Source organism: Equus quagga, chromosome 4, assembly GCF_021613505.1.
Source record: "Equus quagga isolate Etosha38 chromosome 4, UCLA_HA_Equagga_1.0, whole genome shotgun sequence".
NCBI classification, from domain to species: Eukaryota; Metazoa; Chordata; class Mammalia; order Perissodactyla; family Equidae; genus Equus; species Equus quagga.
Genome location: NC_060270.1, coordinates 106,022,780 through 106,152,069, shown reverse-complemented (window position 1 = coordinate 106,152,069; position 129,290 = coordinate 106,022,780). Strand labels below are relative to the sequence as shown.

General features: G+C 38.0%; 1 protein-coding gene across 1 annotated transcript; it reads right to left on the bottom strand.

Annotated features, from left to right (window-relative positions):
• Window positions 1–31,936: 31,936 nt before the first annotated feature.
• On the bottom strand, window positions 31,937–100,516 carry CSRNP3 (cysteine and serine rich nuclear protein 3). The gene is made up of 4 exons (XM_046659670.1): window positions 100,351–100,516; window positions 49,144–49,403; window positions 35,832–36,128; window positions 31,937–33,814 (listed from the first exon to the last, which is right to left on the bottom strand). The coding sequence occupies exons 1-4, from the start codon at window positions 100,496–100,498 to the stop codon at window positions 32,762–32,764; spliced, it is 1,758 nt and encodes a 585-aa protein (XP_046515626.1). The 5' UTR covers window positions 100,499–100,516; the 3' UTR covers window positions 31,937–32,761.
• Between the last annotated feature and the right edge of the window lie 28,774 nt (window positions 100,517–129,290).

Below are 129,290 nucleotides of genomic sequence, written 5' to 3'. Positions count from 1 at the left end.
GAAAAAAGCAGGAGTGTGAGGATGCTGAAAGGTAAGTGAGGGCAGGTGCAGAAGTGGGCATTTACATCACAGGAGATGTGGAACTTAAAATACTTAAATACTTAAAATACTTTAGATGGGCCTACTGGATATGAAGGCTGAATAGCCAAAGCAGAGAGCATTGAACAAATGCAGCCTAAAAGGACTTGCGTTATGTTCCAACCAAAGAGCAAATGCATTTAATGGAGTTATAAGGGAACCATGGGAATTGCGTGTTTATATAAAGCAGAGTTCAAAGGAAGTTGCCACGATTTCAGTTAGGAAAGGATTTGTGGAGGAAGCAGAATTGCTGGAGCCATTTGATAGAAGTAGGAGAGTTTGAAATGGAGGGAAGAAAATATTTCAGGCTTTGAATTATTTGTGGTCCTGTTGCTATTTTGACTACTATGGAGCAGGAGCTGCCTGCATGGTGATCACTCCAGGCCTGCACTGAATTGTCTAGGAATGCTCCACTGCGGCTTCCACCTCCTCTCTGGCAGTGCTTGCCCCAGACCACAAAACCCAAATGAATGTGTTTTTCTTCTAAATGGGCATGGCTTTGAATATGAAACCAAAATTTTTGGTTTGAGAAGAGTCAACGTTTTGATGGCATTTACATTTCTGGTCCTTATTTTTCAACTGTAGCAGCAAAGATAAACTATCCTTCTCCATGTGTGCTTACATCTTTCTATAATGAACTGAAAAGTGGACACCACAGGCTCACCATGTTTATCGCTCATTCTTGTCTGCTTGTTACTTACTGTTAGATCTGTTTCTCTCAACAATTGAAGTGTGCCTGCCCTTTGGCATTCAAATTCACTCCATCATGAGAGAAGAAAAAAAGTTGCCAAAGGCCTTATGAGTCAATGTTTGGGAAAGATTATTTCAGCATCCTCTCACCTAACTGTTTTCTACTTCCTTCTTCTATGCTCTTATCCCTTTTCATTGTCCTTCCTCCTCTGCGTCCCAAAGTCCTCTTGTTCTTTTACCCTCCATCTAGCAAAAGTCTCCACATGGAAAGACTCTGATAAGTTCCTCCAAGAGAAGACTTGACATAATATATCACTCCCACCCTATTGTCCATCACAGGAAAATTTTGCCTTCACCATCTAAAGGATGAAGGACATAATTATAAAAAGTCTAAACCATTGCTTAAAATTGGCCCTAAAGAAGTCTGTTTATTTTTGATAGAAATTTTATCCAGTCATGGAAGAAGTAAAATGGAATTATTTTTATATTTTCTATGTAGAAAATGACACTTCAAAATCTCATTTGAAGAAAGTGTGCAACTAAAAAATGCAGGAAAAAGTATTACAGAGACATGTTAGTTAATTAACAAAACTATTATTTTTTTTATTGATTTGGTGATATTTATGATATTTGTCAGCTTTTAAAAATGTTTGTTTGTTGAGATTTATATTCCCATTATAGATATTTATCTTTATATTTCATGTTCATAATTTTATGTTTTATTTCCATAGCATGAATCCCCCAAATTGTAAAAGCTTCCACCTCCGCAACGCTTGGATCTGCCCTTAGTGCTCAAGAAAATAAACAGTTGCAAATGTGAAAGACGAGCAATAAATGAAAGCGGCTTATTTCCGTACCCACTTAGGAAAATGAAAAGGAGCTTCTCTTATGCTGTGTTTATGATGTTCCTGGTTCTGCTTCTTAACCCATCTTTTTATATTTCCTGCTATTGTTTAGAACCGTTTTTCCAAATAGTCAAGTTCATGTTGCACTCAATCATTTCAGAACATCCACCACCTTCTAATTCAGAACTGTGCTTTTTGACTTCCTGGAAACCTGCCCAGTGGGCATTGCCGTTGTGTACCCATTTGATATAGTGCTTCCACGAACTGATGTTTAATAAATATTTAATAGGGTGTGTTCGGCTAAATTAGGTCAGCAGCTAAGGTGGGAGGGAACTGTATTTTTTTTAATATGGGAGCAGCTTTGGATGTCAGAAGGCATTAGAAAGCAAAGGCCCTGACAGGTTAGACAATAGTTACTGCCCTCTTTGTTTCAGGGGACTCCAGAAGCTGCTCTAAATTCCTGAGGAGTTTCAGTCAACAGAAGCTTGAGTCTAATGTTGATCTGAAAGCCCAGAGAGAGAGAGATCCTGACACTCCAGCCCGTGTGCTTCAGAGGGTTTGAAGACTCACCCAGCCAGCAGAGTGGATCCAACTCACTGTGGAATATTAAAGGATTTAGTGGTGAAGGGGCATCATTTCTGGGGCATACACTCAAATGATTCAAGAGGAAAAATATTTGAGCGATAAGTCACAGATGGTAAAATGTAACATTTGGGGGATCTGAGTGAAATGTATACGGAAATTTTCTGTACCACTCTTGAAACTTTTCTGGGAGTCATTATGTTAAAATAAAAAGTTAAAAGAAAACAACTACAATAAACTAAAAACAGAACAAGACAATAAGAAAATAACCGTAGATCTCTATTTTGACCCTACTTTTTTCCTTAGTGTAATCAAATGACTGTGACACAAACCATTTAAATCAAGGATTGGGTCCATCTCTCTTTACCTGCTGTATTATGGAGAGCTGGGCATTGTTGAGATTTTTTTGTAATTTAAATTATTTTAAATGCTGCCCATTTAAGAGACCTGGTGATGCAGGGGTCGGTGAGCTGAGGAGTCGAAAGAAAGATTTCTTGGAGTCTTTAAGATCTGGCAGTAGCGCTCTTTTATTTAGAGAATAGTATGGAATAGCATGGGGACAGGACCCACGGGCAGTCAGAGCTTCTGCTGGCATGGGGAGCTGCTGCTGTCGCTGGCATGGGGACAGGACCCATGGGCAGTCAGAGCTGCTGCTGGCATGGGGAGCTGCTGCTGCTGCCGGCATGGGGACAGGACCCACGGGCAGTCAGAGCTGCTGCATGGGGACAGGACCCATGGGCAGGAGGAGCCGCTGCTGCTGCTGCCGCCACCTCCGCTTCTGCTGCAAACATGGGTGGAGAGTAAGGCTAAATTTAAGGCATAGGTATGTGACTTATCTCTTTACAAGACAAAGGAAAGAATATGTAAAAAATTTAAAATGGTATCAGTGCCCTTAGGGTCCGGCCATTGGGCAGTCCCACAACTTTTAGATAAGAATCAAACCGGATTGAGTAAATGGCAGAAGTCACCGCTTAAATATTATCTTCAGCTAAAGACAAAGGAGGATTGGGGGTGGGGGGGAGGTCAGTTACATGAGGTTACCAGACAGTAAACAACTTAAGTTCTTGCCTCTGGCATTGATTAAGAGTTTCTAGAGATAAGGCCATCCCCCTTCTTCCTGGCACAGAGTGGGAGGCATCTTTACAGATGGAGGTTTCCCTTACAAATGTAAACGTTTCCCAACAAAGGGCAAGCAAACTCCAGTCCTGGGAGCCTGCTTCTCATCTGCAGTTTTAAAATTAACCAGCCTAAAATCCTCATCACTGGGACTGTCTATGAATGAAAGGAGTTTGAATCTTTTAGGACTTGATAGAGAATTTCTTATTTCAAACAACATAGGTACTACAAGCAGTAGCACTCTCAAGTTTTTTTGCAGAGTGGGATAAAGTTAGAGGCCCTGGCTTTCTTGCATGTAGCCTGATTTCATTGTTTTTCTTCATTTTTTTATATTGCCTAAAAACAAGGTAAGTCCCGTTGAGATGGTAAAGGGATTATGAAAGAGATCAAGGCTTCCTGTTAAATTTAGCAGAGATTTTCACACTGTGCTGGAGGAACAAAGAATTTGTTTGCTAAGCAGAGGAGAGCTTTGACAGGGGTGATGTCAGCCCGCTTGGGGACTAGCTATGAGGGCACCACAAGCCAGAGGAGAGAGGTGCAGAAAAGACAGTGAAAGATGAAAAATCATTTCCTTATAGTAGACCCTACATTCAGAAAAGAAGAGGAAACACATTTGCCCTTTTTTCCCTCTTTTCTCACTTCTTTGTGCCTTCTTCTCTCCATGACCCTCCATTTCCAGAACTTAAGATAGGTCTATATGGACTGTTCTTCTGCTGTGTTATTTCAAATAGACGTTCAGTAGCTGCAAAAAATCTAAAAATGTATTAAGCATTTGCACCATTTACAACCTCTCCTAAAAGATATTTATTGTGGTTCAAAGCAAATAATTTAGAGGTGCCTTTAGGAACAAAGGCTGTAAACTAAGAAATGCATTATGGATTTTCACTTCTGAATCAAAACAACTTTCAGTTGTGCATATATTCAGTTGGGTACAGCTCTAGAACAGGAAACCTGATCTTAGCTGGGAAATTGGGAGTCTCAAGTGTCTTGTCCCGTATGCAACAGCAGCTGACTGACTGTGTCCCCAGCAAATCTCTGCCTTCCCTGCTCTTGATTCAATAGGTCTTTAGCAGCCCATTCTCACAATCCTGACAAAAGTTCCCATTACATTGTTTAGTATCATTTCTATCCCAGAAGTCAAGCCAACTGCATTCTATCTTTAATGTTCAACTTTGAGATTTTCAGTCTTTTGAAATGGAAAGAAGTAAAAGATACAGCGTCAATTCTTTAGACCTAGCCAATCACTAGGATCCTTGAGGAGCTTTTTTTAAAAAAAATTTTTTATTGTGGTCATAATAGTTTATCACATTGTGAGATTTCAATTGTACATTAATATTTGTCAGACACCATATAAGCATGCCCCTTGATCCCTTGTGTCCACCCTCCACCCCTGTTCCCCCTGGTAACCACTAAATTGTTCTCTTTGTCGTAAGGTTGTTTATATTCCCCATGTGAGTGAAATCCTGCAGTGTTTGTCTTTCTCTGTCTGGCTTATTTTGCTTAACATAATGCCCCTTGAGGAGCTTTTTAAAACACAGATCTTCAGATTTCCACCTGGAGGTCTGGAGCAGATTCCAGAATCTGTATTCTCAAATAATAGCTCCTAATCTAGCTAAGTTTGGGAAACAATGCCAACGGAAAGAGGAAATTGGAAAGTCTCCCAAACGTTCCTGAATCCCCTAGTCACTCATGCAGGGAGACAGCCTCATTAACTAGTATCCACGTAAATGATGAGTCTCATTGTGTTTTCCCCAATGTTCTTTCTTTAGGTAGTCTCTGACCTAATTTCTCTCCCTCTGCCCACCCACAACAGTGTTGTAGGTGAGGCAAACATTTAAAGGGAGGAGAAGCAGCTAACGTTTATGGATCACCCATTACAGGAAATGCGGCACTAGACATAGTATTGTTTTTAATCTTCAAAGCACTTCTACAAAGATCTGTATTATTATCCCCATTTTCACAACGATGGGAGAGGTACTCAAATAAGTTCAACATCTTGGCCAAGGGTCTCCTGATGGTGGGTGGCAGAGCTAAGATTCGAATTTAGACATATGTGACTGATGTGGATTAAGGCTGCCCCAGGTAAAGAAGCCCAAGGTGACCTGGCCTACATGCCAAACTATATGACCCGGTGGATTTTTATGGTATGAATTAGGGCTGCCCCAGGGAGAGAAGCCCAGGGCATCCTCACCTACATGCCGAGCGATATGACCAGATTCGTATCTAAAGTTATATGACCACACAATAACCAGACCCCATCTGCACTGAAATCATTTAATGACTTTTTACATCATCTTTTCTTTTTCCAGTAAAAATAAGTCACGTACCCATGCCTTATAAATTTAGCCCTAACCCTCAACTCGGGGCAGCAGCAGGAGCTCTGACTGCCCTTGGGTCCTGTCCCCATGCAGCAGTGGCAGCAGCTCTTCACTGCCCATGGGTCCTGTCCCCATGCTATTCCATACTATTCTCTAAATAAAAAAGCACTACTGCCAGTCCTTGAGAGTCCAAGAAATCTTTCTTTCGACTCTTTGGCTCGCCATCCCCGCATCATGACCACCAGGTAAGTGCTGCTAAAATGTTGTTTTCTGGGGAGCAGTATACATTCAGACCCTGTCTTTTCCATCTGTGGTAGCAATAAGACTATTATGCAGATGATAGGCTTGAGACTATGCAAGAACTGAACATACAATATTCACTATGCTTTATTTACTATGGCAGGAAGAATAAAGACATCTAATGGGTTTTTTTCTGATTAACCTTCAACTAGTTTACCACATTTATTGGGTTAATTAGTTCTTAGAATCTACAATGACTTCTGATAATTACTATTGAATATGAGTATGCATGCAGTTTGCCAGATTTTCTCAAAAACACAAAACGGAATAAAATAAAGAAGCCACCTAGGTGATCTGATACTAGAGGGCCTGGCAGTCCCTCTAGCTATGTATAAACTTTCCTTCTTCCTTTGACTCATCTCCCAGAGGAGCAAGACCTCTGGAAATTGAACCTTAGCTCCAGTCTTCTTTATGACAGGCACTATGCCAGCATTTGTCATACAATCATAGCAGGCAGTGCCTTGGCCTCATGGAATTTACATTCCCAAAGGAAAGAGGGAATCAAAAAACGTAAGAAGTATCAGATAATGAGCATCATGAAAAATCTGAAACAAAGTAACAGGGTAATGCATTTAGAAAGTAACTGAGTGCCACAGATTGGATGGTCAAGCAGGGACTCTCAGAGGTTCAAGTGGCAAGACGAAGGCAGCCATTCAGCCATCCCTCCAAATTTCTTCACAGCTGGGAGAGTGTTCTTTCCACCCATTTCCTGTTGAAGTCCTAAGATTGTTTGCTGTGAAGGAGAGGATGCTCTAGTGGGACTGATGACCTGAAATCCACAAATCTATGAAAAGGGGAAAGATTCTGGCTAGTGCCTGGTAGTTGTACCCCAGTTTCTGGATTCTTATATTAATATAAAAGTCTGTGTTCTCTACAATGCAAAAGACAAATAACCCAATTAAAGAACAGGCAAAAGGTTCAAATAGGTATTTCTCTAAAAAAGATATACAAGTGGTCTATAAAGCACGTGAAAAGATGTTCAACATCATTATCCATCAGGGAAATGCAAATCAAAACTGCAATGAGATACCACTGCACACCTACTATGATGACTATGATTAAAATAAAAAAAGAAAATAACAGGTGTTGGCAAGGTTGTGGAGAAATTTGAATCCTCATATTGCTGGCAGGATTGTAAAATGGTGTAGTCACTGAAACAGTGGGAAACAGTTTGGCAGTACCTCAAAAAGTTATACATAGGTTATCATATGATCCCACAATTCTACTCCTAGGTGTATACCCAATAGAGTTGAAAACATGTTCTCAAACGCACATAAAAACTGGTGCACAAATGTTCATTGCAACATTATTCGTATTAGCTAGAAAGTGGAAACAACCCAAATAGGTATCAACCAATTAATGGATTAAAAATGTGGAATATCCAAACAATGGAATATTATTCAACTATAAAAAGAAATGAGATTCTGATACATTCTACAACATGCATGAAACTTGAAAACATTAACTTTAGTAAAAGAAGTCGATCACAAAAGACCACTCATTGGATGATTTAATTTATGTGAAATAGGCAAATCCATGGAGAGAGAAAATTGATTAGTGGTTGACAGGGGCTAGGGTGGGGGGAAGGAGGATGGAAAGTGTCTGTTAATGGTTAAAATGTTTCTTTGGGGGGGAATGAAAATGTTCTGGAATTAGATAGTGGTGATGGTTACACAACTCTGAATATATTAAAAATGACTTTAAAATGGTGAATTTTATGGTATGTGAATTATATCTCAATAAAAAATATGGGGCCAGCCTCGTGGTGCAGTGGTTAAGTTCGCACATTCCACTTTGGTGGCCTGGGGTTTGCTGGTTCAGATCCCGGGTGTGGACATGGCACCACTTGTCAAGCCATACTGTGGCAGGCATCCCACATATAAAGTAGAGGAAGATGGGCATGGATGTTAGCTCAGGGCCAGTCTTCCTCAGCAAAAAAAGAGGAGGATTGGCAGGAGATTTTAGCTCAGGACTAATCTTCCTCAAAAAAAAAAAGAAAGAAATGTGTTTAAAAAGACCATGTTATTCCAGTGAGATGTAAATATTGAGGTTGTCATCTACAAATCAAGTAACTGAGAAGATTTTAATTGCTGAAGCAGGAAGTTATCTATCTACACTAAAAAAACCAGTAATTCAAGCTCATTATTTATTATTAAAAACTTGTTGAAATAAGTTAAACATAATTCATTAAGAGGTAGAACTTGAAAATCCAGGCACTTGGCTTGGATTAAAGATCTTTAGTCATCCATTCCTGCCTCAGCATCACTCTACTGAGCATCAACAAGCCCCAGAGTTTCACAGATCACCACACTGAGGAATAAATAGACTGACAGGGCATTCTTTTTTTTTTTTTTTTTAAAGATTGGCACCTGAGCCAACAACTGTTGCCAATCTTCTCTCTTTTTTTTTCTGTTTTTTCTCCCCAAATCCTCCCAATACATAGTTGTATATTTTAGCTGTGGGTCCTTCTAGTTGTAGCATGTGGGACACCACCTCAGCCTGGCCTGATGAGCGGTGCCATGTCTGTGCCCAGGATCCGAACCAGTGAAAACCCGGGCTAGCAAAGCGGAGAACGGGAACTTAACCACTCGGCCATGGGGCCGGCCCTGGATTCTTCATCATGATCTCTAAAGAGTAGCTGTACTACCCCAAAAGAGTTCAGAGGTCAGTGCTCGTCTGATGCTGGATAGCTCAGGAAGAGGCAGGACTTGACCTTGAACGAAACTTAACATTCAAGAATGTAAGGACTTAAGGAAGAGGGCAGTATATGCGCCAAGGGAATGAAACAAAATATGTGCCTTATGCAGGGGGACAAAATATGTCTTCTGGTTTGCTTATCCATCGAAGTAACAGGATAACGTGGGAAAGGCTGGACTGGATCGAGGAGGACAACCTGAATCCCAGGATAAAGAGAGAGAAGCAAACAAACTAAGAGAATTCCACTTTTGTCCTGGACTCTCCCTAAGTCCCTGAGTGAAGTTGGATAATTTACTACACTCTTTGTGTTCAAGGTTGCTTTCCTATAATGGGAGGTATTATTGAAGTTGATTTCTACAGAAAGTGTTTTATTTGGGTTAATGCTGTATTTCATGGATCACTGTATTAGATTCTTATTATTGCTGTAACAAATCACCACAAACTTAGTGGCTTAAAACAACATATATTTATTATTTTCGAGGTCTAGAAGTCAGAATTCTAACATCAAGATGTTGACAGAGCAGTATTCCTTCTGGAGCTTTCAGAAGACAACCTGGGAACCTGTTTCCTTGCCTTTTCCAGCGTCCAGAGGCTGTCTGTATTCCTTGGCTCATGGCTCCTTCCTGCGTTTTCAAAGTGCGTCACTCCCACTGCCGGTCCCATTGTCACATCTCCTTTTTATGACTTTGACCCTCTTGCCTCCCTCTTATAAGGGCCCTTGTGATTACATTGGGCCTACCTGCATAATCTTCCCCATCTCAAGATCCTTAACTTAATCACGTTTGCAAAGTCTCTTTTGTCATTTAAGCTAACTTATTCACAGGTTCTGAGGATTACAATGTGGACATCTTTGGGGGACAATTATCCAGCCTACTACAATCACAAGTAACAGATTTACTGGAATCTTTAAAATATACAGATTTTGAGTGGATCCCCTTGTAAACCTCCAAAAACAGGGTCCAGGAATATGCGTTTTAAACAAACTTCTCCAAGTTTGGGAATTACTGCTGTGAGAAAAGTCATGTCACTCAAGATTTTTGACGATGAATGAAATTAGTAAAACAATATTTTAACGTAAACTTTGAGCTTTATAAAATCATGTAAGAGTTAAGCTGTCTGTGTTGGGGGCTACTGAATTTTCAGTCTACAATTGCTTTTTTTGGAAGAGAAGATTCTACATAGAATTTGGATCAAAAAGAAAAACAAAGGCAGATGTTTTAGGTGTGAGAAAGCAAGGCTGCTTTTCTGGTCTGTGAACCACCGTAGTTATTAAACTCCTTTGCTCCTTATGGGAATCCTGCTTTAGAATACCTACTTTCCTACTGCCTTGCCTGCCACAGGGAAGCCTTTTAAATCCTGTTGCAACCTGACTGTGGACTTGCACTGCTGTCTATGCACACGGGAAGGAATTCAGAACAAAGTTGGCAAGTTCTTTCTTCTCCCATCAGATAATTATTTTTCTGCACTGCCTTCCTTCCACTTTTGCATGTGACAGAAGCTTCTGAGCCCTAAGGCTCAGAATGGAAAATTCTTTGTGTCATGGTTAGTCAGTCTTCAAGTGGAGAGACTTGTTTGGGCGAGGTAGCTTCCTCATCTCAACTTGGGCTCTTTCCCCTACCGCGAGTTCACAAAATTAAACATCAACCAAAATGCCAAGGGGTTTCTCCTGGAGTCAGGTTCGTGAAGTTCGAGTAGGTGGCTCAACAGAACCAAGTGTCTGCAACATCTGGTATGTCAGCCCTGCCTGCACACTGGAATCACTTGAGGGTCTTAAAACAAACAATCCTCGGGCCCCATTCCTAGAGATTCTGATTAAATTGGTTTCAGAAGGATCCCTGGCATCAGTATTTTTTAAAACTGTCCAAGTAATTCTAATGTGAAGCCAGGATTGAAAGTCCCTGGATTAGGGCATTTTAGGTGGGTTCAGGTTAGGAAGTAGCTAACAGTAACAATCATTATAATGTTTTTTAAAATGGAGTACAGTTAAGAATTCTATTTTTGATTATATAAAAAGAGCATTCGGGGGCTGGCCCCGTGGCCGAGTGGTTAAGCTGGTGCGCTCCGCTGCAGGTGGCCCAGTGTTTCGTTGGTTTGAATCCTGGGCGCGGACATGGCACTGCTCATCAAACTACGCTGAGGTGGTGTCCCACATGCCACAACTAGAAGGACCCACAACGAAGAATATACAACTATGTACTGGGGGACTTTTGGGAGAAAAAGGAAAAAAAATAAAATAAATCTTTAAAAAAAAAAAGAGCATTCAATATGTTTAAATACATGGCACTCACTTTAGTGATAATTAAGAGTTGGGAGGGATTTTAGAAATATTCTTGATTTAGTAGATTTAGTAGAAAGAACTTGGGCTTTTGGAAGGCAGAATTGGGTTTGAATGACTTTTGGCTGTTTCAGTTACTAGCTTCCTTACTACCCTCCTAAGCTTCAGTTTTCTCATCTGTATAATGTGCATAATAATCCCTAATTTATGGATTTGTTAAAGGAAAGAATGAGATTTAAATAAAGCCTCTGTCATATTAGTAAACACACAGGAAATATTATCCCCCTTTTCATACAGAGGAGGAATTTTAGGCAAAAAAAACCCTCTATTGCATGTCTTCTCTGAGAAATGCAGTTAACTAGAATGAAATCTGAGACTAGACAAGATAACTTCTAGTTAGGATCCAGTTCTTTTGCAGAATCACAGTGATGTGGCTAATATATTATTTACAAACAGTAACATCTTTCCCCTCTAAGATGTGCTTCTAGGTATTACGTGTAATGACCCAGATCATCGTGCCTCCTTTTCCTGCTCTTTCTTTAGCTGCATAATGAAATTTACAAGAGGCAGTTAGTGCTGTGCAAGGCATATCTATGCACCAATGACAATAAAGTGCTTTAGAGCAGACAATAGGTATGTTACTTCAAATGAGAGGAAGCCGCTGAGGAAGTCTGGCCAGCTGTAGGTGATACAACTCTCTGGGCTTAAATTTGATTCTAGAACTGTGCTGTTCAATACAATTGTCCTAGCCACATGTAGCTATTTAAACTAAAATTAAAATGAACTAAAATTAAATAAATTTTAAAATTTAGTTGCTTGATTGTACTGGCCACACTTCAAGTGCTGAGTAACCACATGTGGCCAGTGGTTCCTGTATCGAGCAGCACAAATATGGAACATTCCCATAATCACACAAAGTCCTGTTGGGCAGAGCTGAGTTAGAGGACAAGTTTGTTCTTTGGATGTTCCATTATATCCAAATCTGTGAGTCACTCTGTTAAGGACTGTTAATTATATAACTATAAAATGGGAAAAAAGGTGGGGTGTGATATGAAAATAAGCTGAGAGGGAGAGTAGAGCAAGAAAGAGAGAATAGAGTTCGTCTGAACTGACATCTGGCTATTGATAGTTCAAGCAGGAATAAACTGTCCCTTAAGTTAGTGAGCAGAAACACCCTGGCTGAAGAGTTCATGCTGACATCTGAAAGGCTGGGGAAGGTCCACGGTCTGATGCAAAGGTCTGGCAGCCAGTGTGCCTACTGGGCTCCCAGTGGGTTCCCACTAGCAGCTGTCACCATGGCAACGCTCAAGCTTGAGGCTGCAGCCCTGAAAGCAGCTACTCTCATGCCATAACCCCACTCCTCACACGCATCCAGACTGGCCCTAACCAGAGTCTCACCAATCAATCATGGTAAAATCTCCAGAGAGCTCAATTTATTGCAGTAAAAAGTAAGACTTAGAAGTTCAGACATTAAACTTAATCGACAAAGATAATGTTAGGCCTCTTTCTGTTATTAAAAAATCAAAATATAGATTTCATTGTGTCCTGTTGCTGTACCTGATTTTCAGCTAAGAAGGACTGTCCTCCTTCCTTGCATTAAGATAAAGTTCCCCATTTCATGTGAGTGTGGTAGTTACTAGTGCTGTTCACCAACTTCCTGTTCTCCTTCCAAGCACGTAGTAGGATAGCATTACCCCACCCCCTTTTTTTCTATGAGAGATCAAAGTATCTTTGTTGGGAATCAATTAAGACAATAAGAAGCAAAATGCAATTCTATTTCTGTCCTTCCAATGTATTTTCGCCAATGCAGTGGTAGTGGAAGTGACATTACTTCCACGTTACTTCCAGCTAGAAACTTTTAAGAGGCAGTGCATAATTAGTCACATTTCCTCCTCCTGCCTGCATGGTTCCAGTGGTAGCGGCTTCATCAGTCTCAATGCCTGAGTGAGGACAAGTTGCACCAGAGCATCTCACTCATTTAAGATGGACCTGAAGTGAGACCAGCCTTTAAACCATTGAGATTTAGAGGCTTGTTTAACTCTAAACATAGCAAAATTTAGAAAACCTCTTCACTAACACAGTGGATATACTAAAATAAAAATAAAAGAGTGAAAAATCTAATGAACAATTTTAATATAAACTGTTAATTTCAAGAGTATCCTATCAATTGCAGAATCGGCTTAAATAAAAAAATCAGTGTACTAGTGTGATTTTTCTTCCATGCTGATATCATTTGTCTTGGAAGCCAGATTTATTAGTCTTGGTTTTAGATTAAAGCAAAAAATTAACTTTGTACTAGTGACGGAACTGGTCTTCTCAGACTTCTTGATGACAAAATGCACATAAAAATATTTGATAATATCTATGTGTAAATATTAAAAACATTTTTAAAATAAAATATTCCAGTCCTTATATTTAACTAAATAGCCATATACACAGCTTATGGGAAAGGTGAGTGATATATACTTAGTACATTATTTAACATTTTTAAGATTATTTTGGGGAGAATCCTGGGGAACAATTTGGAAGATATCCATTTTATTTTTATTTTATTTTATTTTATTTTGTGAGGAAGACTCACCCTAAGCTAACATCCATGCCAATCTTCCTCTATTTTTTGTATGTGGGATGTCTCCACAGCATGGCTAGTGAGTGGAGTAGATCTACTCCTGGGATCTGAAGCCGCAACCTGGGCTGCCAAAGTGGAGCACACAGAAGTTTAACCACTTAGCCACAGGCCCACCCCCATATTTTTATTATTTTAGGTACAATGGTTTATTAGTTCATCCATGTTTTAACATAGTCAATTCTGAATAGCTTATGGATGTTACAAATGTCAAACAGATTTTAAAGTATTAATATTTGCCACAATTAAAGCTATATTCCAAACCATAAATCAAAACAAGAAATTCAATATTGCTTTGAACAATGACAGCCTCCTTACCGTAAGCCTATAGACTCCCCAAAAATGTAGCTCATTTACATGTATCAATCCTGATGTGTGTGTTTGTGTGTGTATCTCACACATCACCTTAAATAGTTTTTAAAATTAGATGTGATATGAACACTTAAAAAGTTAAAAGATTTAAAGCAGTCATAGTATTTTATAATCACGAATCCTAACATCAGACTCTCTGAACATCCACTGAGGATAAATAAAAATCACGAACTAGTTCTAGAGGATTTTATAAATGCCATGACTGAGATTTCCCTTCTTTTACTTTGATCTTCCAAAATAAAATCCGCTTTAGCAAGTTTTTTTTTTTTAAGGCAGGAAACGTAGAAGTTAAGTAGGATGCTCAGTGGTGTGTCTCCCACTTCTCTTCAGGATCTAGGACGTTCTGCCAGTTGGCCAGTAAGGGGAGCCATCACAAAGTGGTTACAGACACATTTACATGACAACATTTCCTCATAGAATTAAAGTTTGTGGGGGTTTTCTAACGTACATCTTGCTCTTCAGTAAATTTTCTAGGTCATGACTGACCATGCTTTGTCTGTATGCTCTCAGGCTGTTATAGCAGCGGGCCACCAGATAGTAAGCGCTGTGGAAAAGCTCAGACGCTGTGCTGTTTCTTTGGAATCCTTCTTTCCCTGCGTCTCATGCTGTTAGAAAAAGCTTCTATTACATAGGATCCAGGCCAAAGACTCTGATCTGAGTCCCGCTGCTACTTTAATGCCTGCCCCTACTCAGGTCTCTTTATTAACTCCTCTCACCCTTCCAATAATAAATGTAAATTACATGTTGCTTTCAAGTCCATCTACCCACTTCTTTAAGGACAAGCCATTGTTCCCATGCACCTGGAGCTAATTCTCACTTCTTGCATCTTATCCATTGAGCCAACCTCCTGCCCTGCCGCCTCCTCTCAGACTCCCCAAGATGCCATTTTACCTCTTCTGGAGGCTTGAGCTGATGTGTTTTCAGGCTGGCCCAAAATGAAAGAATTCAAGCATTGAGTTTTCCCAGATACGGCATTTCTTTGCATTGTTTCAGATACCTAAAGAGATGAGGGCAAGCGCTCGAGTGTGGCACCTAGCCAAGCATAGTTGTTTCAAGAAAAGTCAATAATGCATATTACAAACATGTTTTGGTGACCAAACACAGCCTCTCAGCTATAGGTCTCCCATAGAAAAGTGAGGCAATTATCTCAATCAGTCAAGTGAAAAGGTCCATTTATGCTTCACTTCTCTAGCTAATTCAGGCAAAAGTAAAATTTTCATCTGAATGATCTCAGTAATTGGCTTGCTGCTTTGCTTTACCAGTGAAAACTTGACAAAGAAGCAGAGGCTGTTCCATACCGACAGGGTGGTGGTAATCATAGGGAACTTGTGCATAGAAAACATCTATGAGAAAGCACATTAGCAGAGACTTTGTTGAGCAATTTCAGCAACGATAGCTCCTAATCATGGATTATTAGGTGAACGTTAGAATTCAGTCTTTCTTTCCTTCCCTTGCCCACCCATCACTCCTCCGTCAGTGTTTCCAGTCTAGAGCAAATGTACCACTAGTTGCAAATCAAGAAATTGCTCTATTATCCTTGACTCCCTTCATCTTCATTCAGTCTTTTACACATCTTTTGAACATGTCGCCCCTCTATTTTCCTCACAGTCATTATCTTAGTTCAGGCAACCACTGGTACTTTGCTCAAGCATTCTCTCATTTGATAGATATTTATTGAGGGTCTTCCATTTGCAGTTATAATGCCAAGCACTGCAAATACAATGATGAGCAAGACAGACAAGGTTCCATTGATCACAACTACTCTTAATTGGTCTCTCTGCTTCCTATCTTGTGCACCTCCCCTAATCCAGTTTACCTTGCTGTCAGAATTACCCTTTTAAAACTCCAAGCTAGTTGCCACTGCTTAATAGCCAAAGTCCTGTGTATGACTTACAAGGACCTTGATGATCTGGCACTGACTACATATGCATTCTCCCTTTCTGCCACTGTCTGTGGTCTTATATTTGGTGAATCTGAACTTTATGCAGTTGCCTGAGATCACTGCTTTGATCAGAAATGCCCCCCTCTCTCCCCTCCAACTGGCTAATTTATACCTGTACTGATTTTTCATTTGATTTCAATTACTAAAATTATCTTCCCTATATTATGACAACTTCTGCCTTTCTAGACTTTTAGCTACTAATTCCACAGGGAATAATTTCAAGCCTCTCTAGGTATATGAAGAAAACTTCTATTTAGTATAGACATCAATTCTTTTAACTAGCCCTCTTCTGTTGTTGTTCTTAGCCCCTTTACAAGTCTGATCATTCTCCTCTGAACACACTCCAGGATGTGGATATTCCTCGTAAGCTGCAATAACCAGAATTGAACTCAGCACTCCATGTGAGATCTATCAGGAAGGACAAACCTGTCCTGGTAAATATATGTGTTCATTTTTTAAACCTAAGCTCAAGACAGTACATCTATTTCATAGCTATTACATGTCTTTACTTGTTCTTTTGATGTGACGGACATGGAGATGTACCACTCAAATTCATATTGAGGATAACATGTTATCTCTCTTTCAGAGATGGCCTTAGCTGCAGAGAGATGCCTTGCTCAAAAGCGTGACCTACCTGGGGTACTCACATCCATTGACTGATCACGGCGGGGCGATAAAGACCTGACATTTTTGGCTCACTAGGGGGCAACTCCAATGGGCCATATTGGCTCTGGAGCTCCCTGTGAGTTGGGCTGAGGCCTTCAGACCTGCATCACAGCTCAACTTATCCCTCTGTTCAATTGCTTCCTCCTCCTTGCTTCCACAGGTGTTGATACCTAATAAATATACTGCATGTCAAATTCTGTTTTAAAGTTTGCTTCTAGAAAGCCCTGCCTGACATTTGGTACTGGGAATAGTCCCAAAAAGCAGTTAATAATATGCAGTTTTGGAGCTATACTTGCCACTTGGCCAGTAACGTGGACCACATCACTGATGGTATATGGAGCACAGACATTTCCTGGCCCAAGGTGGCAGGCCAATGGGGATGACAGAATTCTAAAACAATAGAGGACAGGTGGTGGCACGGAACTGCTAAAAGCCAGGAGGATGCAATTGTCATAATAAGCAGCAGAGTCAGAGAGGCAGCCTAGGGGTCCTGGCCCACAGAGAGTTATGGAAATGGTTAGTAGGAACTGGTATATCTAGAGACAAAATAGATGGGCAGCCAACATGGGTACTTCTCAGTTTATACCATCAGAAGTAGTTAGGATCGATGACCAGGAGGAGCCTGAAGGTAGTCACTCCAACAAAATATAATATCTTTTGCCCAGTTTCCAGACCTGAGTTATTCAGACCCTACATCCATTGACCAAAGAGGAGGCCACATCCCTAGGAGGAAGGACACAGCTACATCATACAAGTGTACATGGTAATGCTTTCCCTCATTCCTTCCAAAAAGGGACCTACCAGCATTTACTAGTATGACCGTGCACCAGGGAAAAAGAAATTACCCAAACATGCAGAGGACTCTTTGACACTGGATTAGACTTGACAATGACCTGGGGAATTGAAGCCTCACCCTGTTCAAGAGGGGCTATATAAGAACCAGATAATACACAGAGTCCTGGTCAAAGTCTAGCTTATAGTGAGTCCACGAGGTCTGTAGACCCAGCCAGGGTCACTTCCCCATCTCCAAGTACATAATTGGGATTGGTATATTTGGCATACATGCTATCCCCACACTGGAGCTTTGGTTTGTGGAATAAAGGCAATAATAGTGGGAAAGGCCAAGAGGAAGTCTCTGAAACTGTGCCTGCCTCCTCCCCCAACAATCAGGGTGAAATAAAAAACAGGTTTGCATTCCAGGGAGGGCAGTGGAAATTAGCAGTACCGTTAAGGACCTAAAGGGTACAGGGGTGGTGGTTTCCATCATATCCCCATCTAAGTCACCTTAATGCAGTGAGTAGCACCTGCAGAACGCAGATGGATTCTGGAGAATGAGAGTAGATTATTGCAAATTCAACCACGTGGCAGCCTCAATTGCAGTTGCTGTGTCAGATGTAGAACCTTTGCTACAAGGCTAACCAACCTCAGGTAGATGGATGAGGCCATGACTTGGCAAATGTATTCTTTTCTATTCCAATTAGAAAAGAGGATACAAAATTGTTTGCATTCACATGAGTGGGCAACAGTATATACTTAGTTTTGTACTCTGTCATAATATAGTATAAAGAGATCTCGATTCTCTAGATGTCCTGAAGAATACCACTCCATTTATGATGTTATGCTAATCAGGGCAGATGAGCAATAAGTTGTCAGCATGCTGGAGGCCTTGCTAAAACACATGTAGTCTGAAGGGTGGGAGATTAAACCATTTGAAGATTCAAGGACCTGCCACGTCAGTGTAATCTTTAGGGATCCTGTGGTCTGGGGCATTCTAGGACATCTCCTTCACAGTAAAGATGAATTACCGCATCTTGCACCTCCCACCAGGAGGAGGGAAGCAGAGGCTTATCAGTAAGTCTCTTCATGTTCTGGATGCAGCATATTCCACGTGGGGAATGCTGCTCTGACCGTAAACTGGGCAATGTCAAAGACTGTCAGCTTTGAGTGGGACATAGAGCAGAAAAGGTCTAGGTAGCAGGGCTTGGTTGCAGTGCACAAAGCCCTTCTGCTTGGGCCCTGTGACCTGGAGACACTACAGCATTAGAGGTACCAGCAGTGGCAATAGATGTAGTGTGGAGGTTATGGCAAGCGACAGTCGTAGAAGAACTTAGGCTCTGAGATCCAGTCGTTGCCATTTGTGGCAGTAATTTACATGTCTTTTAAAAACTTCTGATACATTAATGAGGGCTTATAGAGACTAAGTGCCTGGCTATGGGATACCAAATGACCATGCCTCTGGAACCATGAATCATGAGCTGGGTTCTAACAAAGCCACTAGGTGAAAGGATAAGACAGGTCTAGCAGTAATTCACTGTAAGATAGAAGTAGAAAAACTGGGATCGGGCATGAACAGGACTGGAAGGCACAAGGAAGTTGCATGAAAGATAGCCCTGTCTTCTATGTCATCCACCACTATTGTGCCAGTACCTCTTCCTCAGCTTGTCCCTCACTCCGTACGGAGGATTCCCTATGATCGGCTAATGGAGGAGGAAAAAACTTGAATTTTGTTTGGTAAGTGGATGCAGTGCAAGCTGAAAATGGATGGCAGCTGCTCTGCAACCTCACTCAGGCGTAGCTTTGAGATACAGTGGCTGGGGAAAACCTTTAAAATGGGCAGGTCATTGGTGGTACACCTGGTTGTTCTCTTTGTGTGGAAGACATGGCTCTGTTAGATTATATACGGACTCATGGGCAGACATGAATCGCCTGGCTACTAGTCAGATGCCTGAAAGGAGAGGGATTAGAAAAAGGAGAGGGGAAAAGGAGAGCTGGGCTAGGATCACATGGATAGACATATGGGAGCGGGCACACAGTGTGAAGATCTTAGCACCATCACGAGTTAACACATACTAGAGAGCATCCACCACAGAAGAGGCCCTAAGAGCACTATGGACCTGTGCTGTTCAGTACTGTATCCACTAGCCACATTTGGGTAGTCCAAATGAAACGTACTATAAGTGTAAAATACACACTGGATTTCAAAGACTTAGTGGTACAAAAAAAGTAAAATATTAATGATGATTTTTTATATTGATTACATGTTGAAATAATATTTTTATATAATAGGTTTAATAGAATATAATATTAAAATTAATTTCATCCATTTTTAAAAAACATATTTAAGTTGGCTACTAGAAAATATATTACATATGCAGCTCACTGATGTGGCTCATATTATATTTATTTTGGATAGTATTGATATAGACAAAATAACGTGGACATTTGACAGCAGCAGCCTTAGCCACTGGCTACTCCAGTGCTGCCATGACAGGCACGTGAAGTGGGTGGCAGAAGGAGACATGAAGGCTATGTCTGGGCCCAGGAGCACAGCTTTCCATTTACGAAGGTTGACGAAGCTACCACTGCTGTCAAATGTACAGACTGCCAGCAGCAGAGAGTGATGCTGAGCCCTCAATGTGGCACTGTTCTCTTGGAGTCTTACCAGACACTTGCTGGCACATTGATTATTGAACTTCTTCCATCCTGGAAGGACCAGAGGTTGGTTTTTTTTATTTTAATTTTTTGTATGTATATATATTTCAAGTCTGATTTGCCTTTCTTAGCTGCAGGGCTTATAGTGTATTTGTTCTACCTATATGAGACCCCACATAACATTATTTCAGAGCGGGTGAACTAACTTACAGGAAAGGAGGTATGGCAGTTGGCCCATGATCGTGAGGTCCACTGGTCACATCATAGACTCAGAAGCTCCTAGCCTGATAGAGTGTTGACAGGCCTGCTGAAGGTGCAGTTGGAGTGCACGTTTAGAGGTGATACTCTGCAGGATGGGGTACCATGCTCCAGGATGCAGTATATACATTGGATCAAAAACCTTTATATAGTATTATGTCCCCAGTAGGAAGAATACATGAGTCCAAGAACCCATGTGTTCCTCCATGTGATGAAAGCAGGAGTGGCCCCATTTAACACATCTTACTGGGGGAAATTGTACTTCCTATCACACAACTCTATAGGCTCTGTCAGGTTAAAGGTCCTAGTTCCCAAATGGGACACATTTTTATCAGGGGACTAAAGATTCACTTAGAACTTAAGCTACTGCTGCTGTCTGGGCATTTTGGGTTGGGAGAAGAGTCACCATGTTGATAGAGGTAATTGATCTTGATCATCAGGAATAGACAGGTCTACTGTTATACAACAGGAACAAGAAAGAATATCCACTTCAATGCCTCTTGGGTCTGGGTCATACCTCAAAGTGAGCCACTGAGACTAGCAGAAGTGGTTGCTGAAGCTGAGGACAATGTAGAATTTTTAGTGAAAGAAGGAGATGACGAATGTCAGTTGTGGTTCTAAGACCAGCTAGGGTGGCAGGGGTTGTAGTTTATTCTACTAACCAAGCTATTCTAAGTTTTCCAGAATCCTAGAGGGCCTGCTTCTCGAAGTTTAAATGAAGACATAGATCTGAAGGATGGACTGTGGAAGACAGAGAGCTGTGCCACCTCCAAGTATTCCCTTTCAAGGAAGGGCTTTCCCAGCTTCTGCAAGAGCTGTCAGCAATCTCCAGCTTTCAGCTCTTTTCAGGTGTTTCCACTACTACAGAGCACTAACTCGGCCCAGAGCCCTCCCTTCCTGGAGGAGACTTTATCTTGTGACTGACTGTGGAGTAGCTATAAAGGCCCAGTCATTTTCAGGCCACCAGGCTCAAAGGAGCCTTTTATGCTCCAGAGCACCCAGGTGGGGATGGCCTGGCCAGTGACACACTCATTCACTCCAAATCTTACATCTTTATCTAAGCTCTAGACTCATACTTCCTTCTGTCCATTGGTTAATTTCATTGAGTATTCTAGCATCAATTCAATGTCCAGAATGAATGTGTCTCTTTCTCCTTATAACATCTTAATTTCTGTTAATGATGTATCTATTCTCTTAAATCCTCCTCCATACTCCCCCTACAGTATTTTAATCTTGCTGTCACTCTTAATCTCCCACGCCCAAATAGATCTTCAAATAACTGGCCTTTTCTTTGCCAAAATCACCTTGACCCCTGTCCTCACTTGTCTGAAGGTCCCTGCCTGTCTTGTTCACTGTTGCTCCCTTGTTCTTTAGCACAGTGTCCTAAACAGAGTGGTCCTCAACAATTATTTTTTGAATGAACAGTGACTGCAAGAGCTACAAGGAAGATTTTTACTTTGGCATTCCCATCTTCCCAAACCGTCTGTGTACTGCAACCACACTGATTCCACACTGCTAAACATGACTCTTACTTGGTCGAACTTCCTCTTCCAATACCAGGAATTCCCTATCTCCTGAAGAGTACAAATCAGACTCTTTGGACTGATCTTCAGAGCTTTGAAATATCTGAATTGATTCTCATCCGATTGCTCATTTGTTCCTGAAGGTAAATCATCCGCTCTTAGCAATGTCTTGCCCTGCACAGAAGGGGTGACTTCGTTCTGACTCAGCCTTTCCTCAAACTGTTCCATAATGTGGAATACGGAATATCCCCACCAGCTGAAATACTCCCTCCCCCGAATGTGACACCTTCTCCAAGCTTTTAGCCAGCCATCTTTCCTTCATCTGAACTCCTGTGAATGCACCACTCATTTTTGTACAGCACATATATCAATAAGCATGTTTTAAGTGTCTACTATGTTCCAGGCACTAAGCTGGACGCTAAGGAGGAGAGTAACAAGACACATTTTCTGTTCCCAGGGAGTCCTGTAGAGGGAGTAGATACACAAATAAGTGAGTACAGTGAGACTTTAAGGGGCTCTAATAAAAGTCTGCATTGGGCATAAAAGAGCAGATAATAAATTTTCAGAAGAATCAGAAAGGCAACATAAAGGAAGGGATATTTGAATTTTCTCTTGAAAAATAAGTAGATGGTCATTATAATTGTGCTGTCAGAATGGGGTTGTGGGGGTGTATAGTCTGGGCACAAGGAGCAAGCTCAACAGAGGCAGGGGAAAAGGTAGCTGGTGAAGTCTAAGCAATCTGTCTTGTGGGCAAGGGAGGACCTGAGAGGCAGAGAGTTTGATGAGCAAAAAGCCTGGAGGGTTTGTTGTACCCAGATCTTAGGTGATCTTGTGGGGCATTCCAAAGAGTTTGGACTTTATCTTGTTGGCGATGAGGAAGGAACACTGCAGAAAATTTTTCAAGTAAGTGAGCAACACGATCAAATTTGAGCTTGAGATGATCAGACAATTTACATATTATTATTTAACTTTGAAAAACATAGCTCCAGTGTCTAGATGTAAGAAAACAAATTGTTTGCATATGAAGGGAGATGAGGAAAGATCTGTTTTCTTTCTTCTTTGTTCTACTGTCAAGGAATGTAAGTTTGCTTACCTTAAGTCAGCATTATTAGGAAGATAGGCATATATACGTACATATACGTACACACACATTCTAAACACCAAGTCACACAGAGTCTGCTTTAAGCAAAGCAAAACAAAATACTACTAAACAAGTGAATTACAAGATACTACTTACAAAAGGTTGGATTTGTGTTTGTAAAAATCTCCTAGTAAATGTCATTTGAATAGGGAGTTCCTCTCTGGCCTTCATGTTTGTTTACACATTGCTTGATGAAGGGGTTGAATAGTTGAGGAAGAAAACTGTTATTAAGCATCTCCACTTAGAGATCAATCATAATAAAGTTAACACATCTTTGAGATGATAATGTAATGAGCCATTTCACAGGAACGGGCTTCACACACAACTTTTCAAGAATGTATCTGTTACACAGAGGGAAGGAGATATTCTTGCCTTGTGTTGTGACAGCTCAGGATGTAAGAACAAACGATTTACACAAAATGCAACAAAAATGCAATAGTAGATACAACTTAGAAACCGGTTTTACTCTGCTGCAAACAGATGGACAAGATATTGTACAATATATGATAAAAAGTACAGCATAATACAAGTGCCACTAATAAAAGAAACTTAAGGATAAGACTTAAAAATGCTTATTTGTAATATATATATATATATATACACACTGCAATAAAAAGCCACAATAAATACACGAATTTCCATGTCATTCATAATAAATACTGAAAATATAAATACAGAAGACTACAGCTAATAGGAATAAATTATTACAACATAAGGTCCAGGTTAAGTTCTGTTGAATATTATTGTAGCTTATTTTATATACCCTTTGGCATCTTTGATGTTATAACTTATACACAAGAGAAACCAATCTAGAAATTGTGTGACATACAACATGACATTTTAGTGTAAAGTGATTGTGTATATGAACTATAGTTTGATTTTCTTCCCTTTCAACCTTTCTAAGTTACTAGATTGAACACAATGGTAATAAAATATCTATTGAAATTCTATTGATGTTGAGTAAAAGTAATAACAGAAATCATCTAAAAGATAAAACCAATCACAATGTAAAAAAAAAGTTACAGTGAGTTTATCTCACTGCGTTTTACTTTTTTTTTGCCAGCAAAAAGCAAACAACAAACAAAACCAAAAAGACAAACAGTCTCAAAAGACTTCCCTTGTGTACAGACCATTCCCGATGTCCGAACATTTCAACATAGACTGAAGGATAACACCTAAGTGCTTTGGATAATTTGATCTACTGTTACATTCAGCTCACTAGAATTCACCAAAATTTGCAAATGTACCAAATTTCTATGGCAGCTGGAAAGTGGAGACACAATTGATATCTAAGACTATGGTCAAGGTAAAGATACTGCAAAAGGTGACATTTGTCTATGCAACCAATTATACATATATATTTTAAATGGGGAAAATGCATTTTTGACTAATGTCAAATGACCTTTTCCTATCAAATTGATATACCCTGTGACATTGAGGGAAACACATTGAAATAACAAAGTGCCATTTTCTGCATTAACAGGCATTAACCAGTACATATGTATTAATAATTCTATCTTAAGAGGCTATTACACCAGAAATGCAATAAACTAAAATGAAAGCAGATCAACGTTACTAAGACGCAATCAAGGCTGAGGTTCTTAGGAACAGAGTTGTAATCTACAGGTTTTTAATGTTTTTAACTATTTCTGTACTGTAAATGACTAGCGTTTATTTTACATCAAACACTTTTGAAACATGTTTCACAAACTACGCCTCAGACTTATTTCCATAGAGGTACCTAGAGTCAATTAAAACATGGGCCAAACGATTCAACATTCTTTACATAAGCATTCTATAGCTTTTTTTTTTTTTTTTTGTAGAAGCAAGAAAGGGTTATTTCCCCTAGTGTTATATGTGGGGAGCAACCACACTGATGTGGCTGTCATTTCACAAGAGCATCCGAATTGGGGAGATAAGCAGCTGTACTGAGATTCAAAAAAATCCCATGGAGAAAGGAAACTGACTTCAGGGGTGCTCCCCATCTTCCAGAGTTGGAAGCAACTCTGAGCAAACAGAAAATGCTCTGAAAGCTGCAGAGGGGGCTTGGATCAAGTGATGTAATCAGAAAAAATATCACCACCCTCCCAGACTCCTCCCGTCATTTTCAGGCCTTGTCAAGATGACAGAGTTTTTAATCATTTCGCTGATCCCTGAGCAGGCAAGCAGCCCTTGTTTAAATACCATGGGGACAAAGGCTGGGATCAAATGGTGGCTGAGTAATTCTCTGGAGTCATTTTATTCCACATCAGACTGTCTACAACTAGTCACATCTTCCCCAGAAAGAGTGGAAAAACTTGAGATTCTCATTTGTCATTTTAGAGTAAAGAAAGATTAACGAGAAGGTACTTATTTAGAAGCAAGAAGGTAGAAAATGCTCACTTTTTGTAATTGTAACTTCTCAGAAAATTGAGCAGTTTAAAAGTTGAGTCACTTGATCCTAGTTCTGATGTTTGTCACTGGGGATCTGAAACAGTCACTTTTCCCGACATTGCCTCCTGACATCACAGCAATGGCAAAACAAAAATACAAAAACAAAAAACAACTCTAGCCATATTTGTCAAGAACAGGTCATGTTACTGAGCATTGTCTCAGTACCCACATCTTTATTTTTAAAAATCTAATTTCTTATGGAATCATCAAATGTAATAATCATCAAAGGTAGGGGAAACCCAACTTTTTTTGAGTCTCCCAGGACAATGGCCCAAATCACCACAACTGTTGCCAGGTGCCTAGCTCATAACGACTGGCCAAGATATTTTCTTATTGTGAGAAAAACCTACGAGAACCGGATTGTGCTGCCAAGGTAACCGCCTTCCCTAGAGATGTTAAGAATAGATGGGTATCTATCCTGTTGGGCATGCCTGAGTGACAGTCCTCTCTGGAGGTAGATGGATGAGCCAGATGACCTCTGGAGATCTCTTCTAGTCTCAGGACTATAAAATTTGAAGAATACAGAAGAATATCAAACTTTGCATTATTCACACACAGTTGGCCATTGTATCTTTGAAAAGATTAAACTATTTTGAGACTTCCGTTTGGCATGACTAGTGCCTAATGAATCAAGATTCATACAGTAAACTTTGGTAGTAGACTCAATTTGTTTATGGTACAACAAACAAAATGACTTTGCCAACGAATACATGTAAAATCTATCAAGTTCAGATTTCATTTAGGTATCATTAAACCATCCAACGATCAACACTAAATTAAAATAAAACAAAGCAAAACTAAACTAATCTCAGGCAATTTATTTCGTAGGTTTAGATATTTAGGTTTTTCCTCTTTAAGAGAATTTGAGATTTTGATTTTATTTCATTTCTTCCTTCTCGCTTTCATATTTAAGTAAAATTTCAAAATGTTGTCTAGATCTTTGATTTTGTTTTTAAGATGGATGGTCTACTTATGGCTCAGGAGGAAAGGTTGGTGGCCAACATAAAACAGAGGAACAAAATAAAATTGGATAAATTATGCTACAAAGTTAGAAATTTCAATTTCATTTTTTATAGGTTCCCTATTTAGAGACAACAGCAAGACCACATTAGGAGGCCACATCCTGACAAGAGGGTTTCTGGTCTTACCCAGCATAGCAGTAAGACTGGCTGAAGATCTCTGGTGATACACGCTCCTAGATAATTTTTAAAGAGATATATTCAAACTCAATTGCCTTCTGAATACTCATTAATAAATAAATTTTAAGATACTCCAAAGCCAGGTCAAAATAATGAGAGAAAGACAAAAGAGAAGGATATCTAACAAAGAAGCCATTCCAAAATTACAACTGAAACCATCAAAGCAGGTCACGTAAATTAACTTAGAGAAAGGAAAGGCTAATTTCTACCATAAATTTGTCTTCTAAATCCTTCTAATCGATATACATTATCTTAAAAATATTTAAGTGGCCTCATACATGTCACTAAAATGAGTTATTGAACTGACTTGACTATCACCATGGTAATGAGTAATGCCGAGAAAGGAATGACATCATTAGCATGTTGAATACAAACATTGTCCAAAAGAAATTCTATCATATTTCTTTGAAACTATAGTTCTGCCAGAAACTTTTATGAGATGAAACAAAATGACACACTCGAGTTGTCTTTTCTTGAATTATAAGCAAGCATAAGGTATCAAATAAAAAGCAATTACCCTGTATGGTGAGATATTTACCACAAGTGGAAAAAAGCAGTAACAACGTGACATACATTTTTGAAATTACTTCATTTTCCATGAATCTAACAAGTGCCTGTATTTATGACAATTCCAGGCTATATGTTAATTAGATTACAAAAACTGCATACAGGAAATGAACTGGTTTAGGCTTTGAATCTGGCTGTATACACGCTTCCCATAATTCTGTCTGAATCACCACCGTCAGGATATAAAACCTAAGGCATAACATTTACTGTCCAGACAGCACAAAGTTAGACAAACCCCAGGACTGCTCACAGGTAAAACCCAGGTCATATTAAGCTTTTGAGATTGAACTTCCGATAAGAAAGAAAAAAAGTGAAATATCTGCAATGTTTAGGAAAGGGGGTCTCATGGTCTAGCTTGAAAGCTAGGAGAGGAGTTGAAGCAAAACTTAGAAGTGACTGTTTTTTTAAAGAGTCCCATTGAATATACAGATTTGGCAGGTAAAATGGTAAATAACTCTTTTATTTCCATATTCATTATTTTTGACAACAGTCATTTTAATATAAAATGTGTTTAAACCTTAAAAATAGTTTCTTTAGCATGTTGTAGCTCTTTTTTTTAATTTTTCAAAGGCTCAAATGATTTGTAGATTATAAGACATAATTGATGTGGATGGTGGGCAGCAGATGTGAGTACCAACTGGGTTGGGAGGGTGTCCACGTTGTAACTGCCCCTTCTAGGGTTCGGGCTGCCATTTGTGAATCTAGTTTTTCTAGTATAATAAAGTTCTAGAATTTCAGCTCTGCTGAAACTTTATGGTTCCTAGAAGACACCACCACTTATTAAACTTATATTTTATCCTCACCCCACCTGAACTTCCATAATTCTGCTAAGTTTTCAATTTACTGATATTTGGTTAAATTAAGTCAATTAAATTCTTTAACGCCACAGGCGCCATCTGATGAACTGTGCTGTTTGTGCAAATCTGTGGCCTTTGGCTTCAACGTTTATGTTACTTGAGCACAAGTTAGCAGATCTCAGAAAGAATAATGTAATCTGTAGTCACAAATTCGTGTTTAGAGCTAAGAGTGATTAAGGCTTTAATAGTTCCAGATAGTTCCAGTTTCAAATTACAGACAAGTCTTGCATTTGAAAGTATGAGGGTAATTCCCATTTCAGGTTGATATTTTATACACTGACTTCAATAATGACACTCTTAACTCTGTGAGAGAATACGGAGTAGATGCCATTTTAAAGAGAAAGATTAAGTCATATTTGGAGAAATGGAAGGCTTTGTGGCATCTTTTAAAAAGGCAGTCTCTGGTTGACTTCTGAAGATGTCAATTTTCCACTTGCTAATTTGATGGTTTGTCACCCCAGCTAAAAGTAAGGGGGCCAAATGACCTCTCTGTTTTCTACAGGTTGCATGGTAATGCCTTTGGAACTTGGAACTAGGGTTTTGCTATTTCGATAGGCTGTTTAGAAATAGAAGTAGCAGTGATTGTGCTCCACATTGTTGTTTCAAAGGTTTCCTGAAATGTTTCCTGGGTTATACATGAGTCAACCTGCCTTTGAAACTGTCTGGTAGGAGTTTGCTGGTGTAAGTTTAGCATCATTTCTCTAGGTCTAACACTGAAGAAGCAATTAGCTCAATATTTCTTTTTCATTCAATCCAGTTCTTCTAGCTGAGTCCAGATTTAATTCATAAATTTCAGATGGGGGAGAGAGAAGGAGGATCCAGCGAGTTCCATTAATTTTTGAAAAAGAAGTATCCTTTTAGTTGCAGCTTGCATATAATTAGATGAGAATTGATGTCATTTTTCTAATATCAATTTATAAAATCACAAATTAAAAGGATTACATTGAAGCTTCATTATTTCATACTACTCTTCGTCATCACCATAATCCCTTAAAATTTGTATTGTTCCCCTCTTTTTACCACATAGGACAGTTCCTCTAACATAGTAGGTGTTCAATAAATATTTATTGAAAGAAAGTACTGATACTTAATAAATTCTAAATATCAATGAAAGGGTTATAAACTTGCACAAAAATGTCAGAGGTTTAATCAAAGAACCAGTGATATATCAATTTATACGAAATAAATCATGACATATTTTCCTGTTTAATGACAACTAAATCAGAATTTTGCCTAGAAGTCATCTGTTAGAGTGTAAAATTTTAAAGAACATAATCACTTATAATCTCTTTGCTTCTCTATTAGTTTATGGCCAGTGTTTCTGTAACTCATAGTTTTTTCTTCCGAGGGTGGGTATTGCTGGGCCATATATGATTGTGAGGATTTTATCACTCTAATAAATATTAATTTCACATTTTATATGTGGCTGGCACACTGGGAAAAATACAGTTTCATCACAAGAAAAGGCTTGGCTGTCAAAAAGCAACTATGCTATTCAATTAACCAAAAGACATGAGACAAACGGATTTTACTTAGGTCTTAATAATCAAAGATCAAGAGATGGAGAAAAAACTTAAGTAAATCTCTTTCATTGACTTTCTTCTCTCAAAGGAAACCTAGAATAACAAAGGAAATGCAAGCTGCTTCAGCCACTTGACTTGCAAATCAATTTGGCCTGGATTATAACTGGGAATTAAGCCCCAATAAAAGGTATAGGGCTGGTACTAAAACAACAGGCACCAAGGCAAGAAGCTTTGCCATTGACAGTGAATGACTAAAAAGCTGTGTGTCAAAAAAGACTATAATTTGGTTAGATGTGCTAAGGGGGCAATAGAACAGCTGCAGGTCAGGTTATTGTGTCTTGGCATAAAGATCTTAAATATCCCAACTGGCTGCAACTAGCTCGATCCCCATTTTAAAAAGCTTAGAAAAACTGTAGCACTTTCCTGGCATGTGGGCAGTTTTTGTTGAATAAAGGGCTATTAAAGGAAAAAAAGTCAGATGGAACACTGTGTTCTCTCAGCTTTTCTGGGAAAGGAAGTAACAATGAAAATGATTCCATCACTAGTATTCTTTGCAACTTTGACCCAATATTTTCAAACTATAGCTTTAAAAATTATCCTCTTTTCCAGATCGCATTTTTAGATCATAAAACCCAACTAGATTCTAGGATGGGAAAAATTCAGTACTCATTGGCCATTGCCTAAAATCTGTCATTCTCCAGTGTGTGGTATACATCTATTTGTGTGTGTGTGTGTGTGTGTGTGTGTGTTGGGGCGGGAGGAGGAAGTAGGGATGTTTTAATAGGTAATCTGTGTAGGTAGATTGTGGGAGATGTTTAGGGGTTAGATTATGCATATGAAAATTTGGAATGGAAGCTGTCATGATTCGAAGGTTAGTCCTTCTGTGTAGCAGTAACTTTCAACCCCGGTTAGACAGATAGGGGAAAAAGCTCTGGTTTTGTGTTTGCCTGTTTCTAGGTTAAGCATCCTTTGGGAAATGAAGCTACAAACCAGAGACCCAGCTAAACGTAAAGAAGTAGATGTCAACCTTCTTGTGAAAATAAAGCTGAACTAAATTAAATATCTATACTTTCAGAAACTGGACTGACATTCTACCTTTCAACTCTGCCTGCCCCAGCCAGTTGCCTCTCCCCAACTCTGCCACATTTTGTTTCAAGAATAAACTGAGTGCTTCACATGTGAATACTTCAAGGGCTTGTAATGATCCAGAAAATATGGCACACATGATTCTTTCACGTGCTTGAATGAAGGAACAGTAGCCTTTTGTCCTTTTCTCTTTGGGCCTGTGCTCTTTAGATTGTATTGATGGGGGAAAAAAGTTGGAGATCAAGCACTAAAAACTGTCACTTTGTAGTCAACATGGGATATACTACAGAGATTTGAGCAAAACCCCAATCTGGTTAGCCCAAAGGGCTTATCATTCAAAAGGAACATCCCTGCCCTCATTACTACTACCTCCATAAGGACAAACCCCAAACTCCTTTAATGTTAATATTTATGGTTATAAATTTGGCCCAGTGCTGGGTAGAGAAGGGGCAGGAACCAACTGCACAGTGGAAGAGCTGCCAAGTAAACATGTTTTCCCCGAATCAAGTTTTAGTAGAAAGTTTTCCATTGGAGGACTTTCTCTAGATCAAAGAGTTTGATCTCTAGATCAAAATAGTATTTTTTTAAGGAATTAAGAGCTACAAAACATTTATATCCATATTTCTAAACATCCAAGGCTAAAAGACATAAAAAGCAAATAGCGATGCAGTCACTGAATAGCAAGGCATGTCCACATTTCAAAGAGGCATAAAACGTGAAATGATAAGGTCAAAAATGTGAAACAGATTTAGCATAGTCATACTGCATTGAAAAAAATGTAGAACACACTATTTAGTTACCTAAATTAATTTACAGGAAAACGGGATCTTAGAAGTCCTCCGACGAACCAAGTGCAGAGAATCTAAAGGTGGGGAGGGCATGTTTTATTTCTATCTGTCCCCTTTAATAAGAGAACGTGAGGTAATTAGAAAGTACTCAATGCATTCTGGACTATTCTGCTAATTGTCCCAGGCAAGAGAAATCAAAATGCTTCAGAAAAGTAAGGCCTCGCTGAGTATTTGGGTAGAGGCCCCCCTTCGATCAGCTAGTCACTAAATGGAAATGTCATTATACACTCATTTTGTAGAGATGGATTAGTCACGCTGTAGAAAAGGCTGGTCGCTGAGGATGTGTCTCTTCCACGTTCCCTCAGCCTCCTCTGCTTTTACAGAGTTAGGTCTTCAGAGTGGCGAAGGAAAATAGGTCATTTTTCCTTCGTAAGGTATCATTGGATGATTCCTCTAGATTAATTATATGAACCCTATAATAGTTACAGATTTAAAAAAATTTTTTTTAATTTTTCATCTCAAAGAGTTCTCAGTCCCCACCCCTCAGAAGGTACCATGAAGGGGCACTAAAGTGCATTTTGATGTAGGGGAGTAGAGTTTAAAGGTGCTGTCCAAGCTAAGAACCAAGATGCTGCTGTTTAAAAAAGAAAGGCAATTCCTTCTACCTCCATCTCTGGAGTCAACTGAGGGAGGGCAATGAACTCGACCCTCACCAGAGGATTGTCCTAACTCTTAACTTTAGAGAAAACTGTGTAAGGACCTGCACATATAGACTCATTTATTTGTCCAAAATAGCAAAAATAGGCCTATTTCACCCTTAAGAAAGTATTTGCAAATCTGATCAGTCATGATCATAAAAACGTGAATGGATTTCAGATGCAATCCATGTGGGCATGCTCGGTGGTATCTAACTATGCATCTTCAGCTTAAAAGAACATGCTGCTGTTCATTTTCATCAAAACGTGACTTCTAACTACCATAAATAAAATACACATGAAACGATTAAATCTTTTTCTTACAATAATTACTTTTACATTAAAAAGTCACCATCATCTTCAGATATATCGAAAATTAGGACTCTAAATCTTATTTCCCAGTCTTAGTTAACAATCTTGCACAGGCCCGATAATCCAAAACTTGGAGCTCTGATCTACACAGCTTGGCAGGTTTCACACAGTTTGACAGGTAGGCAACTGTGAGATATGCTTTTTTAAAATTAGCATTTTCTATCAAAACAGTCTGAAATCTTTTAAAATCCGCAGAGAGACTGTATTTGTGCAATGCCACAGTCACGTAGCTAAAAAGGAGAAAACAAAATACAGTCTGGAAGATTCACCACAGTCCAAGTTTTCTTGGTCCTCAGTTTAAACCACCATGAGCCCAGGAAATCCAATTAAATACAGAGCTTTAAATAGGAGAAGAGTTGGTCCTAGAATAACTTAAGCTACTAAACAGGGACGGTCTCAACCACGGGTGATTTGATGCACTCTTCGTGCAATCTGCTCTTTTCTGCAAGGCTCAAAGTATTTTCAGCAGGATGCTCTGAAATGTGACTGTCACCATTCAATGTAGAGACAAACCCTTCCTGGGAGGGGCCTTTCAAGTATGAGTGAAATTCCACTTGAGGATGACTGGACCTGTGTTCGGCATATAGGCTATTGCAGGGCACACCGCTGTCATTTTCTGAAGAGGAGCAGCAAACTATGACCGAGGGGTTGGCAGCTGGGTAGTGGGAGGTGCCGTAGGCTTCTGCTTGTCGGGCATAGTCAACGAACTGCTCCGGGGTCATGGTGTAAGGCACCAGCGAGAGGGTACCGTTTTTGACAGTATCTCTTTCAGAATAGTTCTCAGAGATCTGGTTAGGAGTTCCTGGAATGTGGCTATCTATTTGGTAATACAGAGTTGAAGAGTTGGCATAAAAAGAAGCATTTTTTGTGTGGCTTTCGTGAACGGCAGTGCCGTCCGAATAACAAAGGACGGAAGGAAGAGGAACAACTTCAGCGTGGGTACCCAAACCTTCCACGAAGCTGTCCCCTTTCTCATCATCATCATCCTCTTCCTCCTCCTCCTCTTCCTCTTCCTCTTCCTCCTCCTCATCGGACTCGCTAGGTGCCAAGCTTTGTGTACTAGAATCAGTGACTCCGCTGCAGAAACTGCTCCCATCCTCCTCCTCCTCCTCCTCCTCTCCTTGGCAATCTAATTCCTCAGCAGACTGCAGGTGCAGCACAGCAGCCTGGGGTTCAGTTTCAATCTCAAAATTGTCTGCGATAGAATATTCTACGGAGTGAGCGACAGGGCCCATGGAACTACTGTGAGCACTTATCTCACTGTGGCAGCCGTTCAGTGTGGGGATTTGCTGCTCTCGGTTTTTCTCCAGTTCAAGTTTCATTATTGTGTGCAAAAAGTGAGTCCGGACACGGATAGGATTAAATTCAATTCTACCTGCTGTGTTACTACATCCTTCTTTAGTGCAGCCACATGGGAAAGACATTCGATCCACCTTGGAAGGAAGAACACAGATTAGCCCCGTGGAACGCTTACAGTCCAAATAAAACTCCAGTATCTTTCCGCAACCCCTTTGAATCTGGGATTACTTAATTCCACTTATGCCAGAACAAATGACCATCAAACTGCAAGCAGAAATGAAAAGGGGGAAGTAAAGGCTTAAAACTTAAGAGTTAACCTAATTTTAAAACCTGTATTCAAAATAAAAATAACTTGCGGTTATAAGTGTATACTTTTAGTGCATTGACCCCTCCTGTGCTTTTGTTACCTTTTACTCCATTCTCCCTTTTTTCCCTTCTCTCCATCCCATTAATTTTGCTCCTATTTTTCAACGCTTCTATCCTTCCTCTAAGCTCCCTTTCCCTCCACTGTGTGTCAGTTCACATGCCCAATTTTAAACAAACTTACTGCCCTCATCTCCACCTGCTATTTTTAATCTAAATTATATGACATTTCCGATACTAGCCATGCCCTTTTTTCTTTCCTTATTATAAAATGAACTTCTCTGCCCAAGGTGTCCAGATTGACACCACTTAGTATCATGCAGCCTGATAGTTTGCTCTCATGGATTTGCCTTCTCATTCTTTCAGATCCTTTGTACGTGGTGCATGTATGTGGACTGCAGGGCTGCGATGGGTATGCACATTTATGACTGTGACTGGTGGACTTGTGTTTAGCTCCTGGCTCCCTTCATCCCCTCCCCATTCCACCAGACTACAAACTTTTCACGGGAAGGAGACGTTCATTTACTCAATATCCCAAAATCAGATAGAGTGATTGGGTTCAGCAAGAGCCACTGGACTGAGCTATTGACTCAGGTGAGAAGTGGAATTCCGGGCAATCCAAACACACTCCTAAGACACTTGCTAATTGTTTCAGACTCCACCAACTAACCTGTATGCAGGCCAGAGCACAGGCAACCAGAAAGAACTTGCCCTGCTTGTCACCTTATCCAAGTGTGGGGAATTTCGTGTGCCACAGAGGAGAAGCGGATGGTAGCATGATCATCCTGGTCCCAATAAAAAGTAGTAGCAGATGTCCGAGCCAGAATCTATAGCTGTTTCCTTACTCATGAACCCCTTTTCTGTGAATCCACCTCAAGTAATTGTTCAGCTGATGAGAACCGTCTTCTCCTTTTGCCTGCCCGAGGGCTCTCCTTATTGGAAAAGCCAAGTTTCCTTGTAAAATAACACCACCTAACTAATCATGGAGTACTAGTGACATTATAGATGGATGGAGACCTGAGAATCATCTAGCCGAGGGGTTGGTAAATTTTTTTGTGTCCCTGATCAGAGAGCAAATATTTTAGGTTTTGTGGGCCTTATAGTCTCTGCGGTAACTATTCAACTCTGCTGTAGAAGAATGAAAGTAGTCACAGAAACATGTAAACAAACAAACCCACAAAACATGACTGTGCTGCAATAAAACTTTATTTACAAAAGCAGCTGACAGGCCAGATTTGGCCTGTGAGTTATAGTTTGCCACCCTCTGATCTAGTCCAGTCCATTCATTTTAGTGATGGGGAAACTGAGACCAGAAAGTTTGCCTGACTTACCGATTTTACACAGCTGGCACGGAGCAGAGCCAGGGGTAGAACTTAGCTTTCTTAATTCTCAGTCTAGTAATTTTTCCACTAGTCTATACCACCTCTAACCAATCAGCATTTTATGACCCATGGATGGATCAGAAAATACAAACTTGAATATTAGGGATGTCATGATCTCCCTGAAGCTTGTAAAAAGCTAAAATAAGCTAGTATAACAAATGAATCCAAGAGGAAATAATTTCAATGGACTCAACTGCAGCTTGGGTTGCCTTTCACATTATATCTCACCTGTATAAGCATATTATGTGCACCCATGAACGTCCTTGACTTTGTGTTTCTCTCCGCTTGAATCACGTGTCTTGCCTTGCCCCAAAGTTTCCTTCCACATTATCTGTAACACGACTGCCTCTTTAGAGGGTGATGCATAATGTCTCGTCTTTAGATTCCCTGAAATCCCAATCCTTACCTGACACTTAATGCCTGCCAGGCTGCAGGTACATGTTTCTGGATCACAGAACACTCGGCAGTCACAGCCACAGTCCTCTCGCGATAGGCGGATGGCTCGCAGCTCATGCTTTTCTTCCACATCAATCTTTTTCACTCCAGAGGCCCGCAGCAGTGCCCTCCGTTTTTTGGTTGGCAGGGGTTGTAGAAAGAAGTACTCGTCTACCTCTGTGTTGTCTAAATCAATATCATCATCAGAAATGTCGTCCACTGTAAGAGTGCTAGCTTCTTCAGATTCCACCGTGCCGTTCTTAGTCATCTAGAAATGCAAAGCCGCAAATAAGAGACTTAGCACGGGCAGGGTTTAAAATTCCCACTCTCACACTTGGCAGGAATGAAACTACTATATAACATCATGTCCTCAGAATCAATTAAGTGTTTGTGGGTCAAATCATTTCCTTTTATTTTTCTCTTTAGAGAAGTCAAAGGGAGGAAAATGAGGCATCAAAATGCGAGGCTTTTAAGTGTCCCGTAACAGAGGACGTAATTGTAACTCTAAGCTCCCGAGGTTAGGAGCTACAGCTGTTAGAGCTTTCAGCCAGTGCGACGCGAAAGAGACCAAAGGTTACGGATGCCCATCAGTGAAGGCTATCTTTAGACTCAGTTTGTGATGGGCAGCTCTGAGTTGGAATAAATGTGTCCTTGTTCAGAGGTGATAGCATCTTAGCGGAAGCCATTGCCACCTCAATCAGCAAACATGTTGTCCTTGAAATAACAACCCTGTCTTGGGCTCCAACAAAACCATGGACGAGGAAATAAAGTTATGCTGCACTGTGCTGTTGGGATTACAAACACGGTTACCCTACCGAACATTCCAAGAATGAGGGCTTGATATGAAGTAATCAGTTAGGTCAGCGTGCTCTCAGACAGACAAGGAGCAGAGGGCAGTGCTGGCGGGCTCTCGCCAACAGGAAACTGAAACAATAAACTCAGCCCTCAAAGGAGTTCATAAGAACCTTTGCCCAAAGCAATAGCTTCTGCATAATAGCTCATGTGGACAACTATGTCTCATATACCCTTAACTATTCTGCTTCTATTTATATTTCTTTTCTAAATTAATTTCATCCATCAGTATTTCACTTTTTACTGTTACACCACCACATATTATGTTTCCTTTGTAACAAAGCATTTAGAAAGAGATATTTTGTTTGAATATGAGCAAGAAATGTATTCTGAGAAGCAGCACAGGAATAAATGCAAAAACTTCATAAGGGATTATTCAAGAAAGTTCTAAATACAGAAGCTATTTTGATTTTTTAATTTTTCAGTGTGTTACATCATAAACTTCATCAATTGTAATTATTACCATGTTTTTTGATCTTAACAACAGTTCCGTCTTTACACAGTTAAAATACTCTGGTGACATCTGACATCATTCTCTCATATTTATAGGAAGAACCAACATTTAGATAGGAATACTTATCATTGACCAAAAAGTCCCAAACCAGACAACTGTGAATGCATTGAAAACAAATAGAAGGCTAGTCTTTCCCCTCAAGTGGAGGAAACAATGCAGTATCAAGCGTATATTAAATATAGGACAAAGGTCCCCTGAGAAGCATTTTCAAAAGCTACTAAATTATATTTTTTGAATATTTCAGAGCTTAACTCTATGTTCTTGCAAAGATAGGCACGCCCTTTTAATGGGCTTTGTTTCTTGCTGTGATCTGCAATGCGTTTCCTTTCTTGGTATTTCTTTATAAATATGTACTGGTTACGCTGTTCATGTTCCTGTGATGTCTGCTATTAGGATGTTACTTTGATTGGTTGCTGTCATCATTTTTGTTAATTCTTACCTGCTAACAAAAGCATCTTTCTATCTGTAAAGATCTGATTGTCTACGGAATTGGAATGTGTAATTGCCTCACGTATACTCAATCCTCTGTGACTGGTAAAGCTGCATTAACAATCAGGAGAGTTGCCTTCCCAACTTGTCACCTCTGTGGCATTTAGATTTGTTTTCATTAATGCTTGGCCTGCCTACGTGAATTTCATCAAGCTTCTGACTCCACAGCACTTGTAGAACACCCAGGGCTGGATTAGCATGATTCATTTCAATACTTCCTTCCTACTCAGTCTCCGGGTTCTCTAACACTTATCCTCCTTTGTGTAACTGGTAATATCACAAAAACAACAAAAAAATCCCTATTTTATATTAACAGGTTTTGATTTTTAAAAAAATAATGGTTGCTATCATATTAATGAAAAATTTTAGGGCAACGTGAATAACTAATTGGCATCGAAGAATTAAGAAAACCCCAACTGTATCTCACATAAACTACGGATGATGCTTACTTCAAATATAAGTGGAATAAAATCTGCATCTCTTACTCCCACATACAAATTATGGTAAACAATTTCATTTCAAAATAAAAATCCCATTAAGAATCTAAAAGTCCTCCTCATAGACCTACACACTGTTTTCACTCTTGTCCAGAAACCCACAGGGGCTCTAGTCTAGATTTTCAAAATCTCACATTAGCATTGAAGTGACCTGGCAAGGTTTTCTCCTTGCCTCTTCAATACCATCTCTGCCATTTCTAACGAAGACTGGAAAAATTCTAGTTCACCAATTGGCTTATCTTCCCCTCCTCATAGTTTCCAGTTTGGTGTATGGCCATTGAGAGAGATTATTCTTTGCTATCCCCTCAGAAGTCCTTTCCCAGCTATCTCCTCTGGTCTACACCCATTTCCTTCTTTGAAACCCTGGTCAAATCTACCGGATTTAAATACTCTTTCAAATAAGATTATTACATAGATTATTTTCAAATGCATCTTCTAATATTAGAGCAATAGGGAAAAAAGTCAATGAGCTCCCTATTTCCGTTCGCAACTAGTGCAAAGAAACCAGGGAATCATCCAAGATTGCCCCATCTACTTTTTTGCTGACTCCTTTACTTCTTTGAACCCATCTTCACAAGAATGTTCATTTTGTACATTGTTTTTCTCCTCCCCTAACTTTATAGAGATATAATTGATGCATAACATTGTGTGAGTTTAGGGTGTGCAATGTGTTGATTTGATGCACTTATAGATTGCATAAAGATTACCACTGTAGCATTAGCTAACATCTCCATCACATCACATAATTACCATTTCTTTTTTGTGGTGAGAACATTTCAGATCTACTCTCTTAGCAATTTTCAAGTATATAACACAGTATTGTCAACTACAACCACCATGCTCTACGTTAGATCTCCAGAACTTATTCATCTTATGACTGGAAGTTTGTACCCTTGGTCCCTCATCTTCCCATTTCCCTCACCCTCCAGCCCCTGTTAACCACCATTCTACTCTCTGTTTCTGTGAGTTCTGCTTTTTTTAGATTCCACATATAAGTGATATCACACAGTATTTGTCTTTCTCTGTCTGACTTATTTCACTTAGCATATTGCCCTCAATGTCCATCCACGTTGTCGCAAATGGCAGGATATCCTTCTTTCTCATGGTGAATAGTATTCTATTGTATATATCTATATATAATATATTTTACTCTTGACATGAGTGTTACCTTTAAATGTCTTTTTTTATATGGCAAAATAGATTCATTGAATCTTCAGACTTTAGTTCATCAGATGCAGCCTCTTTATATTATGCATAAGGAGGCCCAGATTAATTTAGACCTCTCCAAAACATGCTTATAAAACTAATTCCCTAACCCCTAGTTTGGTATGCTTTTCCTTATATGTCATAGATAGATTCCAAGTTTCTGATAGTACATAATGCAGTGCTGGGACTCCAACATGGAATTAAACACAATGTGTCTAAAAGCTATTCTGTTTATAAAATAAATGCATGCAAAGTAATCAGCACATTCGAAGGAATGCTTTCTTTTGAGATAGATCCCTTAGAAGGCAATCTGGGCCTTGGACCATTTCTAGTTCTGTGCTCTCTCCCCAAAATAACCTTGCCTTCCCAAGAGCTCAAAGAAAGCGTGCCAAAAATGTGGCTTAAGGAGACCAGCAAATAATCTTAATTCTCAAACCTGCTTTTGATCCTGTGTCCATATGGGTGTAAAAAAAAGAGAGATTGGAGGGAGTGAAAGAGAGGTGGGAGAAAGAGATATGAGATGATAATATTAATAACAACAGTTGTTGAATCTGGTGCCCGGCATTGCTCTAAACACTTTATCTACATAACTTATTTAGCATCACAAAAATCTCATAAGGTAGATATTATCATTATCTCCATTTAACTGATGAGGAAAGTGAGGCATAGGAGTGCTAAAATAACTTACCCAAGATTGCAAGTAGTGAGACTGTGCACCAAGTTACAATCTTGGATATTTGACTGTACAGCTTGTGCTCTTAACTGCCATGATAATTACATATACACATTGTTTTTAATATATACTTAAAATATACTGAATAGTCTTTTGTGCTCACTTTGTATTAGGCATTGTAGTTGTATCAATGAGCAAGACACAGGTCTTGATCTCAATGGATTGGAGTAAGGAGGTGAGGAATCTAGTAATTTTAATCTAGTTCATGAGGATTTTCTAGCTGAGGGTGAACACAGGGCATGAGAGTATGTAGGAGGGGCACCTAGAGGTGGGGCTGGCGGTGAGGTGAGGCGAGAGGACTTTCACATCTAGGCTTAACTCTCAAGATGGAGTAGCAGTTAGATGAACAAGGGGAGGCAGAAGGCATTCCTCATGCAGCAACAATAGTTTCAAAGGCCTGAGATGGGACAGAGCATGATGCTTTCATTGGCTTGCAAATTATCCAGATGACTGGACTTATATGGGATCCCCTCCTGTCTTGGTCCGTAGGCAAAAGAAAATAAGTAAATAAAGAGTAGCCTTTACAGATAGCTCCTCTGTTCTCCTGCCTTACCCCCTTAGAGGTGATAAGTAATGACTTAACTCATAATCTGATCTAATGATCTTTATCTTATTTTATACCTATCTCACATATGTGTGCATTTATTTATATTATATTGGAAGGATCTCAAGGTCAAGGACTCTGGCGTGTGTGTTTGTTTGTTCCAATGATGATACTAAGATGAAACTTACTTCATGAGCCACTGTGTAAACTTGTCCAGACTCATTCTACAAATGACTATAACTTTTTAAAAATAGACATAATTTAAACATCTTAATTTTGAAAATTTGTCTGATTTATACTGATAAGTATGAGCAAACAGTTTCCAAAGCCCAGTAAAGTAAAACCTTTGCCCATCTAAATGCACTTGAAGGATGGGACACATAAGTGTCAGAATCAGTGCAGTGACTCTCAGACTGCTTTGGGTCAAGTACAGTGGCGGCTTAAATAAAAATCAGCAGTCAATCTTTCTTTTTTCCCCCATATCATGTAGCGGCTGAATTCCACTATAAATCCAATGAGATGAAATTTTGGGTGAATTAAGTGCCTGAAAAAAACTAATTCAATGCAAAATGATTGTGGAGAGGGAAACAATACCGAAAATGTGGACTGACTAAAATGAGCAAAACAAAAACCCACAAAAATAAAAACACTTCCTTTCAGCAGATAAAAGGTGTTCTTAGTAATAAAATCTCCTGGTTATTACAAAGTTATTAACGCATGTAAAACTGATAGTGGGAATAAGAATGTGAAAACTAATTCAATTCCACAAACACTGATTACTTCTTATTATAATGACAATGATCCTGTTGAGAATGTTCCAAGCTCCCATATATTGAAAACCAGTAAGTGAGCTCCATACTTTATATAAATTATCTCGCCTAATTTGCACAACAATATAATGAAGTATTTTTTTATAACTGAAAAAATTGGAGACTTGAGAAGATAATTTGCCAAAATGTAGCTACATAGTTAATTAGTAATTGCACCGAGACTCAAACTCAGGTCGATTTGACCTCAAAGCTTAAGCAGACTCACAAGACCAGTTTACAGGAAAATTCTTACAGTAACAGTAGAAAACTATATATAAGAAAGAAAAAACTATGGTTGCAGCCACACTCCAAGAGCTGATTTCAGCGCTGTGGGGCAGGAGACAAAAGAACAGTACAAGCTTCCTGAGAATTAGCTCATTCAGAAATGAAAAATATGATTCAGACACAGAGAATAAGAGCTCAGAAAAGAAGAAAACAGGAAACAAGCTGAAAATACATCTTCACCAGTTAGCATTTCCTCTGGGTACCTATTTTGTGGGCAAGTGAGGGTGGCCTTTTTTTTTTCCTGAGGAAGATTTGCACTGAACTAACATCTGTTGCCAATCTTCCTCTTTTTTTTCGTATGTGAGCAGCCACAACATTGCCACTGATAGACGAGTGGTGTAGGTCCACGCCCAGGAACTGAACCCAGGTCACTGAAGCAGAGTGTGCCAAACTTAAGCACTAGGCCACCGGGACTGGCCTTGGAGGTGGCCATTCTATAAAGATGCCAGCAGAAGCTGTCCAAGTGATAGCTGCTACTGTTGAACTAACGTGTTACTCTTGATTTTCTCAGCTGACTTTTAACTTATTTACCCTGGCCTGCATTTCATCAGCATAGTATGCTGCCTCATTTTGTAATAATATATTAGTTTTGGTGATCGGTTTTATGGATGTTTCCTCCATCATAATGTGAACACAGATTATGTCTGTCTTGCTCATCCCTGTATCCCCAGTACCTTGTTAATTGCAGTCCTATAGTAATTGACTAATAAATATTTTTTGAATGAATGAATCAATATTCTTAATCACCATGCCATATTAGCAGTTACTGTACTAAGTATCAGGGTTTACAGATATATGGCAATTCTGCCATCTAAGAAGCTTCCAGTATGCTGGGGAGATAACCATGCAATAAATACAATATAGTGTGGTGAGTGCAACATAAAATATGTGCAAATTATAGAAGTAACAGGGAGGAGGAAATGATAGACCAAGAAAGTTGAAAGGTAGATACAAAGACACAAAGCAGAATTATTTGCTTCCTATTCTGATGTCATAGTGTCTATCAAGGAAAAAAACCTTCCAACCAGAAATTGGAGAACAGATATGTTAGGAAAGATTTAATATAAAAAAGAAGTGGGGAGACAGTGAAAGAGTATTCAGCTATTTTATATAAGAATCCCTAGTCCAGACAATTTATGCTTTTGAGCAATAAAAACCCTTGAAGTTATGATTGCTCAGTCTAATATCTGTGAAGAGTCATAGGGAAAGGAATTAAAAGATGATCAAAATGGGAGTGAATTGTTTTAAAAAAAAGCTAATTTTAGGTAATTCTAGAAAGAGTTATTTAAACAGATGGTCTCTACATATGAAGAAAGACAGCAGGGACTCCTAGAGTATTACTTGGGCTCACTAAAGAGAGAATGTCCATTTGTCAAATTAAACTCTACGCAGAACCTCAACCTATAAAATAGATAAAAGTAGGAGAGAGGTGTACAGAGTCTTAATCCCATGGAACACAACTGGGAAACCACTGATCTAGTCCTGAGATTTTCGGACAAAATTTCTTATGCTCTTTACATGGAAGAATGGAATGTGAGCTGATTGAGAGTATGGTTAGATACATGAATTTCTTGTTATTTGAACAGTTGAAAGTCTCTCCAAAAACAGCAATGCTCAGCTCTTTTGCACCACCAGTGGGGCTGGGAATGAGGGTGTGGCACATATACATCCTATCAGCGGCAGTGGCCCACCCTGGGCATGAGTCTCAATGGAGGTCATGGTGGGATGGTGAGGGGGAAGCTCCCCCTTTGTCTCCCGACGATCACTACTCTGAGGAGATATCCTGAACTTGGCCCTGTCTCTTTCAATTGTTTTTAAATCATGTGTTGTGTGAAGACCTAAAAGGCAGGCTTATCACATCTGCAGATTACAAGATCATGTTTATTCAGATTAAAAAAATAAAACTTTATTGATTATTCTTTGTATCCCATGTCCAGCACTACAGAGGATTTTTGTCCTGGAGATGTTGTAAAGTTTTGATTTATATAATGATGCAGACCTGGTTTACCTGGGTTTCGCTTGTTTCTTGCTTGTTGTTTTTCGTTGTTGTTGTTTTACCTACTACCAGCTTAATGTGAAGAAATAAACTGATCAAGGTCCAAAAAGCTACTGTAACTTTAGTGTATACCCATGGATAGAGCATCCGCATCTTGGGGGTGGGTGGATAACGTAACATGTTCCTATATACTGGACAGACTCCTTCTGCAGGACCAAGTCCAGATCAAGTATCATATTTTGGGACAGACCCTAAATAAACAGCATTATATCCAGAATAAGGTAACCAGGGTGATAAAGTGTCTGAAAACCTTGCCCTGGGAGGTTTAGTGAAAAGAATTAGGCATGTTTAATCCTATAGAACAGAAACACTTGGAACCCACATAACCTATTGCCAAACATTTGCATGTCCATCAACACTGCTTTCAAACACCTGGAGTTTGGAGACTAGGGACCAGATTGATTCTGTACAGTTAGAGTGCAAAATTAGGATCAAAAGGTATAATCAGATGGTGGCAGTTTGGTCAATGTAAAGAAGACCTTTCTAACAATTCAAGCTGCAAAAATGGAATGGGCTATCTCAAAAAGCAATGTGCTCTGGGTCACTAGAGATGTGCAATAAGAGGTTTCACATAATACATATTTGAATATCCAAATACGTATTGGATATGTATTTGAGAGAAGGAATTCCTGGTTTTATGGTATGAGTTGGATAAATGACCTAGTGACTAAGGTCTCTGGCAAACTAAAGGAAAACATTCACATCATTTTGACATTTGGTCAAAGCTTGCAGTATAATTCTTTGGCTCATTAGCTGTTAATTGCAGGTGGCAAATTGGAACCAATTTAATTACGCCCTCAAAGAACCAGGACGTTTGGTCGTTTTGTCAGCCTATAAGAATTTCAACAACCTGAATTTACGAGTTCTTGACTTACATATCACCACAGAGGCACCAGAAAGGATGATAATATCAACATGTAAGACATATAAACTTTTCATACCTTCCTTTATTTTCCCTTCTGGTTTAGACCACCATTGCGAGCAAACCACCAGGCATTGCATAAGAAACACACAGCTCAAAAATTGAGAAAACTATATAACCCTGGAAAGCAATTGGAAATCGTACCAGAGCAGAGATAGACTTTGATCTCAGAAAGGTGAGGAAGAACAATTAAGATTGAAAAGCATTGAGAAAGAGAGGCCAGTCAAAGCTGTGAAAGCTAAATTAGATTTCCTACACCAAGGTAGTAGAATCCAGTAAGATACAACCCAGAGGCAATTGGAATGCCAAGGCTCTTTGAAACATACAAATGGCTGCCTAATGCATTTTACAGATACATGTGAAATGGGAATAAAGGCTAATGCAATTGTTCAACAATGTGGTGCAGATGATGAAATCTAAGCACTTAATTTGGAAAAGAGTATAGTGTTAAGATGACTACATTGATTACTGTGAAGAGTATGACAAGTTTGAATGGGCTCGACAGAGAAATAGCAGTGTGCTCTGTAATTTAGAAATCTAAAGCTAGTTATTTCTTCTAGGAACATGCATTTTATTCAATCAGCTTTCTCTATTAATTGTTTTTAGACCGTATTTGGAACACCAACATCACGAACAAAAAAGACACATTTGAACCCCCAAAACTGAATCAGATTTGTTCTATAAATCTAATTGAATAGATTATTTCTCAATATTTAACCCATAATTTGATTGAGATGAATTACTAAATAAAAAGCAATTTTACAATCAAAAAGTAAATTTCTATTCTTACTTTGTTTCCAAAATATTTATTATAAGGAAACATCAAGAAGCATGTATGTGTAATGGTTTTTTTTTTTTTTTTTTTACTAATCTTTCACTATTAAGGCCTCATTGGAGGAGGTGCCATTGGGAGAAAGAGAAATTTCTTACTGTTCTGGGGCTGTTTCTCAAATAAGTAGGAAGGAAACTTCCTAGTCCCAAGTCCGGTGAGTTTCTCGTGGCATTTTATCTGGTTTCCACACGGAGGGCTTTGAAAAATGTTTGATAATGAGGGCTTTGGAAAGTGTTTCCCTTGTCAGACGCTCCCTTCGCTCTTGTTACTCAAGAGAGTTCACTGCCGTTCACAGAGGGCCACCTCCGGGCAAAACCAAGGGGCAGAGTTTGTCTTTAACAATCCTCGCTTTCCTCTTCCGACTTTCTCTGGGTCAGTAACCCTCCTGCTGCCCCAGTTAAAATAATGGAATCAATTTAACTACATTTATTTTGTTACTTACCACAGAGGTATTTATATTTCAAAATAAATGTTATATTAAAAGTGAAATTTCAAATATCAGAGTGAATTTTTGGATAGCTTGTTTTTGGATAGCTAACGTTAGATTTTGGATAGTTAAACCTTAGACAAGTATAGTCAATGATATTTTTAAAATCATAAAAGTTAATATACTAGAGGAATTACAGCTAAAATATACGTTTTCCTCCATTAATTTTCCTCAGGGTTTTTAGCAAACGGGTCCACATTTCTGTGATCTTTTATTAGTTTCATGAGACACGTGTTTCTGAGTTTCTGAATACTTTCTGTACAGTGAGGCTAAGATCAGATCCCCTTAGAATCCATGGTCTTTTTGTTTGGTATTCATTTGCAAGGAGCAATGATATCCAAAGGCCTCACGTTTACATCTTCACCAAAAAGGAAACCTTCATGTTTTCACTTATACATGACAAACCAAGACGTGACACCCACCTGGATGAGTGCGTCTGCAACTTCCAACACTAAGCACAATGCAAAAAAGGAATCAATAATAAAATGCTCCTTTTGCTTCTTTTCTTCTTCAGCTTGTTAAAAAAAAAAGCATAGACGCAGCTGAATACAAATCGTATTATCAGAATATATCACTGCCTGATACAGAGGAAGGTTCCTGTAGGCGTGTGGCTCCCCCTAACATTCATCACATGCACTATGTGCCTCAAAGTTCACCACAATAAATCTTTTGGTTCTCAGATAGAATTATAGTCTCCCAGCTGTTAAAAACCACGGAACACAGTACCAACCCCAAGAAAGGGCCGGCTCCCTATGGATACAGAGATTGTCTTTCCCTATGCCTATAGGGGATAATCAATTAATTCTAGAAAAGGAAATAACAAGATAATATAACCAGTTTTCTACTGCGTGAGCCAGTCATTTAACATCTTTGTGCTTCTTTTTCTTCAGTTGTACACATGGTCTCATAATTCACCTAACCCACTGGGTCTTTGTTAGGATTAAATTAAATAATGTTTATAAAATGCCTGGCAAATAAAAATCACTTAGTGAATGGCAGCCATTGCTACTGTTCTGCCAGTCTTTGAACTGGAGAATGACTTCACTCTTGGAGTAGGGGACAGAGTTGGTTTGCAGTGGGTTAGAAAGAGAGAGGGTGGATTTCAGAAGCAAATCTGAGAATTATTATTAAATTAAGCTACATGCAAAGCAATCATGAAAAAAAAACAACAATAATAATGGATTGCTACCAAAAAATCTTAAGGGACTCTCAATGAAATCTGTCAAAAATATCACCAAAGGAAATATGAGCCATGCTTTAGGCTAGGCTGTGCTTAATTTAAGGAACTGCCTTCTTTTTTTTTGTAAAGATTTTATTTTTCATTTTTCTCCGCAAAGCCCCCCACTACATAGTTACATATTTTAAGTTGTGGGTCCTTCCAGTTGTGGCATGTGGGATGCCACCCCCTCATGGCCTGATGAGCGGTGCCATGTTGCGCCCTGGATCTGAACCAGCAAAACCCTGGGCTGCCAAAGCGAAGCGTGTGAACCTAACCACTCGGCCACAGGGCCAGCCCCCAGGAATTGCCTTCTTGTACAGTTGGGAATAATGCACATACATAAATTGAAAAATACATAAAAACAAGGCATTTAGAAACACATCACACCTCTGCCTCCTGACTTTATACTGGAAACTAAAGGTACAGGTAACACAGGTGTGCTTATGCTGTTTCATCTATTTAATGAATGGCCCTTTATGTTAAGTATCCTGGATTATCTAGGAAATATTTCCTTTGTCGTTAGATAACGATAGGACAGCATTTCCCATATAATGATAGGTTGATGAATCAATACAAATATAAAGAGTGCCTCTGATCAATGAAAGAAGTTTCTGAGCTATGTTTCTCTCCACTTGATGTCTAATGTGGCACAATAGATATCTCCACCTGGACATCTCCCTGCCATCTCTTTAGTAACGCAAAAGCCTCTCAAAATCAGTATGTCCAAAATTGATCTCATTATCTACCCTATTCCCCACCGAGCCCCAACCTACCAGTCTTCCTGGATTCCTTGTCACATCCTCCTCATAGAGAAAGGTACATTCACCCACAACCCGTTCAGTTTTGCAAGCCAGATATTTAGGAGTCATTCTGGATGGTCCCCCTCTTTTCCTGCCAAATCCAGCCCATCATCAAGGACTGTTGCTTTTACTTCCTAAATTACTCCCTCTATCTATCTCTCTTCATCACCCTGACCATCAGTCTAATCTAACCTTCCATCATCTCTCTCCTGACTATTGTAATAGCCTCTTAACTGGTCTAACTCCATACGCTGCCCCCAAACATGGTGCCCCTACCCCAAAACTATTCTCACATCATAGCATGAATTAGATCATATTATCCTGCCACCCCAACTCCACACTTAAAACTCTTGGATGACTTCTAAGAAAATGCCTTAACATGACCTACAAAGCCCGGCCCCATGTCGTTCATGTTGCTCCCCTCTTTTTTTCTCTGCTCCAGCCACACTAGCCTTTGTGCATTCTCTGTGCTTCCTCCTGACACAAGCCAGCTTGGGTTCTTCCTGCTGCCTGAACTACTCTTGCCAACCCTTTTCACCTTGTTATCTGTTCAGATTTCAGTTCCAACATCACTTCCTTGAGGAAACCTTCCTTGATCTGCGGACCACATCCATTCCTTGTTACATACTTTCATAGCTCCTTGCAACTCTCCTTCACAGCACTTAATGAAGCTGTAATTTTATTTTGTCTATATAATTAATATTTTTCTTTCCTATTAACATATAAGTCCCAGGGAAGAAGGGACCACATCATTTTTTGGTACAGTGAGCCCGAGTCCAAACACAGGGTCTACGATCTAGCAGCAGTCAATAATAAATATTTATAGAATTAATAAATAAACAATGCCAGGTAAGCTTTCCACATTGCTTTCAGTGAAGAGACTATAATGTTTTTGCTTTAAAAAAAAGCCTCAGCAGGCAGTCTCTTGTGTGAAATGCCCAGTTTGGCCTATGAATATAAATATGAAAATGGGTAACGCAACCACATTGAGGTAAGAATATGAGGTTTTGCAAAAAGCGAGTTTCTACTGTTTTTTACCTTTAGTTTTAAAGAGTTCAGTTTTTCCTCCCTGAGGTGTTCTCTCAACATCTCCCGGTGGAGCCTCTCCTGCTCTCTCGCAAATTCGCCAAGAGTGTACTGGCGCACGCTGTTATGGCGGCTGGACATGCCCAGGGTGCTGCCCCCTTGACTGGGCACGCTGGTGAAGCCTTGCCTCCGGGTAAAGTAGTACACGGTGACACAACTAAAATGCACATTCTTCGTCCTCAGCCGCTTCTCCCTTTTGAGAATGGAGGAAGCTGAAAGAGAAAGAAACAATTCAGTGAACACCTAGGGCAGCAGTTTTCAGACGAGGCGAAGGATTAGAAAATGCCACTTGATGATCTTGAATCTATGGTCAACCTTTTTTGGCTGGGAGACACTGAAAATGTTATATCCCAGAGTTAGTACAGATTTCTATTTCCTTTCTTAAATTTTCTTCTAGCTTTGGTGTAGACTTTTAAGTCCTTCTACAATGGTAGTCTAAGCAAACTTTTACAAAAGTTGTCAATAGTCTGTGAATCACTGGCAGAATTTAATTTCTTATTTCCCCTAATCCCTTAAGTTTTGGTTTTATGATTTTCACATGAGTTGCATCATACTATAATCAGAAAAAAACACATACTACAAACCCATATTTTGATATGGAAGGTGATTAGCGTGAAAAAAAATGTATATTTTTGAATTTTAGAGGGGCTACTCCCATGGAGTAGTAGTCTGGTATGCTCTGCTTTGGTGGCCTGAGTTCACGAGTTTGGATCCCAGGTGCTGACCTACAACACTTGTCAAGCCATGCTGTGGCAGCAACACAGATGCAAAATAGAGGAAGATTGGCACAGACGTTAGCACAGACTAATCTTCCTCACCAAAAAAAGAAAAAAAAAAAAGAAGTCCATTTTTGAATTTTAGAAAATTCCAAAAAGAAATAAAAATTCATGAAAAAGGCTCACTGGCACTATTTAGATATCTTTATAATCTAAATCGAACATAGCTTTCATTTGCTAAAGACCCCGCTAAATAGCATTACAGACAGAAGAATTTTAATCCTAGTATATATTGAGAAAATTGAAAATGTCATGAGATATATCAGAACCTTTATTATTAGTTACAGGGACATCAAGATGCACACAGCATCATGGAGGGTTGAGACACACACTGTAGTTGAGAGAAAGAGAGTCACACATTATAATCATGATCTTCTGGAGTTGGAAGACATGCGATTATCTAGCCCAGTCCTTTTATTTTATAGTGAAATAACCCAGGCTTGCAGAATTTGAGTGATTTCTTTCAATGTAGATAGTTAATGGTAAAGCTAAATTTACACCTAAAAACTCCTAATCTGGTGCCATATTATATGACACTTCTCCATTGGGGAAGGAAAGGTACACTGAAGTGAGGAGAAAGATACAGAATCATGCTGTTATGGTTTGAATTGTGTCTTCCCCCGAAAAGTATGTTGAAGTTATAACCCTCAATACCCCAAAATGTAATCTTATTAGGGAAGAAGGGTCTTTACAGAGGTGATCAAGTTAAAATGAGGTCATTAGAGTGGGCCTTAATCAAACTTGACTAGTGTTCTTATGAAAAGGGAAAATTGGACACAGACATGCATAAAGGGATAATGTGAGGAGACACAGGGAGAAGCCCATGTGAAGATGAAGGCAGAGACCGGGATGACGCTGTCACCGCCCAGGAATGTCTAGGGCTACCAGAATCGGAAAGATGCAAGGAGAGATCCTCCCCTACAGCTTTCAGAGGGAGCAGCATGGCCTTGCCAACACCTGGATTTTGATCTTCTAGTTTTCAGAACTGTGAGATAAGAAACTTCTGTCATTTTAAGCTGCTGAGTTGGTAGCACTTTGTACCAGGAGCCCTAGGAACTAGTATACATGCTCAAGTAGACAAACATACAGAAACAACGAGCTCAGAAGAAATCCTTGGAAGTAAAAAAATAATATAAGCTATCACTTATGGAGTACTTCCCAAGTCTGTACCATGTAAAGAACTTTGTATGAATTATCTCATTTTATCCCTTACAACTCCTTGGGTTGATATCACCCATGTCTCCATTTTGAGGAAGTCAAGTTGCCAAAGTTTAAATAATACGGCCAAGGTCTTATAACTAGTGGTGAAACTGTAATTCATTATTCCAGAGCCCAGGCTTTTCACCATCACATCACAGCAGAGAGCTGAGGCTACTCTAAAGGAGCTTAACAAGGCTGAGATTTGGTGTCTTACTATTTCTGGTAGATGTCAACTGCTGCTGGACTTTCATTTCCAGTGATGAGAAACTCAGACAGAATGAACAGGCTCAGAAGATTATCGAGTAAGAGAAGGGCGACATTTGGACAAGAATTCAGCTTCCCACCTTTCTCTCCTCTCCACTCTTCTACTTTCTCCAGAAGAGATTGCCAGAAAGCAAGTGTTTTCAATCATGTACATAATTTTCCCATTTATTTATGTATATGTTCACGGCAACATGCTTGTACTCCCGGCAGCAGAGACAATTTTCAACTTTGATTTAAAAGCTCTGAGCTATTTCATAACTGTATGTTTAAATCATCTTAAAACAGAGAAGAATTTGTCAAAACGCAAAAGATCACCATAGAAAGCAAAATTCAACAATGTGCCCAGTAATTTGCTACCTTATCTGACAACCTCATCCATCACCACCTTACGGCAGGCTAGAGACTCTGGCTTTGGGTGATAACCTTCAACCTTTTCCACTCTTGATATCATGAAAATGATGCCCTTAAGACATATCTTTCAGGGCCATAAATTTACAGAAAGAAAAAAAGGTTTTAGTGTATTCATTTAAAATAATTACTATAAACACCTCTGACGATTTTATTACTTATTTTTTAGACAATTCATGGTACTCTAGACAAATTTCCTTTTTAAAAATTTGTTTAGATCTTTTACCTGTATTTTTAGATTATAAGAAGAATTCTTCAACTTTCTGGATGACTCTATTGCACCACCCTTTCCCAAAGGTCAGATCACCCTTTCCCAAATGACAGAGTTTAGAGATGATTTTTAAGGTTTTGAGGATGACAATAGTGGCAGAGAACAGGGGCCCTTCACCCAGGCTCTTGGCCTTGCTAACACTGTCAAAGTGTGCTAGGATTAGTGCCTCATCCTATCCACTAGGGTTTATAGTTCAAATGTACTTATGCTTGTTTTCACATGTGCACATTATAAATAGCACTGTAAAAACAATGATTGAAAAGCCAGTGGAATATATTTAAAAGGAAAGCTTTGAAATACTATAAGATCAGCCTTGTGGGGAATATTTTAAGTGTGGTTTTCCCAAACTTAGGAGCCACCCACGTCTCTCTTCTAATGATTGAATTGGAGCACTAGAATGGGCCTTTATGGGCTATTGCTTGCCTCTAGGCCCCAATTTGACTAACATCACAAAATGAAGTCATAAAACAAGAGTCTGTATTCTTCAAGTCTGGGAAAAACAGACTAAATTCACTCAACACATCTGCCTTAGGGAATCGGAAACCTTCCTGATATACCTACCTAGTAATTGGTGCCCTTTGCAGAATGATTGAATTCTACTTTGTGTCTCTACAGAGTTCAGTATTCATTTTACTACTTGTGAAGTCAAGAGCAAGAAAAAGAGGGAGGAGAAAGTGGCTTTCATTACTGCTTTGAAAAATAATTAGTCTGTTTTCATGCACAATACTAATTTTTTGGAGTCTTTCAGCTCCTTTTCTTTTATCTCATTCACAGTTACCACCCTGGAGCAGAAGTGTCTAAATGCAACAATACTTTGTATACTGCCCAGGACACAGCTCTTGGGAGTACCATTATGGTTAGCACAGCAGAGCATCCTGGTATTACTGTAAAATGGTCACATAACAGGGACATAATATTGACCTTTGTAAATTAAAGGAATAAACAGCACAGAGTGGCTGATATTAACTATCTGCAGAAACTATCCATCTTAAAAATGCTTTAAAACAGAATGGAGAAGAGAATTTGGAAATTGACTAATTCGCAATGCTAGGGTAAGACTGTCAGTAGATGAAATAAAATAATCTGTACCATAAATTATATAAAGATTTCATGAACAGAGTGGATTAAAAATGGAATGGAAGCCAAAACTAAGAATTGGACAGTGTGTTTCCAGGACCATCCAGGGGAGCCACTGCTCTGGGCAGACAAATATTCTGAATTTTCTCATCCTTAGAGAAGACGAGTATATCGAGGTATCAAAGTTGAATTACATTAAGCTTTAAGAAAATTCAATCAACTTTGCTCCATTTCCACCCTCCTAAACCAACCTGTTTACACAGATTGGAATATATTTTCAAATCAACAAGACTATCTGGTTGACTTGTCAATTTTATTTCTTGCTGAAAATAATCAAATTTGTTTTCAGAATTATACTTCAGCCATTTGTGAATGTGGTTAGTGAGTGTATGTCATTCCATCTGAGACTGCCTTTTCTGCATGCACAGAGACCATCATGTATCCAGGCATGTAAAACTGAAGACCAGATTCCGGACCATTGATTCCACCATAGTGCAGCCACTGTGGAGCTGATGCTTGAGCAGTGAACTGGTCACCCTCTTAAGGTACACTTGTTCTTTTTAGTGTCAACAACTTTCAGCAAAGCCCTGGTATAGCTGGAAAGGCAGAAAGCAGTAAACAGAGCTATGTATTTTGGCACTAAATTTGGCACATGGTCCAGTCTGATATTAAACAAGGGGTAAATTGTGGAAAATAGTAATTCTACCATTTGGGTCTGAAGTTAATAGTACACTTCTCTCTCCTACGCACTATGCTCAAAAGGAAAATACCAGATGATTTATGTCTATATTTCGGGTTTATTTTTCATTTATTTGGGCCAATTTCCTAGAAGCAAAGTGAGAGTGCTGAAATTAATTTGTTTATCTTGGTAAATCCTGGGCAATAAAACCTTGTGTTTCTAAATCATACCGACCAAGTTAATCAGGGGCTCTCAAAGTGTGCACATTGTTTCTTACCTTTTGAAAAACAAATTAAGATCAAATCAGTTATAAAGTCATGAAGACTAGCTTACAAGAGAAAATCCAATTTCATCAGAAAATATTTTGTATAGAAATTAGCACAACAGCTTGGATATTAAGTCAATTTCCAATGGTTAAAGTTATTAAGATTAAAAAAATACGTCCTTAATCTTTACAAGTGACTTCTGCAAATTTTCTGTGATCATATTCTTGCATCTTCTCCAGCTTGACATGATTGCCAAGGTTGGCTGCTCTTGATCAGGGAGTAGTCCCTTTGAAAATGAAGCTGAGTTTCTTATCAAAAGCAATCCTTCCTTGTTCTAACTGCCCATCTTATTCCTTTAAGCTACATCCTTATGTTTCCCGAATATACTTGCCCCAGTCATGTCTTTCATTGTTTTGCTCAAATAAGGTATTTAGGACAATAATAAATCATTCAAGTGGGAGGAACTCCAAAAGACTGATAATAAGGAAATATCTTGGGCCATGGGTGAAGGAGAGGAAAAGTGAAAGTAAAGACTAATGGGATATTTTCTTTCCAAGCATGAACACAATTCAAATTATCTGAAGTATGTAACGTAAAGTGACCTATTACCTATGGTCAAATCAATGTTGCATTATTTTATATTCAGTACGTTATTTTATACTCAATTATGAAGGGTAAAAACACACAAAAACAAAAGAAAGAGACTCTCCCAAACACTGGACATGTCATAGGCAATACTGGGGTATACCCAATATTTCTGAATTGAAGTGTTTCGTATTTCCAAAAAGGTAATCAGAACTAAGACAGAGTCAGTAAATGTAAGAAAATGTCAGAATGCACCCAATTGACAGGAAATCAGGGGCCTTTTTTTCTTTTACTCCTGCCCTTGTTATTATGAAAGTAGCATTCAAAAACAAAAATCAAGGAAAAGCAGCTCCCACTTACAGTGATGCTCGTGATGTCAAGCCTAGGTTTCTATCTGGTTCCCAATAGTGTGAAGGACAGCTCTAAATGCTTTTAAAATTGTAGCACATCTTTCTCCCCACCCTCTAAATGCCACTTTTCCCCACCTCCAACCAACCAACTTATGTACTAGTAAAGTAGCAAATAGATTGGACAGTATAAATATGATAAACATACATAAGAACCAGTTATCATTCTGAGTTCAGTCCTGCAGAGGAGGAATAGATTTATAATTCACAGACAAGATCAGGTAGTTTAACCATTTAGCCATAAGCATCTTTTATTCTAATATTAAGTTGAAAATATTCACAATGGATTGCCCTTGAGACTAATAACATTTTTCATGCATTGCAGCTTCTGAGTGAAATAATTCAAGACGAGACTCTTTTGTTTAAATCACTCCTTTACAAAAACAATACACAATAAAACAAACCTTCTAATATAACACTATGTGAATAAGTTTCTATCAAGATATGTACAAATACTGCATACGCATTTAAGTAAAAATATATTAGCAAGAATAGGAGTAATATAAAAAGATGACTCCAGAGGCTGGATGACTAAAGCTTTGTTTTGGATCATGAACACGCACGTCACATCGTCATCTATTCAGTCTGTTGGCTATGTCTACACAAGCACAGGTGAGAGATCTGCGAGGAGGGAACCGGCTCGCTCCTGAGTCTCTCCTGACAGCTTCAGCCCAAGCTGCTTAGCACACCGCCAGCTGAATTTGACATTATAGTGGTGGTTTAATGGCATAATCATCTATTTGCAGTTCTCAGCTGGGAAAAAACCATAAGGTTTAAGACTGAAAATTTTGATGTAAATTCAGAAAGCTGCACATAAAAATTAAGTGTAAACTTTGACCTTCCAGCTTTGATGTCATAAATAATTAAAATGATTAACTCACAAAGAGTGGTCATTTTTCAGAACTAGCTATTTTTCATCCACACATTTCTTTTTATTAAACATGCCCCCTGCACTTTCCCTCTAATTCTTGTGAGTAATCTAAAGAAAAAAAAGGGAGGGGTTATTTTGTTCTCATACTTGTTAGGACGAAAAGAACAAATACTATATTTTAAAGTCATAAACTTGAAATTAAAGAATTGAAGAGCAAAAATTTAAAAAAGAAATCATGTTCTCTTTTATATATAATCTTAACATATATTTGACTTAGCACTGACCCTCTCCTGCCTACAGTAAACTGATGTCCCACTGAAAATGGGATGTGACTGCAGAATGCCCAGCCGTCAACAGAAAATGCAAGTGACATTGAGGATGGTGAACTGTTAAACTAAACCAAATTTAGATTAAACTATAGATGAAAATAGTACCACTAACTGAGAGATCTACTGATTTTCATGTTACTATCCCTTTTTTCATCAACGCATCCATCAAATCTATAGTTCTAGGCATCATGAATTTTGATGTTCCAATTCTATATTTGCCATGCTGTCTTCCTTCTGGTTCAATTTTGCCTTTATATCACACATCACTTAAATAAAATTGACACATTAAAATCCTTGAGCAAAATATTTGAAACACAATGTAATATTAAAGTGTTTTTCTAAATCTAGGCCCTGCATTCTGCTCAGTCCTGTCCAAAGCAGACTGGAAGTTGGGAATTTTTTTCTTCTTCCTTATATTCAGCTAGCCATCTGACATTATCACGGGTAAAAACAATTTTGCAGAATTTTGATCAACATTATCAGCCCTTTTCTCTTTTCACAGTATGTATATTTCTTTAGATAACATTAAAACTTTCCAAGGAATTTTTAAGATTTCTGCAGAGACGAAGTTAACATTTACATATAAAATATGCATTATTATTGACGTATTTACTTGTTTTCTCATTTTTAAAGAATGCTTCTTTACTGTAAACATATATTATTACTAACGAATTAGAGAAAATATTACCCTATTCTGATAACTGGAAAATAATAAATTGCTAGATAATGCAATCAATTAAAAATCTGTTTTCTAATACTTGCTAAGATCCATTATACAGATTACATTAATGAGCATCTGCTTTTCTCATTTCCTCCATTAATATTTTCAGAATTATGTTTACCTACCTCACAGGAATATTATCAGAAATAATTACCTTTGTAAAAAGCCTTAAGAATCACAGACAGAAAGCATTACATACGCAGCGTACTATCTTGGTGATGCTGTTAAACCAAACAGAAAACACGTTCGTTTATTATCAGTGAGAAAATAAGTACCACCTACTTCCCAGCTTGTTTCCTTAATCTCTCATACGTGCAATTAAACCCTAAAACTTCACGCTTAAGAAACACATTTCACTGCCACTAAAGTAACGGCTATTTCCAAAATATATAAACCTATACTCCCGTTTTATTAAAATCACAACGTGGATACCGTCTTAAGGACATACCGTTTCTTATGGGGAAAAAAGGTAGTCGTTACCAAACATAAATAATCGCAGTTCTGGCTGCAGTCCAAGGTGTAAGCACTTTCCTCTGCTGTCTCAGCAATTCTCCTGATGTCAAAGACACATTAAAATAAATGGGAACCATATGGCTCCGCAGCAGAATACCGGCGCTCTTACAACCGAGAGGGCAATGCAATTCATTACCACCATCGAAGAAATATTTTGGGGACATGGAATATCTCAATGCAAAATAAAGCTGCATGAGGCAAGCCATTTGATTAAAATTCTCACACAATGACAGAAGGAGACATTTGCTGTTTTTCGGCTCTACGAGCCTGTTTTGCTGCCTTTTACATTTTCTCAATATCATCCTGAGCCTCTCCCATTAGAAGGATTAAACAGCACTTTCCACCTGCTCAATGACTTTCCCACACAGTATTTCATCTGCTCCAAAAATATAGACCCATCAAGCCTAATATATCATGATAATCTAGGTCAGAACATCACTTAACCACAACAACAAAATGCAAAATCCTCAACAACAACAAGAGCAATGAAACTCTTCTAAGAGTAAGTCATTCGCGAGAGCAGCATCAGGTCAAAGATTATGTGCTTGAACTTTGAACTTTGCCAGGAAGGATGAAATCTGGTAGCATGAGGTTTTTTTTTTTATCCTTAATCCTAAAAAGACTTTACTATATTTATCCCAAATAAAAATCCAAATCACTGGAAAACATAAAAGGAAGAAATTCATCAAGGCTGTATTACTGGCTCCATACATCAGAAATTCTAAATTTAATTAAAAAGAGATCCAGGGCTGTGGAGTTGGGATTAAAGCAGAGGTTGGGAAGGCAGCTGGGAGAGGGGCAGCTGGGGTGGCTACGGTACCTTCTGTTTCCTGGCTGTCACTGAGTGATTTGGGAGGGTTGTAAACATCAAAAACAAAAAGAAAAGCTTTTAACTATGATTTTTCTATAAACATACATATTTTATAGCTGAGCATATGCTTCAAGTTTTCATAATCCCCTCGTTGTCTGTTTAACACTTTTTAAACTATGAATAAAGGAATTGCTTAAGCACAATGTCTGGCATAGAATTATCATCCAATATCTACTAGAGAAATAAAATTGAGACAGTTCAAATGTCAACTCCAGGAAGCCTTTCGTAGAACCCCTAGGATGAGGTGAATGCCCTTTCTTCACATTTCCAGATCATTCCTGCCGTGGGACTGCTAATATGAGTGTGTATCTCCCACTCCTGGTTAAGACCAAAGGGATGAAGATTGCCTCTTACTCACTGGGGAACCCTCAGCACACAGCACACTGCTGGGCACCTAGGACTCACTTGCTAAGTGTTTGTTTAACTAAATTAGATGAATGAATGACTAAACAATGGGCTAAATAAATATTTACAGTTCCTAAATACGTTTTCCTTAATTTTAAATGTAAGATGACATTTGACAGTTTCCTCTGAAGCCTCATGGTCAACATGTCTTCCTTCCTCAGTTATTTCTAGTCACTTTATTTTCTCAGGGTACTTTTCAATGAAACAAATGATGTAGTGAAGAGAGGACACATCGCTCTCATGGCTTGAGGGTACACATAACTTTTGTATTAGAAACCATTTGAAATATGCTATATTTTACATATCAGAAGATCTAACATAACAAACCAACCCTGGCACCGTAATAAACCTCTAAACAATCCATTAATAACGAGCGTGTAAACCCAACTCTAAAAAGCAAGTTGCTGGTATGGGGAAGACTTACCTGAATATTATAAAATGATTTTGAAAGAGAAATTCTGCTGACAAAATATCACTAATTGGTACTGACCTCCAGCAAAAACATGACTGAAACTCCTGCCGTTAGCAATCTATTAGTGATAGATCTAAAAAATGATTCTATCTCTTAGTATTTAAATTGCTATCTTTCCCTTACAGCAGTGACTGCCCTGTAAAAATAAAATCATATTACTCAAGATTTATTAATTTCCTATGAAATTTTATAATATACAGCCATGTTCTAAGACAGGTAGTTTTTCTCTTTTTGGTGGTAGTTGTGATGAGACATAAGAAAAAGGCCTAGTTGATATCCTGAGACAAGGAACAGAAATAAGCAAGGAACATTTTAAATTTTTATTAAAATATAAAAGTAAGACAACTGAAACAATGTGGGATGGAATATAAGTTCAATGAGGGCTGAGATTTATCATATCTGGGACTGATTTTACCCTGAAACTAAAAAGTTATCCTGTTAATGTTTCACTGATGGGGGCAAAAGATACAAGACTCCTGGGTCAGAAACAAACTACTTTATTATTCACAGCACAGTAAGCAGCATGAGCATCATGTTTTTGTTGGTACTCCTTGTCCCCCAAATTCCACAGGGACAATGTGGAGGGGCCAAATAAATACTACACACACAGTAGGTCTGCATGGTACCAAAGGCACGATGAGCTTGAGAACCCACCATTTTTTAGCAAGCAATAAGCAAGACTGTTCTTTGTCCCAGACAGAGATATTACCTCATCTCTGAAGGTTGCTTGCTACAAACACAACACTGAGAAATGGCCCAGGGAAAGAGGGATTAGGGCAGTGCATTCTTAGCATCCTTAGAAAGACATACAGGAATGCAAAAACCTATGGAGGCAAATCTCCCAACAGAATTTTTATTTATTTTGTTCATTTGTATATCCCAAGCACCGGGAATAGTATCTGGCGTATAGTAGATATTGAATAAATAGTTGTTTAATGAATGAGTGGAATTTATTGATAGGTTTATACTCTAAACACTGTAATTCTTGTAAAATGATAATTTCAAAAGCATGTATATTATAGCTCTCACTTAGTATGTAAAAGCAATATTCAGAACACATAAAGAAACAATTTTCCCCTGCCAAGAGTCTACAAACTAAAGAGTTTCCTAAAGAATGCTTAATGAAGTATTTTTATTCTTGTGATATATAGCATTTTTCCTCTAGGTCTCCTCAGAGCTCATATATATTTCCCTTTGCAAGCATCTTGCCAAAGGAGACAATCAGTCCAAAGATCTTTGGAATGATTTTGGCAGCTCCCAGGAGTGGTATCAACTACAGCTTTGCTATCACATCTATGGGACACACAGGGAAATATATATATATATATATATATATATATTCCAATATAAAGAGACCAATTCCCTCACCAAAAGGGTTCTTGGGCTATATACGTATACATATGTATATTCTCAGATACCTGCTTGATTCATAGAAACAGTCCCAAAGGATCTGTGTTTACCCTTTTCTATGCTACTTTTATGACATATTTGTTACAAGAAATATTTTTCCAAAGCCAAATATAACCTCAGATTTGGACCGTATATGGGAGAAAAAAATGGTATAAAGAGGTTTCTTTTCCTCCTACATTTTAGGAGTTTATATTCCTTGGGATGGAAGAGAAAAAAATGAGCAAAATAATGAGTACACTTCATTTTGTAAAAGCAGGATTCAACTTCTTCTATCTTTAGAGAGCATCACTTCTCAACAATTTCTGTTTCTTTCATTATCTGAAGCAAACTCAAATTCTGAGCCTTGGTTCTCAGCGTTCTCCGTTAACCAGTTCCTCTGACTCCCTCTCAGGTACATGCAGTCTTCAGTGTCTCTAAGTCTGATTTTTAAGTGACTTCCATTAACAAAATATTCATCTCTGACCCCTGCCAGAGACCAATTCACTCACCAAAAGGGCTCTTAGACTTTAGAGTTGGAAAAAGGAAAAAAATTAGAAGCAGAATCAATTTGAGGTAGACCCTGCCTTGGCCCCCAGACTTTTGGCCTTTGATGAAGGATTCAGTAAGGACAACACAGGATGTTTCTGAGTATGTGAATAATCTTGGGAGAATTAAGGGACTATTATTGTTCCCAGATGGTACTAGACATATCCAACCACTTTCCTTCAACAGAAGTCATCCCTTTTTCTTTAGTAAGTTATTGGAATTAAGAAAGACTGCAGGAGGCCATAGGTAGCTTTGAGCAAAGAACCCTTTGGGGAGGGGACGCCTGTGTGCAACAATCCAGGGTGCCCCAGGGCAGGTCAGGAGTATTGGAGAAAGACAAATAAGAACTTGGTGAACCGTTGCTGTGGTCTAGTTTAAAATTGCCTGCAATCTATCACTACAGCAATACATTTCTATAATTTATACATAAAAAGAATATTGGTATGCATGACAATTTTATTGATAGGGGTGTTGTAATCACAAAAGTTTGGAAACCCACTAGCACACAAGAGGGGACACTGTGTAAAAGACAAACTTGGATAATTTTAAAGTGTTGCCTCTATTAGAGACGTTTTACCATGTGCCAAGAACATTTCTTAGTGCTTTATAGGTATTAATTCTCTGAATCTTCACATCAGTACAATCATGGTTTTCGTAGGTAGAACTGTATTAATTTTATAAATGAAATTAAGGTCCAGAGAGGTGAGGTAATTTACCAAAACCTCACAGCTGGTAGCAGAGCAGCTTGATCTGAATGCAGCCAGTGTCAATTCATAGCTCAAGCTGTTAATGTTAACGATATACTGCCTCCCTTTCTTAGCTCTGGAATGGACTAATGCTTTTTCTTCTTCCTTCTTATATTCCATGAACACCTGCTCCCAGGACCCAGACAAAATCTAGAATTCAGGCAATGAAAACCTAGCTGCATTATTAAGAAAACAGGAAGAAAGCAAGCAAGTTGCCTGTGTCTCAGAAGCAGTTGGAAGCAGCATAAGTAGTAAACTATTGTAAGCCTCTGCTGTTTCATTACCCGACCACTGGTGGCCTGGAGCTATAAATCCTAAAGACATAGGATTTGAAGTCAGACACACCAGTGGGTTCACAGCCGCCTCAGATCTGTTACTCAACTCCTGTTTCCTTATCTGAACTTTCCTACGGCTGTTGTGATGAAGTAGAGGTTATAAACACGAACTCTGTAGCCAAAGCATTTAGTTCAATTCTGAGTTTGCCATTTACTTGCTGTGTGACCTAGGACAAGTTACTTACTCTGTCTATGCCTCATGTACAAAACAGTCTTAATAACAACACCTACTCATAGTGTTGTTATAAGAATTAAATAAATTAATATTTGTAAAGCATTAACCAATGCTTGGGGCATAGTAAGTACTATGTAGGTGTTTGTTAAGTAAAAATAAAGAAATCAATAAACCATATAATTTGAATTCACATAAATCATTTATATAAAGCAGTAGAGAGTATGAAATAGAGCGATCAATGTGTGTTAACTGTTTATTGGCAGAAACTAGTCCCATATGACAAGGGTTTACAAAGAAAATGCTTTATTCTGTATTTTAAAGGAACAGTATTCTGAACTTTAGATACATTTGTTTTTGTTTTTGCATTCATTTTTGGCACATTTTGGGCATTGAGTATCTGACAGATAACTGACATACATATATATATACTTGGAATTACGCTAAGTCTTAGAGTTATAACTGTGAATAAGACATCAAATGTACCCCTAAGAGATATTTAGTGTAAGGAAGATATTTTAATCTCACTTTTGGTTAAGATGGAGAAGAAAATGGAGGCTCAGAGCAGGTCTCACCCAAGGTCAGAAGCTGGTAAATGAGACTCACGTGCAACCCTGTCTGGCTTCACGCTGGTGCGCTTTGCATTTCCCTGTCTGCTGTTTCCCCTCAGGTGTCAGCATATTGGCTTCGCTTTCTCAGTTTTGTTCTTTCTCTGCTGTGGGTATGGCAACTCCTGTCTGTATGTCAAAATTATAGGCTTTAAAGGACATTTTTCTTTTTACTTGTTCCCTTGAAAATGAATTGATTTATATTTATCCATCCATTCATTCACTGCTTTATTCATCCATATTTATCACCATTCACCTGTGGCCAGATCACTACGATATGAAGATAAAGTCAATCCTCATTTTTCATGGATTCCATATTTGCAAATTCGCCTACTCCCTAAAACTCACTTGTAATCCCAAAATCAATACTCACGGCACTTTCATGGTCATTCACAGTCATGTCTATGGTGGTGAAAAACTTGAGTTGCCTCAATCCTAGCTGAGGCCCAACAAGGTGACTGCCTGCCGTCTTGTCTTAGCTCTCCCAGTGTAAACAAGCATCCTGTACGTGGTATGTTTAGTGCCACATTATCTGCACTCTTGTGCTTTTGGTTCATCATTTTCCCATTAAAATGGCCCCAAAGCGTGGTGCTGAAGTGCTGTCTAGTGTTCCGAAGTGCAAGAAGGCTGTGATGTGCCTCATGGAGAAAATGTATGTGTTGGATAAGCTTCGTTTGGACATGAATCACAGTGCTATTGGCCATGAGCTTCATGTTAATCAATCAACAATATATATTAAATAAGGTGTCTTTAAATACAAACACACTAAACAAGGTATGTCTTGATCAGTGGATGAAAATGTTATGACCAGAGGCTCCCGGAAACTTAACCTTGTGTTTCTCCCAGGAGCAGTGGTTCAATATTTGCTAATTTAGTGTTTGCTGAAACTTTACAGAACATAACCACATGAATAATGAGAATCAGCTGGACTTTTTCTCTGTTCATGGGCCATTTTTCTACCAACTGATTGAAGAGCAAAGTTCATAAATAAAAAGGTGACAAGAAATAATATTCAAATATTTCAAATATCTAGTGTTCAACCTCACTAATAATAAAAAAAATAAAAATCAAAACAATAACAATGTATAATTTTCTCCCATCTAATTAGCAAATAATACAAAAATTACACTAATTTTAAGTTGTGGCACTAGTATAAAGAGATGAGTACTTTTCTATACTACTGATTGGTATATAAATTATTACAGTTTCTGAAAGCAATTTCTCAACATATACCTAGAACCTTAGAAAAATCTTCATCTTGTTTGAATAAAAATAATTCTGAATCTAGGAATCGACCTTGAGGACATAATCAGAAATTTAGAAAATTATTTATATCCAAACACGTTCATTATTAAGTTATGCATAATACTGACACATTGAAAACCACCTAAATGCTCAGCAATGGTAGAGACGGCTGAGTAAAACGAGGTCTGTGCATATGGAGAGATATTTTTGTAGACAATAAAATTAATAAGATTTTGCAGATGTTTTAACAATACTAGAAAATGCCTAATATAGTGTTCAGTGAAAAAAAGAGCAGATTAGAAAAAAAATGTTTAACAATATGTAGCAACTATACAATAATACACAAAAGAAATACTGAGACAATACATCACAAGGCTAATATTGGTTGTCTTGGGGTGACAGGGTTATAGTTTTTAAAAAAAATCTGTTTCTTTACACTGTTTTGAACTTTCCGACTTTCATACAATGAATATCACAAAAAGCAGAAAGCTTACAAAAACTATAAATTCTCCCGTTTGTACTTTAAGAAACACTTGTATAGTTTTCTGAACATAAGACAATAAAGTTGTTTAATGCAATCATAAAGTGGCATTGCTATAAATGAGTCATCCTATACCCTAGCACTTAGGACCATATGTTTCACATTTTCAGAATTCCATTAAACATAAGCACAAGTACTTATTCATAGAAATCCATAACGCATGTTTAAGAGCATAAACCACTCCATAATGGTTATAAATGTGCTATTCCTTGCCTGTCCCATCACGACCAGCTGTAAGTACTAATCCCACCTAATTCTGAGCCAATCGGAATGAGCCTGGAAATAGATTAACAGCTCCATCTGCATGAGCATGCCAGGTATACAATTAGTCTGTTCTTCCTCTCAGGGCACACCTGTATCCACTGGATAGCAGTGTTTCTGCCAAATCTCCCTATAAAGACCCAGACAGTTGGATGCAGCCTCATTCTTGGTTCTGGGTTCACATTCCATTTCTCTGTTAGAACTGAAGCTTTCCTTGTGAGGACCCTTGTCTCGTTTAGCTCTTTTCTCCTACTCAGGACTTGGTCTTGTTCCTTTAATTCTAAGTGATTTTATGAGTTCTTGCTATAGCCTTGTTGAATTAATCTAAAATCATAACTCTGTGACCTGCCTCTTTCCTTTATCCAGCAATAATTTCTGCCATACTTATTCCCACCATACCAGACATTTTAGCTAAAAACGAACCACAAACAAAAAACTGACCTGGATCAGAACTGAGCATGCCATGATACTGCAGTATTGTGAATAAGGATGGTGGTTATCTTACATACGGGTCAACCCTACTGCCCATAGTCCCAATCCATCAGTCATAAAGCAAATCTTTGTGCGCTCTGCTCCAGCACTGCTAAAAACCAAGAGAATTTTTAGCTATGAGCCAACTAATGGTTAATACACTAATTATTTTAAAAAAATGTTGCAGTATTAGCATAATGGAATATTGGAATGGGTGTAAAAATATCCAGAGTCTAAGTTTTGCCAAAATTTAAATATGCACGTGACTTCCATATACAAATATCATATATGTACGTTTTTACAGGCATATACCCATTTATGACAGGTATATCTGCTTGATTTGCTAATTTGGTTATACGGAAGTCTAAGTCATACAGGGTAATTGTGATCACCTCTCCTGTCTTGCACATCAATGCTGTTAGTTACAAGAACTAAATGGGAGGGATAGATTTGAATAACACAAATACATCAACATTACTGGGAAAGCATCTCAAGACACATCTTACTGATGGAGTCAGAACAGTTATCCTCATACACAGATCTCTAAAAACACACAGATCATCTTCCTATGTTATTCATTCCTTCAAAGAATTCCTCACCTATACACTCTTAATTCATCCCTTCCTTCACGCATCCAATTATGCATGCATGCATTCATATTTATTCATTACTAAATAAATATATATTAAGCACCTATAACCCAGGCAATTTCTAAGTGGCTTCTGCATAAATTGCCAATCTGCTTTCACATGGGTTTGTCACTGGCCACAGCTGATAAGAACAAGGAAGTTCATTTGACTTAAGAAGGGACATTATTTCTGTCAATGTTGATAGGAATACTATTAAAACAGTGTTGTGTTTGCATAGATTCAGGAAACTCAGTTACAACAGTTAACAGGTTCCTTCACCCTTGAGTCTTCTACTCTCCATGCTGTGTTTGGATACATGAGTTTGGGAGCAGAAGCTGGAAGGAATTAAGCGGCTTTGCATAATGGAAGAAGGTGATTTATAGCTCTCAGAGGAGCGATTCAGGAGGAGAAAAGAGAATGGACATGGAGCGAGGAAGAGTAGAGCCAAGGAGCTGGGGGAAGTTTGAATGTTTTGTTGCACAATGACAACCTATGACTCTGAAATAGATTTTCAATTCTACAGAATTGTGTAAGTGTGGTCTGCAATCTGGGCGAGCTGCACTGAACCACGACCACAACAGCTAGATACCTACTGTCACCTAACAAAATCTAGACCAATCTAGACTAGTCTTACCGTTCGGTAAGATACTGTGTATAGACAAGAGAATGTTGTCTCATCTGTAAATAATAAACAAGATTAGGGATTCAAAGTAGGTATTTGTCCTGTGTGTGGACATTCTAGGAGGCCATGTTCTTACTTGAGCACAACTTACTCACTTGCTGTCTTTCTTTCTGCCTCACCAAATGCCAACCTCCCTATTAAAGCAGCTGATTATCCCAGAGAGTCAAATCTCAAATGTGCCTCTGAGCCTGAAGGTAAGGGTTTCTGAATACTTGAGAATTTAAAGTTTTATTCAAAATTCCTCTTTTTCTGGGAGGAAAATAGAGGCAGGCTTTTGTCAACCAAGATGAATCAAAGTGTTCCATGTGATGCTGGGGTACAATTTTGATAGATATCGAGAGAAAAGAATAAGAGGTTCTGCCCACTCATCTCCACTGTGATCACAGTAAGCTTTTCAAACAGAAAGGAAGAGGATGACCTCACAGGCACCCCAGGGGCCCAGCCCAGCCACACTACTTTGGCAGCTCTCCCACTCATCAGAAACGCTGCCACGGGGCTTCTCAGTGTGTACAGTAATTCACAGGAGGAGAGCAATCAGCTCGCTCTGCTGAGAACACCAAGACAGGAGCTCCAGGCGGCTCCTACCCTGGCTCCAGCTTGAGCACTGGCACGGCTCCCCTCAGGACTGCACTGGCTGAATCCAACAGCCTGCTGGGCCTCGAACACATGGGGACGGTAAGCACTCAGGGGCATACCAACATGAGCGACACATGGTGACTTCCTGGACGAGATTACAATATAGTAAAGAACACAGAAGCTCATGAAATAGCAAGGCAACTCTACCAGTGTCAGAATGGCTTTCCTCCACAGGCAGTATTAGTGTACTTTCCACACCCTAGAGTGCAATTATTGTCCCCAGTAGGTAGGTCTTTCCACAATGTTGTGAGCAAGGAGCATCTCCCCTGGTCTTTATACTCTCAGCACCTAGCACGAGGCTGGCATACCTCCTCATGTAATCCAGATCTCTGCTCACAGGCCTTTTCCTCAGACAGGCCTTCTCCTCAGACAGGCCTTCTCTAACCTGCCTGTCTAGAAGAGCCACCCATCCATCATTCTCCATTTCCTTTTCCTCCTCTATTTTTTTGTCAGAGTCTATATCAGTGCCTGATGTATGCATTTGTCTGTTGATTACCCATCTCGGCCATCAGAAGATAAGCTTCGTAAGAACAGGGCCTGTGTCAGTCTTGTTTACCACTCTATCCTCAGTGCCTGGAACACTGCAGAAAAGGTGCTCAATATATATTTTACAAATAATACTTTACAACAAATAAATATTTGTAGAATGAATGAACTGCTTTAACAGATGTAGGCAGTGCTATGAAAATTCAGTGAAGAAATTAATCTTGGCTACTGGAAGATCAGCAAAGGTTTTGTGGAGCAGGGCTTTGAAAGTTGTGGGTAACATTTCAAAGGTTCTGCAAAGTAACCCAAAGTTGTAAGGGGCAGAACACATCCAGGGAGCCAGAAACAGTGGGTGGCTGCAGAGGAGGTTCTGTTCATACTTCAGTTACTAGCGAAATTTAACAGATATTTATTGAGCAGCTACTATGTGTCAGGTGCTGTTCTCAGCACTGAGGAAATGAACAAAGGAATAAGACACAAGACGAGTATTCAACATGAAATAGATGAATAGGCCAGCTTGGTTTTAAGCTTAAATCTTGTGATCAGGAGATTACATTTTATTCTATACTCAGTGGGGAGTCTTGGAAAGCTTGTGAGCTGGGGGATTGTCCTTATTATGTGGAAAACAAAGAAAGGCATTAGAATGTTGAATAAAGCAAGACTAAAGAAGCTGCAATTCTCAGAAGAGACTGCTTTCATTTTTAATTAAAAAGTATCCAAATATTTTCCAAGAAGGTTCATAAGAAATTCTAAAAAAATAACAAGATTAAAATATTACTGATGCCAGAATTTGAGGCTTCATGATAGGCCATTAAAGACAGACTCAAAACCTGCTGACTCCAGGAGGTGAATGTTCCATATTCCAGTATAGTTACAGGCGATTTAAGTCATAGAAAGAAACAATAAAAGTCCTGGCTGCCTTCCTTTTAACAATATTGTTGCATCATCAGCCCTTTGGAGTAGGGCATCCCTAGTTTTCAGTCGCTTGAAATGGTATTATCAGGTGACGATCGGGATGAATGTATTAAGAGACATTAAACAAGCTTAACCACACAATCAGCGTCTGGTTCACTCAGGTGGCCCTTTTTCTAAGTTTAAGGTGGCAGGATCCTTTGCATTAAGTATGACATAAAATGTGTTTACGTATTGCAGAATATATCAAAAAAAGGGAAGGAAGCTAACATTTTTCACACGTCTACCACACTGCTAAGTGTTTTTCAGGCTTTATCTCATTAATTCTTGGCACAGCTCTACAAACGAGATAAAGAGTTTCTATTTTGCAGATAGGAAATGGAAATTGACAGCTGGTAAGTTGCTTAGTCCATGTTGCTCAAATGAACTTGAGAGTGCAAAGGTCTAATGAAAACAGCAGCAAGATAAAGATGTGGCTGAATCATGGGGTATGCCATAATTATAATTATTAGCAATATCCCATAAAGAAATATTCATTTAATCCAAATTTTTGTTGTTGTTGTTGTTGTTTTTGGTGAGGAAGATGTGCTCTGAGCTACCATCTATTGCCAATCTTCCTCTTTTTTTGCTTGAGGAAGATTAGCCCTGAACTAACATCTGTGCCAAACTTCCTCTATTTTATATGTGGGTTGCCACTACAGCATGGCTTGATGAGCGGCATAGGTCCATGCCTGGGATCTGAACCCACAAGCCCCAGCCATCGAAGCAGAGTATGCCGGACTTAACCACTATGCCATGTGGCTGGCCCTCCAAGTTTTTTTAATGAATCAAAATGAAGTATTCTGATGGAAAATTTATTAGAACATGAATGGTTTAGATTTGTTGATTTCTCGATTTAGATTGTAAAGATGTAAACGTAAGGCTCTAAAGTCCCATTACAGGGACAGACTGTTGTTAATAAAGAAACGGAGAACAACATTTGGCTATTCTTACTTCACTTCTTTTTTTCTGGACTGGATGACAGATTTGTGACATTGATAAGAAAATAAAAAGAACATTTTCTCATTAAATTCAGAATTAATACCTGGACTGTATTCTAAGCACTCACAAAATGCTTAATGGTTTCCTATTATCATTAGTGTGATGATGGTCATATTTCATTATCATTTCTAGGCCTGGCCATGCAGCACAGAAATTGTGAAAACACTACAAGCAAGTCTTGAGTCACTTTAAATGCCAATAGTATTTGAACCTATCCCTTTGAAACAGGTTCACACATTTTATTGCAGGGGCCATATTTTTCTGTAAAAGGCCAGAGAGTAAACATTTTGGTTTTGTGGGTCATTTGGTCTCTTGCGACTATTCACTAAAAGCAGCCATAGACAATATGCAATATGTGAGTGAATGAGAGTGGTTGTGTTCCAATAAAACTTTACGTATAAAAAATGGCGTCAGGACGGGTTTGACCTGCAACGGCTGTAGTTTTGCTGAACTCTGATTTACAAAATAGATTATTGCTATAAAAATGTCATTTAAACACAATGACGTATTCTGACTGTCTAATTACTGATTTGTGTAACTTATCTGTTTCCATCTCTGCCTCTTTAGCTAGATTGAGGTCTTTTTGAGCATGAAGCTTCTTGCTTTTCCTTAATATCCCTAATACACTCAGGGCAGGATAGCTGGGCAGTTGCCAAGTGCTCCTATAAGGGTATCCATAATGGGTTATAGAATATGATTGGAATAAATTTAAGAAAAGGTGCCATTAAAACTGGATTTCCGGGGCCGGCCGGTGGCCGAGTGGTTAAGTTCGCGAGCTCCACTACAGCGGCGGGGGGTTTCGCTGGTTCGGATCCTGTGTGCGGACATGGCACTGCTCATCAGGCCACGTTGAGGCGGCGTCCCACGTACCACAGCTAGAAGGACCCACAACTAAAATATACAACTATCTACAGGGGGGATTTGAGGAGAAAAAGAAAAAAAAAACAACAACTGGATTTCCACAGGAGACTGGCAACTTGTAAATTGGTCTTGTTCCTATCAAAGTAAACAGCTCCTATGACTGAGAATATATAGAAATTTTCACTGGCACCACTCGTCTCTGTTGAGGATACCCATGGCAAGAACACCAAGCTGCTCCTTGCAATGACAGGGAGAACCACGTGCCTGCACATGCACTGCATACACGCCCCCAGCACTAGTCAGCTGCCTGAAGTTGCATTCACCAGGAGCTGTAATTCTGAAAGTGCATGGTGCATGGCATAACTGCTGTTTACCAGGAACATGGGATTTATTTTATCATTTAAATTTAAAACTCTCTTATATGCCTCCTCAGAAGTTATCTGGTTCAGAAAATTGCAATAGCAAAGCAATTATGATTAAGTTATAATGTTACATAATGTTTAGTGCAGGTAATAAATCTCTCATTTTGAACATAATGGAAAACGTATACAAATAATTGAAAATCCTGGCCCTAATAAGAAAATGTTGAACAAATAATTAGCCTCCCTGGGGGCATTCACATGTCCCTGTATGTCTCTGGGCAGGCTTTTAACACGTTTGTTGAACGAATGAGGGTGATAGGTCTTTGCTCCACCTACTCAGAAGAAATGAAGAGCTGACTTTGAACATGTTGAATATAAGCAATTTTATGATATGAGAAATAGAATTTCTGACAAAATTCCCACTAGAGGATAGCTGTGCAAGGTCATTATTCCCTAAAATGGTGTTGAAACTCACAAAGGGTGAGAGATAAATCCATGTACATAGGATGTATAAAATGTCTCCTTTGTCTTCCACCTGGTATCTGGGAGAGAAAGAGATGCGGTGTGAGAGCAGTTTGGGAGAGGATGCTGGACAGGCGGGCTGGAGAAGCTGGTGACCACCTGAAAACACAAAACTCCATCACAGGCTCCCCTAGGTATCCAAAATGTGTCCACCGCCAAGTGCAGTTAATGCCCTGGGCGTGGTGAGGAGGATGACAAACAGGAAAAAATATGATACATTTCAAGGAGAGTATCAAGGAGAAAGCGTTACAAATGGGTAAAGTGGGAAAGGCAGCAAAGCAGGGCGAATAAACACTTGGAAAAAAAGGGAGTCAGATTAAGGTGCAGAAGACATAAAAAACCACAATTCTAAATGCTGTCTTACTAGAAAACAAAAAGACCAATTTGAAATACAAATGCATGAGTAAGATTAATACATTGTTCACTGAGAACACTAGGATTTAATTTTTCAGGCAGAAAAGGAGACAAAAAGCAGCTGTTTCATTTCTTCAAAAATCAAAGAACAGACACTCTTCTTGGATGGTTCACCCCAGGTCTTACACTAGTCTACCTACAGATACGATGATTAAGCTTTTGTATAGTCTGTTGAGAGTCTTTGAAAGCAAGCTTGTTTTAAACAATCAAATCCATCTGACGACAAAAGAAAAAGCGGCAACCTTTCTTTTAAGTGGTTGAGATGGGAACCACAGGAAATCAGCTTGGAGCCATCCAGATCTGAGAGAAGGAACAATTTGCTGAACGCAGCAGTCAGGGCATCCAGGAATAAAAGAGGGAATCCATGAAAGGTAGAGTGAAAAATGAAGATAAATAAAGATGAAAACGTTTAAAGGGAAGAAAGAAAGGTTGATTGAATAGGATTGATGCTGGGCTGCAGCTTCCGGTTTTCACAAACACAATAATTTGATGGTTCTGGAGTTTAATGTTTACTAGTTTGATTTCTGAATCATACATGTCTAGAGCTGTCTCTAGCATTTCTCACTTGGTAAAATATTTCACGAGTGATCCTGGGGGGAGAAGATTACACTCTGCCTCTGACTTCGGCCTCTCTCCTGACTTGACAAGCAACCAAATGACCTTTGACAAGTCACATACCGGCAATGCTTCAGCCACTTCACTGAGATAGGGGAATCATAAGTGCACTCCTGAATTCATAGCATCTTGGAGAAAAATCACGGGCATTTGACCAGTGTGAATGAGATCCATGAACCAGGGAATGAGAAAGTGTAGCTGCTACAAGTGCACTGGATGTGGGAGAGTTCCAGGGCCACAGAATCTGCTGCGGTTGCATATTATTTAATGAGGCAGGAGGAGGCAAGCGGTGAGTGCACAACGTATTCCTCTATCTGTCTCCGGAACCTGAAGCACGAAGGAGCGAGGAATGTGAGAACAAGTTGGTGAGAGCCTGAAGAAGCAGAGCACAGACTAATCCTCCTGAGTGGGGTGAGTGTCTGCTATGATCTATGAAAATGTTCTCAAACTTTAGTGTGGAACAGAAGACCTAGAGGCAGTAGTGAGCTGAGAAATGTTTAACAAATGACTCTGAAGATAAAGAGCTCTGATTTGTAGTGTCTGCCAGTTTCTATGGTGTAAATATTCTCAACATGGCCAATTTCAACCTACCAACGTAGCATCCCTGAACATGCTTTGGAGGAAGAGATGCTAAGGCGCCTATACCAGCTGGCTCCAATATGCTACTACCTTGGGGGCAGATGGCTGGGCTTCACCCCCCGTGTTTCTGATTCAGTAGGTCCCACATGATGCTGATGCTTCTGAGTCAGGGACCACACTTTGAGAACCACTGGTCTATGAAGAGAAATTTTAGAGACAGTAAGTAGAAAAAGAAATTGAAAAGCGGTGGCACATTGATAAGCAAGAGGACAAGCGAAGCAGAAATGAGGGGAAGGGCATAAAAGAGTGTATCAAGAATTGAGTAGGGGCCAGCCCGGTGGCACAGCAGTTAAGTGCACACATTCCGTTTCTCGGTGGCCCAGCGTTCGCAGGTTTGGATCACAGGTGCAGACATGGCATGGCTTGGCAAAAGCCATGCTGTGGTAGGCGTCCCACGTATAAAGTAAAGGAAGATGGGCACGGATGTTGGCTCAGGGTTAGTCTTCCTCAGCAAAAAGAGGAGGATTGGCAGTAGTTAGCTCAGGGCTAATCTTCCTAAAAAAAAAAAAAAAAATTGAGTAGATCTGAAAGAAGAGTATGTTTGTGGTTGGGGGTGGGGAAATATCTCGAGTGTGTCCCTCAGGACTGATTTGTAATGTGAATCTACCAAACAAGGACAGGAATGACCACCCAGAAATCAAGTGTAAGGCCTATTTATAAAATGATGCCAGAGTGGGTTGCTCGAACCATTTTGAGGCAATTCCACTGACTAGGCTGAGGGTAAAAACTACCCATTCTCTTCAGGAATTCAACAATGGCTCTAAGAGAGTTCATTTGTTTGTTTCAGTAAGCATTGTGAGGCATTAACAGCTCCGGTACAATTTGTTAGGCCATGTGTAGTAGGCACTGGAGAGAGAAGGGCTCTACAGAAGAAAAGGCTCAAGTGGCAGCTCTCTGTTCACTGGCTGTGTACTGGAAGGGAGTTGCACAACCTTTCCGATCCTAGTTTTTCATCAATGAAAGAAGTCGCGCCCTGAGCATGTCACTTGGTGGTGAGGATCAAATAAAGGCATTGGTCCAATTGCATCTACTAATGAGTGGGTCAGTATTTGTGAAAAGTGAGATGCAAGGTCGTGTGGCAAGAGGCAGAAAGCATTCCCTACTGGACAGAGTTTTCTTTTAGGTAGAAAGTGGTTATCATTCATAGAGAAGGGCACCAAAATCATGGTTTACATGTAGTTCAAGCAATCAGTGTAACACAAGGGGAGAAGAGGGATTTTGAAGAGGAGAGAATATTAGTGCATTCTTTTAAAAGAGGCAGAAAAGGCTATTCCAAGCAGACTGCCACAAGTCATTTCTCAGTAAAGACAGGCTATACCTACTTCAAAGGCCCAGAAGGAAAGAGAAAAGAACTTGGGAAAGCTACTTATGGCTGTAACAGAAAGAGCAGCCAGTGCAAGAGGGTTTGCAGGGGAAACGGTAAAGGATTTCAGGTGATGGAAAGAAACAAACTAGCCAAACATGGACAATAGAGAAACCAAGAACACTGCTGGAAAATCATTGCTGAAGGGAGAGAGATGGGTGCGCTTGCATCTGAGGTAAAGGTCTTCTAGGCCAGGAGTAGAAGGAGAATAATGATGGGGGACATCAAGCCCAGTTAGATGGCTCCCTCGAGGTCTCAATGTAGTCAAGTATTGGGTGGGAATAACACTCATTAGTAAAGATCTGAGATAACTAGCAGGGGCTAAGAGAGAACAGTGAAAGAGGAGGTGAGGGAGTCCAAAGGAAGTCATGAGGAACTAACCTTTTCTAAAGAGCACAAAAGCATAAAGCCAGAAGCAACGAGTATCATGCAAGAAAGAAGGAGGCCAGTGACACAGGCAACACAATGGTGACGGAAGTGCAACTAGAGAAAGGAAAAGAGAATCTGCTCATCGTGTTCATGGGGAAATGGGATGTAGCTGAGGAAGGGGAAAGCTAGGGGCAGGAGTGGGGATTTTCTCTGGTTTGGAGACAAATATAAGTCACTTTATTCTTATATTAAAAAACATGGAAGAATCGAGAGCTTCCACCTGTGGGAGAGATTGGTCCACACTGCAGTGAAGCCACTTGGCCACTGGGTGCAAGGCAGAGAGAGTGGTGGCAGAACATGAAGGTGGCAGCGGCAGGCACCCCGGGCTGACTTGTTTGGAGGGTGGTGAAAGAAACTGTATGCCACAGGAATGAGGCAAAAGAATCAGTTTTCAGGTATGTTCAGCTCTCAAATATGCTTTGGACAAGGAAATATTGAGTGTTAGTAATACGCGGAAACTTTGCAAGGGGAAAGAAAACGTTTATGTACCTGAAATACACCGATCCACATATACTGTAAGAATTAACTTACTCGTTACAAGCTTTTGAGTTAGTTACTATTAAATTCAGCCTTGGGTCTTTGCACTTTTCCTCTTGCCTGGAATATTCCTATCCCAGATATCCATATGGCTCTCTCCCTTAATTACTTCAAGACTCTGCTTAAGTTTCACCTTCTTGGAAAAGCCATTTCTTACCCTCCTTTCTTTCACCTTCTCTCTTTCTTGTTTTATTTTTCTTAGTGCACTTACAACTACATGATGTATATATTTGTAACCTGTCTCCCCACTAAAATCTTGGTTCCTAGAGAGCAGCGTGGTGTCACTCTTATTCACTGCCACACCCTAAATGCCTAGAGGTGTGGCTGGCACATAGGAGGTGCTTGGTAAATCTGTTTTTTTTTTTTTGAGGAAGATTAGCCTTGAGCTAACTACTGCCAATCCTTCTCTTTTTGCTGAGGAAGACTGGCCCTGGGCTAACATCCATGCCCATCTTCCTCTACTTTATATGTGGGACGCCTGCCACAGCATGGCTGGCTGAGCAGTGCCATGTCCGCACCCGGGATCCAAACCGGCGAACCCCAGGCCGGCGAAGCAGAATGCGTGCACTTAGCCGCTGCGCCACTGGGCCAGCCCCAGTAAATCTCTACTGAATGAAAGAATGGCTCACTGGCCCCATTCTGCAGGTGAGAAAATTAACTCGGAAGTTCAGTGATTTGCCTAGGACACAACCAAAGTGATGGAGTCGGGATTTGAAACTGGATCTTTTGGACTGTCACATTGTTTCAATTATTCTGTATGACCTCTCTACAAACATTTCAAATACGTCTGAAGGGCAGTGTGACATAGCATGGGCTTCAGACTCAGAAGGGATTTCAATCCTGGCTCAGCCAGTAGTGAGTTTCCCACCTTCTTCAGGCTGTGTAACTCTCTATGCCTGTGTCCTTTTTGTAAGATGAGAATATCTACCTTGCTGGGTTGCAGAGATTAACAAGTATAACATCTGGCACCTAAGTGATTCTTGGAGAAGGGAAGGTGATACTACTGAGGTCGACAAAATAAATAAAGGAAAGAGGTGTTAGGAAGGCGGTGGAAAAAGGGAGAGGCAGGGGAAGGAAAGGCGAGAACTTCAGTGTATTTGACTTTCCTGAGGGCTGGAGGATGAATGGACGGCTTCTTGGTTAAGAGAATAGAACCCAGGCAGCTTTTGTGAAGAGGGATGACCTCTAAGAGGAAATTTATGAGGCACCATTTTAACAATGGATGACAGCAGCCAGCCAGCAAGGGACTCCCTAGGTACCACGGTCCCTCAAAATGGACAAACACTTACAAAGTTGCAGTTATGTAAGGTGAATAAGTCTAGAGAGCTAATGTACAGCATGATGACTCTAGTTAATAATACTGTATTGCAGACTGGAAATTTACTAAGAGAAGTAGATTTCAGGTCCTCTCACCACACACACATACACACAACTATGTGAGGAGATGGATACGTTAATTATCTTGACTGTAGTAATCATTTTACTACGTATATGTATATCAAACATCACACTGTAGACCTCAAATATATACATTTTTATTAAAAATATAATAATGAAACATGTGTCTTGATCTTTCATGATAAAATGAAGAAAATCAGGGTTAGGTGTTAAAAATATATCCTACATTGAATCGTACACTTTAAAAATGTACATTTTATTTCATGTGAATTTCATCTCAATGAAAAAAATACCAGGAGAAAAAAATGGTTGAACCCACAGAACATTTGTAGTAATTTAAGTCCCTGAAAGTGAGGAAACTGTGAGCTTACATCAAAGGCGAAAAAAAAGACTGACTTTGGAGAACATTTCAGGAAGAAGAAAGGACTGGCCTGATGGGAAGCCCTCTGTGGTGATTACAGAACAGGCACAGAGGCCTTTGTTCCTTCCCTCAGGAGGTCCCACGGAACCAGGGTGGGGCACAGCACATATATTCAGAATCCAAAAGCTGGGCCTGTGTTTTGATAAAGATTATTTTACCCTTTAACTTCTGAATATATCTAGAAACGCTTACAATAAACAAAAATATTTGCTTAATAAAATTCCTTTATTTAAAAGCCAAAATTGTGGAAAATAAGGACTATTTTCCTTCTTTCCCTCCAAAATTTCAGGACGGTTTTCTTGAATCTTCTTTAGGGCCCAGGAAGAAAGAGGGCACAAGGTAACTAAGGTGGAGTAACAGTGCAGGATGGCTGAGACTCTTGTTATTGTTTGTAGGGATTTGGGGGCAAGAGGAAGCTGGAGAAGGATGGAAAAAGGAAGCTGAAGACTTCCTGTGCAGCTGTGACAAAAGAAGCCAGGGAAAAGCCAGACAAGGGGACAGTTGCTTTTGTGAAGAGGAGACGAGAAAGAGTCAACTCACTTGAGGTTGCTCTAAAAGAGAAGGGAAAAAAGAAAAAGTAACGGCAGGAGACAAAATGCCTAGACAACAGCCACTTAGAAGCAGACTCCAAGTCTCAGAAGTGGGAATTCAGGAGGGAGGGAAAGCGACAATCAGTGACTGCAACCATCAAAACATCTTATGGCTGAAGACTCTGCTGTGTAGGGAAATCAAATGACCAATAATGGTAAATGTAGTACAAAGGCCTGACAGTATCAAAAGGCCTGGTATGGAGACTCTTTAGAAAGGTGAAGTACAAATGGATTTAAAGACAAGAGGTCTGGGCTGGAGGAGAAGAAAGTGGGCTGTATGAGTGTTGACTGGCAGTTCTTTCTCCAACATCCTGCCTTCTCTACGATATCATTTTAAGCTGGTCAGCTAGCCCCTGTGGCAGTTAAGTGGGGTCGTTAAGTGACTAGATTTTGACCAATGAGTATGAGTAAAAATAGTACGTGCAACTTCTTAGTCTTGTTTTTAAAAGAAGTGTCTTTTCCCCCATTTCTTTCTTACTCCCTACCTACTGGCAGGAATTGAACATAGTGGCAGGAGACCAAAAGCCAGCCTTAAACACAAGATGGAAATTGTGTGTTAAGTATGGTAGATCAACAGGATAGAAATAACCTGAGTTCCCAAAGTGGAGGAGCTGCTTTCAGCCGTGGGCTGCTTATGATAGACCCCTAAGTTTAGGGAGAAATAAACCTCCATTTTGTTTAAGCTACATAATCAGCTTAAGCATAAATTATATTCTATAATGCAACTAAAGCTATCGTTATTGTTATAGCAGCCAACCCAATGCAAGCATACCAAAGAAAAAAGTATTTAAATGTATGCTTCTCTTTAATATATTGTTTTTTAAAAGGGCATATTTTGACTCTTACAAAATGTACAGACCCAGAACTAACCCATCAGGAGATCTATAAAGCCAAGTGAGAATTAGGGAGGCTCAACTGGATAATAACATGGCGGAAAACATACCTACGAAAGAAGGGAAATGGGCTCCTAGAATTAAAAATATTTATTTGCAAGGAAGAACTTTTTGAATTCAATTTGAGACATACTCTTTTCTGATTGCCACAGTAACTTTAGAAATTACTTTGTTAACGTGGAAAATATGGCAGAAATATAGTAAGAAGCCTATTAGAAAGGAGATGTTTCAAAGTAGAATAGAAAGACCAGCCAAAGAGGGCAGTTCTGCCTGCCTTTCAAGATTTGTAAGAGTAGGGGAACTTGTTAAATGATCTGAAGAAAATTCTCTAAGTGGTAAAGCTGAAGGCCTGAAGAGCAAAATAAACACTCTCATCTGTAGAAACATTCAACAGCACACACAGGTAGGAATATCAAGTGGGAAGTCAAAGTAACAAGAGGCAGGGAATAAGTGAGAATAGGCAACAGGAGAAGCAAGATAAAGCAGGTGTGTGAAGTGTACGCATGTGCATATATGTGTGTGTACGTGCACACACAGGTATGACGACGAAAATGTGGTGAGACTGTTTAAAATATTCATTTTTTTCAATGGTACAGACTATATCAAGAACAAGAAAAGATAGGGACAATGATGTGACCTTGTACAAAATTCTCTTGAATACAGAAATATTATTTGCACTGAAATAAAAATAAAACAGCTCAAACATCCCCTCATCTGAAAGACTTTCTTGGTCCATAGCCCTTTAAACAGTAACATTCTGCCTCTGTGCTGCTTCACACATTTTTCCTTATTCTACTGACTCATTTTATGCTTTACTGAAAACTGTTTGCCTCTTCTTCTCCCATCAGTAAAACTGGGAGTTCCTTGAGGGCCAGACCATGTTTTCTTTCTTTGTGTCTTCGATCTCAGCATATCAAATGAAAGAATACTTGAGGAAAATTGTGCCTTCTGGGAGGAAAGTGAGATGAAAAGCCAGAAAAGAAAGCTAGAATTGGCATCAATCGTATTTCAAAAAAAAGGATCAAAAGAGGCAAGCAGAACACAAATAATAATAGTTTGGTAGGAGGCCTGCAGTAAAAGCGGCCAACAACAGCTGTGGCTGGACAAGATTCAGCATAACACCCAGGACTGCAGTGATCCAAGACTGCTTCCCAAGGACTCGTATTTGTTTAGTTTTGCTTCTGATTGCTAGCTTAAGATGTATCATAAGGTGACCATAGTCTTATGCTCTTTTACAATGGGGAAAGAAATTAAGAAAGGGTAAGACAAACAAGGTTACCTATGTGGTAGTCATTTCTCTCCTAAAGGGAAAATTTGAAGAAAAGCAGAGTAGAAAGAGGTTAGCTAAAGAACTGATCATTTTATATATATATATATATATATATATATATATATATTTTTAAACATATATTAAACATATCATATATGTATATGTCACACACACACACATATATGAAAGAGAAGATAATATTGGAGGATATGGATGGTAAAAAAAGCTTGAGGCAATTTAATCCATAGGCAACTTTGACATTTTGGTTGCAGAAAATAATTATAATATAATATCTTTCAGATAAACTTCATCTATGAAAATACATGAGCATCCATTGAATGAGGGGGCACCTTATAAACACCAAATGTAAGCTATCAGCGGTTGCATTTATGGGCTACCAATATTAACACTACCCACTATGGGTTTACATTAGAGAATATAATGGAAAGTGCATCTCAATTTATCAAGGGTGTGTTTGCAATATTTCACAAATTCTATGGCAATATTCAAATAAAAGCTTTTCTGCTTTATTAACCTTCTACACAATTCTTAAACAAAATAAACATTTATGTAGTGTTGATTTGAATAAAGTAATCCATTTGGAAGTGATAGACATTTATGAGACACTAGTAAGTGCTGAATGGTCTACCCTATCAACCTCATCGGACATATCTTTATTCCTGATTAAGTCATATTTTAGTATCTAGAGCAATGATTTTTCAATCTTTTCAAGACTGAGGCTCCCTTTTAATCTCAAAATTACCATTTCCCACATTATCTTTTAGTTGGGAAATACATGGGGAAAAAGCAACTTTGAACTTGTAATTATTTTAAGTGAATATGTTTTATTTAACTTAACAGCATTTGCATAGATTTCCCCAAAAATGGGAAATTAAAAATACTTATTCACATTATAGACCATGTTTCATTCTTTTTTTTTTTTTCTTTTTTTGAAGAGTAGATGATCAAGTAACTTCGATACTTTTTGGAAGGTTTATACAGACATAAGCTCCAGCTGAATCAAATTAATCAAAAAGAAAAACTACAAAAATTTAAAATTCTTATATGCTTTATCCTGTAACATTTTTAGAAAACCATGTAATAAGTATTAACTACAAAGCCACTTTTAATTATAATTTTAAAAAAATTTTGCAATTAAATATTTTTGCTCATGTGATATGTAAATCCCTAAAAATAAGAGAAGAAAAATGTATTTCCTTTGGGTGCCCATTTCAGATATATGTCCTCCATCTGAGAATTTTGCTTTGATTTCTAAGCCTTTCTCTTACTAATAGTCTATTCCTCCAACCAGAGTAATAAGTTTAGCCTAATTAATAATTAAATGAATGACTTCACTAGTAAGTTTGAAAGAACTCTTTAAACTCTTTATCCTTGGAATTCCTAAGTGCTTCTGACTTAGGTGGTTGTATCTTTATCTGATTGAGCTAGCAGAGAAATACCCCAGGTCAAAATGACCTATATTAGGATATTTGCGAGCGAATGAACTCCAGGACATCAGGCAAGAATTCCTGAGCCACCAACTCTTCTTTTTGATAATGCTTGACATTGTGTGTGTAGAACTTCATAACTGATCTAAAAAGACATAGTCCCTCTTGATTGATTTTGCCAGCAGCTATGAGGTACAGTATGGGGTGGGGGGGAATCACACATGGCCCCTAACCACTCAACTCACCAAGAAGCGCCCTTTGTTCCCTAGGCTCACCGATGTAAGCAAAATATTTTGTGGTAGCAAAAAGAGCCAATGTGATTCCATAGCTGTAATCTTCAGATTGTGTGAATTTGACTCAAAAAGAGTTTAGGTAAGAAGAAAAAATACCCTGTGATTTTTAATTTCACAACTCAATAAATGGAAAATTAGGACATAGAAGAAGAGATTTTCCTATAGTAAATCCCTCATCTACTTTGCATTCTTCTAGGAACAATTTTAGGTAAACTCATAAATTAGAAGAGATTTGTCTTCAGTTGCTTTTTTGCTGCTCTTTTTCTTGAATTGTGGATTATTCTATAATTCAGATATGCAGACTACTGGGGTTCCATGTACCTTCTATTAGAAACAAAGTCACTCACACTACCTTGGGTGTGACTGACAGCTTTATGACTCTAAAGCTCTAATATTAACCATAAGAATGGGAAGGGTGGGTCTAAATGAAATGGAATGTGTTCCTGACATGTTACAGCACTTTTGAACGCCTCCTAAACTCACACCACATAAATCACAGCATTCATAAGGATAATCCAGCATAATCCTGCTCTATACTTCTTTTTCCAACCTTTAACACATTACCCAATCATTCTTTAAGTCCAACTCAAAATTTGGTTCTCCTAATAAACCCTCTCTCATTCACCCCAGAGCATTCCTCATCCTTGTGAAGGCTATTATTTCCAGTAGTCCATAATCCTTCCACATATATAATTTGCTCTGTTTGGCTGTGGATGGGGGAAGAGGTGAATGCATAGCAAAGATTTCCTGATGCTGGCTGTACGATTATATGAAATGGTGTAATCTGTGTAAATGGCCATTTGTTTAGTTCTTGGGTCATATGGTCTTCCTGCTACTACTGCTCCACAATAGCAAGGGTGTCTAATTTTGTGAATTTCATAGAGTTCAATTAAATGACAGTACTATCCAGGTGTTAGTAAATATTAGCTGATGTTAATGACAATGACAGCCACATTAATAAGATAATATACTTCAGTTTCCAAGAGGGGAGAAAAAACACTCATAGTTTTTCAAGCAGCTGCTTGAAGACAGCACAGCAAAAGACCTGTCACTACTGTGTTGAAAAGTCAGAGATGGAATATTTTTGTTGGTAGGCTGTGTGTGACTATGATTTGTGTACACAGATCACGGAACACCACATGCTTTGAAGTATGTTTTTCATTTAGTTACTTGTCCTCTAGCCAGTTCCTGCAGCATGGAAGAACGGACACCGTAGCCATCAGATCATGATTAGAGCTAGCCTGCGTCAATGGAAGAGGATGCAGCGGATCCAGCAGTCAGTCTGGGACTGAGCCTGATGTTCACACTCAGATCCTACTAACTGAGCTAACTGACCACAAATCATACAAAAGCTTACAGAAAAAAAGCTTGGAAATAGTTGAGGAACATAAGAGAAAAGCTGGATTATTATTATTTTTTTAAACATTGGCACCTGAGCTAACAACTGTTGTCAATCTTCTTTTTTTTTCCCCTCCCCAAATTCCCCCAGTACATAGTTGTATATTTAAGTTGTGGGTCCTTCTGGTTGTGGCATGTGGGATGCCACCTCAGCATGGCCTGACGAGCGGTGCCATGTCCGCGCCCAGGATCCAAACCAGTGAAACCCTGGGCCGCCAAAGCAGAGTGCGGGAACTTGACCAGTCAGCCACAGGGCTGGCCCCTGGATTATTTTCTTTTAAATATTTAAATAAAAAATATCTACAAATTATCACCCAAATTCTTTTTTCATTTCATTGTAGTGAATGGTATGTAATTCTTTTTTTCCCCAAATTCTTACAGTTTTAAGAATTTGCAATGAGTTAATATTTATGAAAATTAAGCAGATATCATTTTATCAGTTAAACACTAAAATTTTATGCCCAGGGCATTCGAAAAAATAAAAGTGCAGAAAACTCTAAAAACACAAAAAACTTGTGGGTTTAAAAATAATCTTAGAGCTAATCCAGTAGTATTCCGGTAAACGTTTAACTGGCTCCGCACAAAAACACATACGTTTACTACAAATTTTATTTATATAAAGAATGTATAGCCCACGATTTACAAATAATAATAAAATAGAAATACTCTTCATGGTAATTCCATTTAATCAAGTGATTCTCATAGAATCAACTGTTAATGATTTTTGCCTAATTTTTATATCCTTTGCCAACTTCTTGTTGCAATTGACAGATGAGTATAGTTTGGACATGAACATTAGTTGACACTTTCATTTAAGTAAACGAGTGAAAAAAAAATGAAACATCGAAACGTTGAAACTTCACTCATTCCTCAATGACGTGAACGACTTCTTTGCTAGGTAGAATAATAATTTTTGACTACTAGAAGAATATTTATGCATAATGTAAAAGCGACAAAAATGATATAACTTTAATTTGTGTTATTCACATTTTTTTCATTGTTCTTGAGTCTACACAATCTACAAAACAATAAATTGATAGCCCTGATGTGTGGTGTTGGCCAGTTTCCATGGTGTAAATACCCCAACTATGGCTGATGAATTAAGTTAATATAATTTTTTATGGGAATGACTCAAAGTACTAAATAAACATACAGGCGAAAGTAAAAGAACTATCACATATGGGTAAAACAATATTTTTAGAATTTCACTGTTTTGATGGTTATAACTGATATTTTCACCCATTCATCCAAAAGTCCTTAAACTTTTGGAAACATGAACGCAGGTCAGATAGTACTCCTATACACGGTCCTCCACACATGCATAGGTCTATTATTCAGGAATTAAGGCAAGTGACTTTGCTACTCTATACAAAATACTATTTTGAAACTCGGAGAACTAATTGATTACCAAGAATAACCATAAAAATAATGTTTAAAAATCTTTGCATATGGCATAGCATTTAATACTTTGGCAAGCATCTTGTGGTTTTGTAAATATTATCTAAATAGTATAGAGGTAATATTTATAAAAAGAGTTAAAAGCAAGAGCAAGTATGTTAAATTACAGGAGTTTTTACTTTTTAAGCAAGACAAACAAGAGCTGTACAATGAAGACTTTAATTAAATCATTTGATGATTTTATAGTTAGAAAATTAAATCACACCCACTTAGATTTTTGCCAGTGTTAAAATCAAGCCTAGATTATGAACTGCATATCAGAAAAGAAAAAGGTTTCATTGAGCAGGTCCTCTGAGGCTTTCATAGAAAGGCATATGGTTTAGAATTCAAACACTGGAATGAGGCTGGCCAGAGTTTGAACCTGGTTCTGCCACTTACTAACAGGAGGACCTTGCAAAAGTCACTACACTTCTTTGAACTCCAGTTTCATCATCTGTAAAATCAGGATTAAAAGTAATACCCATTTCCTAGGATTGCTGTGAGAATTAAATGAGTTAATGCATGTAAAGTGTAGCAGTAAACATCACTTTTTAAAATCTCACATTTCTTTAACCATTAGAAAAGAAACCCCCTCTTCTTATGAAGTTACAATTTTAGATTCTGTCTCTTAACCAGCAACTAGGAGATGCTGACTGGAACAGCAGCGATTCATTTCATAATGCATATTCTTATTTATACCCATTTGCTTGCTGTCTGTGCTGTGTGCCTGAACCAAGCATGGGCCTCCACCCCGCAATGCTTTTCTTGCTACTCCTTTTCCTTTGCTAATCCCATATTCTGAATATATAAGTATACATTTCAGTCTATTGACTGCATTATCTTCTCTCTCCCTCCCCCCTCCCTCTCTTTGACTTTTAAGACTCAAATTACTATCCATTTCTTCTAGTAAATTGTCCTTGATAAATGCCAAAGAAAAATTTCCAGAAATACCTGTGCCAACACTTGTTTCTCTGTTGTGGTGTTTACACAAAAGTCACACTTTGTTGATGTTCGGATTGTGCCTAGAGCTCGGGAGAATAAGTCCAAAAGACATCAAACGCTTGCTATGACTATTTCCCATAAATCCTATCTGGGAGTGCACTCATAAAAGCTCTCACGTTTCCATTAAGATGGTCTATAAGAGAGCTCTGTAAATGGCTGATGCTAATGAGCCTATGGATACTTTTAAAGCCTGATGTGGTCAATCAAAGGGAGGCGTCTGCCAAGACACCCCTTCTCTGTAGCTCTGAAGCACTTCCTGCAGGGAAGTGGGCCTGGCTGGAAGGTGCCACAATGCCCAGTCTTACTCCCTTAGTCATAACAATGTCAGCGATTCTTCCCTGCTTCTTTTGCTCTGAAAAGAATATACCACTCAGAAAAAGACGAAGTGGTTTAGCTTCAGAAAAATCTAAGAGGACGAAGTTCTGATTATCAGCCATGGCATTTTTTGTTTTTTAAAGATTTTATTTTTCCTTTTTTCTCCCCAAAGCCCCCCGGTACATAGTTGTGTATTTTCAGTTGTGGGTCCTTCTAGTTGTGGCATGTGGGATGCTGCCTCACCATGGCTTGATGAGCGGTGCCATGTTCGCGCCCAAGATTGGAACCGGCGAAACCCTGGGCCACCGAAGCAGAGTGCACGAACTTAACCACTCGACCACCAGGCCAGCCCCCCAGCCACGGCATTTAAATACAAAAGTTTATGATACCAACACATGAAGGAGTTAGTAAGTAAATACAGCTTATTCACTTAGAATTCAACTCATGTAATATTTACTGAGCTTCTCTCATTTAAAATGGAATGTATGCACTATTTTATTAATTAGCAGTAGACGACTATATTTTCTGAATTGGATGCAAACTCTTAGGAGATGTTTACAGAAGTCTGAAAAGTGACGCTAGAATGAGAAAGATTGATAATGCTGCTTTCAACAATAATTATGGGAAACAATATAATATAATGGTATAAAAGTAGAGGATCCAGAATCAAACTGATGTAAGGTCAAAAGCTGGCCCCACTACTTATTAGCTTTGTGATTCTTGGCAACTGCTTAAATTCAGCATCAGCTGCTTCATAGGTTGTGCTAATTAAGTAAGACAATGCATGTAAAATGTAAAGCAGTCCCTTGCATTGAATGTTTAATGCAAGTTAAATAAATGCCACTTATTACTGCTACAATTATTATTCTGCACCCTGATGAGATTTTAGGACTAATGCCGGCAAGATTGGAAAGAGTATACTCTGGAAATTCTTATTTCTACAGCTGCTGTGGTTGAATTTCATGATGTCCCCTGAATAATGTCCTACCCGCTAGACCAGCAGTAGCAAACAGGTAGTTTGCTACTTGTTAAACAGGTAGTTAAACTGAATATAGCCTCAAGAAGAATTTCATCGGGTTAGATAGGTTGATTATTATTATTACTCTTCACTATGAAGCCTTCTAGGAAGGTGTGCTCTAGTCCCACCATGCCCTCTTGTCATATGCCTGGCTACTTTCTCACAGTTATAAGACTTGCCTGGATCTGATGATATCTGGATTTGCATCCCTAATATAAATCTTTTCCAGCTTCTCTCTCCACTCTACCAAAAACATAACTATCACATGTCTCTTTCCTCTGGAGACCTACTCTCTGTATAAGTAGTTTTCCAGAATAGCTGTTAATAAAATTTGCCTTGTTCCTCATTAGAAACGTCATCATCATCATCACCATAGCTAACACTTTGGGGCAATTACTAAATATGAAGTACAATGAAAAGCATTTTGCCTGTATTTTCTCACTTAAGCCACCACCAAACTTAGAATGTAGGTACTATTTTTTTATCAGTATTTCTGGACGAGGAAACCAAACATCAGAGCTATTCCATTACTTGCCTCTGAGTAGACAGCCTTTGATGAGAATCTAGGCAATCTGGGTCCAGACATTACATTTTTAACTACCAGATGGACTGCCACCTATATGTGGATTTTAATAGTCATCCCAAAGGGATTACATTAATGGTGGGAATTTCAGTCATGTGGTAGAAGATATTTTAGGGTAAATATAGCCTCTTAAAATATACTGCCTAAATGCCTGTACATTCTGTTGACAAGTAGGGTTGACCTCACTAACAGTAAAACACTATTAGCACATAAATGAGACAAATGTAGATATTTAGTTTTATAAATAAAATTTCATGATATCAAATGACTGTGCATTTAAAAAATGTTCTAGATAAACCATTCCTTTTATTTATTCATTCTTTTGTGATTTTTCTTTAGAAATTTTCAGTTAGAATATTCCTTTGTGGTAATGAGATGTTCCACAGTGAACACGTACACATTTCAGCTAAAGACAGCTTTAAAGATAATTTTTTAAAATTATTGAGTACATGAATATTCTATTTATTTCTCCAATTTTTCACTGTCAATAGACCAACAAACACAACTTCTTACTCCAACCATCATTATTTATTTTACTCATTCCTATATTATTAAACTTTTTTTTTACAGTTCCAATATACTATACTTTGAGTGCATTATTTATTTAATCAAGATATCCCTCCCCAAAATCAATGAAAATAATTCACCTGATTTTCATTATTTTGGTATGGAATTTATAAGCTAAAAGCACCAAGTGGGAAAGTCTATTGGACTCACATAGAGGTACACTAATAATACACAAGCAGACACGTTGAAAACACAAAGATATCCTCAAACATGATATTATAAATAACCCAAGCAAAAAGGACTATCAGAGGCATATATATTTGGAGGGAAGAAGGATTACCTCAGTCTTATGCAAGTTATAATTTGAAAATCAATCTATTCTCACATTTTCCAAATGACAAGACAGGTTAAATGATTTAACCCCAGAGCTCCTTGTAACAGAACTAAAACTAGAGTGAAGATCTCCTTTCTCCTAAGTTGTGGCTTTTTCAATGACAACAAACTGAACGAATTTGCAGTACAGTCCTGTTCTCATAAATTCAACTGATGCACTAGGGGAAGAAAAATCATGGCAAACTTATTTTCTTTCACAATAGCTCCCAAACACAAGCGACCACTTCACCGATGATCAGCTGAAGAAACAATATTCTCTTTTAACATCATAGGGGGAAAAATAAGCTTATGTAAGACTTACTGTATATATAGTGTAACAATGTATTGTGTATTTTATAAGCACAAGAAGCAATTTCCAGGGGTGATTTTTCTAAATGTCACTGGAGAGCCTAGAGCCTAACACCTGGTGAAGATATGGCTTCCTACATTTTTGGACATAGGCAAAAAAGGTGTGTGAGAGGATTTCAGGAAAACATTTGACAATGTCATTTGGCTAACACTGTGGACAAGATGAAGGCTCTGAATGAATATCTTAAATTTAGTTCTACTCAACGACCAAATTTGGCCTAGAAGTTTATAACGTGCTACAGGGCTCTTCTGCCTTTCCTTATTAGGAATACAATGGTAAACAAAACAGGTATGCAAGATATACCATAAACAGATAAACAAATAGTTGAAAATTATATTACGTACTATGAAGAGAAAAAAAGAGTGCTGAGAAAGAAAACAATGGGGATGAGGATGGTGGAGGTGCCCCACAGACCTTCATCCCGAGTGAAAGGTATGCAAAACTTGTTAAAAATGACAAAATATTTCAGACTTCCAGAAAATAACATGTACTGACTACCCATATTTAATGGATGTTAATATTTTGCCATATCTACTTCAGATTACTCCTTTTATAATTAAAAAATGAATAAAAACAAATAAAAGTGAGAAAGTACAGCTAAAGCACCCTCCGCCTATTCTTATGCATATTTTACTTCCATAAAATATGGTATTGCTCAGTGTGTTTTAATTATGTAAGGGCCATCACACTGTAGTCTCGCAACTTGCGTATCTCACTCAACAGTATATACACGTAGACTCGGCTATTCAGTTCAATCTGTTATCCGTTTTATCATTATACGAACAAATCACAGCTTAGCCAATCCTATACTGATGGATAATTAGTCTTTCTTTTAACTTTTCACTACTAGTTTCCTAGGAGATCGAACCATCTGATGGTTCAGTGCCATGCCAACATTATGAGAGCTCCTGCTTCAGCACGTGCTTGTCAATACAAGACACTGTCAAACTCTAAAATTTTGTCAATCTGATGATATGACATGTGTGAAACGCGTCTTCTCTCAATTTTAATTTCCCTAATTCTTAACAGAATTGCACATCTGCTCATAATTGTATTAGCCTTTTTACTCCGTGTATTATCTGTTCATATTCTATGGTTATTTTTTTTTTTTTTAAAGATTTTATTTTTTCCTTTTTCTCCCCAAAGCCCCCCGGTACATAGTTGTGTATTCTTCGTTGTGGGTCCTTCTAGTTGTGGTATGAGGGACGCTGCCTCAGCGTGGTCTGATAAGCAGTGCCATGTCCGCGCCCAGGATTCGAACTGACGAAACACTGGGCCGCCTGCAGCGGAGCGCGCGAACTTAACCACTCGGCCACGGGGCCAGCCCCTCTATGGCTATTTTTTATTGCATTAGTTCTCCCTTATTTTTGTACGAGTTCTCTTTATATTCAAACACAAATTCCTTGTCAGTTAAGGAACTGCAAATATCTTCTTCCACTCTGTAGTTCATCTTTTCACTTTCTTAATGGCATATTTGGTCATATACAATGAGTTTAATTTAATGTAATCAAATATATCATATTTTCTTAGGATTTGTGCTTTTGCATCATACCCTGACATAAAGATATTTTCCTGTATTCTTTCTACAAATTTTGCAGTTTTGATTTTTTTTACATTTAGTTATTTAGTTCATTAGGATATTATTTTAATGTATGGTATGAAGTAAGGTCTAATTTTATCTTTTTCAATGTGGCTGGCCAGTTGTTAAAAGGACATTTGTTAGAACAGTCCTTCCTTTCCCAACTCATTTTCAATGTCTCCTCTGTCACATACCAAGTTGCTATTTAAACGTGGGTCTGTTTCTAAGCTCTCTATTTGTTCACGTGCAGTCTGTCTGAGCTAATTCTGTGTTTGAACTAGCATAGCAATTTAAGTATTGAAATATGTTAGAGTAAGCACACTCTCCCCTTTCCTTATTCTTTTTCAAAAGTGTACTTGATCAGTTTTTAAGCCCTTGACCCTTGCACAGAAATTTTGGAATAAGTTGGACCTACACATATTTTTTAATGTATTAAATTAAACATTTAATTACATAAAAATGTGGGGAGTAGCACAGTAAACCCAAGTTTCAACTTTTTTTCAATCTCACTTCATCTTTCTCTCTTTTTTTCTGCATTATGTGAAAGCAACCCCAAGATATCTATCATTTCTCCTGTAAACGATTTTCTGTAAATTTCTGTAAGAAAAAATTTCCTGTAAATTTTTCCATACATATCTCTAAGAGATGAGGAGCGTGGACCTGCATGCCTTGGATGGGGTGATCAGGGACACTATACTAGAGAGCTGATATTTTAAGCTGAAACATGAAATATAAAGGCTCAGTCATGGGAAGACTGTTCCAGGCAGGACCTTAGGGAGAGAAATGTTTGTTATGTTCAAAGAACTGAGTAAAGGTCAGTGCGGCTGGAGTTTGGAGATGGAGGGAAGACAGGAGAGGATGTTGGGAGGGGAGCAAAAGCTCTATCATATGGGGCTGTACAGGGTTTTGGAGGCCACAGTAATGAGTACAACTGAAAGCAACTTAAGGATTTCAGTAGGAAAGTGATGTGATCAATTACACTCCTGTGCAGAGAAGAGGCTGAGCTCTGACCTGAGAAGCAGCAGAGAGAGCCGCTGGAAGGCCCCTGCAGCAGTCCAGGAGAGAGATGAAGGTCATATGGACTTGTGTGGTACAATGCAAATGGAGATAAGTGGACAGATTTCAGACATATTTATAAACACATGACTGAGGGAGAAAAAGCAAATAAGAAGACAAAAACAGAATTTAAAAAATCTCAGTAGGATGAAATGAAGACCTAAATCTAATAAGTTGCCATTTATTAAGGCTGAATGTAAGGTTCTGATCCTGAATTTCAACCAAACCAAATAACTAAATGAACTGTACTTATATAATGTTAGTGATCTGACTTGGTAATGCCTTCTTTTTCTAGCTGATTCGAAGGATGGTGAAGGTGAAAGCAACTTGGATTTCCTCAAGTGTGTTATACAGCTACTGCATAAATAGCTGTACAGCATCCAATTAAACAGTGATGTTTCTGCCTGGGAAAGCTATATATAAGCAAATGAAAACGGAAAGCTACATGTTAGGAATACGTAATTACAGTGGGACCCTATTTAAAACACAGTCCACCATTACATGTATTCAGATTCAAAAACTGATAAATCAGGATTCTGATATATCATAATGACATCCATCAAGATCATGAATGACAGAGTTAGCTTGTAAATTGGTATTTATTTCCACTAATGCCCATGCCATTATGAAGTCCTACAATAAAAGCATCTTCATTTTTTTTTTTTACTTTATATGGTTTAGTTGTACTAAAAAAAGACAATCTTTACAAAGCTAAGTGTTATTTATCAAGAATTTAACAGTAATTGAACCAGTACTAGTCTGAGTACTGAGAATACATGCTTAAGCTCTATAAATCTCCAGAAGAGATAAGGTGTGTGCACAAATAGCTCCAATGTAAAACAGAATACGGTAAGTATTGGCGAAGTGCTAAAGCGCTGTTGGACTGTAAGTTTCTACAGAAACTGGATCATGTGTCACTTACTTTTATATTTCCAGCTCCTAGTACTAGTGCAGTGAATGGCAAATAGTAAATGCTTAATAAGGTCCATTCATTCATCCATTTATGCAGATATTTATTGAATGCTTACTAGATGCTCGGCATACAAAGACCTAGTTCCTGCCTTTAATAAGCTTACACACATTCCTTCAAACCTCGTTTTGAGTGCCCTGCTTAAAGGTGGAAGGTAAGGACATGTGGATAAGGATAAATATGAAAGATGAGAAGGCAAGGAGATCTGCTGTATATGAGGTAGGAAGGGGAGTGACTTGAAGAGTCTGATAAACACTCAGTGCTTTGACATGGAAGAGAAAATCAAATCAACTGTGGACAGTGTCCAAGTAGGATGGTTGTGTGGCAATCACGGGCAGCCGAGTTTGAAAAGACACAGTTCTGTCATTTTCTCCAAAACTATTTTAAAGTTTTCAGATGTTCTGAATAAAAAGGGAATATGGAGTGAAGGATAGGGGAGGAAAATGGTTGAGTCCTGGCCTCTAAAAAAACAAAAACACCTGAAATAATGGAGCAAATGGTAAAGGGTGGAAAGATACGTAAAGACAAGTGATGGGTGCTATGTTGGGGAAAACAAGAGGATGATGTAAAAAGTGGGTAGGAGGAGGAAGGAAGTGGAAGCAAAAGGGGTTGTGGTCTGAGTTTGGAACAGTGAAATTTGGTATGTCTGAAGTAGAGCTGTTCTATTTGTAAAAATATTCTGAGTGAGGCTGTGACATAAGCAGCTAAATGGAGTGGAGGGAAAGAACATGAGCAGAATAGAAGTGAAGACTCCAGGACAGAGGTGGTCAAGGAAATATGAGGCTAATGGTTCAATGAGCCATCACATGGCTACCGACATCATGGTTTAGTGGAAAATACTGGAATAGAAGCAAGATAGAAAAGCGTTGCCAGAGTTTTGAATGTTAGTAAAACACCAGGAGACTCAGGCAAAGAGCATGAGTAGAATGAGAGACTTGGTAAAGTTTCCATGGAGGAGGAAATATTTGCTATGAACCTTGTAGCAGGTATAGAACTTTACTGAGGTTGGGAGGCAGAGAAAACATTTCAGCCTCAAGGATGATCTAAGTAAGGTCAGAGGAAGCATCAATGGTTAACTGTTTCTGATTCATTGTCTTGGATCTCTCAGATGAAATGCTCTGGAAACAATTCCATTGTATCAGTTAATGGGCTTTACAGTACAATCAAGTGAGTATTTTCTAAATGGACCACTAGCTCATATCTATCTTCCTTCACTCATAGTTCCCATATCTCCAACAAACTAAACTTACCACCTAATGATTCAACTGGTCCCTGTCTGGTGTTCGTGTTCAGTACAAACATGACCTAATATAGTAGATCTACAACTGGTTCCAGGTTTGATCCAACAAGCCCGGGCTAATTGGTTCTTTTCCAACATTAGGGGATGCAGAGAGGCTGGGGATCTCTTAATTTAATAATAATAGTAGCTTTTATAATAGCTTTTCAGAAGTGTTTTGACCTACGCTACTTATCTTCTCCTACTTGGCCTTGGCCTTGGCCTCTGACTTAAGATGCTATTTTGATCCTTGTTCTTAGAATTGTATTATCACAGAGTAGAAAAGAGCGTTTGAGGGTCATGTGATCCCACCTTTGCTCAATCAAAGACTTCCCCTGAAATTTCCATGTTCAGTTTCTGCCTGAAGACTCCTCTGTTGTTTAAAAAATCATGGATTCAGAGGTAGCCTGTTACATTTGTCTTTGCTATAGTAAGTTCTCACATTAATACCACAATGCTGGGTAAACGATCTGTCACTGTATCTCCAAGTTGTATTTAGTACTTGTAGTCTGTCATTTTGACATGTCTGAAAGCACCTACCACAGAGTCTGTAACATAAGATACACTAAATTTGTTGAAACTGAATCTAAATCCTCAACATATTTTAACTGCTTGTTAAAGAGAATAGATATATTGAATTATACTTCCAGTACAAAGTTTCATGTCAAAATCTGTTTTCTATTGATTCTTCATCTCTAATCCCATTATGAAATGTGCAGTCAGTGGGAGGGAACTGACACTGGAGAAAGGCTCTGATTTGGGTGCACACGGTAGCATATTTATGCCCCTGTGTATTCAGAGAGAAAAGGGAATGAAGGGAGAAAGGAGAAAGGAGGGAGGGACCATAGATCTTAACCTCAGCTCTTGGGTAAATTGTGAATACACCTCTGAATATTAATCTCTACTTTTATAAAATGGGTACAATAATGGCTCCTAATCACATAACAATTTTGGATATCAAATGAACTCAAGAATATGAAAGTGTTTTGTAAATTAGAAAATCTCATCCCTATGTAAGACATCCACTACCTGCTTTCACGTGCAATTTCAAGTATCTATGCTTTTACCTCTTGATATTTTCACTTCCTAAATGCTGTATATTTATTTGTGGAAACACTCTGTTTCAAGAAAAATAATGTGTTCCTTCTGGGAGGATGTTTCATCACGCAGCTTCTCATTACTCGTGTGAAGTGCCAAGAACCTTGAGAGGGCCGAAAAAAATCATTCCTCTCTAGCTTCTCTGTAGCTTTCCTTTTGACAGTGCTCAAGTACAGGCTCATTGGCTATAGAGCCACAGGGATTTGATAAAACAAAGCATTCCACAGCAACACAGAATCCAGCTGCTTCTATCTCAAAGTAAGTACAAGATATGACCTTGGTGGATTGCTGGTAAGCATGCTAGTTGCCTAGCAAAACTCAGAAGTCCAAGAAAAAAGGCATAATGCCTTTACTGATCTATATTTTGAAGCTTTTCATTTCATAATGTGATGTGCTACAAATGGAATATTTTTACATAAACCTTAGAATAGCGTGGAATTTTCTACTACCATCGCTGCTGACATGTACCAAAAAATCTTATCAATTTCTATATTTGTAATGATAACAAAATGTTATGTTACACAATATGTTAGTGCTCATAAAGCACTGAGTATATGGGGTATTTTAAATTTGAAAGATGAGCTCATGATGAGTGAGATTTAAATAGCCATATTTTAAAAAATCTCAATGTAAAACGAAATTTGGTTTCCTAATGTTACACAAATTTGACAGTCATCGAAAATCCTTCTTCACTCTAAGATAGGCAGTAATTTTTATTTTTGAAAGCAGAAAAACATATTAAAGAAATAAGATTAATCAATAATAACACTGCCAAAAGTTTAAATCCATAGATTCACATGCAGATAATACCATGGTAGAGAAGTACATACTTTAATCTAGATAGAAAAATCAATAAAACATTTTCTAAAAATTTGTGTGTCAATTTTTGGACTAGCAAATAATCTGAAAAACATTTCTGGAATCAAGAAACCCTTTCAACTATTCCTCTCACATTGGTTAACATGCTCAGATCTTGTATACAGTAAATATTCTAGGTAGAATTTTTGTCTTTTGATTCCTTATTTTTTCCTCCCACTTTTTCTCCCTTTCCCTAACGTGAATATGGTGAGCTAAGCAGACTATTAAATAAAAAGGGCACTTTTTATTAAATCAATCATTTAATTATCTTTAAAAATCATCAAAAATCTCTGCCAGATTTCATTTAATACAAACTTAAATCATTGATTTAATAAACTAACCATTGTCAATTACCACTGATGATAAAAGATGAGCTGAAACATTCCAATAACTTCTCAACATCATACAATATGTCTATTTTCTTCAATGGGAAAAATAATTTCTGTTGGACATAACTCATAGAAAAGTCTTAGTTGGCTGAAATATTGCATAGTTTAGCTGGTCATGCCATTCAATCTGCTGTTTGCATATATAAGCACAATCTAAACAATAGTTATTTTAGTTTAAATTTAAAATTTATTTGTTGTAGGATACATATAGTACTAACAAAAATAAAAATAAATAAAAATTAATAAATATGAATGCTCATCCTTCATTCTAATGCCTCAACAAATGAAATCATTTTCAGTTTTTAGGGCACTTGGCCATTCTTCGCCCTCATGCATTCTAGACTTTCCCTGACAGTTAGGTAAAATTTTGTGTTCTGCTTTTCTTAACATGATCTCATAAGCACTTTACATATTGCCATAAAGTCTTCATAACTATCAAGAAAATAAATTAATTGCGTAAGTTACCATAACTTAACGGATCATTTCCCCGCTTAGAAATGTTACCTTCCTCTTGTCTGCCCCAAGCCCTGTTTTTGGCACTACCGTCAAGCACCAGCATTTTTATTTACACAGTTTCCCCATTGTTTTTGATGTTTCCCCCTTCAGATAAATTCTCTGAAGTACAGACTTACAAATAGGAATATTATCATGGCTCTTATATTTCTAAAGTATTTTCTAAATTTGACTGCCATTGATAGCAATGTAGGTACCTACGATTTGCACTGTGACCTTCACCACCACTTAGGTATTCGTATTTTTTATTGGAGGAAGGAGCACTAATTTCATGGAGATGAAACTTCTATGATTTCATACTAACGAAATCTCATAAGTATTGTTTAATCTGCATGACTATTACTATTGTTCTTAAATACTTTGAAATATTTGTTAATCATATTTCCTATTATGTAGATTATCTCTAGGGTTGTGTGTCTTAGTATTTATCTCAAAAATTTACGTGTGTGGTTTTTTTTTTGTTTTTGGAGGAAGATTAGCCCTGAGCTAACTACTGCCAGTCCTCCTCTTTTTGCTGAGGAAGCCTGGCCCTGAGCTAACATCCGTGCCCATCTTCCTCTACTTTATATGTAGGATGCCTACCACAGCATGGCGTGCCAAGCAGTGCCATGTCCGCACCCAGAATCCGAACTGGCAAACCCCGGGCCGCCGAGAAGCTGAACGTGCGACCTTAACCACTGCGCCACTGGGCCAGCCCCTATGTGTGTTTTTTATACTCTATCTGGAAAATAACCCTATACCATACTAATTGTAAATATTTTTTCCCAATATAGATTGTTTTACTTTTACTTTGAGCTTTGGGTTTTTTTTGGTAGCAGATAAGTTTAATATTTTAATATTATTAAATATGTTAAGTATTTTGCAATGTGACTTTTTTCTGTTACTTCAAAGCTCAGATAATGGTCCTACCAAATGTCTGACAAATATGAAAGTTCCCCCATGATTTGATTTAAAAACATAGATATTTATCTGTTTAATCCATCTGGAATGCATTTTAGCATATGTTGGGAGATGTGGATCTAAATTACTTCCTTTTCAAACTTGCTAATACCCCAACCATTCATTAAATTCTCCTCCCATTTCCATTGTTCCATATGCTCTACTATTATACATATTAATTCTAATATACAACATGTTGAGATTTTTTATACTTTACTAGATCTAGTACAGAACCAAAAAAGTTAAATTATATCATTTTTTATGATTTGATATCTGGAATGGCTTTTCAACATTTATAGCTTCTTTTAAAAAATATCCCTTTATCATCATCAGCTTATTTTTCCAAATAGATCTTTATCATTCTATCACCTTCCAAGGAAATCCAGTTGAGCATTTTATTGAGATGATACCCTTATACTTATAAATTAATGTGGAAAGCTTTAATAGCTTACTCTTTATATCCAGAAACATAACTTGTCTCTTCACTAATTCAAGTTTTTTTCTTTGTTTATTTTTTTGAGGAAGATTAGCCCTGAGCTAACCACTGCCAATCTTCCCCTTTTTGCTGAGGAAGACTAGCCCTGAGCTAACATCCATGCCCATCTTCCTCTACTTTATACATGGGATGCCTACCACAGCATGGCTTTTTGCCAAGCGGTGTCATGTCTGCACCTGGGATCCGAACCGGCGAACCCCGGGCCACCAAAGCAGAACGTGCGAACTTAACTGCTGCGTCACCGGGCTGGCCCCTCAAGTTTTCTTTTATAACTCACAATAAATAACGTTTTAAAGATATGTCCAGGGCTGGCCAGGTGGCCGAGCAGTTAAGTTCCCACATTCCGCTTCTTGGCGGCCCGGGGTTCGCTGGTTTGGATCCTGGGTGCGGACGTGGCACCACTTAGCAAAAAGCCATGCTGTGGTAGGCGTCCCACGTATCAAGTAGAGGAAGATGGGCATGGATGTTAGCTCAGGGCCAGTCTTCCTCAGCAAAAAGAGGAGGATTGGCAGTAGTTAGCTCAGGGCTAATCTTCCTCAAAAAAAACAAAACAAAACAGATATGTCCAATAACTAAGGGTCACAATGAAATCATGGAAAAGGTGAAGCTATTGGAGTGGGACACATATATATATATATCTAGGCTCAAATCCTGTGTGATCTTGGGCAAGATGCTTAACTTATCTGAGCCTCAGTTATTTCCTCTGTAATCTGAAGGTAGTAGCACTTCCAGGATTGCTGTAAAGAGTAGGGATAACATATATAAAGCTATTGGAGCATAGCCTGTTTCCAATAAACGTTAGCTCTGATCATAATTTTAAATATAACGTGCTTAGAACTTGACATTTTACAAAGTTCTTTCATGTGTATTATCTCACTTGCTCTGTTTGATCCTCAGGAAACTCCGTTACATGATAATGATGCTGTTGTTGTTATCACTATTAAGACCAAATAGGTAAACATTTCTCTTCTTTTGAATCAAAAGCACAAGCTCATTTCATATCATGATATATGTAAATGTAATTGAAGATCATCATCACACAATGACCTTGTCCCTGAAGATCTGATGATTTTTTTTCTGCTATAATATTTGTAATTGCCTCTTCATTGTATTTCCTATTAGTTTTACTTGCTTAAAGGAATGCTGTTGATTTTAACATATTTCTTTCATTTTCAACAGTTTTGTTGAGTTCCTTATTACCTCTTAAAGATATGGTTAATTCTTTTGCTTTTCTGGGTTATCACATTTCCAAAATAAATTCTATGTTATGGAATCATATATTAATAAAATCAGCTACTTACTGGAAAAATGGAAAAACTACGACTTGATATCTATCTATCATGATATCATGATATATTAAAATCTTCCTGTTGGAAACATAAATTCAAGAAGATTATGTAGCTGTTACTAGTCAGTGTCCTTTGGCTTGTAGGTTGTATTATCTTAGGTATTTTTCTCACCAGTCCTTCAAATCTCACCACTCCCTGCCTGACAGGAAAGGGCTGATGTTATAGTGTGGCAGAAAAAGGACTCAAAGAGAAAGCATACGTCTGGTTTTTTCTTCTTTGTGGGCTTTAAATATCATCCTTGGGGATGAGAGAATAAAGGGATGAGAAGGGAGGAGGTATACACTGCACTGACGTGCTCACTGGGAGAGCTCTGCTGCTTTGCATCTCTTCTTAATGTGCGGCTGGCTGGGCGCTTTCTTATCATTACGTAGAGCTTCCTCTCCCAAATACACCCTTTTATTTTTGCTCCCAGAATATTGTTTCAACAATAGGATACATTTTTTATACCTGGCCTTGTCTTCCCTCATCTATTCCCAGAGTAGGGTGCTTCCTTGGAAAAGGAATAATAATAAATAATAAAATGTCATTTTTTCATTGAATCAGTTGGTTAACATGATCAAAATAATCCACTGCCCAAAGTGATCTAAGTAAGGGAACCCACTGAGTTGCTTCAAAACCATTTCATTTTTACCTAATCATATTTTGTTTTTAAATCAGTTATTAAAAAAAAATAGCAATAAAGGTTAAAAAAAATGACCAAGATGAGACAATTATTTTCACTGTAGAACCAGAGAATCAGCTTCAGGTATGGTTTCCGTACTCACGGGGAAAATGATTAGAAGTGGATGGATTGACACTGTCCCCACTGTCAGCACTTTCACTGCTGGAAACTTCATCATCTGATTCCCGCACAGAGGAGCAGGGTGAGGAGCCGTCAATTTCTTCAAACTTCCTCTTTAAAATTCCACTCATAGCTGCAGCGCTGTCACATGTACCTGTAACAGGAGCGGGAGCAACGAAGCATTGAAATATTTGACCGCTGACTGTGTAGCCAAGGTCTCTGGAGTCATTTTTATGGGGCTTTTTATACATGAGCTGAGCTTTTCCTTGAAAGGATCACTAAGCAGTTTTTAAAAATATTTTCATATTAACAAAAGTGAAATTAAATTACATACCAGCATTTGACCATTTGGTTACCAAAATGTATCAACTGTTTGAGACACAGCTCAATGTAGACAATTGAGACACATTTTAATGTAATACCTCTATTCTTTTTTGTTGGCAAATTGAGAAAATCCACCCGAGTCCATGAAATTCTGTAACGAAAATAAATGCCAATGTCCCCCAAAGTCCTAAGTGATTACTCCCTTATATAAAATTCATCCAGAAGAAACACAGATAAGTATGAAAAAAAAAATCATACTCAAGTTTTAAAATGCAAGAAACCTAATTAGCTGAGCACAACAAAGTGCATGAAATCAGTTCTAAATTTTAAGTAGTTTCCATTTCAATATTGCAAAAAGGTGCAATGTGTCCCCATGATACTTCATTGCTGAAGATGTTGCCACTATTTTGAAACTTCCTGAGGGTATTTACCTGGGAGATAGCACTGAGTGAGTGGGAAGGGTGAGGGGTGGGGAGTGGGCATCCTTTCTCCTAAATCCTTTCTCTAGAATGAATGGACTTTCCCCCTCTCCTTGGGCTGCCCTTTCTCCACCTTCCCCATTGACTTTGACATATGCACAGCCAGCTAAAGGGCATAAACTTTCCTTGCAGTGTAAGGATATTTTCAGGAATAAGCTATATATAAATTAGCTTAGACATATGTACATGGTCTTCCATTGCTATATTAGGTTAACTTAGCTGGAAGTATTATTACTAAGTCAATTCCATGCATTCCATCTTCCGTCTCATTTATGTCAGCTGATTTTAACTCTTATTTGAGTTTTAGAAGCCATTCGCTCCTTTTCCTGCCAGAATGTAGCCATCAGTCCCTGTTGATCAGGAGGAAGAAAGACCCTTAAACGATACTGATGTCCACTTAGTTACACTATCCAGGTACTGTTCTCAGAAATCTCTGAAATCACCCCTTCTCTGTGCAGATCACAGAGCAAGCAGCCTGCCCAGATCCCCTTAGCTGGGCCTGCTCTCCAAGCCCTAATTCAGAAGTTCTCAAAGTAGGGTACTTGGATTAGCAGCATCAGCATCACCTGGGAGGGAAATTGTTGGAAATGCAAATTCTCAGGGCCCACTCCAAATCTACCAAATCAGAAACTCCCAGGGGTAGGGCCAGCACTCGGAGCTTTATGAATCCCTCCAGGTGGTTCTGATACACACTCAAACTAGAAGACCACTTGAGTAATTTTTATTCTGCTCTCCAGTGGCTCTCTCCCTGGACTTTTCCTTACTTGAGGGTGTCCACACACCAGTGCTAGAGACTCACATAACCCTAGTCAAAATCTTGTTGGCCATCCTGGTGTGAGTTCTAGTAAAATTAAGTACAGTATTAGATGTCTCATAAATATTTATCATTAATTTCAATTTCTCCCACTTATCTAAGCACATGTTGAGTAACTGGTGTGTATATGCTTGACCCCTTTGGGTGGAATAGGAGATACAAAAGGGAATGAACATGTTACCTGCCCTCAAGGAGCAAACATCCACTGTGCTGGGCTCCACTGAATTGAAATACTCCCAAATTCATGTTCTACTGCCTTGTTTTACTAATCCATGTCTTTTGCATGACATATTAACAATGGAGATAACTGATGGCGATAAGAAAATATTGCATTGTCCACTCTTTTGAAAATAAAATCTCTGTTCTGACTCTGATTTTACCACACTTCAGATTAGCATATTATTTTCTCCATCTTAAAGAGTGTGAAATGCATAAAATGTTCATGTATATCTGAGCAGGGCGAAGAGAAAAACGATATTTTAAGTAAAGTTCTTGAAATAAAAGTAGGACAGGATATAAATTTTAAAATGGTTCACTTCAAACCAGATGCAAAGTAATTCATGAGGGAGAGACTCCAAGACACAAAGTAATACAAGATGGAAACCCATGTTTAAAAAGTACATTTTTATAATAAGCTATTGCGATGGGAACAGTTAAAAACCATGTCCTTCAGCTCCATTTCCCAGCCCTCCTCCCCCAGCTTTCTTAGGAAAGGCGGATTTCTCAAGAATCAAAGACACTCAATTGGGCCACAGAGAACCATGTTTCAACACGGCGAAAGGTCGTACTTGGTGTTCTTCTCTTCCTTTCTCACTTCCTCAAGAATGAGAGGGAAAATTTTTGGAGGGATGATAAGGGAATTGAAAAATCTCTTTTTCCTTTTGTTATTCCATTTGGGACTGGCAAGACTTGAAATAATGGAGTTAAAAGTAGGATGTAATTTCTGTCTACATTTTGGGACTGAAAGAACCTGAGCCAGACCCAAGTCAAAGGAAAGAAGGAACTGACCACTTAGGGTGGGATTAGTATCTAAGCTGGAGATTAAAAATTTAAGTAATTACATGGTGGCATAACTTTAACATATACCCATGAAACTGGGTAAGTGCTAAATTGCTTGTGCAGCAACCAAACATAACACCTGTCCAGTTTCACTGCCTTAAAAAACTGTTTTGTGAGCATAACAAGATGTCATAACAAATTATGAGGGCCAAATGACTCACAGTTTACCAGTATAAAGTATACCTTGATCTAGACCTAATAGTGGAATGGTAAAGGGAGCATGTGGTTTTCTCCTGCATCATCTGACTATTTCACTAGGGAAGAAAGAATACAAGAATTTAGGGAGAAGGCCCTGCTAATAAAGAAGTTGTACATACTTGTTTTGCTTGTATCCTGCATTGGTTCTTTCAGAATTTGAGGATAATATGTGACTAGTTAGGTACAGATACAAGTGAGTAGAATGAATGCCTGTCCTATGGCTGCCATAGCTTCTTAAATATCCACTTAGTATATTTTTGTTCCTAAAGATGAAGCATAATTAAACTTGGTAGATATGAAGCCAATGAAAAAATGATCAACATTTCAAACTGAATTTTCATAGCATCAAAGCCCAGAGAACAAAAGATAAGTCTGGACAGGCATTAATTAAGCCTAAATATGAGAAGCTGAAACTCTAATCTTTGGTAACAGCCATTTTAACGCAACTACTGTTTTCCAATTGATGAAACACATGCTAGTCAAGGGCATCACCATTTCTCACTTGGACTATGACAAGAGCCTCCTAATTACTCTCTCCCATCCACTACAGTTTGCTTTCAATGTGTCTTCCAGGTTGCAGGCAGAACGATAAATTTAACATGCAAATCTGATCATGTCAGTCTATAGCTTGAAACTCTTAAGTAGCTTTGGATTGCCTTAGGATAAAGTTCAAAATCCTCAAAATGGCTTAGAAAGTCCTTAACAATCTACTTTGGCTAACCTCTTCATCTTCATTTTGAGCCACTGGCCTTCTTGTCAGTATTTCAGCTTTAATAATCTTTCAGTTTCTCCAATCTGCCATTTCCCTCTGACCTCTAGGCCTGCTGATATACTGTTTCTTCTGGTCTACTTTCTAATTTCTTTTCCCATAGCATTTACCACCTTCTAAATCCATATTATCTATTTCTGTATTTCTATGTTTATTACTTATTGTTTTTACCCCCTGCTAAAAGATACAAGGGCAGGTATCTTTGTTTTCTTCACTGATGTTCCAGGGGTCTAGAACAAACAGTGCCTTATATATAATAGGTGCTCAATAAATATTTGTTCAATGTATGAATAAAACCCTTCCATTTCAATACTTTAATTACCTTATCAGTGTCTGTTTTCTCTCCTAGAATGAAAGATCCATGAAGCAGGAATCATGTTCATCTCATTCACCACTCTTTCTCTCCTGACTAACAAAATATCTGGCATATTTGATTGAATGAGAATCAAAATGAGAGATAAAATTGACCTCAAAACGTCATACAACTTTTTTGCTTGCAAGCAACCCAAAAGCCAATTCTAGCTAACTTAAGCACAAAGACATCTGTTGGAAAAATACTAAACTAGTTCATGCAATCTAAGATGGAGCTGAAATCCAAAATTGAGGAAATGCACGAATTAGGACAGTTTCTAGGGTTACAGCTGCAGAAACACCTGTATCTTTTCTCAAGAGCACCACTGTTACCAGGTTTAAGTCCAGCAACTTCCCTCTTTGTCTCGCAGTTCAAATTTAATGTTCCAAGGAGTGAGCAATTTTTTTGGCCCATCTTGGTCAGGTGCTGGCCCCTTGATTACTCAACTACATGGCCAGTAGGCAGGGAGCCACCCAATTACGTACCACTCCAGAGAATCTCACCCAGAGGCTTCGATAAGTTCAATTGCATTTCCAAGCCAATATTCTCTCCTTGTCTAACACTGATTCATCTTTTTTTTTCATTTATTAATATAGTCCATGCATTCACCACTTGGCCAACTTCTCAGCTTGGGATTCCTCTTTCCCCATAACCACGTGCCCTTTCTATTGTCAAATTTAATTAAGAACCACTTTATTTTAAAACTCCAATAAACCTCTTGTGATTTTGAATATCTGTTATTCTTAATTAATGTATTACTATTTATGTATTCCATATTTGTGTTAGACATAACCACTGCCCAGGAGCCTCTGAGCACATTTAATGAAAAAATAGTATAAAAGTATAAGTGTTTCCACCTCTCTTCTCAAAAAAATACTGATAAACTACACTAGCTGTTCTATGGTTATAAGTACAATTATTTTATTTAATATATTTCTGGCCTATTGCAAAAGCAAAGAGAACGATGAGCCCAAAGGAAAAGTGTCAAAAGCCAGAAGGATGTAGAGTGAAGATAAGTGGGAGAGTTTGGCTAAGAATGCTGATGGGGTTCAGGGCAGGTGGCCCCAAGATGCACCACTCGTATGCAGATTATTTTGAGCTGAAGACAAGAAAGGCTCAGAACACTCAGGAAGAACATTCCCAAAACTGCCTAAAAGAATTTAACCTAGAAGGCCTGCTCCAGTTAGCAGCTAGTATGATAAGAGTATAATGTAAAATAGATGTGATAGAAAGGCGCCAACAAGCCCATTTTGGGCCCAGTAAAACTTGTTTAACACTTGCATTTCCATCTCCATGTAAATTGTCTTCCTCTCCTCTGAACTCCCAAGCCACTACCCCCAACATCCTCCTTTGCCTTTAGCTGAGGATGATATTTAAGGTGGCAGCTTTAGCTAGATGGCCAAGTTGCTCAGTTTTCCCAAGTTTCTCCCATGTATACACGTTATAAAGCTTTGTTTGATTTTCGCCTGTTATTCTGTCTCATGTCAATTTAATTCATAGCCCAGCCAGAGGGACCTAGAGGGTAGAAGAATTGTCTTCCTCCCCTACAATTCCAAATCAAGAAGTTGGATTAAACTGAACATTTTAACGTCTTTTGAAGAATGGCTGAAGCTAAGCTTTGGGTATTTGTTGGAATCTTGTTTATATCACTCTCTTTTGACAGGCTAAAAATTTCGCAACTTTCGTAGATAACTCAATGGGTTTTCACTATCCTATTTATATTCATCTAATGTTTTTTCTTCTTACATTGTCCCTATTTCCTAAGCTTTGCTATCTATTGTAAGGAGATGAGCATAGAAAATATGCCTTAAGAGTATCGTCAATCCCTGAATTCTGTGGAGCAAGTTACCTGATTTGCAGAAGAACCACTTTACGCTTGCCAGATTTAGCAAATAAAAATACAGGACACCCAGTTAAATTTAAATTAGATAAAAAATAAATAACATTCAGGACACACTTTTACTTATTATTTGTTGTTTACCTGAAATTCAAATTTAACTGGGCATCCTGCATTTCCTCTAACAACCATAACTGGTGCTCTTGGCTCTTGATGAGAAACAAATGAATTGTGAAATCAACAAAAACATCTACAAGAGAAAAGCCATCTACCAACTGGAACTACCATACATGAATATTCCTGTCCTTTACCAATCAGGTGAAACCCAGTGAGTAAAACATGTGAGGGCATTAGAGTGAATCATGAGTTTACTAACAATTGAAAAAAGATGAGGGGTGGTTGGTTGGTAATAGGTTAAGGGCAGGCATGGACTATCACTGATGCAAGAAAGTAACTTTGTCTTGGCAAGAATTTTCTTATATGGTAATGAGGAGGTCTGTTTAGTGAGATGTTGGCTCTTCCCTGGCCTGATGAAAAAAAGGATGGTGAGCTGTGAGTTCCTGGTTCATTTGACCCGGTAGGTCCTTATTCTTTGGAGGCTGCTTAGATCAACCAGGAGCCTTATGTGCTACTCTCTCAGGAACAAAGGGAGGCTAGTTGAGCCCCTCTGTTCACTTTTACTGGGAGCTTGGGATTATCCTTTGCATTGCTTCCTTGCTAGTTTTGTAATTAATCAAAGTGTGAGTAATCTTTAAATGCAAGGGTCATTAACAAAGACCCTTCCACCTTGGTGACATGGCATACATCAAGGGGGCATGTTAAACAACTTGCGTTACAACATGACACGGAGGACATTTCTTCATGATTTGCCAAGAGGAAAATCATTTATTTTACGTCCTCATCAAATTCTTCCAGCAGGCACAAAAAGCTCAGAAACTATGATAAAGTTCTATTCCAACAACTTTGATACGGTAAGGCTACTTGCTTCAATCAGCAATGGGCCCCAGGCCCAGGAAACACCAGTATCAGGACTAAGTTGCATAGAAAAGAAGCTTACTCTTCTTTGCTTTCACTCAGAATGGAAAGCAATTTTGATGTATCTTCTGGTTTCTTCACCAAATTCAAATGATGATATGAGAGGCATCACAAACAAGCCGATGAAAATACTGGTGTGTGGCTCATCTGTGATAACAGGTGGGAAAAGCTTAGCTGACAAAAGCAAGATAATTCACAATGTCACACTTCATCAACCAGATTGTCTACTGGACCAGAGAGAGGATGAAGAGGACAGTTGCTTAATTGATTGTGTACAGGTTTTATTCCAATATTTAATAAAGGAGAGCTTAGCTAAAAACCCACTATACTGTGTTACTTTTATTTTTGGTGTGATATCTTTTGTTATCCAGATGTGTTTCTAAACGTTGGGATACAATTTTAACTAAGTTAGTTTATGTTAAATTCGTTTCGTCCTCAATTTTTTTAAACCATGATTTTGAGTAACCTGTGATGTTCTGCCCTAACACTGACACCACTAATGCCCTTACACTATCATGTTAATCAAACACTGACTATACGCTAAAGTCTTTGCTAAATAAGATAATCATAATTCTAAGAAGAAGGCATCAGATTTTAATGCCTTGCACCCTTTGCACTCCCCACGTTCTCAGAATGTTTATGCATTTCTCTTTAAAAAGGGAGATATCTTCTCTCACAATAAGAGGGCCATTTCTGCTTTAACCCATTTGGCAAGAAATGAACATATCTGCCGCCAAGAGGATAGGAATTTGGCAATGATTTCACAAGGTAAAATACTGCAAGGTGTTTCCATGGGGCACCACCAATGTGAAAAATGCTGCTGGTGGCTTGCCAATCTGAGAAGTGCAAGTCAGCCAAATACACCTCTCTTGTCCAGGTGTCTGCTTAAGCCAAGAACCCTGGAAGCACTCCTGTCTAATGAATATTTTTGTTGGAGAAATGATTGGAGGGTTCCTCAATTATGTATGAATTCCTTGTGCCAGAGTTGCTGGTGACCTTGAATTCAAGTCTGAGTTACTTTGTGTACTTTGGATTTCAGCATTTTTGTTGCTTGATGATTTGCAGTTTGAGAATTTGATGAAAGAATTGAATGCTTTCCCCAGAAAAAAGTGCACATAAACACGAATGCATGCCCTCTATCCATGGACTCTCTGGTTAAGAACCTCTGCTCTGGTGATTTAGACCATTCCCCAGCTATGGTGGCTAGCCAGAACTTGGAGAAATGGTTCTTTGTGAACACATTAGTTCAAAGTACCAAAGAAGCTTGAGAATCTGTTGTTTCCTGTTCCTTTTACCACCAGGATCATCCACTTCCGAGGGCAGGGCTGTTTCCGGCTCCCTGTTTCTTATGCCATGTGTGCCAAAGGGTCTACTGCATCTCCTGGGGACGTTCCCTACCAATTTTTAAGGGTTCCTTTCTTCAGTGCTCTCTTGGCTGTGATGTACTACTCTACAACTACCAAAACCTGGCCTCACTTGTAACTTCGTGGCTTGCTGAATGCTTGACTAGCACGGTTCTAGGTTGAGCTACACTTTCCCAAACACAGGGTCTGTCGTTCCTAAAAGGTAGTAAGATTGTCTTGTTCCATTTATAATAATACCAGTCAGCATTTCGTGAGCACCTACTATGAGCCAGACATTTTGTACATGTTCTCTGTAATCTTATTCCAAACCCTGCAAGGGAATTTTAACAAAGAAAACTGAGATTTCAGAAACCTAGATCATTTGCCCACAAGGCCTGACCCAAAATTTCTCCAAGAAATATTTCCTGAACAGCGCCACACTGGGTTACATGACCTTGATGCATTTGTCAGCACTTATTACATATACAGTATTTTAATTGCTGGTTTACCGGACATTTTCTCACACCTGACGATAAGCTTCTTCATGGACTGAATCTGTACTCCAGTGCCTGCTCAGTAAATGAATGGTCATCAATTTGGAGTCTAATCCTGGATTAGCGACTAACAAGTGGCCTAATTTTCAGTAAGAGGATTACTTCTCTGGGTCTCAGTTTCCACTTCTATCAGAATAAGGGGCAGGGCATAACTAGTAAGAATAGGCTGTAATGCAATGCAGCTCCTACTACCTGGTGGTAAATGATAAAAGCCATGGCCTCTACCAAAGGCTGGTGCCTCTAACTGTCCATCCGCTCTGCCCTCACTGTGAACAAACTGCAGAGGCTAAATTGATTTATGTCCTGCTGATAAAGGGAAAGATGGCTACTCCACTTACGAATGATAACGGGGTTCATTATGACTCTTTCTGCCCGGGAGGTCCCCACGATGTTTTCCATGTTACCTGCCATTGGGATTAGTATCCATATAAGAAAGCCAGAACTAGGTTTCTAATCCCGCTTAACCCTAAAGATTGATCACTGCTTGTATTTGGCAACATGGTAGAATAGAATACATACGGGCTGGGAGCCAAAAGTCCTTCTCTAAAGTTAACTTTCAGGATGCTCTTTTAGTTAGCAAGAGCGGAGAAAACCAATCAAGAACATGAGAAGGCTTTTAAAACCATTGAAAATTGATCAAGTGCCTGTTGTAAGCCTATTTTTTCTACTCTAACAACAAAAGTACCAATGAAAAATTTATTTTATATGCTTTCTATTAAGACTAAAGAACAGTACTTAGCCTAATTTCTTTGATGACTGGCAACATTTACCACAATTAAGGGGAAAAAAAAAGACCACGCAGACATAGAAGAATTCAGAATTATTACTGAAGCACTGGAAGATAACATTTTTTTTTCTCTTTAGCACTTAAGAAGTTTCTCTTTAGTCTTTTAGAAAGTTTCTGATTAAATAATAAAGTAGACTAGCCAGTGTAGATCAAAGGATATTTTATAGATATGATATCCTTTTCCTTCAGAAGAATCATCAGAATAGTCTGAAGGGAAAAGAACTTTGAAAGCCATGAAAGTACTCCTGGAGTACTCTAAAGTGGACATCAGAATAAAATATGGCCAAGCTTCTGAACCATACCCATCCAAGAACTGGGATCCTGCCAATGACACCGTGTGGAAAATAAAGGAGATTTAAAAAATTAGAATAAGTCAAAAGAAGTACTTTGGACGTTCTTTAAAATGAATCACCACCTTAGGCAAGATACAGATTTTTACTATCTAAGGCAGAGAACAATAGTTATTCAACCTGCAGCTGACATTGTATTAAGCAGCAATTAGTAAAAATAATACAGAGTGTAAGATTAAATACCTGGATTTTCAAGTTTCAGTGAATGTTCTACTGGCACAGATTAAAACTGGTTCACAATAGAAATAAGTCACACCAAACTCATACAATCTTTTAAAAGTTGGAAACCCACTATTTAGAGACATTTCACCATTCAGACAAATTCACAAAAGCAGAGAGTCATATTTCTCCCCACCAATTTATCCAACACTTGTTACCAATGTATATTATCAGAAAGTACTGCTAGGTATGCTATTAAAATAAATTTTAAGTTAAAAATGTAGATATATTTTCTAAATTTCTTTTGAAAAACCTTGTGACTAAATCAATTTCTGCAATATTTCTAAATATCATTATGATACAGAGGAAGTTTAAAATATCAACAAATCTATGACCTGGAGATTGTTTCATGATTCAGATAAATTAGTACTTTTAAGCCATTAAGTAGAATTAAACTCTTTAATGTTAAAATATGAAAAGATGTGCATGTTAAAATTATGAAACGCAGTATATAACTGAAAGAAAAGATTTACAAAACAATATGTATCCTTACTATGTATGATAAGATAAAAACATGTTACATGAAATAATTTTTATCCAAGGTTAAGTGCAACATTTACTCTATCTCATATTTTAAAATATTGGTTGTGAAGTACTAAATTTGATTTCATGACCTATTAATGGCTCATGACTTGCAGTTTGAAAAATATTGCCAAATTAGAATACTCTATACAGATGTTTGGCAGTGAAGAGAAGGAAAGGGGGTAGGTGTGTGGAATTGAGTGAAAGCTATGTTTTCTAACTCTGGTTGCTAACGCGTTTTTATAAGCTAAAGAAATCCACCAATGAGTAGAGAGTGACAGACTATATTAGAACAGGTGAGAGATGGGGAAAGTATTGAAAGAGCAAGCTGTATAAGGAACAAGGCAGGAGGAGAGAATTAGAAGAGGAAAGAAATGTAGAGACATTCTTAATAATGAATATTTTTCTTCCTTTCTTGCTTAATGGGGCTCATGAGGATTTAATTCTATTTTATTGATCTTTTAAAAGAAAAGATTTTTGGATTTATGTATCCTTTTTCATTCCTTTGTTTTTTATTTCATTATTTTGAGATATTCAGTCTTCCAAGTATTTTTTAGGGAGAGGGACTGTGATATGTTGCTGTTTTTGGTTAACATATACACCATTTCTTTATCTTTAATCCTACTTAATATTGAAGATATTTACAGTTATATATTTTCCTCCAATTACATTCTTGTTGGACTTTAGGATCTCATATGATAGAGCCTCTTTCTCCTTGCTTTCTATGGATTGTAATCTTAGGTTATTTTAATAATATGATTACTACTTGATACACATTCATGACAAAAAATTCAAAGGTACCAAAGAGAAAGTGATGTTCCCATCCGTGTTTTCCAGTTACCCTTCCCAGTAGTTCATCCTAAATATATATTCTGTGCATAAACAAAAATGAAAAAAAAAAGAATTAGACTCCTTATGCTCCATAACAGCATTGGCTCCACAAACCTTTCTTGGGTATGTAATATGTGACAGGCTGCCTCTGTAATTGAAAAGTCCGTAGTCTACGGATGATACAGGACCTCTGGATGGAGCAGAGATTAATAACTAACACTTTAATTGTAGAAAGTCAACATGGAAATGAAAAAATAGTAGAGCAAAGGCACAAAGATGAAAAATTTAAAAGCAATAAAGGAATTAAATGAAAGCTCAGAAAAGTACCTATTGCCCAACCACATCTGAGGATTTTGTGGAGATTGTGCTTCAAGTTGGAAAGATTCAAGGTATCCATAAAGCCACACACAGTTTGCTCGTTGATGACTATGGTGACTGCCTTCTCCACTTGCCCCACCTGAGCAGAAGGTATCAGTGCTCAGTACTACTACCTTGATATGATCACCAAAAAATTCTTCATGGGTTTCTATTTTGGGAAAACACTGCTCAGCCTCATCCATTGAAATCTAACATGTTTCATCAAGATTCTCTATACCTACGGACTTCAGCTGAACTTGCCTTATCACCACCAGGGTATCAACTCCTATGGGTTGAAAAATAGTAACATATGCTATCATTTTTGATGCTCTTTTATGTGCCAGACATGCATTATGCCATTTGATTTTCATAAAAACCCTCTGATATAGAGATAATTATCCCCACTTTGCAGATGAAGATGAGGCTTACAGATCTCAAGTACCATGTAAAAGGCCACATGGATTGTAAGTGGCAGCACATGTCTTGGAAGTGACACCAGGGATGGAACTTGAACCTCCTAAACACTGCCTTATTCAGCCTCTTCACACTCCATGATCTAGTTTGAACTCACATACCCAATAAACGACATAACAAAAGCACTTATCCATCAAGAAAACGCTATACAGTATTTTTCTTAGTTGTTCCTGAATTGCCCTAAATTTACAAAGTTTTATTGCATTAAACAAAGTTACACAGGTTTGTTAAAATAGTTCTCAGGCATTTTAAAAAGCTAATGGGCAAAAGAGGACCAATACTTTGGACTAATTCTCATTCTTACAGAGTATCTTTTGACACTAAGTTCATGGAACCAACATTCCTTCAGATCTTCCAACTTCTTCAGAGTGTATGAGAACACCTATTGGCAAGTATGGTATTAACTACCCTGTGTATTTTAACACGTACATTGCGTTAGTGAATTTTCAGAGAAATAGGGATTGATGGCTCAGTTGTCTTACTTTCCTTGTTTGTGACATGCATGCACACACACACACACACACACACACACGAATGGCTAAATGCATTCCTAAATGAATATGGGGATTCATTAGTTTGCATGGAGGTAAAGGATTGCCCAAGTAACAACTCTTCCTAGCTAGCATGGTGGTGTGAGGTGGGGAATCTCAAAGCCCCAAGGATTTGAGACTGAAATAGACTATAACACCTGAAATCGGCAAGAATAGGTATATGACACCAACGATCAGTGAAATGCCACAAAAAATTGGTCTGTGTGTTTTCTTTGTCATACCTCTAAGAGATTCCTCATTTCCCTATTAAACAAAGTAATTTCAAATTCCTGTTGATGGTTCAACATGACAGATTCTCATCGTAGCAATAAAAACAATTTCTCATTTATCTAGAGTTTGAACATGATTTTCAATATCCTGAACATAGGAAAAACTTAGATAAATTTTGTTTATGTTCTATGTTCCTGTGCTCAATATACTATGTATATGCTTGTGTCAGAAGTTCAGTACATAGGAGAAGTATGGAGGGATGTTTATCTTTCTCCCTTTGCCCACCAAAGTCTAAATGATTTAGAATTTAATGTAAAACAAAGTGCATAAACTTGATTTTTGATTTGCTGTCAGTAAAGGAGCAATTATTAACTGCACTAAAAAATAATAAATATTAACATGAGAAAGGAGAGAGTAAAATTATAACAATCATATAAAATTATATACAAAAAGCATATGATGGGCACACCATTTGGTGTTGGGGAACAGTTGAAAAATGGTTTTATCTTTTGCAATAAGTCAATGTAATGTTGGGAACAATGATTCTTATGCCATGAAGAAAAGCCTAACCTGATTTCCACTTCGGTCCACAAGGCAGAATGATATGTACTATATTTTGCTTCTGTGAAAGCAATTAACATTTTAAAAAAACTAGCCATAAAAGTTACAAACTTTACCTATTTGGAAAACTGGTTTATTTAATACAGATTACTTTCTAACTGCTCTAGACAAAGTATTACTATAGCATTGGTATGAGTTTAATAATACGAAATGAAAATAAGATCTTTAAAATCATTTTGCTTTTTTACATTTTTATAAGTACAATTGTACTTACACTTTTCAATTAAATTGATCAACTCTATTTAAATTCCAAAATAGATGATAAAAATGCAATCATTTGTTTTGATTGTTTCTTAAGAAATGTCAGGTTAAAATAAAGAGAGAAATGTGATTGTTTTCAATACTCAATTATTTTGAGCATTTTCGTTCTATATATTATAACTAATTTTGTTCTTTTCTCTTTTTCATAGGCACCAGAAGTTCAGAAGGACAAATGCAGTGATAATACAACTTAAAGCCTACACATGTGATTTTGAGATGACAACAGTTATTTGTAGATTTTAGACCATGTTCCATACTGCTAGACCGAGTACAACATGTTTGCCCTAAAATCTTTTCCAAGCTTACAATATGGTCTCTCGTTTCAAGCGATGACAAAGACAGACTGGTAATCAGAAAGCAGGAAATTCATTTTTGAAAAATTCTTAAAGATTCCTTTGAAGTGTGATATAACGCCATTTCTTCAAGTACACTAACTGCATACCCTTCAATGACTTGTTTTCACATGACTATTTACTCTTGTACTTTCCAAATTTGATTTGAATTGCATTTACACAAATACATTTTTCTATACATATTTAAAAATCCAGACCATGAACTTACTATACATATGCTGCTGAGATCTGTATGGAAGTTGTATGGCTCCAGCTAATGCAAAAAAGACTTCAAAGTTTTGAGTGAATTTGCATACAGACATAAATTATCCAAGATATTCAAAGCCATAAATTTGCTGCAGGACACATATAGCTCTCTCGTGGGCCACGGAAGCACAACAATTCTCTTTACTTCACATTTGTCTATTATCACATTTTCTCCAAAAACCGTCACAGGCTCTCCTTCTTTGCCCACACTGTTTTTATTTCTATATTCAGAATGTGCTAACTGGTAGCAGTTGCATTTACAAAGTTAATAGTATTGGACTGCCCGAATGAATTTTAAACAGTTCTTTCCTCCTTCCTATGCTCTTAGAACACACACAGATGCTAGTAGATGCAAACCATGGGCGCAACCTGAGTTAAAAGTAAAAGGAAAAATTTTTTTGTCAAAGTTATTGGAATAAATATGGCTGACCACAAGAAAGACTTTATTTGGCTGTTTTAAAAGTATTATTATACATAATGTAATATATACATATATAAAATGTATGTATACGTACATATTTCTAACAAATTTCATATATATAAATGTATATGTTAATATACATTAATACATAAAAATATGTTGTTTGAACAAGAAACAACATATTTCATTCAACGTAAGAAGGAAACTGTTTAAAATATACTATCTTTAAGCTGCAGTTATTACTGGAAGTTTCAAAAGAGAGAGTTTAGAAGAAAATAGCAGTGTTTGCATTTTTGAAAAACTCGCCTAAAAAACATGAATTTCTTTTCCTAAAGTAATCTCAGGATCCTGGATAAATGTCATAATGTCCCCACAGAGTGATAAAGGGCGAGAATCCGGCCCTGAATGACTGCTACAGAGTGATTTCAGAAATATTTGAAATAACTGTCCTTCACTGAAGAGGCCATCCTCCTGTTCTGGTCCGCCCTCCACCCACTCCACCCCTCATTTTTAAATAAAAGATATTGTTGCCAAACTACCAAGTCTTAATCATTATAATAAAATTAACACCCTCTTTTCAGTGTAAAGAAAGTAATTAAGTTTATCTAAACATCTACCAGCTCTTTGTATGGAAGCTTCATAAAACCCACTTCTAAATATCTTATGCAAATATAAAAGCATAAAGTGGTAATTTCATGACTAAACATTATTTTGCCTCTTCATCTTTCAAACATACTTTCCTGCACATACAACCTGTAATATAGACAGATGCGCACTTGATGCAAATTAAAATAACATTTCTTCCCATCAACAATGTAACTGCTGAATTGATAGATTTAAAAATTTTAACGACATGGATAAACATAGTCTGATAATGCTGTTTTAAGTTTATTTAAAATACGTTTTCTAAATAAAAAAGCAATATGAACAATAAAAGGGAGTATACATTTGTTTGGCACAGGTCAGACTTTACTATGATGTAATCACACATTTTACAAAAGTGTGATATTTAGTACATGGAAAAAAAAGACTTTCATCCTGCCTGTGACATTTATCAGGATCACTTTACAATCCAGACAACTGAAAGGAAAAAGTCATAGGAAGTTGAACATGTTGAGTCCAAAACAGCATTGTCTACAAAGTCCCCCTCAAATTAATAACAAATAGGAAAGTAGAGGCATTTAAGGATGTAACCCAAAAATAAGAAATTATTTCTCTACTAAGGTGTTTAGCAATAAAACACAGAATGAAAACTTCCAAAACCAAACCGTCTCTTAAAATGAAATGAAATTATAACTTATTAAAACTGTCCTTATGATGTTGTGTGGGATATGAACAAAAGAACTCCATTATTTAATTCCAGATACCTCACAAGAATTTTAGGATAGGAACCCAGATCTTATTTAAAATACATTTCTTAAAAAAGTGAAAATCCTCTAAAAGTTGTAAGTCCTGATATTTATCTAAAATCTTCAACCCAGATATCTCTCTGCAATCAGAAACTTTCCAAAAAAATTGGAATTATTTAGAAGACCAAACCCAATTTTTTCTCACATGAAATTATTCCATTGGAACAAAACACCCATGTTTCAAATTGAGAAAACATTAAGAAGATTTAATAATCTAGTTAAGGCATGCTGAAAACCGAGAACGCCCTGCCAATTTCCACATTGAATTAAAACAGCCAATCCTCAGCAGTGTCTTTTATGGAAATAAAATCAGGCGCATCATGAAATCTGTCACCGTACCTGCGTGCACTTTAAGCGACTACGGCACATACGCTGTAAAATCTTCACTCTGAGAAATCAACCACAGTGCATTTAACTGCTGCAAAACACTGCTGCAGAGGAGTCCAGGGCATTTTTTTTTCGGGCAACTGATCCAGCTTTCCACCAGCCCTGTGACCTTTGAACTCCCTTCTGCCCCCCCCTCCTCTCGCTTCTGCAGTCAAAGCCTCAGAGCTGGTCTCATTTGCATAAGGCTCAGGCAGCCCTCCAGCAGCTGAGACGGAATGCTGGGTAAGGAATTGTGGAACCGCAGTTCTGCCAGAATACCTGAATCACCGGAGAGCCGGAATCCGCGCGGGGGAGTGGGCACGGATTTCACCCGGCTGTCAGCATCACAGCCCCCCGTGTCTATTAATGGAGAAGTGTTTTTAACCCTTTGTTTTAAAGTCCTGCTTCCCCTCCTCCCCACCAAAAGAAGCTGTCAGCAGCGACTATGGTAACCAAGGAAACCCAAATAGTCAAATACTTCATTTAAATACATGTGGAAGGCCAATTTAAAATTTTCATTAACTTCTCTGGTTTTTGAAACATAGCTATTTCTTTTCCATGGGAATACATATTGCACGCATAATCAGGGACATGGGGTATTTCTTTTTTGTTGTGGTTTAAACAGCATCTTACAGGCATAAATTTATTTTAGTTACTAGACAAATACATGAAGTCACTATAGTAATTCTATAAAACGTTAAATGTGTCCTGGTGTCTTAAAGACGATCATCCTAAATGGTGTCCAAGAAATTAATTGTAAGGAATTTAGGTCCCAGGATGCCTTTAAAACAATACAGCAGTAAAAATATACAGCGAACTTAAACTATGTATTTAAATCTAAAGATTCTTGTAGCAGTAATGCTTGCCTGCCTTTGGCAAAGATGTTCAATGTTCTGCTATTATCTGCTAGAATTATTTCTTCCCTTGCCTTCCTACACACAACAGTCTCTCCATTTAAAACATAAACTTCTCTATTGCTCATAAACCTAAGAAGTGGTTATTTTCGAGATACAGAAGGTCATGTGTGTACATATTTTTATAAATACACATGAAAGCACATATTCTCCTTTTCTAAACGGTAAGTCAATGGAAATAGGCATTACCACATAATCCATTCTTCTTTTTAAAATTAAGCTAATTTGTTTTTGTCCATTAGTGAGTGAATAATATCTATGAAGTGAGGTTTTATGCAATAATATTTTCCATCTATCAAAAGAAATAGAACATGAAAAATAAAAGGCACACAACAGATTAATGTAGGTATGTAATATATTACTATAGTTAAACATAAATGCATTAAATGCATTGTCCTAGGAGCTAGCATTATTATTTCAAAATTTTCTTATTTAAAAAATTTTTTTATTTAAATAATTAAATATTCCAAACCTTCCTCTTGCAGTATACCAAAAGACATCAATAAATTCTGAGTGATATATTACCCCATTTATAAGACATGTAAACTATTGCAATACAGGATTTTTTAGTACTTAAAAAATAAATTTGAAGCTTTTTATTTGAGCTATTTATTAGTAGTATCCTGCTTTATATTATTTCTGCATATATGGAAGATAAGAAGTTATTGGATGAATTTTTCTTACCCATAAATTTTTAAATAGCATAAATAACTTTTCAGTTTACTATAATCATATAAACCTTTCTCTATCACATCTTACTACATCAACAATTGAATCACCTTGGGTCAGTTCAAGTGCATCCTTCATATTACACACTGCAAATATCTTGCAAAGTTTTTGTTTAAGGCAAAACACATCAGCCCATCCTAACTGAAATCCAAACAGAAGGAAGTCTTGGAGTAATTTATAAAATCACTGACCTGTTCAAATAGCTGTAGTCTTAGTCCTTGCACTCTTTATTCATTAGAATCCAAAATAAATTGATTATCATTTTAGAATATGTGTCAGCATCACCGAGGGCACTGTTCTTCCTGGTTCAGCGGAATCGTCTTAAATTTGCCAGCCCTGTGTTTTATTGCTGGTACCGTATGCTTTATTGTTCAGCGACAAGAGCTTCACTCTGCACAAAGCCTCATTACCTACTGCTTGCTGCACGGCATCAGCCTCACTGAGGCTGCCTATACGTGATCACATGGGAGTTTTGTCTGAGAAAGCCAGGCATGCCACTGACTTCACTGTGTCTATGGATATTTTTATCAGCTGAGGTCTGCTAGGAGGAAGGAATAACAGATTATGAAGCTGCTCTAAGTCATTAACGCAGCACAACTTATGGAAATCCCTTCACAAGATTTTTTTTATTATAGAAAACGTTTGAGCAGACGTTCAAAAGAAGTTAACTAGATTTTATTTTAATAAGAGACTGAATAATAATTTAAGGAAGGGGAACTAGCAAAAGGCTGTTTCCTACCTTCTGCTTTCTGAAAGTACTTTTGTAAAATGTTATAAAGAGCCTGGCTCAACTGAATAATCTGACAGTGTGTTTTAACCTTTAGATGGCTGGTGTGTCTCTTTCTTGGAGGTTATTTTCTAAAAGGATAAGTGGCTGTTTGCCTCAAACTCTCCTCGAGGAAAATCTCCATCACTAATAGATACTATATATGAATAAAAATAAAGACATTCTAATTACTTTTGATAAAGTAGATGAGAGGGAGAGTCCCTTTTATTGATGTATGTAAATGAGGAAGATGATTAATTTATCTTCTCAAAAGATGACACATTCTTACAACAGCTGACTTAAAAGAACAATGGAGATTTCATTTTAAAGATATGAAGGACATGTGGTTCATATTAATTCTTAAAATCGCAGTAACTTATTTTAGACAGCTTCCCTCAGTAAAGCATACAGTTTACCTTATCTGATTTCAGTGTTATCAAGTAGTTTCAGAGATGACTACTCAACATATACAGGGGTTTTCTGATGTATAGATATCAAATTAATATATATACATATATATGAGTATGTGCATATGTGTCTATACACATATATATGTATGTGTTGTATATATATCTATATATACACACACATGTATATATATTTACACACACACACAGATTATCTTTCTAAAATATTAAAAAAAATAATTACCTAAAATTATTTCTCAGAATTTGAAAATAAATTGTGGACTTCCAAATGAAAAAACCATTTAGTTATTGGAATTTGATGAAAAAAATTGATTTCTTATCTCTTTAATAATCTGTCTAAATTGAATTGGTAATTGAAAGCTTGTTGCTTGTTAATGTCAGTGGAAATCTTATGACAAATACATGAAAAGTGCAACAAAGAGCACAGAGGGAAAAGTCAGAAACACTGTAAATGAAAAGCAGAAAACAAATTTTCGGTATAGTTAGATATATAGTACATTTTAATAGTGTTTCTAAATAATACAGTAATCTTAAAAATAGTAAATATATATACCTACTTAAGCTTTCCATTGAAATTAATTATTTTCTGGAAATAATTATAACTTAAAAATTTTCTGTGTCAACTGAAATTTTTAAAAATAATTTTAAGCCAGAATAGGGAATTGTGGCTATACAGTCCGGTCTTGATGATTTAACATCGGTCTTTATAATATTTTTTTGTAGGGTTAGCATTGACTTAGAATGTTTCATGGCTTACATAAAAGTCTTTCGGTGGATTTTTCTTAACATTGAAAAAAATATTCAGATATGTTGCAAATGCCACCATTTTAATGCATTTGTTGCAAAATGCTCATATTCATTTTTTCCTCTGCACACAAGAGCTGTGCTAAAGCTACAAAATCTTGGGGCATTAAAAGAAAAAGGAAAACAGAGCGTCCCTGGCTTATGTATGCCTCTGGGTTCTTAAAGATATGTACATTCTAGCTAATATCTTTGATGATGTCATCATGTTAATGTACAAGGAAATAAACAAAAGGCAGCCATTTTTCTCTTACTGCATCACTTCAAAAACAGTGAAATAAAATGGTTGCCAAATGGAGGGGAAGAATCAGCAGAAAACTAAGTTACTTCCAAATTCTTGGGAGAGGGAGGGGGAAGGAGTGTGAAATTGGACATTAAAAACCATATATATGCAAATTTTGTATGAATGTATGTAAAGAAATAATTTATAATAAGAAAGAACTATAAATAAATACAAGGAATATAGAAATAGCTAGCAACTAAAACAAATTACCAGTAGAATAATGAGCCTCCAGTGGAAAGACTAGAGTCTATAAACTTAATGTATTAAATGTAAGGGCCTATTAAATTGATTAACATTGAAAAAAGTATTTAAAGGTGGACAACAGAGCTAGAGAGATCTAGAAAGAGACAGAATGATCAGGAAATAGTAATAATCTTCCCAGGACTACTATTGTCTTAAATGACTTTGGTGAGTTATTCTAGCATCTTATGCCTTAGTTTTCCAGTCTGCAAAACAAAAACAGAAAAGTCATTGGAAAGCATGTTATGGAAAATATACAGCAATATTTTTGTACTACAATTCCCTAAATTGGCTTTAACCAAGCATTGTCAACTAATATTACTAAAATGAGAAGAGATGATGTAAAATTCTAGTGATTGTTTAAAATAATTTAAAAATGCTTTATTCTAATAGCAGAAACAAACAAATGTAGTAAGTAGATAGGACTTCTGTAAACAAAAGGTGATTTTTTTCTAATACATGCAGAAAAAATAAATTTAGTAAGTAATTTGAAACAAATCTCATAAAATTGCCTCAAGATTAAAACAAATTACAAAATATACTCATCCTTCCAATGAAAATTCTGGAACTCTCTGTCAGCAACATGACAAGAGAATTGCAGCAGAGTTTCTGATTTTCACATTACACAATGAACAACGGTGCCTCTGCTTATATAACAGTTTCATCAGCCAAGAGGTCTTTAGATTTGAAATTACCAGAGAAGCACAAGATCACAGTTTAAAGAAACAAATTCCATCCAAGATTTAAAAAATGTTTTAATTTACTTTGTAATATTAAAAGCTTTGATTTGAAAAAAATATTTTGATTCTTGCTAGAGTCTTATTAGCTTGGTTTTTCTCTAAAGACAAAGACGCATCATAGAATAATTTTGTTTACTCCCTTTTTCTACAAAATAACTAAAACTTATCAGAAGTATCCAAATTGCTACCCAACTCATGCAGTAATTTGGGCGTAGACATGCTAAATGGATGATCCCCTGAACATTCTACTGCATGAAGAAAGATGGAGATTTACTGGTACGTCACCTGTGTTTCCTAGGTCTGTATTAATTGGCATGTATACTAGTGCCTCCTGTTGGATTTACCTTTTATTAGGCTGGATTTTCTTGCTCCTTTTCATCTTCCTTTACAACACATTCAGAGAAGTCAAAAGCTTGGCCATATCTACCTCAAAATTCAGGACCAATTCAATTCAATTGAACAAACATTTATTGAGAGGTTACCATGTACCAAGCTCTGAAACAGTTGCTAGGGATACAAAAATGAAAGACACACTGTTTCCAAGAAGATTATAGTCTGTCTAGCCAAAAAAAAAAAAAAAAAAAATTGCTGAACACATTATGGGAGCGTGATAAAGCAGGAACATACTTTTTAAATTTGAATATTCTACTGACTTAACATGCGTTTCATGTACAATCAATACAACGTATTTATTTTCAATATTGTTTCATAAAATCAAAGTCATTATTGTAACCAAAAATCATTTATCAAATGTCAAATATATATATGATAGCTGCAAATTCTATGCTATCCTTCTCATCAAGAGATTGAGTCTAATTTCCCTCACCTTTATTTTAAGTTAGTCTTAATGATTTGCTTAACCAATGGAGGCTGTAGAAGTGATGTTCTGGAGATTCCAAGGCTAGTTCCTGAGAAACTTTTCACTTGAGCATCTTGGAACATTTTCTCCAGCAGCCTTGAGCTGCCATGTAAGAGGGTTGACTATCCCGAGGCTGCCATGATGGAGAAGCCACATATAGGCACTCGGCTCAATAGTCCTACAACTGATCCCAGCATTCTAGCCATCCCTGATGCCTGATACATGTGTAAAGCCATCTTGGACCCTCCAAACCCACCCAACCACCAACTGGACACCACGAAGAGATCCTAGTTGTCACTAAGTGAAGAAGAATCACTTAGCTGAGCTTTTCTAAAATTCTTATCCTATAGAATTCATAAGACATAATAAAATGTTTGCTGTTTTTTTTTTTTTTTAAAGATTTTATTATTTCCTTTTTCTCCCCAAAGCCCCCTGGTACATAGTTGTATATTCTTCGTTGTGGGTTCTTCTAGTTGTGGTATGTGGGACGCTGCCTCAGCGTGGTCTGATGAGCAGTGCCATGTCCGCGCCCAGGATTCGAACCAACGAAACACTGGGCCGCCTGCAGTGGAGCGCGCGAACTTAACCACTCGGCCACGGGGCCAGCCCCAAATGTTTGCTGTTTTAAGCTACTAAGTATTGTGGTAGTTACTCAGCAATTGATAACTGGAACCTATTTACACGTGTCTCACAGAGGCAATGTAATAAAACTAAAAGTACCTGAAAGGGCAGTCTGATATACATATTCAATGAAATCATTGAATTTCATTCAATGAAATGGATGCACTTAATGAGTGTATTAAAAGAAAATGCAACTTAGGAGGATGGAGAAAAAGAAGCAAAAAGATGCAGGGAGTGTCCAAAGCAAAGAAGACTGAGTTTTCTGAGAAGAGTGTCTGGCAGGAATGGGGTTTCTGAACTACTAGGAAAGAGATCGCATAAGTAGCTGGGAGAAAAGGGAATTTCCAGTTGCAAAATGATACTTTGGGAAAAGCCCAGAAACAAGGGCAAGAACTTTACTAACTATAATGAGAGGAACTTTGAGAAAATTTGGGTGACAGGAGATTTAGGCATGTGTTGGAAAGCTGAAGGAGAAAAAGGAAGTCTGAGGCTCCTTCTTGGAGTGCTCTAAAGCTTGAGGTGAGGAGATTTTTGCAGTGTATAAGATGTGAAATCACCAAGGCATCAGGAAAGAGGTTTGGTCAAAGTGATGAATAAAAAAGACGTCTTTGACAGTTGAGGAGTGGCTAGATGGGTGGGGCACTGAGACGGCAGCAGGGAGGCTGATGAAGAGGAGGTAGAAAGAAATGATGAAAGCCTGAACTGAAGGTAGTAACCGAGCAATGAGGAGAAAGGAACTCATCATAGAAGAAGGAATATTATAGCCTTGAAAGTCTCTGGTTCTGTGATTCAGCTACCAATTAGATCTGACAAGTAGAGAGCATTACACCAGTTTCGTTAGACAAATTCAGTAATTTCACAGGTGTTTTGATTTGTATTGGCCTCGGGCTGTCAATTTTCAAATATTGTGAAAAATTATTATTATCAAATATTGTTACTGTTTTGTTTAGGCTGCAAAGACTGTAAAACAACAGGATCTTCCTTAAATAAAGTACACAGTGGAGAGTATATTTCTTTCTTGTGTTTGATTTCTAAGTTAGGAAAAAAATGTAGGGAAAATACAAATATATCTTAGTTTTGCAAAGATTAATAAGAGATAATTTTGGATAATGCAAACTAAGATTTAAAACATACAGACACACACACACACACACGCATGCACACCATACCTATTAAAGTAAACAAGCCTTTGGAGTTTTATCCTTTTGATTCTTCATTCTATCTGGACATTAGACTACCAAAGTAGCAGATGTTGAGTTAAGCGGCCAGTAACCGGCCACTAAGAATGATGCAGGTTAAATGTTAGGAATAGCGCTGTAATTGCTGCTCCTGCATACACAATATGTATATAAATCATTTGAACATGGCTGTAAAGAAGTCTTTATGCAAAATGGCCCAGAGAAGAAAGTATCCAGATTTTCCCCCACCCTCCTGTCTCTTCATCACCACAAAGGCATCAGAAAACAGCATTTATCAAGAGAAAAGAGTAAATGAAGCAAACCTCCTCTCTGCGAACACAATGGAGACATTTATTTCTTAGTGACCATTAAAGTTGATTATAATGATTTCTTCTCATGCAGGATTGGATGTCTAACCTGGGACAAAACAAAATATGGAGGAAAACAGCATATGCAGAAGTCAAACATAATCTGAGCAGGTGGGGAAAAAAACCCCATAATTTAATAGGACCAGTCGCTTTTCCATGTCAAGGGGAAGGTTGCTCTATAATTAAAAGGGCTATGACACTGCTTCTGGAGTCAAGGCACAAGAAAAAGAGCTTCCTGTATTTTAGTTCACCAACACAACTCCACAAATACTTGGCTAATAGATTGAATCTACTTTGATTTGTACAACAGAGATATACAGAAACAGCTTTGGCATATTATTTACCTGAGTTCATTCATTCATTCACTCACTCATACATTTATTCGTTTTACATTCACTGAGTACTATGTGCTCAGAACCTGGTTCAGTACTCTGACAGGTTAGAGAGATGAATAAGTCACAGTCTACAAGCTAAATGGCTCTCCATCTAGAGGTGAAGACAGAGAGAAATGGATAGTTACAGCATAATAGGATAAGTTCTATAATCGAAGAATATATAAAAACATAAAGACAGGAGTGAACAATACTATATAAAAATAGCTAATAGTGATCAGGCACTTATTAGGATCATAGTGTTTTATTTGACATATATTAATTAACTCATATAACCGCTGCAACACACCTATGAGGTAACTACTTTTACCATCTCCATTTCGCAGATGAAACAACTGACGCACAGACTGGTTAAGTGACTTGCCAATGTGACATTCAGTATCCAAACCCAGGTAGTATGGCTTTAATGCAGTGTGACTCTACTGGGAACATGTTACCTAAGGTAGCCATGGTGGGCTTCAGAGAAGAGGTGACACGGAAAATAAATCTTAAGGGATGAGTAGGAGTTCTTTTGTGGTAAAGGAGAGGAGTATTCAAGGCAGAAGGGCTAGAATATATACAGATTCTGAGGCAGGACCAATGTCTGTGTGAAGGAAACTAAAAATTTCCCTGAGAAAATGATAAGGTTATTTGATCTTGATGGGACTGTGCATTTGTAATGCTGGGATGTTTGGAACTCACAGTAAGTTTGTACTCATATGGGTTATTTAAGTGGGTTGATTACAACCGTGTTTTGTTAGGTAATTCTGGAGAATGAATTGGAGAGAGGGCCTGGAAGAAGGAAAACCAAATGAGACTGTTGAACTATCCCAGAAAAAAGTTGTAAAGCTCTGAATGAAGACAGTGGCAGCCCTGAGGATGGAGAGGAAAGACATGGTAAATCAACAAATATTTAAGCTGAGAGTGAGGGAGAACACTGAATCTGGGAGTTTTAATTTGGGAGACATCATGGATGATGATACCATGAACCAAGATTAGAAATACAAGAGGAAGTTTAAATATGGAGCCATTCAACGGTAAACATTGAATGCTTACTGTGCACCAGGCAAGAGTATAGTTTCTAAGGATACAAAGATGCCATTTTGGCCTCTGAGGGTTCAATGCCTGGTGAGGAGCTCATAGATAAAATCTATCACCCAGGTACACAATTCCCTCCATCACAGCTAAATTTTAAGAGTATAGAATTTCAGTCAGTGGCCTGATTAAAGGTTAAGAAAGAACAAAGAATGACTACCTTTTGTCACAATAAGACTTCAAATCTGGAATACCATTGATTGTGGTGCTCATATAAGAAAACTATATAAAAGTGTTCTATGCAGATTAAAATCATGATCTGGATCACAAAATCCACCTCCATCCTTTCTATTAATCATACAACATGAAGAATACAAGAAATAAATTAGATTTCTCCTTTAGGCAAATGTTTTAATGAGCTTAATCCCGTGGCTTGCTATTAATGCTAGGGACTGACTTCTTTGAAATGAGGTATGCATTTTCTTTCCTGTTCATACAGTCAGCTTCCTATTTAGTATTCATTATTCATATCTATTTTTATCAAAGAGCACTATTGCATGAAACCATGATTCAAGCATGTTTGGCTTTAATTTTTATCCACGGAGGAAAGGAAATTATACACTGTTATTGTACTGGTATATGATTGTTCTGTACACATGTGATCATAGTGCATATGTGTTCCTTCATATTAGAAGGTGGTGCTATTAATTTGGGAGGTAAAAGGACAGATATCTCTTTCACACTTGTTTTTGGTTTATAACATCAACATGTCATTGAGGAAAAACCATAGCCTTGTAAATTAACTAGTAAAAACAAGTTTTGATCACAGTCTTAATAAAGTCTATGTAGATATTCTAAGAATTTCTTATGTGAATACAAAGCACATGGGATTAAGATTAGAAAGAAGTGTACATACATTTTATCTGAATATTATGACCCCTGGTAACTTTAGCCAATAACAGTAGATACCACAGCAATTGCTTCTCTTTGGCGCCATAGCATGATTTGGATCTTTGCCTGTTTAATTACTGATAGTTATCTACGGAACATGCAATTACGATGGCTGAGACAAAATTGGGCATTATATTGCTACTGTTTCCCACCCATTCACAGTGAGGTGACAGTAATGTTGTCTACATATGTTTGTTCCATTGTATTTACACAATATTTCTTTGATCTAGGAAGTCTACGTTGCTCCGTTTCCCTATTACTCTAATTTATTATATGCTATGGCGACATGGAACCAGGTAGCAGCAATAGATTTATAGTTTAATGGACTACAGGAAGAATGAGGCTTTTAAATACAAAAATATTTCAAGAAACCATACTTACAATAAAACTTGAAGTCACCTAAATATACTTAATATATATTTATCAACATAGGAGAATATCAGACAGCCATTAAAATCAGAATCATTATTACTATATAAAGACAATAAAAATGTTTAAAAAATAATAATTAGTGAAAAAATTTATCAGAAATATAAACACATATGATTACAGAAGAAGACTGGGGTGGAATTAAAGGAAGTAAGGGATTATGTGGAAGTATAAAGCAATATACACACTGTGATCTCAATATTTTAAATATATAAACTTAAAATAATTGGAAAATAGAATCAAAATCATAATAGTTGTCTCTTGGACGTTAGGTAGTAGGTGATTTTGATTTTCAACTTTGGCTTTTTAAATATTTCACGAGTGTTCTGTTTCCTGATACTAATACAATATAAAATTTTATAAGATTAGAATTGTTATTATATTGAGATTAATTATGCTAAAATTAATTTCATAATAAGAAAAACAGATAAAAATAAGAATATTGTTAAATAATTTCAACTGCTGTAAGTTGAAGCTTTTAGATACCAAGGAAATTGAACTCTGCCTCCACACTCCACTTTTAGGCTGGATTTGACACTGATGCCATCCTGTCTCCTAGGCTCCCTAAGGACATCATTGATTTTGAGTGATAAACAGATTCCTTTTCAACTTTTTCTTCAAGCAACCCCACACTATGCTGCTTTTCTAAATTCGCTTTTGAGGCGCTACAAGGAGCTTCCCCTATCTACTCTCACTCCTTCTCTAAGTGGCAACGGACCAAAAGGGGTGATTAGAGGTGGCACAATAAGGTGTCAGTCAGTAACACTACTCTTGCCCAGCTGCTGAGCCCTATATTATGATAAATTATTTTACTTGCCTGGAGGAGAGAGATTGTATTTTCACAAAAGAATGGTAAAAGCACTAAAGAGATAAGATAATATTTAAATTGGAGGATAATCTTGAGAATTCAAAAAGAAATCTGTAGCTCGCCATTATATAGTTCCAGTTGAAATTTAACAGCAGAAAAGCTGGAAAGCCCAGCGTGAAAGCATCTAATTGGAAAAATATACCAATATACTTGGTTGGCATACCAAGTCTTCCTTGTGCCTGAAGGGCGCCTATGATGCAAAAGTCCAGCAGTAGAACTCTCGCTGTCTTGCAATTCCAGAAAGAGATGATGTTGAAGCCATCTAAACCTAGACATACTATCAGTGGGTTTTGTTATGATTATTAATTGTACACTGAAAAAGAACCAATCATAACATAGTTGGAGAGTGTTTCCCAGGCGACTATTTGAGGGGCAACTTTTAATCTGTGTTGACCAATAAATCTTTGGCTATAAATAGGAGAGTCTGAGATAGAAGCCTGTTCCCAGTCCACAGCACAGTATTAACTGTAAGGTGGTCCTCTGATTTCTTCCACTGTCTTCTTCCCTTCTTCAGGTGAACTCTTGCTCAAAAGCCTCTCTGTAAAACCTATTTCCATATCCTTTGTACGTGGGAAGAAAAGGTCATTCCTTTCTCACTCT

Bases quoted from the DNA above. Each gene is read 5' to 3' on its own strand.
- CSRNP3 (XM_046659670.1), bottom strand. From the start codon at position 100,498: ATGAGTGGAATTTTAAAGAGGAAGTTTGAAGAAATTGACGGCTCCTCA. The intron at 49,404-100,350 runs GTGAGTACGGAA...TTTCTCTTTCAG, and splicing joins CACTTCTAATCATTTTCCCC to CTTCCTCCATTCTCAAAAGG. The intron at 36,129-49,143 runs GTAAAAAACAGT...TTGCATTTCTAG, and splicing joins TGAACTCTTTAAAACTAAAG to ATGACTAAGAACGGCACGGT.